The sequence below is a fragment of the Dryas octopetala genome, chromosome 1 (assembly GCF_963921425.1).
Source record: "Dryas octopetala chromosome 1, drDryOcto1.1, whole genome shotgun sequence".
NCBI classification, from domain to species: Eukaryota; Viridiplantae; Streptophyta; class Magnoliopsida; order Rosales; family Rosaceae; genus Dryas; species Dryas octopetala.
Window position 1 is genome coordinate 16,852,626 of NC_141366.1, and position 121,121 is coordinate 16,973,746.

At 36.6% G+C, this 121,121-nt stretch overlaps 13 protein-coding genes and 4 pseudogenes across 18 annotated transcripts; 13 read left to right on the top strand and 4 right to left on the bottom strand.

Moving 5' to 3' along the window:
* Positions 1-27,403: 27,403 nt before the first annotated feature.
* On the bottom strand, positions 27,404-28,207 carry LOC147298608 (cysteine-rich repeat secretory protein 38-like). Its single transcript, XM_086255384.1, has one exon. It carries the CDS (start codon positions 28,205-28,207, stop codon positions 27,404-27,406), a length of 804 nt encoding a protein of 267 aa, XP_086111510.1.
* Positions 28,208-29,352: 1,145 nt separating this feature from the next.
* On the bottom strand, positions 29,353-30,510 carry LOC147298609 (cysteine-rich repeat secretory protein 38-like; annotated as a pseudogene).
* Positions 30,511-33,015: 2,505 nt separating this feature from the next.
* LOC147298610 (putative UDP-3-O-acylglucosamine N-acyltransferase 2, mitochondrial) lies at positions 33,016-42,255 on the bottom strand. 2 transcript variants are annotated; one of them, XR_015122458.1, is made up of 12 exons: positions 42,096-42,255; positions 41,796-42,003; positions 41,629-41,705; positions 41,336-41,385; positions 40,987-41,051; positions 40,823-40,874; positions 40,680-40,750; positions 40,454-40,520; positions 40,122-40,193; positions 39,779-39,970; positions 38,868-38,969; positions 33,016-33,066 (listed from the first exon to the last, which is right to left on the bottom strand). XR_015122458.1 is itself a non-coding variant. In XM_086245342.1 (10 exons), the coding sequence occupies exons 1-10, from the start codon at positions 42,220-42,222 to the stop codon at positions 39,902-39,904; spliced, it is 858 nt and encodes a 285-aa protein (XP_086101468.1). In that variant the 5' UTR covers positions 42,223-42,255; the 3' UTR covers positions 39,683-39,901. The 2 variants fall into 2 exon arrangements, 1 of the variants encoding a protein (XP_086101468.1); XM_086245342.1 differs by lacking the exons at positions 33,016-33,066; positions 38,868-38,969 and having other exon boundaries at positions 39,683-39,970.
* Positions 34,408-35,142, top strand: LOC147298611 (NDR1/HIN1-like protein 10). Its single transcript, XM_086245357.1, has one exon. The coding sequence runs from the start codon at positions 34,410-34,412 to the stop codon at positions 35,094-35,096; it is 687 nt and encodes a 228-aa protein (XP_086101483.1). The 5' UTR covers positions 34,408-34,409; the 3' UTR covers positions 35,097-35,142.
* On the top strand, positions 36,593-37,219 carry LOC147298612 (NDR1/HIN1-like protein 10). The gene has a single exon (XM_086255552.1). It carries the CDS (start codon positions 36,593-36,595, stop codon positions 37,217-37,219), a length of 627 nt encoding a protein of 208 aa, XP_086111678.1.
* Positions 38,535-39,248, top strand: LOC147298613 (protein NDR1-like). Its single transcript, XM_086245413.1, has one exon. The coding sequence runs from the start codon at positions 38,600-38,602 to the stop codon at positions 39,164-39,166; it is 567 nt and encodes a 188-aa protein (XP_086101539.1). The 5' UTR covers positions 38,535-38,599; the 3' UTR covers positions 39,167-39,248.
* A 2,470-nt stretch (positions 42,256-44,725) lies between the features above and the next one.
* LOC147298614 (cysteine-rich receptor-like protein kinase 10) lies at positions 44,726-47,425 on the top strand. The gene is made up of 7 exons (XM_086255611.1): positions 44,726-45,521; positions 45,598-45,708; positions 45,794-45,966; positions 46,072-46,282; positions 46,410-46,647; positions 46,757-46,907; positions 47,005-47,425. The coding sequence occupies exons 1-7, from the start codon at positions 44,726-44,728 to the stop codon at positions 47,302-47,304; spliced, it is 1,980 nt and encodes a 659-aa protein (XP_086111737.1). The 3' UTR covers positions 47,305-47,425.
* A 1,518-nt stretch (positions 47,426-48,943) lies between these two features.
* On the top strand, positions 48,944-51,769 carry LOC147298615 (cysteine-rich receptor-like protein kinase 15). Its single transcript, XM_086245286.1, has 7 exons — positions 48,944-49,730; positions 49,907-50,026; positions 50,111-50,301; positions 50,393-50,603; positions 50,693-50,930; positions 51,042-51,192; positions 51,300-51,769. Exons 1-7 carry the CDS (start codon positions 48,944-48,946, stop codon positions 51,609-51,611), a joined length of 2,010 nt encoding a protein of 669 aa, XP_086101412.1. The 3' UTR covers positions 51,612-51,769.
* Positions 51,770-52,651: 882 nt separating this feature from the next.
* On the top strand, positions 52,652-55,477 carry LOC147298616 (cysteine-rich receptor-like protein kinase 10). Its single transcript, XM_086245277.1, has 7 exons — positions 52,652-53,518; positions 53,617-53,727; positions 53,821-53,996; positions 54,113-54,323; positions 54,456-54,693; positions 54,788-54,938; positions 55,036-55,477. The coding sequence occupies exons 1-7, from the start codon at positions 52,690-52,692 to the stop codon at positions 55,330-55,332; spliced, it is 2,013 nt and encodes a 670-aa protein (XP_086101403.1). The 5' UTR covers positions 52,652-52,689; the 3' UTR covers positions 55,333-55,477.
* A 2,429-nt stretch (positions 55,478-57,906) lies between these two features.
* Positions 57,907-60,899, top strand: LOC147298617 (cysteine-rich receptor-like protein kinase 15). The gene is made up of 7 exons (XM_086245246.1): positions 57,907-58,778; positions 58,977-59,096; positions 59,180-59,370; positions 59,470-59,680; positions 59,807-60,044; positions 60,134-60,284; positions 60,376-60,899. Exons 1-7 carry the CDS (start codon positions 57,965-57,967, stop codon positions 60,685-60,687), a joined length of 2,037 nt encoding a protein of 678 aa, XP_086101372.1. The 5' UTR covers positions 57,907-57,964; the 3' UTR covers positions 60,688-60,899.
* Positions 60,900-75,693: 14,794 nt separating this feature from the next.
* Positions 75,694-78,958, top strand: LOC147298618 (cysteine-rich receptor-like protein kinase 15; annotated as a pseudogene). The gene is made up of 7 exons (XR_015122454.1): positions 75,694-76,545; positions 76,886-77,008; positions 77,179-77,291; positions 77,425-77,635; positions 77,765-78,005; positions 78,167-78,320; positions 78,507-78,958. The product of XR_015122454.1 is annotated as a cysteine-rich receptor-like protein kinase 15 (transcript).
* Positions 78,959-79,520: 562 nt separating this feature from the next.
* LOC147298619 (cysteine-rich receptor-like protein kinase 10) lies at positions 79,521-83,495 on the top strand. Of its 2 annotated transcripts, none has more exons than XM_086245304.1 (7): positions 79,521-80,627; positions 81,145-81,282; positions 81,413-81,534; positions 81,687-81,897; positions 82,002-82,239; positions 82,487-82,637; positions 82,846-83,495. In XM_086245304.1, exons 1-7 carry the CDS (start codon positions 79,832-79,834, stop codon positions 83,056-83,058), a joined length of 1,869 nt encoding a protein of 622 aa, XP_086101430.1. In that variant the 5' UTR covers positions 79,521-79,831; the 3' UTR covers positions 83,059-83,495. The 2 variants fall into 2 exon arrangements, with proteins under 2 accessions (XP_086101430.1, XP_086101422.1); XM_086245296.1 differs by having other exon boundaries at positions 79,527-80,627; positions 82,729-83,495.
* Positions 83,496-84,176: 681 nt separating this feature from the next.
* Positions 84,177-84,752, top strand: LOC147298620 (cysteine-rich receptor-like protein kinase 25). Its single transcript, XM_086255651.1, has one exon. The coding sequence runs from the start codon at positions 84,177-84,179 to the stop codon at positions 84,750-84,752; it is 576 nt and encodes a 191-aa protein (XP_086111777.1).
* On the top strand, positions 84,723-87,249 carry LOC147298621 (cysteine-rich receptor-like protein kinase 10). Its single transcript, XM_086245234.1, has 7 exons — positions 84,723-85,013; positions 85,247-85,384; positions 85,536-85,657; positions 85,775-85,985; positions 86,098-86,335; positions 86,431-86,581; positions 86,666-87,249. Exons 1-7 carry the CDS (start codon positions 84,785-84,787, stop codon positions 87,005-87,007), a joined length of 1,431 nt encoding a protein of 476 aa, XP_086101360.1. The 5' UTR covers positions 84,723-84,784; the 3' UTR covers positions 87,008-87,249.
* A 3,285-nt stretch (positions 87,250-90,534) lies between these two features.
* LOC147298622 (antimicrobial ginkbilobin-2-like protein) lies at positions 90,535-91,314 on the top strand. Its single transcript, XM_086255698.1, has one exon. The coding sequence runs from the start codon at positions 90,535-90,537 to the stop codon at positions 91,312-91,314; it is 780 nt and encodes a 259-aa protein (XP_086111824.1).
* A 1,983-nt stretch (positions 91,315-93,297) lies between these two features.
* Positions 93,298-96,605, bottom strand: LOC147298623 (cysteine-rich receptor-like protein kinase 15; annotated as a pseudogene). Its single transcript, XR_015122439.1, has 7 exons — positions 95,712-96,605; positions 95,227-95,349; positions 94,996-95,123; positions 94,636-94,846; positions 94,258-94,495; positions 93,963-94,113; positions 93,298-93,850 (listed from the first exon to the last, which is right to left on the bottom strand). The product of XR_015122439.1 is annotated as a cysteine-rich receptor-like protein kinase 15 (transcript).
* Positions 96,606-105,662: 9,057 nt separating this feature from the next.
* On the top strand, positions 105,663-108,431 carry LOC147298624 (cysteine-rich receptor-like protein kinase 29; annotated as a pseudogene). The gene is made up of 7 exons (XR_015122485.1): positions 105,663-106,496; positions 106,614-106,742; positions 106,847-106,974; positions 107,058-107,268; positions 107,355-107,592; positions 107,751-107,901; positions 108,024-108,431. The product of XR_015122485.1 is annotated as a cysteine-rich receptor-like protein kinase 29 (transcript).
* Positions 108,432-121,121: the final 12,690 nt, after the last annotated feature.

Here is a 121,121-nt window from a genome sequence, read left to right on the forward strand (position 1 = left end):
TTAGTGGCCAAAAAAAAAAAAAATATATATTTAATTGAGGAGAAATGGTTTTATTTCTAATTATAATATAATTGCAAGATTAACTTCTAAAGCTATCTTGACTATTACTAGAAGGAGGAGCTAGCGTATTAATTTCGAATTTCGATTTATTATTTTGTAGTTATAGGACACATCTCTAATGAGAGTATCCTACCTTGGATATGTAAAGCCGAACATAGTGGTCTATAAAGTTTTGGATATCTTCATCTATTGCTTATTAATTTTGGACTGAATCATGAATTTTCTTCATGGTACTAAAATATGTAATCAACATGTTGGGCTAAATAATCACATATTCCAACGTCACCCAATATAATAGCATGTTAAGAAAAAGATCTCATATCGAGAATTTAAGGCATTGCATAATAGTTTTTGAGGTTTTGAGCCTCTAAATGCATGCACCGTTCATATATAGGTATATTTTAACTATCTCACTTAATGAATGATTTTGTTGTTGTTAAAGTGTTAAAAGAACTTCAATTACAGAAAAAAAAAAAAAAAAACTCCTACTACAACCAACCCCTCCTCTATCAAAGTGAAATGCCAAAATGACAAAAGCATGAAGAAAATGAGTCCAAATATGCACTTAATGAACAATTGAAATCTATACATTCAAAAGTTTTAAGAAGCATCACTAAAAATAAAATAATAAGTGATTTTTATTTTATATAAATGGATGCAACCCTTAGTTATTACGGGTGGAGACTGAGAACTAGCCATTGTTTTGAAGAGTCGAAATCTTAGACCTCCTTATGCAATTTATATGTATTTACCATGAAATCAGTAAATTATGGTAAATTAGTTGTTTTTCCTAATAATGATGGTTAATCTTTTTCAAAAACAAATTAATAATAATTATGGTTAATCTTTGTTGAGGACGAATTAATAATAATTATGGTTAATCTTTTTAAAATATACATATTAAAGTTGTATTTTTTTTTGAATGGGTCCAAATCCATTTATCATTATGTGGCATCATTTTCAATTACTTACCAAAATATAATTTAATTATCTTATTTATATTTTTAAGAAGTCCAAATTCAGAGTGAAATAAAGTGCCGAAATCTGGATTGAAATATTATTTGCTTTTTTGTTGAAAGAATGCATGGTTTATTTATATTTTTACAAAGTCCCGATTCAGAATGAAATAAAGTTATCTATTTTGCTTGCTCTACTCTGTGTTAGTGCAGAACAACAATTCTCTGCTTGTTTTATTATTATTTGACTTTCATTTCGTATGTTAGATTACAAGTTTATGATCATCATCTTTCACAATAAAATGTTCTTTTATTAAGAAGATATTTGTGGTATGAGATTTAGGCTGAAGTTAAGGAACCAATATCAACTAAGCATTAATCTTGACAAATTTTTACGTCTTTATGCAAGGAAAGGATCTTGCTTCTCTGCCTTTAGAGGGTGTGTTGTTGCATGCCTTTCATAAAATCATGTGCATTAAAGTAATCCAATGGTCTAAGACATGCCATATCATTTCTCTTTCAATATTAAAAAAACTAAAAAATAATAAATAAATAAAATAAAACACAACCCCCAACCTCTCCCTTTGCAGCACCCCCATCCCCACCCCTGACCCCTCCCCTCTTTCAGGCGACCACATCTTACTATTTTTCTTTCACGCAGTCTTTTTTTTTTTATGTTATTTTTTATCTATTTCTTTTTCTTTTTACAATTTTAGATCGCCGCTGTGGTGAATCTGATTCTCAACTTATGAACAACGACGGCAAACGAGAGCGAGTGGGTGGGGATGAGCACATCTGGGAAGAAGTTTTCGAAGAGCTCATTCAAGTGAGAAGAAAAATAGGAGGCGGCCGATGTCCGAAAAGGCTGCCGGAAAGAATGGAGGGGCTGGGGCTGGGGCTGAGGCTGGGGTGCTGCAAGCCTGCAACGGGTGAGGGTGGGGGTTGGTTTTCTTTATTTTTTATTTTTCTAATTTGATTGAAAGAGAGATGAAGTGACATATCTTAGACTATTAGATCGTTTTAATGCACAAAATTTTATGAAATGCATGCAACAACACACCCTCCAAAGGCAGAGGAGCAAAATCCGCAGGGGATATTCTTCATTAGAAATCAATTATATTTTGGCATGTGTACCGTGTACGTTATTATTATTATTTTTTATGATTCGCAGTTCTTATAAGTCAATATGTGCCATTTGATGACTGATTTGTGACTTGTGAGAATGAATGATTAAAGAATCAAGGTACTGTATTTTTTTCTTTTAATTTTTGGGGGATGGGGGGCAATGACATTAATGATTCGTGACAAACTGACAAGTCACAACTAACAAATTTGAGTTAATTCAATTATTTAGACAGCTTTTAATTCTCTTCCCGAGCTATTTGACTAAATTATGAATTTATTTTAAAATTTATGGCAATTTGAGTTATATGACAATGAGAATATTATCATTCATAAAATAAAAGTTGTCACATAATCATTTGTGCACAAATGACATACAAAAACAGTTGGGTTTTTTTTGTTTTAATTTATCAAAGTTGGGTTTTATATGAAAGAATTATAGACAGTGAAAAAATAGTACTTTACTGTATGTTTTTTATTCATACTATATGATTTATGTATATATACTTGTAAAATATTATTATTCTTTTTTGTAAATTGTGGTGACGTTCATGCGAGACACTTATTTAGCGCTACATTCATGCAAGATACTAATTTTTATAAGTTTTTTATGAACATGCGAGACACTTATTTAGCACCATAATTAAAAATTAAGTTTATAACCTTAAAATACACTATTCAAATATCAATGAATTAATTTTCAGTTTCATCATGTTTTTAGAGAGGCTAAATTCATGGCTGATGTATTTAGCTTATCTTGGATACTTTTATATTCGTAGCGGCAATGAAGCAATTCTCTACCTCTTCAATTGTTCTTATTGTTTATTTTGATGGTTTTGGTTTCGATTGTAGTCGTGATTTTTTGTTGTATATATATTTTTACCCAAAAAAACATCGATTAATATTGTACCGAAAATGATTTTAATCTCACAAAATATTTATATACTTTTTTTAAAAATGAAAAGATTAGAGCATATTTTGGGTAGCAGATGGTGCCAAAATTTAGGAGCATCGTGCATAAAGGCTCATGCTTTTTAGATTGAAGGTTCCAGTGGCATGAAGTTTAGGCTTAAATATATGAATACTAAAAGCAAAAGAACATCAAAAAGAGAATGATAAACATGAAAAGCACGTGATGAGGCAAGAATGGTGCGCTGCATGTCAGGGAGGGCCCCCCCCTACGCGCTTCGCCTAGTTCACTTCTTCTTCGTCGCTTGTCATGCGGTGGAGGGTCGAAAATTCGAATGGAAATCGTGTCCCTTTTTGTCTTTATCCATTTCTAATATAGCCTATTATAAACGAAGCAAAACATTTTTAAAACAATTTAAATAGTTTAAAGACATTTACTCGATCATTTGAGTTTTAAAAATATAATTCTCAACTAGTGCTCGAATCTTTCTCAAGAACTATTCCATGAGAGCTAGAATATTACTTGAGGATTATCAAAATAAGACTAAAAGTCTTTAATGGAAATAATTAAATAAGGCAGTTTTCAAAATTCCCATTTAACAACTTATCTATGTTTCCTTATTTTTTTTTGGGGGTTTTAAATGGGAAATTTGAGAAAATAAAATGTTAGTTCTATTGTTATGGCCAGAACAAACATGTGATCAGCCAAAGTTGTTGTTCCATTTTCTTTTGTTCCTTAGGTTTAATTTGCAGTAGGCAATAGCTTGTCTATGTGAGCCAAAATGATTATTCTTTGCTTCTAGCCAAAAGCAAAATGGACCCCAACTTTCGGTTATGGGTGTGGAAGGAGATCATCACCAATTTGTTGTGCAAAACTGGTAATAGCTAGTCAAGTTTGTGGACGCAACTTACATATCCTATTACTTCTAGATGAATTCCCAACTAAATTCAACCTTATATACGTGGCCATTGCTTTCATAACTTGTAGGTAAAAGTCGAAAGCTAGTTGGACTTTTATACCAACTTGTAGCAGTTGAGATAGGCAACAACGATTTCAGTTATTGTCTTATTGATCATGGTAGCTTCAGGTAAAACCAAATTAATTAAGCACCACACATATGTATTTCACAATAGCAGGACATGATGTACCAAAGTTATGCAGCTTCAATTTTGAGGGGTGCAAGGACACTTTTTAGAGTTTGAGAAATTTGAAAAAATTAATTTGTTTCATTTAAAAATTCTTGGTTCTTTTTTTCTTTCTTAGAATTAAAAAATGTAACACTTGATTAGTACTTGAGCTCCTATTAAAAAATGCTCGAACTCCCTTTGACGTACAAGTGCTCGACTCGTGTCGAATAATGCTCGTAGGAGGGTTTGAGCACCACGTACTCCAAGTTTAAATTTCTAAATTCTAAAATTTTTTTTTTTTTTAATGAAAACAGGAAAAGGTTAAATTTCAAAATTTCAATAGCAAAATATTTTTAGGTACCTAGTAGGTAGGCTAGTACTACTCCTGTGGCTGAAAACTAGCTATATGCAACCAGTGCAGCTTTCATATTAATTTGCCAGTTGGGATTAAATTCTTTTGATTGTTTTTGACGAGTTGTAACGTTTGAGAAGGACGACCTGGCATTTCAGTTTCAGACAGTGGTGGAAATGCTATATAAAACAAACATAGGATATATAAATCCAATTTTGCTATTTTGACAATTGGGCATCAGTTGAAGTTGATCCCTTAGGAAACAAACAGACTACATGTATATAAATATGGTGGTTTCATTGAAAATCACCAATAAGAAAAAAGCGTAACCAAAATTGGAATTAAAAATCACTGTCTGGTTTTATTCCCTTTTTTCATTCTTATCTGTAATTCGGTCCCCTCCCTCGCTTGCAAATTAAGTTTCAATTAATGACGGCTGCGATTTTGCACCAGAAAAGTTTGTTTTGACTAACTCGTAAAAGAATCGAAGCAACACGAAGTAGCTAGAAACCAAAAGAAAGGATAAGGTGCAAACGTTTATGGCAAGAAGTGCAAGAATCATGAGGGTTAGGCATGATATCCTTATCTCATCCAAGCCATGCATGGTGCTAACTAATGGTTGATAAAAAATTACAGACACAGAAAAGAAACAAAAAAAATCTACATTGTATTGAATTGAGACATAGAGTACGTTGCTTGTCATTACCCAATATCCAAAATAGGAAACCGTTAGGAGAATGAGACCACACATTGGCTGCATTGTTATGCTCATGTGCGATTTCTTCCATCACATGCACATTGTCTCTATCTACAACATTTATCATCTAATGGTTCATTTTGCAGAATTTGATAACCAGCATTGATTTCAACATCAAAAGATATAATATTAATTTGTATACATTACTAATGAACCATATATAATGTGTACATATATATATATATTATATGATAGGCATAGTTCTAGTGCCCAAGTGGGTAGTTTGTACTAGTGTATTATGTTGCTCCCCCCCACTGATTGTGTAGTCTTGCCCTTCCACAAGTCAAAGAGGTGGTGTTCATTGGGAAGGTTCAATTTTTCTACTTCCCATTTTTCTGGCTGGTTTGTGCTTGCCTACTTTTTCTACAGCATGATATAATCACTTTGAAGTTTGAACACTTTCCAAGTGGTTCTCTTTCTAATTAAGTTCATATACAAATGGATGTGAGAAGTATTGTCCAATCAGTTAAGTTCAAATCATGTAAATAATACAGAATGTGGCTCTCGGTATTTATCTCTAGTTCTGTTTGGTGTTTAATTTCCACTTCATCATCTCAACCTAACCTTTCCATGCACTCCAAATGAACATATAGTTTATGCAGAGATCAGGCCGGGGCAACTATGTAAATTATATGCTATCTTCTTCCTCAATGGTCGCGCTGTGGAAATCCCACCACACAAGTCTATTTTGGGTGATCTTCTTGGCCAATCAGCGATCGACACATGCATTGCTGCTATTATTTGTATACTTTAGAATTTCTTCCATGGTACGTGATATATACAAAGGGATAGAATAATAGATGAATCAAGAGAAGTGTGTCATGTGTTGAGGTGTCATTCATAATAATTGCCACCCCCACTTAAACTCACAATAATAAACGTATATATATATATATATATATATATATATATATACACACATGATAATATGAATCATCCAATTCCAACACTTGTTTATTCAAATGGTTGTTAATTGGTATAGATATTGGGTTGCTAAGGATCGGAACTGCATAATCAAGAAATAATCATTTATATGTGGATGTAGGTGGTGGGGTACAACAATATCAGCAATTACTTTGTCAATGACAGTAATGGATCACTAAGTTTACCCAAACATATTTCTCGGTCCTAACTCCTAATTACGTACCCTCTTAGTTTTTGCTTAATAAATTAAAATATATATTAGAATTTACATCACAAAATGATGATTGGTGGGTCATATTTCTCTGCCGACCTTGGTTTTTCTTATTTATTTTTCACATTGATTGTTCAGTTTCTCTTGCAAATTTTAATCATGTAATTTTTGCTATAGATATCCTAGATACAATTAATATGATATCCCAACATAGCTTTTGCTTAAAGGGGAAACAAACAAGGGACTTGTGCAGGCTAGCTTGATCCAATAGATCCAGACCCCCCCCCAAATCAGATAAGCTGTGGACCTGCCCTTGCCATTCCCATCAAGGAACAGAGGTGAAGTTGGTGATTGAGTGATTGACCCAAGTATTCTACTACTACTACTAGCTAGTTCCCTCACAAAGCCTACAATCTTAAACTGGTAGGGTACATGGGCAGAGGGCAGAGTAGAACCTTCGGTCTCCATGTTCGTGATTCATCAAAGTTTGAGCCAACCATATATATTTTATCTCCTTAAAGTTGAACAATTTGGAATTAAAAGGCAGGAAAGAAAGAAAAAAAATCCCAAAGATAGAGTTGGAATGAATATATGTGTACAGACAATAATTATATAGGACAACAGAATTTGAAAGTGACAGAATTTGAAAGTGACACAGTTACAATATAGTTGAAAGAGAAATGGTATAAATTAAAGTGGGGTCTCATATGATTTGTATGCATACAGTTGATCTGTAGTGATAGCTAGGTATGTGTGTATGTCAGTTTTCTAGTTTGAATCTTTCCAATTGAAGCTTTAGAAACCAAAAAGATTAATTCACATAAAATCAGTATTTAAATCTGAGTAGTAGAAATTAAATAATTAATTTGCAATGTTTCTTCACATGGGCTCATTGAATTAATTAAGTTTCTAATATACATCCTCCTACCGACACTTGACAAATCACAAAGATGTTGATAATTTGATATCACAATTATACTCCATGCACCCATGTCTGTTTGTGTCCGTGATTACATTATTGCATGCAAACCAATATAGGTGTCATCGTTCACTCACATCACACACATATATGTACAATATTTGAATCGCTTAATTTCTACCATTATATTGTCATAGACGAAGAAGTTGGTTTAATTTCATAATTGAAAGGTGGGCAATTTTGGATGAGTATATGAACCGCACACTACTGCAAGTGCATCAGTGCATGCATAGTTGTTTGTTTCATTGTTGGCTGCATGTGTAACTGAGGACCCATCTGTCTGTCTCTTGCTGCACTGCAACTACATAAATTAGAGGCTAGAGAGCCCTTCTGTTATTGATAATGTAGATGGTGAAGATGCTCATTGAAATGTCAGCTCTTTCCTCCTACTTTCGTCTCCCTGTTCTTACTTTTCAGGGCATGAGACTTTTGACCCATATATATGAAGAAGTTTCAACTTTCAAGTGATACTACGTAGTACGTACCCTCGTTTTTAGAAAAATGAGAGCATTCTCTCTAGAGACCAAGTAATAAAATTTCAGATTTCGAGGAAATTTCGATGGAAATTTTAAAGATTTTTAAATTTCGATAAAAATTAGACGAAAACGACGGAAATTGCTATCAAAATACGAAAATTTTGAATGAAACTTTACCATATGTTTATTTAACATATTATCTACAATATTGATAAAAAAATATTAAAGAAACTAAATTATATAGTAGGTTTCATGTGATATAAAATGAACATAATGCGTGCTGGAGGCAAATACTATTAAATAAAATTAGTATATTATTTATACTCTATAATCTATACACTAAACTCTAATACTAAATCATATATACTCTATATACCATAATCTCTTTATATTCTATAATCTATACACTAAACTTTATATACTCTTTATTCTTTAGGATATATATATATATATATAATATAAGATATTATGATTTAGGCCTTCAGAGTATTTTTTATTATTTTATATATAGAAATGTATTATGGTTAAAGTTTAAAAATAACTAAACGAAACCCCAAACATTTTTATTTTTTCAATTGTCCAAAGATCCCAAACCCCAATCAACCATAATTTTTTTTTTTCTTTTTTCTTTCTTTCTTTTATTTTTTTTTCTTCTCTTTTATTTTATTTTTTCTTTTCTTTCCCTTTTCTTTTCTTCCCATGGTTCTCTCCTTCTTCCCTATCTTTTCTCTCTCTCCCACTGTGTTGTATACTTGCATATAGGCTCAAAGCCACTGTGTCGCACGCTCCCAACCATGATATATCATCTCTTTCATTTCTCTCTCCTTCTCTCATGCGCCAATCTTTCTCTCCCTCCCCGATGGGCCTGATCTGATCTTCATCTTCTCCATCATTCTTCTCTCTTCTCTCTCTTCTCTTCCTTCTCTCTCCTCCCTTCCAAATCACTCCGGTGGCTTCTCTCCCTTCTCTCTCCTCCCTCCCAAATCACTCCGGTGGCCGGGTTTGTAGGAGAATGTAGAAGACAGTGGCTGGGTTCTTGAGCGGCTGGGTTTTTGAGCGAAATTTCGTTAAAATTTCGCCAAATTTCGGCGAAATACTACCGAAAAATTGACGAATTAGTGTTAAAATTTTCATACCCTAAAAAAACGAAATTTTCGCCGAAAATTTTGAAATTTAACTCCTTGCTAGAGACCACCTGGAAATTATAGTTTAATAATTAAAACTGTATATTTTTAGGTCTCTACTTAAAAATTATTTATGTTAAAAATCAATCAAATCGGTAATTATAGTCATCTAAATTATACAGATAAATACAATATCCATCATATAAAATTGAAATTATGTCGATAATAATTGAATGGTTAAACATTTTTCGGATCCAACAACAGATCAATCCTCAAGTAATCCATGGAGAGACCATATATCCATATTTAAGATATTCTTTAAAAATCATCCATATAAAAAATTAACTATAACATGAATTTTTGATTAAGATAACATGTTCCTTCTATAATTTGGGAGAGTAAGAAAAATTTAGAGAAATTGGAAGAGAGATAAAACAATGAAAGAAAAAAAGGGAAAGAAAAAGAAAAAGGAGTGTAATTGAGAACTGGGAGTCAGGCCCATAGGCTGGAAAAATTATTGGGTGTAGTTGAGAATTGGGATTCACGCCTATGAGCTGGAAAGAACCATAGGCTGGAAAAATTATTAGGTGTAGTTGAGAATTGGGAGTCAGGCCCATGGGCTGGAAAAATTATTGGGTGTAGTGGAAATTAAAAATATTGAGTGTAAATTGAGAATTGGGAGTCAGGCATATGAATTGTAGAATTAGATCCTGTTTGGTAGTACTTTTAGAAGGTTTAAAAGCGCTTTTAAATAGTCACTAGCGCTTTTGCTTGCGTTTAGCAAAAAATAAAAAAAATAAAAGCGCTTTTGAGTTATAAAAGTACTTGAAAGTGCTTCCTGGTTAACGCTTCTTCAGGATGCGCTTCCAAGTACATTTACAAGAAGCATTTAGATTTTTTTCAAAAAAATTTACGTTTTTCTAACAAAAGCGCTTTTAGTGAAAGCGCTACTGAGCAAAAGCGCTTCCTATAAAAGCACTCTCAATCAGACCCTTAGTTTCTCAAGTCTCATAAGTTCTAAAAAAAGGGAAAATCAAGGGTTAATTAGCGAGGGGTGTGAGAGAGAGAAATTAAGATCTAGAGAGAGTTCGTACGATCATTGTAATTTCTTTTTGCAATTTCTTAAAAAAAATTTGGGTGCTTGCCATGGACGTATGCCAATTGCCAAACCATATATGTTAAATATTTGGTATGTTTTATTTTGCTTGTTTGCGCTATTTTATCTTGCTTTGCTAATTAAGTTGAGAGCTGCTCTTTGCAAACCCTTTTTCTCTTTTTTTCTCCTACACACCCAACACACTTACCTCAAATTCAAAACTTCTTAACACACACCCAACCCATTACCAAAATACCCTATTTTATTACACACCCCATCTTTCTCTTTCTCACTCTCTCTCCTTCCCTCTCTCCCTTTCTCTGTCAACACACACCTGCATACATCGTGACACCCCCTCAACCTTCTCCCTCTCTCTCTCTCCTCTTCTCTACATGAAGCACAACACCACCACGTAGTACCACCCTGCACCACACAGCACCACCCCGCACCAGGCAGCACCACCCCTCACCATTCTCATTTCCTTCTCTCTCTCTCTCTCTCTCTCTCTCTCTCTCTCTCTCCTCTTCTCTGAATAGCTCACAGCCACCACCAACCCAAGCAAACAACCGAAAAAAAATTGGGTGCAGACAGTTCGGCGGACCAGTGCCGAACCTGTCGGTTTCGTTGGGCAGGTACTCATCGAACAAAGCTGGTGTATTCGGCGGTTATCTACCAAACAAAACTGACGGGTTCGGCACTGGTCTACCGAATCACCTAGGCCCAATTTTTTTTTGTCTACTTGGGAGAGAGAGAGAGAGAGAGAGAGAGAAGGGGCCGTGTGGTCTTTTTCCTTGGGTTTATTTTTTTTAAAATGGGTGTGCAAAAAGAAAAAAAAAAGGTGTGTAAATAGTAGTTCTCATTAAGTTTCCTCCCAGTCCATCAATAACAAGACCTTAAACAATTAAAAATTGAATCACAACTAGTGGTTTAGTCACAACACTCTCGGCACATACTTAGGCCCAATATTATGTTGCTGGAGTATCGGACCGTGCAAGGTTCGGCCCCATACAATTGCTTCCTTTTGATTCGAACAATGCTGCAAGAGAATGGAACTAGACTCGTTGAAACAACTATGGCACTTGTCCAGCGCATGGTCTCCTCTGCATATTGCAATTGCATTGACTGTGTTGGAGTCTTGTCCCAGAGGAGATGTAAAAGCCGTCATTGAATATTGAAGAGAAGGAGAAGAGGGAGTTGTTGAGGTTTTGTTGGTAGTTGCTAATACTAGCGTAGATGCCAATATTGGAGCAATTCCAGCAGAATTCAGCTTTGGAAGTGCATGTACCTACTTGGGCTTTGGTGGTAACAAGGTCAAAGATGACAGCAAGAGTGAAGAAAAGCAATGATCATGAGGAACACAGTTAATTCTTAAAATAAAAAAAATAAAAAAAACTTGATTTTGATTGTAGCTTTATTAATATATTATAGACTAGGATGTATATATGTCCTTGTTTTCTTTATTTTGATGATCAAAAGGAAGAAATTTTATCTAGTAGTAGAAAACAATTAATGAAGCTACATAAGCATCTCCAAGTGATACAACCCAAGGAGGGCCCTCTTCAATCCAATACTAGCCTCATCCAAAGAGATAGAGCATGCTTGGCCAACCCATGGGTACCCATATTACAAACGGCAAAACCACACTTGGACCCCATGGCACGAAGGGGACCCCATGGCACGAAGGAGACCCTTAACTTTCCCAGAAGTTGCCTTCCATATTTCCTTGTAATTCATTGGATATAATTATCAACCCACTGTAAGACTGAAAAAAATAGATATGTTACTTAATCATAAGGGCAACATAACCTTGAAATATACTTAAAAGAATAAGAGATTGTTTTTTCAACTTTCAAGACAAGTTGAAACGCTCATTCAAAATATGGTGCAAGTTGTGCAATTGCATCTCCAACTGCAACTGCACCCAAAAAAAAAAAGACAACAGTTTTCGGAAAACTATCATCTTAAATTATAAACCATGCTAAAACACACTACCCTCAAACACTCAAATTACCCATAAAACCTAAAACATATTATTGTAATTGATATTCAAATGGTTGTTGGTATCGATATCGATCGGCTTGCTAAGGAAGCTACATATAATCAAGAAGTAATCATTGATAAGTACTGGATGTAAATGGTGGGGTACAACAATATCAGCAATTACTGTCATTTGACGGTAATGGACCACTAAGTTCACCCGAACATATTTCTTTGTCTTTATTGCACTCTTAGAATAGCATTAGAAATTTCATCACAGAATGATGGATAAAATTCCTGTCCTTACTTTTTCTTATTTAGTTTTTACATTGATTGCTAAGTTTCTAATTCCACGTTTATTGATGTCATTTTTAAAAATTTTTTTTTATGGATATTCTAGATACTAAATGATATCCAACATAGCTTTTGCTTAAAGGGGAAACAAACAAGGTTTTCTGCAGGCTTGATCCAATGAAGAACCCCCCATCAGATGATGAGCTGTGGACCTGCCATTGCCTTGGCCATCAAGGAACATAGTGGTTGACCAATTAAGTTCCTTTACCTCTTTTACCCTCAGAAATCCTACAATCTTAAAATGGTAGGGTACAAGGGTACAATTATTCATGGTCCATGAAAGTTTGAACCAACGATATTTTATCTCCTTAATTTGAAGAAGTTCAAATTAAGAGGCAGGAAATAAATATCCTAAATCAAATAGGACAAAGAGGAAATATATGGGAAGTGACAAAGTTACTATAGAGTTGAAAGAGAAAGGGTATAAAAGTGGGTTTCATATGATTTTGTATACATATACAGTTGATCTGCAGTGATAGGAATGTTTCTGTTATTTTCTACAGCACACTACTACTACTGCACACATGCAACATGTTGGTGTGAGTCAACTCATGTGATTATTGTGTAATTATTATAATTAATTAGGTGATTTATTAATTCCTGTATTTTAGTTATAGGCCCATGTATATAAAACACATTTTGTGGTCTTATTCAATTAAGCAAGAATTATATTTGAAAACCCTAAACCATTCTCTGTTCATGGTATCAGAGCCAACCTTAATCACCTCTCTTCTCCCATAGGTATTAAGGTTCGGTCACGGTGGTTTTGAATGGTTTAGGGATCTATCTTGCCTAAATACATTACTCATCATTCTTCTCGGCAAACGTGGGATCGATCAAAGACTGAAACAAAACGTTTTTTTTCTCTCTGTTTTCTTTCCGCTGCAACGTACTTGTTCTCCTTCCTTGATCGATCGTTTGATTTTGCTCGGCCGCAGATTGCGTCGAGTTCTTTTTTCCCTGTTCAGATTGGACTTTGTCTCTGTTCGGATTGGACTTTGCTGCTGTGGTGTGCGACCTGCTGGGGTTCTGTTTGGCTTGGGCGTGGCTGCTGTGCGACAACCTACGGTGCGACTGGTTGTGCGACTTACTGCAGTGCCACGGCCTGTTGTGCAGACGCGACTGGCAGCTGTGCGTGCGATCGGTTGTGGGACGCGACTGGTAGCGGCGCTGCGATCGGCGAACGCGGTGGTGCTGCGATCGGTTGTGCGACTGGCAGTGGCGCTTGCGGGCTGTGTGACCTGCTGTGCGACGGCCTGAGCGACGGCACTTGCCACCCTGGTTTCTGTGCGTGCGATCTGCTGTGCGACGGCCTGAGCGGCGGTGAGTACAACCTGCTGTGTTTTCGGATTCGATGTGACTGGTTGCCTGGCAGCAGCTCGTTACTGTGTGGCTTTGTGCGAAGCTTCTGGCAGTGCCGATCGGTTTTGTGTGACGCACCTGGCAGCAGCTGTGCGGGTGCACAATCTCTTGGTGCTGATTTAAAAAAAAAAAAAAAAAAGTTGCTGCACACCATGTCTAAAGCGCCTCCCTCTGACTCCCTATCTACGGTTTTGAATATGACCAATAATATGGTCTCTGGTTCCCGGGTGAACTCTGTTAGTTCCTCCAGCTTTGTTGTCAAGTCAGGTATCTCTAACTCTGTTTTGAGTACTTCTGCTTGTACTAGTGATGGTGCATGGATAATTGATACAGGTGCTACGGATCATATGACTTCTGATCGTTATGTTTTTAGTCATTTTTCGTCTGTCCGTCCTAAGCCATTTATTGTCAATGCCAATGGTGTGTCATCTCCTGTTTTAGGAGGTGGCACGGTATCCTTTTCCTCTGATTTGTCTTTGCATAATGTGCTGTTTGTTCCTTCCTTAAATTGTAATCTTATTTCTGTTAGTCAACTAACCAAAACTCATAATTGTGTGGCCACATTTTTTCCTACCCATTTTGTTTTCCAGGACATTCATACCAAGGAGAAGATTGGCAGTGGTAGAAAGAGTGGTGGATTGTACTATCTGGATAGTGGAGTTTCCGCTTCAGATGGTCGTGGCATTGTGAGTCTAGTTAGTGATGGTTCCTCCGGAAATAAGAATTTCTCCGAAAATAAGAAGAAGATCTGGTTGTGGCATCGCCGACTTGGTCATCCTTCCTTTAGTTATCTTCGGCGTTTATTTCCCCCTTTATTTCTTGGATTGAACATTTCTACTTTTAATTGTGAAGTTTGTGTGTTGGCCAAAAGCCATCGTTCAGTGTTTCCTTCTAGTGACACACGTATGGATGTTCCTTTTGCTTTGGTACACTCGGATGTCTGGGGTCCTGCCCCGTGTGTTACACATAAAGGAATGAAGTGGTTTGTGACATTTATTGATGATTGTACTCGAATGACTTGGGTTTATCTTCTGAAACATAAAAGTGATGTGTGTGCTGTTTTTCGCCTTTTTCATCACATGGTCCTCACCCAGTTTGCCTGTCCTATTAAAGTTTTGCGCTCTGATAATGGTGGTGAGTTCGTTAATACAGAGTTGACTCAGTATTTTGCTTCTGCGGGGATTCTTCATCAGACTTCTTGCGCTCATTCTCCACAACAGAATGGGGTTGCTGAACGCAAAAATCGACATTTATTAGAAGTCACTCGGTCCCTTCTTCTGGGGGGTCACGTGCCATCTTTGTTTTGGGGTGATGCCTTGAGTTCTGCTGTCAATTTGATTAATCGGACCCCATCTAGTGTCCTTGACTTTCGGCGACCTTAGGATGTTCTCTCGGATTTTGTCTCTCTACCAGGTATCCTTCATTTGGAACCCCGGGTTTTTGGGTGTGTTGTTTTTGTGCATTTACATTCTCATCAGCGATCCAAGCTCGCCTCTCGGGCTTTAGAGTGTGTTTTTGTTGGTTATGGTCCATCCCAGAAGGGGTACCGGTGCTATCATCCTTCTACTCAGCGCTTCTATATTTCTATGGATGTCACTTTTCATGAACATCAACTTTTTTATTCTCCCCGTCCATTGGATTCTACCCTTCAAGGGGAGGTTTCTAGTGAAGTGCAGAATCGAGATGATATTTTGTTCTTTGAGGAAGGGTCAGAACAGACTACTGATCACCCAGTGTCTGAGTCTGAGAATGAGACTGAGACTGCAGAAATTACTGCGGATGAGACTGAGATTGCGGAAATTACTGGGGATGATACTGAGGATATGGTAGGACAAGAATCCACGAATTCTGAGCCTGAGGAATCACCACTCCATGATAGTACCGCCATCTCTCCTACTCCATTGAATCAATCTTCTTCATCCATTGAGGTAACAAACAATACTCTTGATTCACATTCTGGTTCAGATCTTGTTTCTGGCTTCTAAATTTACACTCCCTCTTCGGTCTAACCGAGGACAACCACCAGCTAAATATGAGCCAGATCCAAATGCCAAAGTTAGGTACTCAATTAATAATCATGTGTCATCTGTTAGGCTTTCAAAGTCATATGAATCGTATGTTCTGCAATTATCTTCTGTTTCTATTCCTAGTAGATTGCAGGATGCTCTTGCAGATTCTAGATGGACCAAAGCTATGGCTGAAGAAATGGCGGCATTACAGAAGAATTCAACCTGAAGTTAATTGGTTTCTCTACTTAAGGGGAAGAAGACAGTTGGATGCAGATGGGTGTTTGCAGTCAAACACAAAGCTGATGGATCAGTTGAAAGGTATAAGGCAAGGTTGGTAGCAAAGGGTTATACACAGTCCTATGGCATAGACTAGTTGGAGACGTTTGCTCCAGTGGCCAAGTTAAATACAGTACGGGTTCTGTTGTCTTTGGCCGCTAACATAGATTGGCCACTCCTTCAGTTTGATGTAAAGAATGTCTTTCTCCATGGTGATTTGACTGAAGAAGTATACATGGATCCTCCTCCAGGTATACCAGAGTTTGATAATACAAGATTAGTATGTAGACTGAGAAAGTCTTTATATGGTCTTAAACAATCTCCAAGAGCCTGGTTTGGGAGATTCACCCGTGCAATGAAGAACTATGGTTATCGGCAGAGTAATTTTGATCATACTTTGTTCCTAAAGAAAAGGGGGAAGAAGATTACTGCTCTTATCATTTACGTTGATGATATGGTTCTGACTGGAGATGATTATGAGGAAATCTCTAATTTGCAGAGGTACTTGTCTAGAGAGTTTGAAATGAAACAGCTGGGGGACTTGAAGTTCTTTCTTGGGATAGAAGTTGCTCGGTCTAAACATGGCATATTCCTATCTCAAAGGAAATATGTTTTAGACTTGTTGTCTGAAACTGGTATGCTTGGGTGTAAGCCAGCTGTCACTCCTATGGAACAAAACCATAGACTTTTTGAGTGTTTGGGGGCCTTACCTGCAGATAAGGGGCGATATCAGAGACTTGTTGGAAGATTGATATATTTGTCTCACACTAGACCTGACATTGCTTATGCGGTTAGTGTAGTAAGCCAGTTTATGCATGCCCCGTGTAAACCCCATATGGATGCTGTGGAGCGAATCTTGCAGTACTTAAAATCTGCACCCGGTAAAGGATTGTTGTTTGCTAATCATGGTCATGTGAATGTTGAAGGTTTTTCGGATGCAGACTGGGGTGGTTCAGCAGATGATAGAAGGTCTACCTCGGGCTACTTTACCTTTGTAGGAGGAAATTTGGTGACCTGAAGGAGTAAGAAGCAGTCGGTTGTATCTAGATCAAGTGCAGAGGCTGAATACAGAGGTGTGGCACTTGGAGTAGTCGAACTTTTATGGTTGAGACATTTATTGACTGATTTAGGGTGTCCACCTACCAAACCTATGGACTTGTTTTGTGATAACAAATCTGCTATTGATATAGCACATAATCCTGTTCAGCATGATAGAACAAAACACATTGAGATTGATCGGCACTTCATTAAAGAGAAACTTGAAGCTAAGATTATTAACTTCCCATTTGTGAAGTCCGAAGATCAGCTTGCAGATGTGTTGACCAAGGCCGTAGCAAATAGGGTGTTTTTGGACTCACTAGACAAGTTGGGCATGTGTGATATATATGCACCAACTTGAGGGAAAGTGTTGGTGTGAGTCAACTCATGTGATTATTGTGTAATTATTAGAATTAATTAGGTGATTTATTAATTCCTGTATTTTAGTTATAGACCCATGTATATAAACCACATTTTGTGGTCTTATTCAATTAAGCAAGAATTATATTTGAAAACCCTAAACCATTCTCTGTTCACAACAGCTAGTTTGAATCCTTGATTGCAAAAAACCAAAAGATTGATTGATATAAAATCGGTATCTGAATGACTGAATATGAGTATTAGAAATTAATTATATTAGATTTATTAGACAAACACTATATTCCAAAAGCTTAAGCATTCAAGAAATGGGCCAACACTTTCCCTCACTTGTAGCCCCAACCTGCACGTGTGGAGAACAAACATATACTAAGAGACAAAATTAGGAGATGTAGGATCAAACACGAGACCGTCTGCAACCCTAATTGATACCATGTTAGACAAGCATTGTGTCCCAAAAACTTAAACTTTTAGAGAATGGACAACAAATTGGACCCCTGCACACATTAGATTAATTTATTTTGAATGTTTCTCATCTAGGATTCTTGAAGTTTCTAATATGCATCCTCCCACCGACACTTGACAAATCACAAAGGTGTGAAAACTTGACATTGACAAACCACCTTATAAATATAAGCATACAACAAAGATGGCATTCTCCTAAATCTTCATTACACTGCATGAACCCATGTATGTTTGTGCCCGTGATTGCATTATTGCATGCAATGGGTGGCATCGTTCACTCACATCACACATATAAATACAATATTGAACGCCTTAATATCTAGCATTAAGTTGTCATAGACGAAGAAGTTGATTGAATTCCATAATTTGTAGTAGGCAATTTTGGATCAATATATGAGCCGCACACTACTGCATGTGCATGCATGCGTAGTTAGTTCTTGTTTCAGTGTTGGCTGGATGTGGGTGGGGTTTTTACATATCAAGTACTGGTACTGTCTCTTGCTGCACTGCAAGCCTGCAAGTCTGCAGCTAAATAAAATTGAGGGCCCTTCTGTTATTGATGTCGATGGTGAAGATAACATGACTATAATAATATGATTATATCAGTCGATTCTCACATTCACACTTCATCCACACTTAGTCTGGATAGAATTATATATGAGAATCCTTTTATGTTAGTTCTATATACACAAGAACATAATCATTTATGCTAGTCTTATACAAGGAGCTTTTTATGTATAAAGGATTCGCATATAGAATTCCGTCCAAACAAACTTTATAAGATTGACATAAATGATTCTCATACAAGATCCTATTTAGACAAGATATGCTCAACTTGAGTGTAGATTCAAGAATCCCTCATGATTATATATATTGATTAAGATAATAATAACATGTTGCTTCTCTAATTGAGAGAGTATAACCGCATAACAAAAAAAACACAAAATTTAGGCCCAATGGACTAGCTTTAGTCTCTAATAATAAATAATAAGTAATAATTTTAAAGAAAAAACAAACTAGCCTTAGTGAAAAATATTAATCTCGAAGTTTTTGAAGTTACTTCAAATAATAATGGTGGATGGTAATAATAATAAGTTTAGAGTTCGATTTCCTTAAATAAACACGAGTGAGTTATGATGAAACAACCACAGATCGTTAGGTTGGGCTAAAGTCCAATGCACTGATGAGCAGACAGAAATGAAGTCCAAGATCAGTAATAGAGACAAGAAAAAGTCCAACTAAACCTCTTTTTTGCTTGGTTGGAGGAGATTCATTGAAAACACAAGATTAGTAGTAGAGAAAGTCCAACGAAACAAAAGCCCAACATTGTCGAGTCCAATACTATGCAGAGGCCAATACATAATTTTTTTATTTTTTTTTTAAATATAGGGAGAGAGGATTCAAATTATTGCTGAGAAAAATTCCACTAAACTGATACTAAGTAGTTGATAAGACCAAATTAATTGTGTGACCAGAATTTCAAGACCGTGACATAATTTCATACAATAAAATAATTAATTAATCATCAGCTTCTAGGCTAGCTTCTAGCAACACTTTGACTGGTAAAACGTATTTTGTTTGTGTCAAAGGATGTGATGGTGCCTAGATACACTTTACCACTAAAATTATAAGCTCTCGTCATTACTATGTGCATACTTTCAATTGAAGATACTTTTGTCTGGAACACTCTCACATGCATGACAATTTGTGCTACCCTAGTTATAGTTTAGCTATAGTCTTATAGTATGAACAAATGAAGAAGAAATGTTTCACAAATGGAAAGTATACAAAAGAGATATTTGAAAAATAGAAAACTGTGATTAAGTCATTAAGTTTCTTCATATTTAGAGAAGACACCCGCTCTAATTAAGTTTCTTTAGATGCTTATGTGCTTTAATATAATTTTTTGTAGGTCACAAGTCAATTTTTTTGGTTTACTTTTTAATGAAAAATGTGTATTTTACCCTAGTATAGGCTTGATTCCATCGAACCATATTCCTATGTGAGAAGAATCTAGGCCCTGTTTGTTTGGACGGAATCTAGAGCAGGAATGGGAATTCAATTCCCATTCCATCCAAATATGGTGTTTGGCTGGCTTGTAAGGGAAATGTACTAAGGAATTGACCTTAGTTGACCGTAATTCAATTCCTAATAAGAGGTGGAATAGAAATGCCGGAAGGGAGGTGGTATTTCTATTCCCACACTAGCTAGAATGTAAAATTACAATAATTACCCTCTCATTATATGACTACTAAAAAACTGAAAACATAAAACTCACTCCTCTCGTCCTCCTCCATTCTTCTGTTCCATGGCAGATCTGCCATGCCTCCTACCACCCCACCTGATCCCTCCTCCATGGAAGAAGAAAAATTAATAAAAAAGAGTTTTTTTTTTTTTTTTTCCTTTTTTCTAAATCACTTCCTCCTCTTCCACCACCATGGATGTTATTCTTTCTTTTCTGCACATAGCAGCACCACCGTAGGATATACATATATATATATATATATCTATGTCAATCTTCAACCCCCATTAATCAATCTTCAACAACAAATTATATATCAATTAATTAAGTTGATAATAATTTTTTACCACTATGGATGTTCTTCTTTCTATTCTGCACATAGCAGCACCACCGTAGAATATATCTATGTCAATCTTCAACCCCATTAATCAATCTTCAACAATAAATTATATATCAATTAATTAAGTTGATTATAATTTCTCAACTTTCCTTATCCTCTGCGACTTGGAGAAAACCCATTGATGCCGATATTCGAAGCAATTGAAGGAGGGGGACGAGATCGATCCTTTTAATTCTGGAAACAACCAATTGACAGAGGAACTTCTGGGTTCATCATCAACATATAGAGATTAAGAAAAAGATATAATTGTCCAAATTAAAAAATTATTGTTATCTTGAAATTCCTTGAACTAATCCGATAGGGAGTTTTTTTTTTGTCGAATGATACAGCAGTTTCTCTCCCACTCTATCTCTCCTTCTTCTCTCCTCTCTCTCCCTCTCTCAAATTTGATAAGTTAAAAAAAAAGGATAAAATTGGAAAAGTGCTATTATTTACTCCATTACAAATCATTCCATATTTTCAATTACTAAATTGTTCCAAACATTAGAATGAAAAGGTAAAAGTCATTACATTACTACATAGTTAAGGAATGGAATACAATACCCATTCCAATTGTAGCATTACGGCCAAACAAACGGGGCCCTAAAGTCGAGTGTCTTCCACATAAGGTGTGGATATTTAGGTGTGAGAAACAGCCCCATCCTTAATTTGATGGGAGTATTAATTAGAAGGCTCATTTTCACTAAGACCACGTACATTTGGTGTAATGGATTAAATTTTTAGATAGATTAACTCATTAAATTCAAGTATATTGAAAGAAGAAATACAGGCTAACTAATAAATTTTATGAGGAGAAAATAAATTATCAAGATTGATATCCCACCAGTTTGTAGGAATTGGAAGAGACAAGTTTTCCTCATAAATAATACATTTTTTCCTTCATCTTGGACAAAAGTTAGAAAGCCTCTATTTCCTTCAATATACCTTGAATTTAGTGAGTCAACCAATCCAATCCAATTATAGACACCCAACGTGGCCTAAATGAAAGACAAATTATTATTGCTGCTATTGATGAAATAATTTATGCTTAAGGAAAAGTCTGATATAGTATGGAACCTTAACTCACTACATAAACGACTGTTCCCTTTGATTTATATATATTGAATTTTTTTTTTTGGCCATGATATATATTGAAAAATTTAAACCTTTGGCAGTTCCAACAACATAATTATAACATAATTATGTACGAAATTTGGAAATCAAGATGGAAAAGAGAAGATTTCTTCAATTGGAATTGATACAAGCTTAATATATATTCACAATGTGCATGTGGTCTCAAAATTAAACTATTTTTCTCACAGATCATGTAAAGTCAACCGCTTGCAGATACCCATTTTAAACTCTGTGCCTCTTAGGCAGGTTTTTCAGGTTGGCTAAGACTTAAAGATTCACTTTTCAACCTTGGCCAAAAAAAAAAAAAAAAGATTCACTTTTCAACATTACTAAAGAAAAAGACATGGTTGGCCTGTCATATGCATATTCTTGAACACACAACAATCAATATGGAGATACCTTAAAAATTCATCTGGAACACAAGAATCAACCAGAAAAGGATCAAGTAGCCCCAACCCTTTGCCTTCCTTCCTAATTTCCATGCCTGCATATATATATATATCAACATTCAATGGGATGAGCATTAAGCAGTGGTTCATTAATAGCTATATCACTTTGAGAAAGTGCTACACAATTTCAGCCAGATAAACTTACACATGCTATGATCACAAAAGTACTGCCATGCTTGCTGACACAATCATAAGGATTTTGATCAGCCATATTTTCCTTGTTGAGATACAGTAGAAATTAGCAAAGAATTAAAGAAGGAAGAATGGAGTCTGAAATCTCTTGGAGCACACGTAGTGCTTTTGTATCAATTCATTCCACTGTATATGATAATTACAAGCAATAGTGTATATAGCTTTTGGCTGTTGTAACAGAAAAGAAAAGGAGAGACTGTGATCTCTTCCCAGCCACAAAGACAAGACCCTATAAGGTATTGACACCTGTCCAAAAGGACAGCTAACATGACTAACACATTTCTTTTATTTAAAAACTGATTAACTCATTTTAACTACCTAATAAGCTATCAGTTAAGGACCTTAATTCCAACACTCCCTTCTAAGGTCTTAACTGATTTAACTCCAAGCTTGCTCCTTAAGTAACAAAATCTGTCCTTGGCCAATGCCTTAGTGAAAATATCAGCCAGCTGCTCTTCACTTTTGCAGTATAGCAAATCTATCACACCATCTTGGACTGCATCTCGAATGAAGTGGAATTTCCTGTTTATGTGTTTTGACCTTTGATGAAATACAGGATTTTTAGACATTGCAATGGCAGAGGTATTATCACACCATAGTGTAGTAGGTTCTAACTGCTCTTCACCAAAATCATGGAGCACAAATCTAAGCCAAACTGCTTGTGTGGTTGCTTCTGAAGCACTCATATACTCTGCCTCTGCAGTAGATAGAGCAACGCTTTGTTGCTTTACTGAAGCCCATGAAAATGCACCATTCCCAAAAGAAAAAGCATAACCTGATGTGGATTTCATATCATCTTCATCCCCACTCCAATCACTATCACAAAATCCAATTAAAAGAGCTGAGTCTCCCTTCTTGTATTGGATTCCATAGTCTAGTGTGCCTTTGACATATCTGAGAACTCTCTTGGCTGCTCCATAGTGCTTGACTGAAGGGCAGTGCATAAACCTTGCTAAGAGGCTGGCAGCAAACATGATATCTGGTCTTGTAGCTGTCAGATAAAGCAGACTTCCCACAATTTTTCTATATTGTTCTTCATCTGCTGGTGTGCACTCATCATCCCTCCTTAATTTTTCAGTTGTTGCAAGAGGAATTGACACCTCTTTGCAGTCCTTTAAACCAAACTTTTCAAGTAGGTTGAGAGCATATTTCTTCTGGTGTATAAAGATACTCCCTTCATTTTGAATAACTCCCATTCCTAGAAAGTGGTGTAACAGCCCGAGATCTGTCATCTCATATTTTTCCATCATGGCATCTTTAAATTCTTCCATCATTTTACCATTACTTCCAGTATACACGATGTCATCTACATAGATAGATACAATTAAGGTTCCTTTGTTTTCCTCAGATTTCACATACAGCGTTGCTTCACTTGGATTTCTCTTGAAACCACATTGTTGTAGATATGCATCAATGTTACTGTTCCAGGCTCTTGGAGCTTGTTTAAGCCCATAAAGTGCCTTTCTTAGTCTGTAGACTTTGTGTTCCTCATCTTTAACCACAAAGCCATCCGGCTGGTCTACATAGACTTCTTCCTCAAGAACACCATTTAGGAAAGCTGACTTGACATCCAGTTGATATAATTTCCAACCTTTCTGAGCTGCTAAGGCAATCAAGGTCCGAATAGTATCTAATCTAGCAACCGGAGCAAAAGTTTCATTAAAGTCTACTCCAGGCTTTTGTGTGTAACCTTTAGCTACAAGCCTTGCTTTATATTTCTGGATAGTTCCGTCCAGATTTAGCTTAGTCTTATATATCCATTTAACTCCCACAATTGGTTTGTCATCAGGCCTTTTCACCAATTCCCAGGTTTGGTTCTTCTCTATCATTGCAATTTCCTCCTCCATGGCCTTTTTCCAAGCTATGTCTTTTACTGCTTCAGCATACCCTTCAGGTTCAATCATGCTTACTCGACATTGAGCAAACACTTCATTGAGATCCTTCCATTTCTTTGGTGTAGAATCATAAGTTTCTGAAAAATCTATTCCACTTTCAAACACATCAGTTTTAGGAGCTGATCTTTGGCTGTTACTTCCAACAGCAAAGGTAGTGATTTGTGAACTCGAGCCAACATCTTGAGTACTAGAAGGTCTTGGAGATGACTGCACAGGAGTAGAGGATATGCACAAATTTCCATCTTCACTTGCTTCATTTCTTTTGTCCCATGGAACTGTCACATATGAGGTCTCATTTGTTTCCCAATTCCATAGAGCATCCTCATCAAAAACAACACTCCTTGAGACAATTACTTTCTTACTTTTCAAATCATAAACTCTATAGCCTTTTTCTCTAGTGCCATAGCCAACAAATATCCCCTTTTGTCCTGTTTCCTCTAGTTTCTGTCTGAGCTGAGATGGAACATGGGTGAAGCACACAGAACCAAATACTTTCAGATGCTTTACACCAGGTTTCCTTCCACTGAAAGCCTCAAAAGGTGTCATGTTCTCAAGTGCACGAGTAGGGCACCTATTTAGAATATATACAGCAGTATTTACTGCTTCTCCCCAAAAAGTGAAAGGCAACTTCTTCTCGTGAAGCATTGTTCTGGCCATTTCCACCACTGTTCGATTTTTCCTCTCAGCAACTCCATTTTGCTGTGGTGAGTAAGCAACTGTCAGCTGTTTTTCAATTCCAGCTGCTTCACAAAATTTTTCAAACTCCTGTGAAGTATATTCTCCACCCCTGTCAACTCTTAGCTTCTTTATTTTAAAGCCACATTGCAGTTCAACCATGGCTTTGAATTTCATAAACACTGAGAGCACACTTGACTTCAACCTTAAAAAATAAATCCAGCACATCCTGGTCTTATCATCAATGAAAGTCAAAAAATATTTGTTACCTCCGTGAGTCTCCACCATTGGTCCACACACATCTGTATGAATCAATTCAAGGGGGTCATTTGCTCTTTTCACCTTTTCTTTATCAAACACCTCTCTGTGAGTTTTCCCAATAGCACATCCCTCACAAATGTGATTTTTATCTGTGAGTTTTGGTAGTCCATAAACCATGTCTCTATCCTCCAGCATCCTCAAGCTGTCAAAATTTAAATGTCCAAGTCTCTTATGCCACTTCCAGGTTGAGTCAACAACAGTCACCCTATTTGCCATTATTGGACAAATGCTTTCAAATGTAAGAGGAAAGCATCTATTCCCCTTCATTTGGATAGTTGCAACTGGTACTTGCATATTTTTGTCTTCATAAATATAGGCCATAAATCCTCCAAATACTAGCCAGTATCCATGCTCGATCATTTGTCCCACGCTTAGCAAATTTTCATCAAGGCCAGGAACAATCATAACCTCAGGTATGAATCTAGTTCCACCCTTTGTCTCCACAACCAGTGTCCCTTTGCCAACTGATTCAACCAAGTCACCAGTTCCCATCTTAACTTTGCATTTGACAGTGCGATCAATGTTAATCAACAAGGATTCACAACTAGTCATGTGGTTACTACAACCACTATCCAGATACCACGCATTTCCATCTCCCTGCACAGAGGCTTTATGGCATGCATAAAACATGGTGGCGTTATCTTGTACCTGGTTTGCATAGTTAGCTTGTTGACCCTTCCTGCCAGGTTGATGACACTCCTTTGCCATATGACCAAACTTCTCACAGTTATAGCATTTGACCTTACCCTTATACCAACAATCACCAAAATGAGTCTTGTCACACACTTTGCATTTTGGTTTTCCACCATCATTGGCAGTGCCCTGTTTTGTATTTGTTTGATACCTGCTTTCCCATTTCTTTGGCTTTCCTTTCCATCCCTTGTAATTCTTCTTTCCACCCTCTTGACCATATGATCGGTGATTATCATTATGGCCCTTTGAGGAAATGCCCATACTAGCAAATGCTTGTTCTGAAATTCCAGAATCATCATCATCTCTATTTATTCGTAACTCATAGCTCTTAAGGGACCCAACGACTTCATGTACAGAAACAGTATTCAGATCAGAAGTTCTTTCAATCACAACACACATCGGATCATATTTCTTGGTGAGACTAATTAGTACCTTCTGTACCATGCGTTGGTTAGCCAAAGTTTCTCCATATTTTTCCATCTGGTTTGTTAACTCAAAAAATCTACTGAAATAATCAGAGAGTGACTCATTTACCTTCATCTTCATATACTCAAATTCACGTCGTAGTCCTTGAAGTTTCACAGATCTGGCCTGCTCATCTCCATGATATTCCTCCCTGAGTAAGTCCCAAGCCCCTTTTGCTGTTTCTTGATTCACAATACGAGGAAAAATTTCCTTTGAAACTGCCCCCTGGATAATTCCCAGTGCCTTGGCATCTTTCATAAGCTGCTCCTCCAGGTAAGCATCATCCTCTTCATCATCAACACTCCCTGGATCTCCTTCTTTCTTTCCCTTCTTCTTCTTGGACTCTGGAATTACAATACCTCTATCAACAAGTTTCCAAATCCCATGAGATTTGAAAATTGTGATCATCCTAACTTTCCAAAACTCAAATTCAGTACCATCAAAGATGGGAGCCCGTAGCTCACCACCAGCTCCTGCCATTTCTGAGTTGAGAGTATTCTCTGTTGGATTTCTCTCACCCGTTACACAGTGACAACGCCCAGCTCAAATCAAACCTTGGGCTCTGATACCATGTTGAGATACAGTAGAAATTAGCAAAGAATTAAAGAAGGAAGAATGGAGTCTGAAATCTCTTGGAGCACACGTAGTGCTTTTGTATCAATTCATTCCACTGTATATGATAATTACAAGCAATAGTGTATATAGCTTTTGGCTGTTGTAACAGAAAAGAAAAGGAGAGACTGTGATCTCTTCCCAGCCACAAAGACAAGACCCTATAAGGTATTGACACCTGTCCAAAAGGACAGCTAACATGACTAACACATTTCTTTTATTTAAAAACTGATTAACTCATTTTAACTACCTAATAAGCTATCAGTTAAGGACCTTAATTCCAACATTCCTTTCGCTACCTGCAATCATTTGTGATTTATAACTGATTTCCCTTGTGAAAGCTATAATTAATAACATGCATAATTTGTGTAAATTAAAAAACAGATACACTCTTCACAAGTACTTACTGTTTCCTTTGTTATTATCTGGAGAGCTAGGAATAAGAGCCTCAGTTGCACCATTATAGAAGGCATAGAACTCATACCGCAAATAGCAACTGCGACTGAGAAGTTTTGCACTAGTGAAGAAAAAGTTCCACTCTTCAATATCTTGTATGCCTTTCTGAAGGCATTTATCACAGTCAGCTACAGATAAGTCTGCAGTGCACTGCACAAAAGCATATATCGTTTTATCTCCAAAGGGTGCTTCTCCAGTAGCATACATGTTGTTAGCTGAAACATTATAAGCCGCTGCTCTCTGAGCCAGATCACTCAGCATCCCAATTAAAACAAACTCAAACTTTTCGGGGTCTGAAATATTTTTCTCCGAATTACCTGTGCCAGTGTTGTATGATACATTCAATCTGCCAAAGAAATTCTCATTGGAGTAGCGCAATAGGCACGTATCCGCCCATGCAACTGCTTCTTTTGAGGTTTGACAAGCTGTCGCAAATTGTGATTGTGTTGAGCTTATGCAATTGTGACAGGCATCAATTGTAATAAAGCCGAAGCACATGTAGAGAGCATAAACTCTATCTGGGTCTTTTCCTGTGGAGGTATTGTAAAACTTAGAAACAGAAGCATGGGAAGGTAATGAATTGAGTAGACTGTTGATGTTTTTCTGATACGGGCTATTAGTATCTGTATAGTTAACTTCTGAGCAGCTAAAAAAATCAGCATAAGAAAGGTCACAAAGGAGGGTGATGAGAAAACAAAGCAAAAGCAGTGGAATGGTCAGAACACTTGGGAAATGAACCATATTTTTGTCTGTCAGATCTATCACTAGGAATAATAATCTACAATCATAGCAAAAGATTAATACCACTTTATATAGCTAATTGTTTTTCTTCTTCTTCTTCTTCTTCTTCTTGTTTGACCTTTGGCTACAAGCAAAATATACTCTCTTTGTCATTCAATTAATAAGTAATTTCTTGGATGAGTTGTCATTAATTAGTAAGCTAAAATCACATACTGTGCAGACCTATTATATGTTCTATATATGACATTTTCTTTGTCTGACTTCTTATATGACTTTAAGCAGAGGAATATAAGATTATAAGCTTATCCATTCTATTCTAGCTTATTGTTATATTTTTTCAGAAGTAAGGTGTTTGACTTCTCTTCCCGTTACCAATCAATTGGCTCTGGTTTCCTGGAAAGTATACTCAGTTGAAATTTTCAAACATTCAATTTGTTTAATATTTGGTCCTTGACACAAGTTTATAGAATGTTTCATCGAAACTAAGAGATAATGGCAAAGACGTCACAAGCGATAAAATGAAATAGTAACACGCGCGCCAATGTTAGGAACCTCTTTCAACATTGGAAAAAGAATTATCACTAGACAAAAACTAGTTGATATGTTATGTTCTAGTAGAATTCGTATATATACTTTCCACAGGCTGTAAGAAACCTTTATACATTATTCTTATATCTATACATGTTGAACTAATTTCAATTAAATATAAGCAGCAGATCATTAGTATGATTCTAAAAAATAAACAATCTGGTCTTAGCAACCTGTATTAGCTAACTACAGGTATTTTGATTGATTGGTGTTCCTTTTCCATCGGATCATATTCCTGTATGAGAAGAATATTCGAAAGTCAAATGTCTTCCACAAAATTAACGATTTAAGGGTGTGGAAATAGCCCCATCCTTCTTTTGATGGAAGTATTAATAAGGTTCATCTTTACTAAATAAAAGAGAACATATTATTGCTGTGAGTGATGAAATTATATCATCCCTATAATCAAGACCAGACTCCCCCTCCCTATTCTTAAAGCCTCCTTTGTACCGAAAAAGTCAAATATTTAATAAAATAACTTATGCTTGCATCAGAAGACATAGTTAGCCAGCCATATGCATCTTCTTGAACACACAACAACCAACATGGAAATATCTTCAAAATTCATCTAGATCAACCAGTAATGGATCCATTAGCTCCAACCTATTTCCTTCATTCCATAATTTCCATGCCTGCATATGATGCATCATTCAATGAGATCAGCAAGCAGTGGTCCAATAGCAATATCAATTTGAAAAAGTGCTACACAATTTCAACCAGATGAACTTACATATGCTAGGAACCCAAAAGTAGTACCGCCATGCTTTCTTAATCGTAAGGACTGTGATCAGCCATATTTTCCTGCTGCCTGCATTTGGGAGCAATCATTTATGATTTATAATTGATTTCCCTTGCGAAAGCTATAATAAATAACATGCATAATTTGTGCAAAAAGAGATCCACTCTTTACAAGTACTTACCGTTTCCTTTGTTATGGTTGAAGAGCTAGGAATAGAAGCTTCAGTTGCACCATTATAGAAGGCATAGAACTCATACCTCAAATAGCAACTACGACTCATAAGTCTTGCACTAGTGAAGAAAAAGTCCCATTTTACAATATCTTGTATGCCTCTCTGAAGGCATTTATCACAGTCATCTATGGATCAGTCTGGAGTGCACTGCACAAAAGCATATATCGTTTTATCTCCAAAGGGTGCTTCTCCAGTTGCATACATGTTAGCTGAAACATTATAAGCCGCTTGCTTAGCCAGATCAGTCAATGTCCCAATCAAAACAGACTCAAACTCAAACTTTTCTTGGTCTGACATTTTCTCTGTATTAGCTGTGCCAGCATTGTCTGATACATTCAATCAGTGGAAGAAATTCTCATTGGAGTAGCGCAATAGGCACACCTCCCCCCATTCAAATGCTTCTTTTGAGTTGGGACAAAGGGTTACAATGTCTGATTGTGCTGTGCTTATGCAATTATGACATGCATTAATTGTAGCATAGCTGAAGCACATGTAGAGGCCATAAACTCTATCTGGGTCATTTCCGGTGGACGTATTGTAAAACTTGGAAACAGAAGCATTGGAAGGTAATGAATTGAGTAGGCTGTTGAGGTTGTTATGAAACGGACTATTATCTGTATAGTTAACGTCTGAGCATCTCAAATAAAAAACAGCATAAGAAAGGCCACAAAGGAAGTTGATGATGATGAGGAAACAAAGGAAAAGCAGAGGAATGGTTTTCAGAACACTTGGGAAAGGACCCATATTTTGTCTCTCAGTTCTTGCATCACTAAGAAGAATGATCTACAATCATAGCAAAATATTAATACCACTTTATATATAGTTAATTCTACTTGTTCTTAATTCCTGTTTAACGGCTACAAGCCGAAAATACTCTCTGTCATTGAATTAATAAGTAATGTCTTGGAAGAGTTGTAATTAATTAATAAGCTAAAATCACATTTTGCAGATCTATTCTAAGTTCTATACATGACTTTTTCTTTGTTCTGAATTCTACATATGACTTTAAGCAGAGGAAATATGATTATAAGCTTATCCATTCTATTCTAGCTTATTGTTATTTTTCAGTAATTTTGCCACGTAGGGTGTTTGACTTCTCTTCCAAGGAAAAGAGCCCTTAATTCACTTCTCTCTGACCAATCATTTGGCTCTAATTTCCTATACAGTGTACTCAATTGACATGTTCAAACGTTCAATTTGTTTATTTTTCAGTCCTTGGCACCAGTTTAAAGAATTTTTCACCTAAACTAATAGATAATGGCAAAGACGTCACAAGCAATAAATGTGTTTAAAAGAAGATTACAGCATAAGAATATACTACTGAATCCACCCCTACTCAAAGCCATTGATCACAGCCCCACATATCATTGATTCTCAAACACACAAAGTCAAGGCGCCAATGTATCACCTTCAACATCAGATTTTCTAATATTATGTAAATTCACTAACATTTAGCGACTATATGCATTCAGTTTTCATGCTGATATCATAGCCTTACTGTTATGTTAGATAAATCCTAGTTTAGGTTTGATTCCATCACACTCAGTGCCAATGTCAGCTTGGTCTAAAGGTTGATTGGAAATGAATTTTGGAGTTAATTTCAAATATAAGCAGAGTCGTTAGTATGATTCTAAAAAACAAACCATTTGGTTTTAGTATATCCTGTATTAGCTAACAACATATACTTTGATTGATTAGCATACCTTTTCCGTCGGACCATATTTGATATTCCTATGTGAGAAGAATCAAAAGTCAAATGCATGTACGTATTAGCCCCATCCTTTTGGTGGGAGTATTAATAAGGTTCTTCTTCACTAAATAAAAGAGAAGTCATAATTGCCGTGAATGATGAAATTATATCATCCTTATAATCAAGACCAGACTCCCCCTCCCTATCTTTGAGCCTTCTTTGTACTGCAAAAGTCAATATTTAATAAAATAACTTATAACAAGGAAAAGTCTGATGTAGTATGGAAACTAACTCACTTTATATTGAGAATTTAAGCCTATGTACAGTTGCCACAACATAATTATTTATGAAATTTTAAATTCAAGATGGAAAAGAGAAGATTTCTTCAATTAAAATTCGATATATACTTTATATTCACAATGTGTGGTCTCTCTATTAAACACTTTTTCTTGCAGATCATCTAACCTCTTGCAGATACACAATTTCAACTTTGTGCTTATTAGGACAAGGCATAAGAAGACATGGTTAGCCTGTCATATGCATCTTCTTGAACACGCAACAATGCAATATGGAGATATCTTCAAAATTCATTTGGATCACATGAATCAACCAGTAATGGATCAATTTCCTCCAACAGCTTTCCTTCATACCATAATTTCCATGCCTTTATATCATCATTCAATGGGATAAGCATTAAGCAGTGGTTACTTCAATAGGGATATGTCACTTTGAGAAAGTTCTATATATACAATTTCAGCCACATAAACTTACATATATATGCTAGGAAGTAGGAACCCAAAAGTAATACCGCCATGCTTGCTGTAAGGAATGCGATCAGCCATATTTTCCTGCTGCCTGCATTTGGGAGCAATCATTTACAATTTATAATTTGATTTCCCTTGTGAAAGCTATAATTAATAACATGCATAATTTACGTAAGAAAAGATACACTCTTCACAAGTACCTACCGTTTCCATTGTTATTATTTGGAGAAGCTTCAGTTGCACCATTATAGAAGGCGAAGAGCTCATACCTCAAATAGCAACTGTGACTGAAGAATAAGCGCCAATTTACAAGACATTTATCACAGTTATCTACAGACAAGTCTGAAGTGCACTGCCCAAAAGCATATATCGTTTTATCTCCAAAGGATGCTTCTCCTGTTGCATACATGTTAGCTGAAGCATTATAAGTCACTTGCTTAGCCAGATCACTCAGCATCCCATTCAAAACAAACTCAAACGTTTTGGGGTCTGAAATATTTGTCCCCAAAGTATACCTATACGTAACTGGGTCAACGTTGTCAACTGGTACATACAATCTGCCAAAGAAATTCTCATTGGAGTAGCGCAATAGGCACGCATCCACCCATTCAATTGCTTCTTTTGAGTTGGGACAACGGGTCACAATGTCTGATTGTGTTGTGCTTATGCAATTGAGACAGGTATCAATTGTAACATAGCCGAAGCACATGTAGAGACCATAAACTCTGTGTGGGACATTTCCAGTGGAGGTGTTGTAAAACTTGGAAACAGATGCATTGGAATGTAATGAATTAAGTAGGCTGTTGAGGTTTTTCTGAAACGGACTATTCTCTGTTTAGTTAGCGCCTGAGCATACCACATTAGAAGAACCAGCATAAGGAATGTCACAAAGGAAGTTACTGATGATGATAAAACAATGCAAAAGCAGTGGAATGGTTTTCAGAACACTTGGGAAATGAACCATATTTTGTCTCTCTCAGACCTAGGCTATTTAGCACTAGGAATAATGATCTACAACCATAGCAAAAGATTAATACACCACTTTATATATAGTTATTTGTACTTGTTCTTCCTGTTTGACCTTTGGCTACGAGACAAATATACTCTCCTTTGTCATTGAATTAATAAGTAAGTTAAGTTCTTGGAAGAGTTTAATTAATTAAGAAGCTAAAATCACATCAATATTCATCCCACGACTTTACCACTGAACCATTTTGCAGATCTATTTTACGTTCTATATATGACTTCTTTTTATTTTTTGTTCTGACTTCTATATATTACTTTAAGCATAGGAATATAAGATTCTAAACTTACCCATTATATTCTAGCTTATTGTTATAAGTAGGGTGTTTGGCTTCTCTTCCAAGGAAAAAAAAAAAAATCCTTAATTGACTTCTCTCTAACCAATCAATTGGCTCTAGTTTCCTGCAAAGTGTAACGTGTTCAAACATTCAGTTTGTTTATTATTCGGTCCTTAGCATGAGTTTACAGAAATTTTCACTTAAACTAATAAGAGATAATGCATGGCAAAGACTGCATGCCATAAGCGACAAAATGAAATTATAGTATGCCAAAGTTGTGATCTCTTCCATCATTACGAAAAGAATTATTACTAGACCAATAACTAGTTAATTAGTTTATATGTTATAGTTATAATTCGTATATATACTTTCCACAGGCTGTAAAAAACCTTTATACATTAAATTCTTATACAAGTACTGTGCTCTACGTATGGCATCATGTGCAAACTACCTTTACAAAAATATTTATAACTTTGGGCTCCTTTCCGACTGTGCTAATCTCTAAAGCCAATCAACCTCCTATCAAAATCTATCAACTGGCACTCATATTCTTTGATTCATAATGTTCAATTCGAAGATGCACGAATATTAATTAATTAGCTAAAGCAAATATAATATAGCCTAATTATCTGTTTAACACAAAAATAAACCACAATATATGTATGTGACCTGTATATGCAACATAGAGTACATAAACCAATTCGATCATATAATTAACAATGTCACTTATTCTTTTCTTCCCCATGCAAAAGACCCAAAAAAATTCTTTAACGTCCCTTCACTTCCCCGCCACCTTTTTCACTACATAAACACACCTCACTCCTATAATCCTATTCATCATCAAAGTCTCCCTCTTCCCAAATATTATTAAATTCTCTACCAAAAATAATGTACACCCACAACAACGGGCGGTTGCCGATCCAGTACGACACGCCGGAGCAGCGACAACCCATCAAGCGTCAGCACACTGCCCGGTACTACGCCCACCGGGTCCGCGAAAGCCTCACCACCCGGGTCTCCATGCTTATATGTTCCATAATCTTAGGCCTTCTTTTCCTTCTTGGTATGATAACTTTCATACTATGGCTTAGTCTAAGGCCACACCGTCCAAGGTTTCATATCCATGAGTTTGCGGTTCCGGGTTTGGGTCAAGCCAACGGGTTTGAGAATGCGGAGATTACGTTCAATGCCTCGGCCCGTAACGCCAACCATAACATTGGCATATTTTATGATTCGATGGACGGGTCGGTTTACTATAAGGACATACGGATCGGGTCGATCACGTCGTTACTGCAACCGTTTTATCAAGGGCCCAAGAACACAACTGTGGTAAATGGATCTTTCAGTGGGGCCAGCTTAACTGTGAATAGCCAGCGTTGGATGGAGTTCCTGAATGATCGCTCCAGAGGAACGGTTGTGTTTCGCCTGGAATTTACGTCTGTGATTAGGTTTAAGATTTCCACGTGGAATAGTAAGCGCCACCGGATGCACGCCAACTGTGATGTTGATGTGGGCCAGGATGGCTCGATCTTGCCCACTTCTAAAAATAAGAGATGTCCTGTCTATTTTACCTGAGTTGGAGCAACCTTTGAATTCTTTTTCCCTTTTCTTTTTTTTCATTATCTGGTTTCTAGTTTGGTGTGCTTTTGGGGTTAGAAGCTTTGGATTTGCTTAGTGACCACAAGAGTTGTAATTTACTTCATTTGTTGCATAATCTCTCTAAATTAATTGGTTCAAAATTATTTGATTTGCGGTGCATGTTAACATGAATTACTAATACGTACCCATTATTGGTATACATAAATTATGTTAACCCTCTGTTCATATTTTACTGCCCCACTCAAAACAGTTCTTTTGAGGCCACCTTAATACTTCAAGAAGTGTATACACACTATGTACTAATATTATATACCACATTAAGAATGTTAAATCTTGTGTTACAATATAAAATATAATGTGTTTCTAACTTTTTCCACTTATTACTAATTGATATTAGGTTGAATGTACTACTGCTCTAACTTTAGAAACCGAAATGAAATCCCAAGGATATATCATTTGCCGGTTTGCAGAGGCATTAATGGTGTTAGCAGAATTCCATATTAATTCACAACAAATAAAGGGTGATTTTTTTTCTAGATGCTGCTTGCAAAATACTCCTTAAAGCTAGCGAATACTTGGGGGTCTGAAGTTGATTCTAGTTTATCACAAAAAACACTTTTGATTTGAGTCATTGATTCCAACCCAAATGGAACTTTATTTACCAGTTGGGGTCAGCAAGGCATTCAAGCATTCCAAATACATTTTTTTTTTTTTTTCACTTAACACTCTAATTTTCTTTCATATGATTTCCATGTTTCCTCGGATGTAAATGGAAAGGACATTTCTTTCTGATCGATGCTAATATTTTGAAGAGAAGAAGTTGCAGAATTTTCAGCTTCTTTTTCCAGATCATTGTCTATATAGTCCTACAATACTGTTCCACCTCCTCAAGAATAACATCAATTAATTCTCCTAAGTCCTAAACATATATGACTGATGACCATGTACAATCTTTGAATCGATACTCTGCAATCCTTCTTTGGTTTCTACTAGTGATGTCATGACAATTCAACATAAATCTATAACAACTATTAACTATTAGTAATTCTACATCATCTGGATATCTTTAGAACATTTAATTTATCATTACAAGCCAATTAATTTTTAAGAAAAAATTCTACCAATGCGTTTAACATGGCATCAAAGCAAATGTATCGCATGAATGGGTTAGGTTCGTATCTCTAACTCCAACCCTAACCCTGAGGGGGGTTTTTTAGCGAACATTGCTTCCTAGCTTCGTTCGAGTCTAATCATTAAGGGCTGAAAGCCCATCACACGTTACAAAAAGTTAAATGGTCTCCCTAGTTAGAAGGCTAGAAGAAAAGAACATATCCTCCTGGCTCCTGCATGTAACTTGGATAACAATCAAGCGCCCAACTCTTGTATTCCCTCTCAAGTAACATTAATGTCTTCCTACAAAATTCAATACATTGTCTCCTTTCTTCCCAAATATTCCTCCATCTCTGCCAAAAATGTACACCCCCAACTGGTTGCCGGCCCCGTCCCCACCGGAGCACCGGGTCCGCGAAAGCCTCCCCACCCGGGTCACCAAGCTTTTATGTGCCATTTTCTTGGGGCTCATTCTTTTTCTTGGTATGATAACTTTCATACTATGGCTTAGTCTACGCCCACACCGTCCAAGGTTTTATATCCATGAGTTTACGGTACCCGGTTTGTTCAAACCGGGCATACCATTAACATTCAATGCCACGGCCCAAAACCCGAACCATGTTATTGGCATATTCTATGATTCAATGGACGGGGCTGTTTACTACAAGAATCAACGGATCGAGTCAGTCAAGTCGCTATTGCAACCGTTTTATCAAGAACCCAAGAACTCAACGGTGATAAATGGATCGTTCAGTGGGCCCACTTTAATGGTGAGTAAGAAGCGTTGGATGGCATTACTGAATGATCGTGCAAAAGGAACGGTTGTATTTCATTTTCGCCTAGAGCTGACGTCTAGGATTAGATTTAAGATTTCAGCATGGGACACAAAGCGCCATCGGATGTACGCCAACTGTGATTTAGATGTGGGCCACGATGGTTTGATCTTGCCATCTTCTAAACATAGGAGATGTCCTGTCTATTTCACCTGAGCTGGAGAATCTTTTCCTTTAACTTTTTTCTTTTTTATTTCAATGAACTGGTTTGGTTTCCATTTTCGTATGCTTTTGGGGTTGAACTTTTATCCTCAAAAGTTTTTATTTTGTTCGAACCGTGATGAATAAATTAATGACACATAAGTTGAAAAGTAAAAATTGAAAAAATTAATTGGAGCAATAAGAATTTAGGGAAATAATACTACTGAGTACTGGCAAAAGGGCTAAAAAAACAAAAAACAACAAAGAACCCTACCCCACTCCCATGGAGGGGTAACAATTTGTGTTTGTTTGTGTTCGTGTGGTGTTTAAGATATATACATACCCAATTATAGTCAAGTTAAATACAACACAATTATTAAACGTGTCAACTTTCTTAAATCTGTACATGACATAATTGTTAAACATGTTACACGACACAACACGATTAACCTGTTTAATAATCATGTTTGGTTTTATTTGTTTATCATTAACACGACTAACATGGCAACATATTTATAATATGAAGACAAATATTGATATATTTATTAAAAATTTAAAGAATTAGAGCATTCAAAATCTAAATATACACCCAACCCAGCAATCTCACACCGCTTCCCCTCCTCTCTCAGTGCCAACCGGCACCGTTGCCCAACGGCGGCTGAGGCAGGGAAAGGAAGAGAGAGAGAACCAAATACATACTTGAGGGTTTGAAGTTGATGCTAGTTTATCACCGAAAACACTCTGATTTGAGTCATTGATTCCAGTCCAATTCAAACTTTATTAACCAATTGATGCTAACTAGCTTTTTTCTTGTTCCCTTAACTTTTGGTCCTCTTAATTTGCTTTCATATGCTTTCCATGTTTCCTAGGAAGTAAATGGAAAGAACATTTCTCCCTTTGATGCTAATCTTTTGGACAGAAGAATTTCAGCTTCTTTTTCCAGATCATCGTCTACATAGTCATACGGTACTCTTCAACCCAAGTCCTGAAGAATAACAATTATCTCAATCCCCTCTTTGTAATAATATGTATGGCTGAGTCTAATTCCAAAGAGTTCCATTTACATCATCACTAATGTCTACACCCTGGCGGTAGATGAACATAAAGCTACACCACAAGATCAATCTTACAAAGATTAAACATTAAGGTTTGTTTAGTGGGGCTGAAATCCCATTAGACGTTCTAAGAGTTAAATTGTCACCCTTGAAGAAAAGAATATATACTCTTGTAACTTAGATAACAAGCACTCTGATATTCCTTCATGTGACATTGCTTCCTGCAAAATTAAACACTTATCTCCTTCTTCTCCTTCTCAATTCTCACCTAAACAATTAGTGCAACCCAATTTATCTGAAAATTAGATGTCAATCTGATCCTCAGACCTCAGTCAGAGAAATGTGTGAAACCAAGAGTTTCTATTTGTGGCTTCTGCAAATCCTAGCCCTCCTGGGCCTCCTAGCCTTATGTCTATGGCTGGGCTTACGCCCAAGCTCCCCTAACTATACCATTGTGGATATCACCATCCCAAACAATGGGGGTCAAAATGGCTCTATCTTATATGCCCTTGAAATTGAAAACTCCAACAAGGACTCCAGCATTTACTATGATGACACACTTTTAACATTCTATTATGGGCAGGACAGAGTTGGGGAGAAAACCATACCTTCTTTTCATCAAAGGAGAGGCAGAACCCGTCAAGTGATTGATTATGTGAATGCCAATCCACAAGTTTGGAAAGCTATTCGCAATTCCATATCAAATGCAACTGCAGAATTGAAGGCGGCTTTACAAACTAGGGTTCAATATAAAACATGGGGAATCAAGAGTAAGCATCATGGGATAGACTTGCAAGGTAAATTACCTATTGGTTCAGATGGCAAGATTTCTGGTAAGAAGAAGAAAATTAAGCTACGCCATGCTTCCAAGAAATGGAGGAGGAATAATCTTCAATTATTGTATTAGATGTTTTCCAGTAAATTTATTATATGGCCTTACTTTCATGTTCTTGTTTGTAATTTACTGATCATTTTTCAACAATATGTCAATATAATCTGCACATACTATTACATTGGTGAAGTATCAATATTTCTAAGCCTCTTTTATAGTCATAAGAAATGAATAGACTTAAGAATTATTGGTTAACCAGTATTAAAAGTTCAACAAGATCTTGACTTGTGACTTATGCCTTGTTAAAACTTCACAATTGATTCTCTGTTTAAAATCTTCACGGCTGACAGAAATCTAGTGGTCCATGAATGAGACTGAAAATTGTAAAAGGAGACAAGTGCTTAATGTATTTTCAGCAACCTATTCGGGGCTCCGGTTATTCAAAGCAATAATGTAGATTCAATTTTATCAAGCTCTATTAAGAAGTATCAGGTTAAGTTTGTTATTTCATATTACTTTCACATGCAAACTCTGGTATTGGACATTTATCATAGAAGAATTTTTATTTATTTATTGTTTCTGTTTGTTTGATGAAAGTGGTTCAATACATGAAGAAAAGGCCCATTCAGCAGTTCATGAATTTAGAAATAACAAATTGTAGAGCAATCAACAAATTACATTAACAACCTGATTACAATTCCTGGAGTAGTTGCCTTTTTGCTAAGCACTGTCAAACCCTCACAAGCTCATAATGACAGAACAAGGGTTTAATAACATAAGAGCGGAACCTGATTCCCCTTTCTAATGATTCTAAGGGTTCCGCTTTTTTGATGTCCGACAGTAGCTTACAACTTGTCTTCGCCATTCACGGATTGGAACCTGAAAAGCAACTTACATTATTTATATATCCATTTGATATAACGTCCAACAATCACTCTACACCAACTCCATTATTTTCGGTACACAATAATATGAAAAAGTATTTTCTTCTTTTTCATTTCTCAGACGAAAAGTACAAGACGATACTTACAGCTGGGAAGCCACCATAGTCTCCAGGTTCTTTAATATCCTTCGTGACACAGCTAGCAGCAGCAAGCCGTACCTGCAAAGTCCATGTAAATAGATATTCAACCATACTCCTCAGTATATTACGAAATGGGAGAGCATGAAGAAGAATAAAATTAAAATTAAAAAATTAAAAAGAAAGTAAGATTCTTGGGCCTTTCCAACAACACCAAACTTCAGAAGTAGAATCAGAACTGATATGATATTTTAAATAGAATACTGTGTTGTTCGACAGGTCACAAGTCATGACTAGTTTTAGGTTACTACTAGACTGGCTCCTTGTATTTTGGCAAATACCTTTGATACAATGGAGACATGGTCACGAACTGCTACCCTTCCCCCCATAGTTATGTAGTCTCCTATCCTACAAGAGAACAAAGAGGACATAATCATTACCTTTGGCAGATCGCAGATTTTTTAAAAGTTAAGTCATTGAAGTGAAAGTGGATCATATACCATGGTGAACCTTATAAATCAGAAAAAAAATAAAAATAAAAAAATTGGAGAGAGAGAAAGAACGTACGTAACTGAGCCTGCAATCCCAACTTGTCCACAAAGCATGCAACTCTTCCCAATAACTACATTATGACCAATCTGCAAACCCATGCAAACTGGTAATTGTAGATTCCAGGAAAGTTAGAAACGATGCAAAAGAAAGAATTCAACCTGAACTAAATTATCTATCTTTGAATGATCCCCTACAACTGTATCTCTCCAACTGTATAAACCAATGTAAGTTATAATTAGTATTCAAACTCAACAGAATCTGAGCACAAAAATATAAGCATGCATGCAACATCATTGTAAAACACAAAGGCTATATTTCTCACCTGCCCCTGTCAATACATGTATTTGCACCGATCTCCACATAGTTCCCTATCCTAGCATTCAGCATCTTGGGGATGGAATGAAGAACACAAAAGACACAATAAGATACTTACATTTCTAAAGTTGCATGCATATGCATACATAACCTCTTATGGTCATACAAGTCATATATATGAAGAACTCATGCCCACATAATGCAATGTGACGGACCACTAAAGAAATAAATATGTTGATTCTGAAACGCTTAAGTTTCACAATCTCATTTAGGAGAGATAAAGATGCTCAAACACAAAAGAAAGAGAAAGAAAAATAAAGTAGACTTCAGTTTGAGTACAAAAAAGTATCACTAACTTGAGGCTTCTTTAACATATTCCCATGCTCATCCACCATAAACCCAAATCCTGTAGTTAAACAACATCACAGCGAACATCAGATATCTATATCAATCGGTACACATCAAACACTGTTCATATCAAATCATAACTAAGTTGATTCATAGCAGCATTCCCAATATGCTTTTGAATACAATTCCAATACAAAATATGATTCGTCAAGATCAGATTCCAACCAAAAAAATTTTGATATTTTCTTTAACTTTCATTAGGTGCTCCAAATGGACCAAAGCCTATAGTAAGCAGCCTTACCATCTTGACCAATGCATACGCCATTGTGGATTATACACGAATTGCCTATAGTGCAATTACTGAGTGCGACATTGAATCTGTAAAATTAGACAACATGGTAACTCCATCAAAATCAAATAATTCTTAATTCTACAAAGACAATGTCAACTACAAAATTTGATTATTACCCTATTTTTGTTGATTGCCCAATTGTAACACAAGGTCCAATAATAGCTCCAGAACCAATATGAGCATGTTCACCCACAATGGATTTTGAATGAACAACAGCACCAAACTCTATGAAAACTGTTGGGTCAATGCTGGCAGACTTGTGGAAAGACCCACCTCCATTAGGCCATTTTTGAAACTCTTGGTGTTTGGTTTCCACACTGTCCACTAATCTTAAAATACAGGGCATGTGCGAAACTGGTAGTTAATGTCAAATAGATTGTCGAAGAGACATTTTCACAAGCAGTTTGGGGACTTACCAGACGAGTCGGAGCACAAGAAGGAGCTGTAACAAGTGGCAAAGCGCAACGGAGACAAGGCTCGAACTTGTTGCAGATGGGGAGTGTAGCCGAATGCAGCTGCAAGTCTTTTAAGAGTGAGTGCCATAGCTGAGGAGTGAGTACAGTGAGGAGGGAAGGTGACCAGTGTTGTCTGTTTGTGTCTGAACCTGAAGTGAGCCAATTATATATAGGAAAATATTTGGGTCACCCCTTGGGGGTACCCCAAGGTCCACCCTCCCCCCCCCCCAAAATAACAATTTCGGTAATGCCGGCGCATGATCGGAACCGTTCACTTTTTAGATCACCTATTATAAATCATCTCTGCAAAAAATCAAATCAATCGGAAATCGTTTGGTTATATAACTGTTGTCAATTAAGTAGAAAAAATTGATGGTTTTCAATTAAAGAGTGATTTTTTGGTCAAACCGTTAATTTTTTCTATTTAATCAACAACAGTAATATAATTAAACGATTTCCGATTGAGTTGATTTTTTGCAGAGATGATCTATAATATGTGATGTAAAAAGTGAACGGTTCCGATCATACGCCGGCATTACCAAAATTGCTATTTTGGGGGAGGGGTGACCTTGGGGTACCCCCAAGGGGTGACCCAAGTAGTGTCCTTATATATAGACCATGGTTGGTTTTGCGTGGAGGGCATTTTGGTCAGCCTGTATTGGGCCTAAGTGCTGGGTGAGGTTTACAACATGAACTGCCTTCACTTTCTTAAGACTTAAGTTGGACCAGCGCCAAGCTTGGGCCTGAAAATGCCAGTTGAAGCCCGAATCTAAAAAGAAAATTGTAAACAACTGAGCTGTCTGAGCACTGAAGTTCAGGGGTAGAGATTTAACCCATTAAACCAACGAGTTATTTACACTTACACCTCTGAGATTTATTATTTTTTACATACACCTTATAGGGTTTCAAAAATTATACATACACTAGGTTTTAAAACTGTTGTACATAACCTACTATAATGAAACAAAAATTGATGAGAAAATATGCAAAAATGTATGTTGAGGGATGGAATGGCCTAATAAGATTACTCAAAATGTAAGGTTCAACCTCAATACAAATATCTTCTTCTTTGTATATTTATTGTTTTATTTTGCAGGGAGTTATATGCAATAGTTTTGAAACCTCAGAGAGTGTATGTATAATTTTTGAAACCCCACAAGATGTATGTGAAAAGGGGATAAATCTCAAAGAGTGTAAGTGTAAATAGCTTTTAAACCAACCAATTCATTCGAGACAGCTTGCTTTGATTTTTATACACAAAATTTTATCTATACATAAACCGAATTAAAAACATTTTTTTTGTTTTTTTGTTTTTTTTTTAATACTAGAAAGTCCCCTAGGCAAAACTCAAATTTCAAACTGGGCCCCCTCCTAAGTCCTAACCCTACGATCTTTGAGAGGTAGGAAACTCTAGCAAATAGCTAGATAAGTACCTTTGTGGAATCGAACCTCATACCGCATGTGAGCAAACCATGTACTTGACCAACTCGACTAAACCCTTATTGGTGAATCAAACATTCGGTTTGGTTTGGGTTAGGCGGTTTACAAATAGTTTAAATCATTAATCTATGCCTCCATCCCTTCTTCTCTCTTAATCTCAACCTCTAATCAATGCCTCCATCTCTTTTTTCTCTTCGCAACTCCATCTTCTTCTTTAATTTCTTTATATTTTTCTCATATTCATCTTCAACTCTCACTTAGCTTATTCTTTGTTCTCTCTCCCCATTCCCCAAACCGCTAAAATGGACCAAACCAAGATTGGTTTGGTTTAGTTTAGTATTACTTTAGACTTTAGTTGGTTTTGGTTTATAAAGAATCCAAAATGATTAATTAGATTGGTTTGGTTCATGGTTTTGAGCAACAACTGAGTCAACCCGGACAGTGCAAACCTAGTGAAGTTTAATTCTAGTCGTGGCCTGTGGGTTACGCTAACCATTTACATTAATTATATAAGGAAAAAAAAAAGTCTCTAAGCATGTTACAATTGCATTTCATTTATTGTGACGTGTTTGCCATAATTTATTAGTTTAACATTTTCAGTGAAAAAATTCTTAAGCTCGTGCTAAGGACTGGAATAATAAACAAACATGTAACTGAGAACACTTTCCAGGAAACTTCAGCCAATTGATTGGTAAGACTCGATCCTGTCCGGAATCTTGATTTTTATATGTTTAGGGTTGTTTTCTGGGATGAGAAGTCAAACACCCCATGCCAGAAACTACTTGACAAAATGACTGAAAAATAAAAAATAACATTGGCCTAGAATAGATTAATACATAAAGCTTAAATTGTATTCCTCTGCTTATTTAAGTCATAAAAAACATAAAATAAAATCTGCAAAGTGGTTCAGTGGTAAATTCTTAGAACGTCGATCTATTGATGTGATTTTAGCCAAGAAATAATTGACAACTCTTCCAAGAAATTACCTATGAATCCAATAATTCAGAGATTGTTCATAGAATGCATATATATTTTTCTTGTAGCCAAAGGGAAGGAAAATTAGTACACTTTGCTATATATAGTGTGGTCCTCATCTTTTGATATGATTGTAGTCATAATTCTTAGTGTATGCAATCACTGAGAGACAATAAATGGGTCCTTTCCCAAGTGTTCTGAAAACCATTCCACTGTTTTTGCTTGGTTTTCTCATCATCATCACCCTCCTTTGTGAGCTTGCTTATGCTGACCCTCCTTATTCGATATGCACAAACACTAGTAACTATACAGATAATAGTCCGTTTCAGAAAAACCTCGACAGTCTACTCAACTCATTACCTTTCAATGCTTCTGTTTCCAAATTGTACAATACATCCATTGGAAATGACCCAGATAGAGTTTATGGTCTCTATATGTGCCTTGACTATGTTACAATTGATATCTGTCACACTTGCATAAGCGCAGCACAATCAGACATTGTGACCCTTTGTCCCAACTCAAAAGAAGCAGTTGTATGGGAGGAAAGGTGCCAGTTGCGCTACTCCAATGAGAATTTCTTTGGCAGTTTGAATGTAGAAGACAACATTGCCAAAGCTAACATGAAGAATATTTCAGACCCAGAAAAGTTTGAGTCTGTTGTGAAGGAGACGCTGAGTGACCTTGCTATCCAAGCGGCTTATAATGTTTCAGCTAACATGTATGCTACTGGAGAAGTACCCTTTGAGGATACCATGGTATATGCTGTTGTGCAGTGCACTACAGACTTATCTGGAGATGACTGTGATAAATGCCTTGAGAGAGCCATGGAAGATGTTTTAAGGTCGTTCTATTTCTCCATCGGAGCAAGACTTCTCAGTCGTAGTTGCTATCTGAGGTATGAGTTATATGCCTTCTATAATGGTGCAACTGAAGCTTCTATTCCTAGCTCTCCAAATGATAACAAACGGGAGGGTAAGTACTTGTAAAGAGACACATGTTATTAGAGCATTCCCAAGGGAAATCAATTATAAATTGCAAATGATTGCAGGCAGTGGAAGGAAAATATGGCTGATCACAATCCTTACAATTGTGTCGGCATGTCTGGCACTAATACTTTTGGGTTCCTGTGTCTGCTTTGCAATGAGAAAAAGAAATAAAGGTAATAAGGCTTATGGGAAAGTTTACTTAAAGCTCACTACAATTGATTCCTGTGAGCAGGTTTTTTAATTTTTTTCTCTGTTCAGAGGATGGTGAAATTATAGGACATACATTGTTCCATGAACAAAATTTTAAAGGAAGAAATGACCCAAAAGCTCAGGAGTACCCCTATATCAGTTTGCAATCTATACATGCAGCTACTGGCAATTTTTCTGATTCAAATAAGCTGGGAGAAGGTGGTTTTGGCCCTGTTTATAAGGTAATAGCATTGTTTCTTTAACACATATATTATTAAAATTTTGCACATGTCTGCTTGGTTAGTATTAAGTTTCTGTGATTTCAAAAAGAATCTGGTCTTTCTCAGGGTATACTGAGGGACGGAAAGGAAGTGGCGATTAAGAGGCTTTCAAGCTGTTCCGAGCAAGGTTCAGAGGAATTCACAAATGAAGTTTTACTGATAATGAAACTTCAGCATAAAAATCTTGTCCGGCTCTTGGGGTTTTGTGTGGATGGAGAGGAAAAACTGCTTGTATATGAATACATGCCAAACAGCAGCCTAGATGTCATTCTATTTGGTTTGTTAATCTCTCTTGTAACGCTGTGTATTTCTTTATCATTGGGATTTATGATCAATTATGCCAAAGTTCAGCATTACATGGTAAATATTTTCCATTTCTGTCTTAATCTTATGATGGTAATTAGATTCAAAGAAACGTGCACTGCTTAATTGGAGCAGTCGTATAAACATTATCAGTGGAATTGCGAGAGGAATTCTTTATTTGCATGAGGACTCCCGACTTAGAATCATTCATAGAGACCTGAAAGCCAGCAATGTATTATTAGACAATGACATGAACCCAAAAATCTCAGACTTTGGCATGGCAAGGATCTTTGCAGGAAGTGAAGGACAAGCTAATACTGCTACAATAGTTGGGACTTAGTAAGTGCTTGATTTCTAAATTTTCAACCATTATTTATTATGTGTACACTTTCACTCTCCACTTATGCTCCTAAACGTTTATATATTTTGAATTTTTGTGTTGGAATAGTGGATACATGGCTCCAGAATATGCTATGGAGGGACTGTATTCTGTCAAGACTGATGTTTTTGGCTTCGGAGTACTCTTGCTTGAGATCATAATTGGGAGAAGGAACGCCAGCTTTCATCTAATAAAACGTGCTCCTAGCCTCTTAGCATATGTAAGTTAATCGGGCTTAAATTGTATAACACTTTGTCTGAGTGACATTGCTATTGAACCACTGCTTAAAGCTTATCCAATTGAATGATGATATGCAGGCATGGAAATTATGGAATGAAGGAAAAGGGTTGGAGCTAATTGATCCATTACTGGTTGATTCATGTGATCCAGATGAATTTTTAAGATATCTCCATATTGGATTGTTGTGTGTTCAAGAGGATGCATATGACAGGCCAACCATGTCTTCTGCTATAGTAATGTTGAAAAGTGAATCTGTCAGTCTCAGCCAACCTGAAAAACCTGCCTTCTCCATGGGAAGATTCACTGATCATAACGAGACTGGTGATGATAGTAGCTCTATCAATGGACTAACAGTTTCTAATGTTGTGCCACGGTAACAAAGCTGATTCATAGAGCAGTAAAATTGTTATGCCCCTGATGCTTTGTCCTAAGAGGCACAAAGTGTTAATTGTTTATCTGTTAGTGGAGAAATTATACCCAATTCCTGTTAGTGGTTGACTTTACTTGATCTGTAAGAAAAATAATTAATAGAGAGACCAAAAATTGTGAATATTAAACTGATATGAATTTGAATTGAAGAAATCTTCTCTTTTCCATTTTGAATTTCAAATTTTGTACATATATAACTGTGTGTGGAAACTGCACAGTCTTAAATTTTCAGTATAAATCGAAGGTTATAGTTGTTTATGTAGTGAGTTAAGGTTCTAGACCACATCAGACTTCCTTAAGCACAAGTTATTTTATTAGAGATCGGATTTTTCTAAATGAACAGTGTTTACAAAGAAGGCTTAAAGAATAGGGAGGGTCAGCGGCGAAGACTTGGTGGGTAAATGGGGTCTACCAACCCCTATAGCTTTTTTATTGATAATGAAGTTGATAAATATAGTACAAATTTGGATAAATTTGCTAATCTTGTATTGAACTTTTGACTTTTCATCTCTTTACCAATTTTTTTAGGCAATGATATCTTTATCTATTTGAAACATGTATATGAATTTGTGAAAGTGACATGTTTCACATAGGCTTGAAATACCCAATGTAAAATTTTATAATTTCAACTAGGCTCATACGAATTAGACTAAAGGGAGTCAATTGGCCGGTTAGCCCCAATGACATTTTCTACTTTTCTTTAAGCATATAATAGGTATCAATTAATATTAAACTAATATCAATTCCAATTGAAGAAATCTTCTCTTATGCATCTTGAATTTTAAATTTCTTATATAATTATGTCGTGGGAACTGCACATAAGACTCAAATGTTTCAATATAAATCAAAGGTTACAGTTGTTTATGTAGTGAGTTAAGGCTCCAGACCACATCAGATTTTTCCTTAAGCATAAGTTATTTTAGGGATGGGGATGAATTATAAATACTCCCATTGAAAGGATGGGGATATTTACACACCTAAATGGTTGTATCAACACCCTCGCCTTATGTAAGAGACACTTGACTTTTGATGCATGTATATTCATAATCAAAGTCAACTTAGTAAACTAAAGAAAAACAGTTGTTTCTGTGTAAGCACACATGTAGCTCTGGGAATTTATGTATACCAAATTATTCAAACTGGCACCTGCAGACCAACTGAACTCTTTGAGCATACCATGCTGTTATAAAAATAGAAATAGCGTATGAAATACGCCCAAAGACTCCCATGCCTTTCTTGGTTGAAATACGCCCAAATATCCTATACAATCCTATCTTATGCGCCAAATGAGGCCTAAATGTATAGTATGTAACCAAGATGCCAAAGGCTATGATTAATCAAATATTCTAATCTTCCAAATATAATATTCTTGGCCTCTATCACCACGCAAAATGACTTTATTCAGAGCATCAGCAAGGAAGTTTCTGTGCTATGATCATTAGCTTAACCATATTCAAACTAGTGGTTAAACTTTGTAGTCAAATTTGAAAAGTCAGAGAGGCCTAATATCATGAAATGCCAGTATATCTTTCAGTCTTTTTTTGTTGTTGGGCTAAATTTGTGTCTACTGTGCTCCCATTTTGGAAAATGGACAAAGATACAATACTTTCTGTAATGCTTTTCATAATTATACCACTATTAATGTCCGCTGCTCTTTCTGCTGCAGATGCAGATCCTCTTTTCACTTTCTGTTCACCTGATGCCAGAAACTACACTCCTAATAGCCCATTTGAAAATAATCTTATGCAGCTCCTTGAGTCATTGTCATCCAACACTTCCATCTCGGGTGGTTTCTACAACGACACTATTGGTAATAGCCCTGATATAGTCTATGGACAAGCACTTTGTAGAGGGGATGTGAACTCCACTGCTTGTCAGAATTGCGTCAATGATGCAAGCCAGGAAATCTTAAAAAGTTGTAAAACAAAAGATGCACTGATATGGTACGAAATATGTCAGGTTCGCTATTCCTTCCAGATGTTCTTTTCAATGATGGTTTATACTGGAAAGTATCCAGAGCAGGATAGTCTGGAGAAGAATGTATCAAACCCAGCTCATTTCAATAATGTTTTGATCTATTTAATGAAAAACCTCTCCGGTGAGGCTGCCTTTAGTCCTCCTAAGCATATGTTTGCAACTGGACAAATTAAATTTTCCGGACAGGAAACTATTTATGGTCTACAACAGTGCACTAGAGACATCCCTCAAAGTGACTGCAAAAACTGTTTGGATTCTGCTTTAGGGGATCTTCAGGCATGCTGCTCTTCTCGCCAAGGTGGATCTGTTGTTAGCAGGAATTGCAATGTGAGGTTTGAGCTCTACCGATTTTTTAACGACATCTCAAGTTCCCTGTTAATTTATCCATATTCCAAAGGTTAGAGACGTAACAAATGTTTTCTTTTAATAATCATCTGAGTGCATGCATATTTATATGTAGAGTGTAACTTTTGAACCAAAAGCAAGTAACTGAACTTGTTACAGTGTTGAAATTCGTATTATGTTCATGGTAAATTATAATTCAAGGAGGAAGTTCTTCCCATTAACAAGCAGGGGATAAACTGAAGACTTGGAAGGTGGTGGTTGCATGTGCATCCCTTATACTATTAGCAGTTCTCATTGCATTTTGTGGTTTCCATATCCGGAGGAGAAAGGCATTGGAAAAAGTCAAAGGTACATGAATCAAAATTGGAAAACTCTTCTGAATTAATGTAGGATTACCAACTAGAATTACTAATTTATTGATTTTTTCTGCAGATGAAGAAAAACGCGAGCATATACTATTACGTGATTTAGCAAACCCCACTGGAGTCACAGTCACAGAAGAAGGCAAATTCATAAGTTCTGAGGAGCTGGCCTTCATGGATCTAGCTACTATAAAAATAGCTACAGATGACTTTTCAGATTCAAACAAGCTTGGACAAGGAGGGTTTGGTACTGTTTACAAGGTAATACCATCTATTGTAGTTAGTTCTATATGTGTCAAAGTATTGATTCATACCCCCAAACACGTACCTGATTTTGGAAATATTTTTTCAGGGTTTGCTACCAGATGGGAAAGAAGTAGCTGTTAAAAGACTGTCAAGGAAGTCATGGCAAGGCTTAGAGGAGTTTAAGAATGAGGTCATACTCATTGCAAAACTTCAACACAGAAACCTTGTGCGCCTCTTGGCATGTGGATATGAGGGAGAGGAAAAGCTGCTTTTGTATGAGTACATGCCAAATAAAAGCCTTGATACTTTTATCTTTGGTTTGTTCAGCCCACTCTTCTGCTACAATGTTCTTTTACCCTTAAACATGATATGACATGTACTGAATCTGTCTACTGCTGAATTTCAGATTCGGAACGACGAGCTGAACTCAATTGGCAAACATATTACAACATTATTGAAGGAATTGCCAGAGGACTTCTGTATCTTCATGAGGACTCCCGACTCAAAATCATTCACAGGGATTTAAAGCCCAACAATGTATTGTTGGACCATGAATTGGTAGCCAAAATATCAGACTTTGGCATGGCAAGGATATTCTGTGAAAACCAGAGCACTGCTAACACTAAAAGAGTTGTAGGAACATAGTGAGTATGCTTCTTTACGTTTATTTATTTAATTTTAGAGTCTCATAACTTCCATCCGAAATTTGCAAATATAATTAGAAGAGAACATGCTAATTCTTATACTTGAAACAGCGGATACATGGCTCCAGAGTATGCAATGGAGGGTCTATTTTCTGTAAAATCTGATGTTTTCAGCTTTGGGGTAATCTTGCTTGAGATTATTAGTGGGAAGAGGAATAGTGGGTTCTATCTAACAGAGCATGCCAAGACACTCCTTGCATATGTATGTTTTTTTGTCCACTTTGAATAATAGTCTTACTTATTAAGTTCAATTAGCTGCAAAACGGAGATTAACTTCATAAGGCATAATTGTGGTTACACAATTGATAGGCATGGAGACTATGGAAAGATGGAAAAGAACTGGAATTTGTGGAACCTGGGTTGATGGAAAGTTGCCCAACAGAAGAGGTTTTGAGGTGCATGCATATCGGACTTTTGTGTGTGCAAGAAGACCCTGTAGAAAGACCCACCATGGCAGCTGTGGTTGTTTTACTGGGAAGTGAATCAACAGATGATCTTCCTGAACCAAAGCAACCAGCAATATTTGCTGTAGGTAGAGACAGACTTGTTCCAGATAATGAGTCTACAATTAATGATCCTACTTCAAATGGGCTCACTCTTTCAATCATTTTGCCAAGGTGAATTAAATGTCCACTTGGCTTGCTCATGTAGCAATATTGTAAATTGAAAAGTACTACAGCATAAGTTTCTTAAACATTGGAGATAGGATGTGTCAACTGTCAGATAATATGTGATCTATATATACAATTAATGGCACAGTGAAGGTGTAATCTTTTCTGCAAATGGATGAGGAGCAAATTCTCAAGGACTCCATGGCATTACAATATATGTTTATAAGAAAAGCCAGTTTCTGTATTGTGAATATTCATAGCATGAAAATTCAGAAGATGTTTTGTAATTAATTGCACCTAAGGTTAATACTTTTGGGGAGAAATTTGAAAAACAGCTACTGATCCTTGTGGGATCTCTCTTTTTTTTAATCAAGGGTATCTGATTCTTGGTCTAAAAAGTGGCCAACGAGTTAGAAAAATAAAGCTTCCAGCCAAGAGGTTAAGAAGTAGAAGTGAGATTGAATGGGCTTCGACCAAAAAAAAAAAAAAAAATTGAAATGGGCTACTTTATGAAGATTCCAAACCCCACAAAATCCAAGCATGTAAACATCCACAAAGTGGAAGAATAATTAGAAAAGTGAGATTGAAATGGGCTACTTCATAAAGATTCCCAAAGAAAAATCCACACAAATCTAAGCATGTTATGGCCAAACATGTCACCACTTTCCAGGAAACTACATCCAATTGATTGGTTGTACTGGATCCTCCAAGGAATTGGGATTTTATGTCAAGGTTTCATTTCCTGGGATGAAAAGTACTTGGACAGAATTTCTGAAAAGTACTAATTCATAGTGGGCCTGAGAAAGCTTATATTCCTCTGCTCAAGTCATATATAAAACCCTTATTAAAAAAAAAAAAAAAGTCATATATAAAACCTAAAATGGATATGCAAAGTGGTTCAGTGGCAAAGTCTTAAGACGTCTATTGATGTCATTTTAGCTAATTAATTACAACTCCATCCAAGAAATTACCTATTAATTCAATGGAAACAGAGAGTATATTTTTCTTGTAGTCAAAGGGCAAAAAGGAAGGTGAATAAGTAGAATTAGCTATATATAAAGGATATTAATCTTTTTCTGTGATCGTAGATGATTATTCCTAGTGCTAGATCTGACAGACAAACTATGGTTCATTTCCCAGGTGTTCTGAAAAACATTCCACTGCTTTTGCTTTGTTTTCTCATCACCACCTTCCTTTGTGACCTTGCTTGTGCTGACCCTCCTTATAAGATATGCTCAAACACTAGTACCTACACAGATAATAGTCTGTTTCAGAAAAACCTAGAAAGTCTACTCAATTCTCTAACTTTTAATGCTTCTGTTTCCAAGATGTACAATACATCCACTGGTAATGACCCAGATAGAGTTTATGGTCTCTATATGTGCTTCGACTATGTTCCAATGGATACCTGTCACACTTGCATAAGCACAGCACAATCAGACATTGTAAACCTTTGTTCCAACTCAAAAGAAGCAGTTGTATGGGAGGAAACGTGCCTATTGCGCTACTCAAATGATAATTTCTTTGGCAGATTGAATGTAAAAGAAAACACTTCTGAAGGCAACAAGGAGAATATTTCAGACCCAGAAAAGCATAAGTCTGTTGTGAATGAGACGCTGAGGGACCTCGCTAAGAAAGCGGCTTATAAGCTTTCAGCTAACATGTATGCCATTAGAGAAGTACCCTTTGAAGATAAAACGATATATGCTCTTGTGCAGTGCACTACAGACTTATCTGTAGATGACTGTGATAAATGCCTTCAGAGAGCCATAGGAGATGTTTTGAGGTTGTATTATTTCTCCATCGGAGCAAGACTTAACAGTCGTAGTTGCTATTTGAGGTATGAGTTTTATGCCTTCTACAATCTAAAAACTGAAGCTTCTATTCCCAGCTCTCCGAATAATAACAAAGGGGACGGTAAGTACTTGTGAAGAGTGCATCTCTTTTTACACAAATTATGCATATTCTTGTAGCTTATATGCAGGGAAATCAATTACAAATCGTAAATATTGCAGGGAGCAAAAGGAAAATATGGCTGATCACAGTCCTTATTATTGTGTCAGCAAGCATGGCGGTACTTTTAGGTTCCTGTGTCTGTCTTTTAATGAGAAAAATAAATAAGAAAGGTAATTATATTTGTGAGAAAGCTAGTTTACCTCAAAGCTTACTATAACTGTTTTCTGAAAGCAGCTTTTTCCTTTTCTTTTCTTTCTGTTCAGGGAAAAGTGAAACTTTAGGACAGCATACCTTGTTCCAGGAAAAGAAGTTTCAAGCAAGAAATGACCCAAAAGCTCAGGAGTACCCCTATATCAGTTTGGCATCTATACATGCAGCTACTGACAACTTCTCTGATTCAAATAAGCTTGGAGAAGGTGGTTTTGGTCCTGTTTACAAGGTAATAAGACTGGTTCTTTAACAAATTATGAAGATTTTGTACTAACTCAATACATGTCCGTTTGGTTAGTATTAATTTTCTGTGATTTGAAAAAGCATCTGATTTAAATTTCTCAGGGTATACTGAGGGATGGAAAGGAAGTGGCGATCAAGAGGCTTTCAAGCTTTTCAGAGCAAGGTTCAGGGGAATTCACAAATGAAGTTCTACTGATAATGAAACTTCAGCATAAAAATCTTGTCCGGCTCTTGGGGTTTTGTGTAGAAGGAGAGGAAAAACTTCTTGTCTATGAATATATGCCAAACAGCAGCCTAGATGTCATTCTCTTTGGTTTGTTGCTTTCTTCTTACTCTGTGAACTTCTTTATCTTCTGGATTATTATGCCAAATTTCAGTGTTACATGGTAAGGATTTTTTATTTTTGTCTTAATCTATGGCTTCTATGCTTATGGTGAATAATTAGATTCAAAGAAGCGTGCACAGCTTGATTGGACCAGACGTATAAGCATTATTAATGGAATTGCGAGGGGAATTCTTTATTTGCACGAGGACTCTAGACTTAGAATCATCCATAGAGACCTGAAAGCTAGCAATGTATTACTGGACAATGACATGAACCCAAAGATCTCAGACTTTGGCATGGCAAGGATCTTTGCAGGAAGTGAAGGACAAGCTAATACTGCTACAATAGTTGGGACTTAGTAAGTGCTTGATTTCTAAATTTTCAACCATTATTTCTTATGCGTACACTTCCACTCCAACATTTTCATAATCTGAATTTTTCTATTGGAATAGTGGATACATGGCTCCAGAATATGCTATGGAGGGACTATATTCCGTGAAGACTGATGTTTTTAGCTTTGGAGTACTCTTGCTTGAGATCATAACTGGGAGAAGGAACGCCGGCTTTCATCTAATGAAACATGCTCCTGGCCTCCTAGCATATGTAAATTAATTTGGCTTAAATTGAATAGCGTTTTCTCAGAGTGATATTCCAATTGAACCACTACTTAATGCTTATCCCATTGAATGATGATATGCAGGCATGGAGATTATGGAATGAAGGAAAAGGGTTGGAGCTAATTGATCCATTACTGGTTGATTCATGTGATCCAGATGAATTTTTAAGATATCTCCATATTGGATTGTTGTGTGTTCAAGAGGATGCATATGACAGGCCAACCATGTCTTCTGCCGTAGTAATGTTGAAAAGTGAATCTGTCAGTCTCAGCCAACCTGAAAAACCTGCCTTCTCCATGGGAAGATTCACTGATCATAATGAGACAGGTGCTGGTAGCTCTATCAATGGACTAACAGTTTCTAATGTTGTGCCACGGTAACGGAGCTGATCCATGGTGCAGGGAGATTGTGATGCCATTGATGCTTTATCCTCATGGTCTGTAAGAACAATAATTTAATAGAGAGGCCACAAATTGTATTTATAAAAACTGATGTCAATCCCAATTGAAGAAATCTTCTCTTTTCCATCTTGAATTTTAAATTACATACATTATATTGTGGGAACTGCACAGACTTAAATTTTCAATATAAATCTAAGGGAACAATTGTTTATGTAGTGAGTTAAGGCTCCAGACCATTGCAGGCTTTTCCTTATGCATAAGTTATTTTATTAGAAATTGGCTTTTTCTAAATGACCAGTACTTTTTTGGTCTAAAGGAGGCTTAAAGAATGGGGAGGGGGAGGGTAAGGGTCGAACTCTGGTCTTGGTTATAGGGATGATATAACTTCATCATTCACAGCAATAATAAGAACTCCAGTGTTAATAACTGGTCATTTATTCAATGAAGATCAACCTTATGAAATAACTGCTCTAAACTAATTAAGCTGGCAGTAGCACTGAGTGTGATGGGATCAAACCAAAACCAGGATAGCAGAATGAAAACTGAAATAACACTAAAGCTATGATAGTAGCATGACACCTGAGTATATACAGATACTAATTCTTACTGGCGTAATTTTAGGAAATCTGCGTAAACACACATGTGGGATTATATGTATATAATAAATTATGGAATAGAACTAGAGCCTGCAGGCCAACTGAAGTCTTTGAGGAGACCATGTTGATATTAATTTGATGTCATGTCAGGGACATTCCATTCCAAATAAGCTTATTTGGATTCTAGCTTGTTTATTTCATATTAAATTCCAATTCAAGAACAAGTCAAGATTCCAATTCTGTGGCACATTATATGACAAGTCAGATCTTTTAGAGGTAAAGTCATGAACCCTATCGACTATACATGTATAGAATAGTATGCAACCAAGAACTTTGATTAATCAAATATTCTAATATTCCTGGTCTCTATCACCATGCAGCATGACCTTATTCAGCTTTAGTAAGGAATGTTCTGTGGCTATTATCAATAGCTTGACCATATGAAAAGTAGTGGTTAAACATTGTTGTCAAATTTGAAGAGTCAGAGAGACCTAATCTCATGAAATGCCTGTATATCTTTGTCTCTTTTTTGCTATTGGGTTAACTAAATTGATATTTTTTAGGAATTCTGAAGTTGAAGTGTTCCATGATGATTTTACTTGGTGTGTTTGAGAATGAATTATATGTGGGGTGCTGTGGTCAATGGTTTTCAGTACGGGTTGATTAAATAGTATATTCACTTGGTTAAAAGCCTTGACTGTTGCAGCCATTGCCTGTCATATTAAGTGCATCTGCATTTGTCTTGGATCATCTAACCATAACTCCTTTTATTTGAATTCTGTATTAAGATGCATGTATATTCATAATCAAAGTCAATTTAGTTAACTAAAGAAAAACAGTTGTTTCTGTGTAAGCATACATGTAGCTCTGGGAATTTATGTATAGCAAATTATTCAAAGTGGCACCTGCAGACCAACTGAACTCTTTGAGCATACCATGCTGTTATAAAATTGATATATATATATTTTTTGTTGAACAATATTACTTTGATATTTTGATGTCATGTCAGGGAAATTTCATTCTAAATAATAAGCATTTTTGGCTTCTTGCTTATTTTAAATTTTATAGGTCAACTGGTCAAGTCAAGTCCCTAATTATAATTCTGTCAACATTCTATGCTAAGTCCAGATCCTTTACTAGTAATTTCATGATTTCTATCTTCATGTGTAATGGTCAAACAAATAGTTTGATCATCTTCAAAAAGGAATCAGTCTCCTACAACAACCTACTGCCACTACTTGTTTAGCCAGTCCCTGAATATCAACTCTAAAATACTGACCCTGTAATCAACTATTTTGAGAATACCATAGAAACTTTACAGTACTATAACCATAATGAACCATATTGACTATACATAATAAAGAATAGTATGTAACCAAGGTGCCAAAGGCTTTGATTAATCAAATATTCTAATCTTCCAAATACAATATTCTAATCAGCCGGTTTGCAGCTTCAGCAAGGAAGTGTATGTGCTATGATCAATAACTTAACCGTATGCAAACTAATGGTTGAACTTTGTTGTCAAATTTGAAAAGTTAGAGAGACCTAATCTCATGAAATGCCAGTATATCTTTCAGTCTTTTTTTCTGAGTATATACAGATACATTATGTTGTGCGGACTGCACAGACTTAAATTTTCAATTTAAATCAAAGGGAACAATTGTTTATGCGGTGAGTTAAGGCTCCAGACCACAGCAGACTTTTCCTTATGCGTAAGTTATTTTATTAGAGATTGACTTTTTTCTAAAGTCATGAACCTTATCGACTATACATGTATAGAATAGTAAGCAACCATGGACTTTGATTAATCAAATATTCTAATATTCCTGGTCTCTATCACCATGCAGCATGACCTTATTCAGCTTTAGTAAGGAATGTTCTGTGGCTATTATCAATAGCTTGACCATATGAAAAGTAGTGGTTAAACATTGTTGTCAAAATTGAAGAGTCAGAGAGACCTACTCTCATGAAATGCCTGTATATCTTTGTCTCTTTTTTACTATTGGGCTAAGTAAATGTGTTCACTGTGCTCCCATTTCCTGAAAATGGAAAAAGATAAATTTTCTGTAATGATTTACATAGTTATACCACTATTACTGCCTTCTACCCCTTCGGCTGCAGATGCAGATCATGTTTTCACTTTTTGTTCACCTGATGCCAGAAACTACGCTCCTAATAGCCCATTTGAAAATAATCTCATGCAGCTCCTTGAGTCATTGTCTTCCAACACTTCCATCTGGGGTGGTTTCTACAACGACACTATTGGTAATAGCCCTGACATAGTCCATGGACAAGCCCTGTGTAGAGGGGATGTGAACTCCACAGCTTGTCAGAATTGCGTCCATGATGCAAGCCAGGAAATCTTCAAGAGTTGTAAAACAGAAGAAGCAATTATATGGTATGAACTATGTCAAGTTCGCTATTCCTTCCAGATGTTCTTTTCAATGATGGTTTATACTGGAAAGTACCCAGAGAAGAACGGATTGAAGAAGAATGTACCAAATCCAGATCATTTTAAGGATGTTTTGAGCTATTTAATGGAAAACCTCTCCGGTGAGGTTGCCTTTAGTCCTTCTAAGCGTATGTTTGCAACTGGGGAAATTAAATTTTCTGGAAAAAAAACTATTTATGGTCTACAACAGTGCACTAGAGACATCTCTCAAAGTGACTGCAAAAACTGTTTGGATTCTGCTTTAGGGGATCTTCAGGCAAACTGCTCTTCTCGTCAAGGTGGAAGTATTGTTAGTAGGAATTGTAATGTGAGGTTTGAGCTCAACCAATTTTTTAACGACATATCAAGTTCTCTGTTAATTTACCCATATTCCAAAGGTTAGGGACTTTTCAAATGTTTTCTTTTGATAATCTTACCATCTTTGTGCATGCATATTATTATGTATAATTGTATATTATTGTGTACAGTGTAACTTTTGAATCAAAAGCAAGTGACTGAACTTGTTGCAGTTTTAATATTCGAATTATGTTTGTAGTAAATTATAATTCAACAAAGTTCTTCCCATGAAAAAGCAGGGGATAAATGGAAGACTTGGAAGGTGGTGGCTACATGTGCATCTGTTATACTATTAGCAGTTCTCATTGTATTTTGTGCTGTCCATCGCAGGCGGAAAAAGGGATTAGAAAACGCCAAAGGTAAATGGATCAAAACTGGAAATTCTTCCGAATTTTTGTAGGATTACCAACTAAAATTTACTAATTTATTTATTTTTATGCAGATGAAGAAAAAAGCGAGCATGTACTATTACATGATATGGCAAACCCCACTGGAGTCACAGTCACAGAAGAAGGCAGATTTGTAAGTTCCGAGGAGCTGGCCTTCATGGATCTAGCTACTATAAAGATAGCTACAAATAACTTTTCAGATTCAAACAAGCTTGGACAAGGTGGGTTTGGTACTGTTTACAAGGTAATACAAGACTATCTCTTGTAGTTAGTTCTACATGTAACAAGTATATATTGATTCATATCCCCAAACATGTATCTGACATTGGAAATATTCTTTCAGGGTTTGCTACCAGATGGGAAAGAAGTAGCTGTTAAAAGACTGTCAAGGAAGTCATGGCAAGGCTTAGAGGAGTTTAAGAATGAGGTCATACTCATTGCAAAACTTCAGCACAGAAACCTTGTGCGGCTCTTGGCATGTGGATTTGGGGGAGAGGAAAAGCTGCTTTTGTACGAGTTCATGCCAAATAAAAGCCTTGATACTTTTATCTTTGGTTTGTCCTGCCCGCTCTTCTGCTACAATATTCTTTTATCCTTAATTATAATCATATCACACAAACACATTAATTAGTTTTACCATCGTGTGACATGCACTGAATTTGCTTACTGCTGAATTTTAGATTCGGAACGACGAGCTGAACTCAATTGGCAAACATATTACAACATTATTGAAGGAATTGCCAGAGGACTTCTGTATCTTCATGAGGATTCCCGGCTTAAAATTATTCACAGGGATTTAAAACCGAGCAATGTATTGTTGGACCATGAAATGGTAGCCAAAATATCAGACTTTGGCATGGCAAGGATATTCTGTGAAAACCAGAACACTGCTAACACCAAAAGAGTTGTAGGGACATAGTGAGTCTGCTTCTTTACATCTCCTCTATTTATTTTTAGAGTCCTATTTTAGAAGAGAACATGCTAATACGTATACTTGAAATTAACAGCGGATACATGGCTCCAGAGTATGCAATGGAGGGTCTATTTTCTGTAAAATCTGATGTTTTCAGCTTTGGGGTAATCGTGCTTGAGATTATTAGTGGGAAGAGGAATACTGGGTTCTACCTAACAGAACATGCCAAGACACTTCTTGCATATGTATGTTTCTTTTGTCCACTTTGATTATTAGTCTTACTTAAATAAGTTTAGTTGCAAAACAGACATTAATTTCCTAAGGCATAATTGATAGGCATGGCGACTATGGACGGATGGAAAAGAAGTGGAATTTGTGGAACCTGGGTTGATGGAAAGTTGCCCAACAGCAGAGGTATTATTGAGATGCATGCATATTGGGCTTTTGTGTGTGCAGGAAGACCCTGCAGAAAGACCCACCATGTCAGCTGTGGTTGTTTTGCTGGGGAGTGAAGCAATAGATCTTCCTGAACCAAAGAAACCTGCAATATTTGCTCTAGGTAGAGACAGAGTTGTTCCAGATCATGAGTCTACAACTAATGATCCCACTACAAATGGGCTCACTCTTTCCATCATTTTGCCAAGGTGAACTAGATTTCCACTTGTCTTGCTCATGTACAAAGATTGTAAATCGAAAGCTGCAGCAAAGTTTCTGTAACACAGGAGATAGGAAGTGTCAACTGTAATCTAATATGTGATCTGTGTATACAATTAATGGCACATGGAAGGTGTAATTCTTTTCTGCAGATATACTGCAATGAAATGTGGGCTGAAGGCCCAAAAGAAACAACACTTAATAACCACCATTCTGGACCTGGCAATACCAGCCCGATCATTCTCGGCCCAAACTATGTTGTTTGCTAAACAATCAGAAGAGAAGTTTCGTTGCTGTTGTCTGTTGTCTGTTGACATGACAAGTAGAACACCGCCAGGGCCATGTAGCGTCTGAGAACTTTCAAGATAAGGAAAGCAAGCACGGAAGAGAGAAAAGAAATCTCAGATTCTTATTGATAATTAACGTGCTTTACAGTAGACAGCTTTAAGTCTCTAACTGACATCTCAGCATTGATATCATCCATGATCTCTCTTAAGTGCAGCTTGAGGACATGACACTTTCAAAGGCTGAGATACTATCTTTACAGCTTTCACATTTAACTACTACGTCATCTTTTTACAACGCAATCCGTGTCTTTGGAAAAAGAAGGTTTTTTCTTAGCAAAATACAAAAAATTAAGAAAAAAACAAACATGTTCTCATCGATCATTGAAAAATCAACTTCAACTGAAACATGCATGGATGAGAATGCCAGAATTTCTTGCCCCTACCAAGCCAATCTTTTGGAAAAGATATTTAAGACCCCAATAATTTTCAACCACAAGACAGTAAGGTGGCTTGACTCGGGTCGTAATCGATAATCGTCAAGTCAAGTAGTTAATTAGCTCTTATTGCAATTTTCTTTTAGTGAGGGCTCCTAGAGCAATTTTCATCTTAATTTAATTATCATATTCTGAATCTCATAATTAAATAATTCACTCAAGAAAAACGTTTTGCCAAGGTGAGGGCTGAAAAGATTTCTCCTTGGCTTGTGATAGAATTAGGACATCCAACCTAAAATCAATTGGCAATGGGTGGAGAGGCCCAAGATTTATAAGTATATATGCTAAGCTCTAGTTTTCCGATGTGGGACATTGCTTCACATTACTCTCAACACGCCTCCGCACGTGTGGCGATATTTTGAGCCTTACACGTGAACAAATTGTATTAGGTGACGTGGAAGCACGTGTGGCCGTTAGGCCTTACACGCAGATAACCAAGCTCTGATACCATGATAGAATTAGAGCATCCAACCCAAAACCAATTGGCAATGGGTGGAGAGGCCCAAGACTTATAAGTACATATGCTAAGCTCTAGTTTTCCGATGTGAGACATTGCTCCACATTACTCTCAACAGCTTGCTCATGTAGCAAGATATTGTACATTTGTAAATGTTTGTTGTGACCTCTTATTGCAATTTTCTATTTTAATTTGCATTAATTGTTACACAGTTATACATAGATATGAATATGATCGACGATCATCCCAAAGAGCAAGCTGGGCAGGTCATGATCATCAAAATAGCCTCCTTATAAAGTATGTCATGCAATTTTATATTTTTGGCCATTTTATATTATCTGCAAAGTTGAAATTTATATTCGGCACCCAAAACCCCAATTTCTCTCCCTCTTCTTTACCTTCTCCTTCAATTTCAACCTCGCGCAGATGATTAAAAGAGGGGATGAAAGAATATAAAATTTCAACCTTACAGATATAAAATTTTATATTTATTATTAAAGAAATAAAAAGTTAAAACCTAAGAAATTGAAAGATATAATAAAATTGAAAGAAGATGAAAATAAATTAGGAATATGAGATTGGAAGGGTGTGGAGAAGAAATTGAAATAGAAAAATGAGAGCAAATTTGCTCATCACCGTCACCACCCTATTAAGTTTCTACCAAGTGTCATCTGAAGTAACTATAACAAATCATAGTTAATTATTCTAATTAATGTATTAAAATATTTTTATTATTAAGAGATAAAAATAATTTAAAACCAAAACATTAAAAAAAAAAAAATTGAAAGAACCCTTCACATCAGCTAGCCCAGCAGCCACAATCGCAGGAACCCACCTCCTCCCCCTCCCATCTTTCCGTCATCAACTCCCCTTTTTACTCCGACCGGTCACCATGAGAAGTTTCTCTGCAATCTGCACTATGAAGGTGATGATGGGGTTTAGTTTCGGCTTAATCCCCCAAAATCCGATCGTCGAGCACCCCCTTCTGCGTCACTGCCGGTCCCATTATGAGCGGATGACGCTGATCTACAAGTTCCTAGCATCGTCGTCGTCGAGTGACGTTGGGAAGGATCCCTCTGAAAATTCAAGAATTATCCCAATCTCAATGGAAACACAAAACCCACAAAAACAACAACCAGCTGCAGAAGATCAACATGACCCACAACCTCCAAACCCTGTAGATCTTGTCTTGGATCTAAGCATCTCCAACAAAGAATCTGATCATGGGTCAAACCCATAACTCAATCTCATTCATTGCTTTGATTCAAATACATCAAGTTCTTCAGAGACTAGTGATCCTAAAAGAAAAAAAATAGAGAAAAGACAGAGGAGGAGAAAAAGAAACAACAAAGAGAGAGAGAGGAATAAAGAGAGAAATAGAGAGGACGGGTGAGTGGTGGCTGGTCGGAGTTGGGTTGAGATGTTGCCGGCGTTGAAGTAGGGGATGCCGGAAAGATGGGAGGGGGAGGTGGTGGGTTCCTGCGATTGGGGCTGCTGGGTTCTTTCAATTTTTTTTATTTTTTATTTTATTTTTTTTGATTTGGTTTTAAATTATTTTTATCTTTTTACAATAAAAATATTTTAATACATTAATTAGAATAATTAACCATGGTTTGTTATAATTACTAGAGATGACAAGTGCCAAAAACTTAATAGGGTGGTGATCAAATTTTGGTGGTGAGCAAAATAGATAAGGTGGATTAGGGTTACTAAATTTTAGAGGGATAAGAAAGTCTTTTAGTTTAAATGATTTAATTTGATGTAATGATGTATATAATCACAAAATTAAATAAATAGTAATGTGTACCAATTAATTTTAAGAGTCCATTAATTATAAGGTACTAACAAAGCAAAATATTAACCAAAACCACTCAATCTATTTTTATTAACTTGCGGACACTATCTACCAGCCCCCCAAAATATAACATGCGGACACCTTCCAAAAGAAATGCATCATAACCAAACCAACTACACAAACAGCCCAAAACTGATCTTTTTTCTTTTGCCAAATCGATCTCTTTCTTCAACTTTACCAAATTGCCAATTGTTCATCTTCACTCACAAGCATCGTTCTGCAACTCCAAAAAAACTGCAGTTTCAGTTCACTTTGCAGTTTCAGAAATTGCAGCTTCACTTGTAGTTAGTAACTGCAGCTCCAATAAACTGCAGTTTCAGTTCACTTGCAGTTTCAGAAACTGCAGTTACACTTACACTGCAACTGCAAGCTTGCAACTCAAATAAATTGCAGTTTCAGTTCATTTGTAGTTTCTGAAACTGCAGTTGCAACTCAAATAAACTGCAGTTTCAGTTCATTTTGCAGTTTCAGAAACTGCAGTTAGTAACTGCAACTCCAATAAACTGCAGTTTTAGTTCACTTGTAATGTTTCAGAAATTGCAGTTTCAGAAATTGAACTTAAAAAAAAAAAAATCAAGAACCTTCTACTGATAAGAAATCAAAGTAGGAGTCTACGTACCACAAGCTGTGATCATGCCCAATCGAGGAGAAGTCGTAGTGGTCAGAGCAGATCTAGAAGGCTTCGATCAAGCTCGGAGCAGATCCATTAGAAGGCTTCGATCAAGCACAGAGAGAGAGAGAGAGAGAGAGAGAGAAAGAGGAAGCCGGTGGCATTACTCCCCTTTCTCGCATCGATTTGCTGCAGGTGGCGGCCAGCTGGCAGCGGGGAGGGTGGGTTGAGTTGGCGCCGGTGTAGGGAGCACACCGGTGGTCGCCATTCATTGGGGGAAGGCCGGAGCAAGAAGCTTCGGTGTGGAGCAGTGTGGATCGCGAGAGAGAGAGAGAGAGAAAAAAAAAAAACATATTTTTTTAATATCATAACTTACAAATGTGACCTTATTGTTAAATTTGAACAATAGGTATAGTAGAAGTTAAATAAAATGTTTGTCATGTATCCTAGAGTAATTAATTCTAATTTTAAATTAAAGCACAAATTAAGACACAAGTATTAGGCCCCAAATTTTTTGACAAGTCTTACACGACCATATGGAATAATTTCTCTGAAGACTCCAAAATTTATAACATTAGAGTGGGTGGTCTCTAGGGTCCTGAAAGCTAATGTCGATGATCAACTCAACTCTTATTGGCCGGGTGAGAGGCACGAGAAAAAATAAAGGACAAAAACTTAATAGGGTAGTGATCAAATTTTGGTGGTGAGCAAAATAGATAAGGTGGATTAGGGTTACTAAATTTTGGAGGGATAAGAAAGTCTTTTAGTTTAAATGATTTAATTTGATGTAATGATGTATATAAGCACAAAAATAAATAAATAGTAATGTGTACCAATTAATTTTAGATTAAAGCACAAATTAATTAAGACACAAGTATTAGGCCCCAAAGTTTTTTACCAGTCTTACACGGCCACATGGAATAATTTCTCCGAAGACCCCAAAATTGATAACATTAGAGTGGGTGGACTCTAGGGTCATGAAAGCTAATGTCGATGGTCAACTCAACTCTTATTGGCTGGGTGAGAGGCACGGGAAAAAATAAAGGACAAAAACTTAATAGGGTGGTGATCAAATTTTGGTGGTGAGCAAAATAGATAAGGTGGATTAGGGTTACTAAATTTTGGAGGGATAAGAAAGTCTTTTAGTTTAAATGATTTAATTTGATGTAATGATATATATAATCACAAAAATAAATAAATAGTAATGTGTACCAATTAATTTTAGATTTAAGCACAAATTAAGACACATGATTAGGCCCCAAATTTTTTGACCAGTCTTACACGGCCATATGGAATAATTTCTCCGAAGATCCCAAAATTTATAACATTAGAGTGGGTGGACTCTAGGGTCATGAAAGCTGATGTCGATGGTTAACTCAACTCTTATTGGCTGGGTGAGAGGCACGAGAAAAAATAAAGGAAAGATAAAAAAAAAAGGAGGGGGGGTGTTTGGGGCCTTTGGGCAATTGAAAAGAAAAAAAAAAGATTTGATATTTCGTTTAGTTATTTTAAACCTTAAACTCTAATACATTTCTATATAAAAAAATAATTAAAAATATCCTAAAGAGCCTAAAACCTAATATCCTAAAGAATATAGAGTATATAGAGTTTAATGTATAGATTATAGAGTATAAAAAGTATTAGAGTATATCGAGTATATAGAGTATTGGGGTTTATATTTTAGTGTATAATTAAATTATACAGTATAAAGAATATACTAATTTTATTTATTCATTATACTAATTTTATTTAACAGTATTTACTCCAGTGCGCATTATATTCATCTTATATCACATGAAACCTACTATATAATCTGGTTTCTTCAATGTTTTTTATCATTTTAGTAGATAATATGTTAAATAAACATATGGTAAAGTTTCATTAAAAATTTTAGTATTTTGATAGCAATTTCAGTCGTTTTCGTCTAATTTTTGTCAAAATTTAAAAATCTTTGAAATTTTCATTGAAATTTTCCATCGAAATTTTCTCGAAATCTGAAATTTAATTCCTTGGTTATATGGCTCTAAAATATACGATGAAGGGATTATATTCCGTAAAATCTAATATCTTTAGCTTCGGAATACTCTTGCTTGAGATCATAAAGGGGAGAAAGAACTTCTTAGGCTTTCATTTAATAACAAACTGTTCACGTACTCTTCTAGCAGATGCAGGAACGTTTTACTTGAGTTAAATTATGTATAAAAGCATTTGTACCACATATTTAATATATAAAGGCGAGATCCATACAAGTGAATCGCATCTATATTAGATATGGTACAAAAAAAATTGATACATTTAAATAGCAGTACTTACATCCTTGAAAGGTATTGCATGCAGGCTTGACAATTATGGAATGAAGGGAAAGTGTTGGAGTTGATTGACCCATTACTGAAAGATTCATGCAGTCCAAATGAATTTTTGAGATACATCCACATTGGATTATTGTGTGTTCAAGAAGATGCAAACAATAGGCCAACCATGTCATCAATTGTTCTAATGTTGAAATCTGAAAGCATTGAGCTTTCCATACCTGAGCGGCCTGCATTCTTTATAGGAAGGTCTACTACTACTTATCACCATGATGACCAAATAAGTGTTCATGGTGGCTCTGCCAATGGTGTGACAATTTCTGAGTTTGTGCCCCGTTGAGACATGCTGCAATTAATGGTAAATATATATTGGAATCTATCTTCTCATTTTGCTAAGGGTGACCAGATTTCCACTTGGCTTGCTCATGTAGCAAGATTGTAGAATATTGCGTCAACTGGCATGTAATATGTAATCATTATGTGAAGGACTCCACGGCCTTACAATTAATGTATTGCATGTAAGAGAAACCAGTTTCCATATTGTGAATAGAATATTCATAGCATAGTAAGTTTAGGCAAAATAACTACCGGTCCTTGTGGGATTCCTCTTATTGTGCACCTACTCTTCTAGCATATGTAAGAACGTTTAATTACTTGGGTTAGGTTATGCATAAAAATATTTGTACTCTATATTTGATAGAATCGAGATCCATACTAGTATGTTCCCCTCTATTAGATATATATGAAGTACCAATAAAAGAAAAAAATTGTGGTACATCTATTACTTACATCCTTGAAAGGTATTGCATGCAGGCTTGGCAATTATGGAATGAAGGGAAAGTGTTGGAGTTGATTGATGCATTATTGAAAGATTCATGCCCTCCAAATGAATTTTGAAATACATTCACATTGGGTTATTGTGTGTTCAAGAAGATGCAAACAATAGGCCAACCATGTCATCAGTTGTTTTAATGTTGAAAACAGAAACCATTGAGCTTTCCAAACCGGAGCGGCCTGCCTTCATCGTTACAGGAAGATCTAGTACTACATATCATCATGTTCATGGTGGCTGTACCAATGGTATGACAATTTCTGATTTTGGGCCCCGTTGAGACATGATACAATTTTTTGTAATTAGGTATATTGGACTCTATCTTCTCCTCCTATCAGACACTGCTACATTGTTTGTGTATATTCTTTCCCCTTTGGAACCACACGTTATTTGTACAAGGGAGAATGTTCAATCATGCACCTCCCAAATCTCAGATTTTACAAGATTTTTATCTTTACATATAAGTTGCATGTATGACTTGTGTTAACTAATGTTTCGAGAGTCTGAGCACTTAATCCAAGCTTACCAATTTGTGATGTAACAGTCCCCATTGTTGGTTTATCAACAAAAAGGAAAAAAAAAAAAAAAAAAAAAAGATATACTAAAGTATAATTAGCTGCAAAGCAGAGTAGCAGACAAAAGTTGCCCAACAGCAGAGGTTTTGATTGAGATGCATGAATCAAATTTGTTCCAGATCATGAGTCTACTACTAATCCTACTTCGAATGGACTCACTCTTTCAACCAATTTTCCGAGGTGAAAGCTGTCAAGATTTCCACTTGGCTTGCTTATGTTGCACGATTGTAAATTGAAAAGTACTGCAGCTTAATTTTCTTTAACATAGGCAATAGAATGTCTCATCTGTCAGATAAAATGTGATCTATATCTACTGGTAGTTTGTAGAAGGAATGTATTGGGGTGTATAGAATTATAAGTTGTTGTCTTATGGTTATGTTAGCCACGGGTAGGAGTTTTGGAAGTATAGAGTGATAGACCTGATATATTGATGGAGAGTATGTTTTAGGAAAACAGAGAGTTCTTATTGAACTTGATAGGAACAGAGGGATAGAAGAATGACTTTGTAGGACACTTTGGGGCTTTGTATTGTTTTAGCTTACATACAATGTAGGAAGGTCTACTACTTATCCATAGCCTATTGTTCCTCTCCATGCTTGGCTTGCTCATTTTGACCAGTAGTACTGAAGCTGCTCTTAATTCGATAGCCTTAGAATGCCCAAATACAACAACTTTTACTCCCAACAATGATTTGTTATACGACTCCGACAGCTTCCAGTAAAATCTAAACGTAGTCTTACACACCCTTAACTCCAACGCCAATTAACCGTGACACTGGCTTTTTACAATGCCACATTCTTTGCAGGAAGGTCTAGTACTAATCATTATGAGGACCAAAGAGGTGTTCATGGTGGCTCCGCAAATGCTATGACAATTTCTAATTTTGTGCCCCGTTGAGACATGCTGCAATTAATGGTAAATATATATTGGAATCTATCTTCTCATTTTGCTAAGGGTGACCAGATTTCCACTTGGCTTGCTCATGTAGCAAGATTGTAGAATATTGCGTCAACTGGCATGTAATATGTAATCATTATGTGAAGGACTCCACGGCCTTACAATTAATGTATTGCATGTAAGAGAAACCAGTTTTTGTTGTAAATATATTATTATGTGTGGCTATTCCTGTAATTAGTTGTAGGAGCATACTAGAAATTTTCAAAACCCTAGTAAACCCTACCTATAAGGATATTTATAAGATGAATGAAATAGACAGATCATATTCTCTCTGCCTCTCTTTTCCACAAACCCTATTTTCTACATACTTTTATAACACGTTATCAGCACATAAATTCACCATACATGATAAAATCAATAGATTTTACATGTCTATACCATGTTATAGAACTTGAAGTTCTTATTTGTTGCTTATGGATGTTATTGCCCAAAGCATTAATTATGATTATTTGTTCCTTTCAACGAAAGAATGTCAAATCTCAACAAGCTTGATTTTGTCGCTTTGGAAGTTTCAAGAAGAAACTATCTAAAGTGGACTCAAGATGTTAAGCTTCATTTGACTGCCAAGAAGATAAGGTCGACAATTAATGCTGACAATGTTGTCGCAGAGTCCCTTAAGACAAATGCCATGATCTTCATTAGGAAACATATGAAGGAAGCACTCCAAGTTGAGTACCTCGCTAAAGAGGATCGACGAGCTCTTTGGGTCGCTCTAGAAGAGCGGTTTAACCATCAGAAGACCATTTTCTTGCCTGAAGCAAGACATAATTGGCAAAACATCCGTTTCCAGGATTTCAAATCCATGAATGAGTATAATTCGGAGATCTGCCGGATCCGGTCACTCCTCAAATTTGGTGGAGAGGAGCTCACCGAAGCTGACCTATTGGAGAAGCTTTTCTTCACCTTTCCTACCTCCTGTTTGGTCCTGCAGTAACAATACAAGGAGATGAATTTTACCAAGTTCTCGACATTGATCACTAATTTATTGTTCGCTGAAAAGAACAACTTATTAATGAGAAATGATCAAGCCCGACCTGTCGGTACTAAAGCAGCACCATTGCCTGAAGCAAACGCTGTTGCTTATCGCGATTTAAACAGCGAAAGAGGATACCGAGGTCATGGAAAGGGCGTAAAGTCCGACCGCCTGAGATATGGAAGGAAAGGTTCTTAGAGGAATGGCCCATATGACTGAGGCCAACGCGGCCAAGGCCCACGTGGTAGGAACCATGGTCTTTTGGCCCCAAGAACTCGAAATGAGAGGAACACTGGTTCGGCCAGTCGCCACTAGAATCAGAATCAGAATGATCTCTGTTATCGATGTGGAGGAACTGATCATTGGTCCCGCACCTGCCGTGCATCAGCGCAAGCTGTAAATGAGTATCACGCCAGTCGCGGAACTCGAGAGACCAACCTCATTGAGGGATCATTTCCTATGGATACCACCCTAGAGGTCACTGATTTCCAGGCTGAATCTGGACACTTCAAGGACTAGAAACTCGATGACATGGATATGATCGGCACTTGTGCCGTATTTATTTTCTGAATAATGTTTTTCTTATTCAAATTATTTTGGTGATTTATGACTTGGATTATTTGTTCTGGAAATTTGGTTATGTTCGAATATGATTTAATTCAATAATATTATTCATACATGTGATCCATTGAATTAAATTTATAAATAAGCATATTTAGTGGGGAAGTTTGTTGTCTGGCACACATGCTACTACGCACACCATACTCCAAGATCGGAAGTATTTTTCAAACTTATTGCTTACTCATACCTCTGTGACAACTATATCAGGCCAATCCAACCTGATAGAGAGCCATGGCAAAGTCCATTTTTATGTTGTCCAATGGTACTAAATTACCATTAATGTGGCCTTATATTCTCCAAGTTCCAGAAGAACGTTGTTGAGTTTTAAGGATATTCGAGCCAACGGTTATCACGTTGAAACCACTAAGGAAAATGGAGTGAAATATTTTTGCATAACCTCTAATTTGTATGGCCAGAAGCGTACATTGGAGAAATTGAAATGTCTCTCGAACGGTCTCTATATGACCACCATTAGATCGATTGAGGCCAATTACATAGTTAACCAGAAGTTAACCAATTCGAGCAGTTTCTTGCTATGGCATGACCGGTTGGGATACCCAGGTCAAAGTATGATGCACCGTATCCTCAATTCATCACATGGGCATCCCCTTACTAATAGGGATCTTGTGTTTAGTGACACACTATGCCAAACTTGCTCGCTCAGAAAGTTGAATACTAGATCATTATATGCAAAGACTAATAAAGACTCCACTCTTTTCCTGCAAAGGATACAAGGGGATATTTGTGGACTTATCCAACCACCATGCGGACCATTTAAATATTTCATGGTTTTGGTTGATGCATCGACAAAGTGATCACATGTTACACTATTGTTCACAAGAAACACTGCTTTTGCTAAACTTCTCGCCTAGAAGGCTCACCACACGGATTATCCTATAAAGTCCAGAAGACTTGATAATACTAGAGAGTGTACATCGAAAACTTTCGATGATTATTGCATGTCCCTTGGAATTAATATTGAACATTGAGTTCCCCATGTTCACACCCAGAATGGTCTCGCAGAAGCGTTCATTAAAATATTATAAATGATTGCACGAACCTTGGTTATGCGCACCAAGCTTCCAATTTCTGCGTGAGGCTATGCAATCTTGCATGCAGCCATGTTGGTCCGATTGAGGCCCACGGCTAGCCAACCTTACTTCGTGTTACAGCTGGTGACTGGGTACGGACCTGTCGTTTCGTACTTACGCGTATTTGGGTATGCAGTTTACGTGCCAGTTGTGCCTCTACAACGTACCAAAATGGGTCCTCAACGAACGATGGGCATATATGTCAATTATGAATCCTCATCCATTATACGCTCTTTAGAGCCCTTAACAGGTGATCTCTTTACTGCCAGATTTGCGGATTGTCACTTTGATGAGACAGTCTTCCTGCCGTTAGGGGGAGATAAGAACGTCACCGTTCCTGAAGAACGACGTGAATTGACGTGGAATGTCCCCACTATGTCTCATCTCGATCCCCGAACGGCACAATGTGATAGCGAAGTGCGGAGAATTCTAGATCTACAGAGTATAACTCATAATATGCCAGACGCATTCTCTGATCTAGCTATAGTGACGAGATCACATATACCTGCTGCAAACGTGCCTACAAGGATATCCGTCCCTGAAGGACGTGTCGTCCCAGATGGACAAGGTACAACTATAGCGGCTAACTAGTCATATGTCCCTGCCCAAAAGTGAGGTTAACCACTAGGTTCGATAGACTCTTATCCCCAGAAGAGGATAAATTTGGCACAAACGAGTACCCTTGACATTGCGATCTCAATCGATCCATCTCACGAAATAGTTCCGGATTATGGGTCCGTCCTAGGATAGACGGCTTTGGGGGACGCCCCAACGTTTGAACCCACTCTCGATAACATAGAGATCTTTATAAATTATGCATGCTTCAGTGAGCTTTGGAATCGAAATGAAATTATCATCGATGATATATTTGTATTTGCGGTAGCTACCGAAATTATAACTAGCGATGACATCGAACCTTGCTCCGTTGATGAATGTCAACGTCGAGACGACTGGCCAAAATGGAAAGAAGCAATCCAGTTCGAATTAGATTCCTTGACAAAGAGAAAGGTGTTTGGGCCTGTCGTTCCTACACCTTCCCCATATTAAACCTGTAGAATTTAAATGAGTATTTGTAAGGAAGCGTAATGAGAAAACGCGATTATGAGAGACAAGGCTCGTCTAGTGGCGCAATGATTTTCTCAACGCCCTGGGATTGATTACGAGGAAGTGTATTCTCCTGTAATAGACGTCATAACATTCCGCTACCTTATCAGTTTGGTAGTTTCCGAAAAACTGAGTATACAGCTTATGAATGTGGTCACTGCTTATCTCTATGGGGATCTTGATACAGAGATATATATGAAAGTTCCCGAAGGACTTAAGATACCCGATGCAAATAGTTCTAGACCACGGAACACACTCTCCATTCGTTTGAGGCGTTCACTTTGTGGATTGAAATAATCCGGACGGAGGTGGTATAACCGTCTAAGTGAATATATGATCGGGATGAGATATGTGAATAATGTTCTATGCCCTTGCGTGTTTATTAAGAACAAGTTCCGGTTTTGCTATTGTAGTTGTTTATGTCGATGACATGAATCTAATTGGTACTCCTGAAGAGATCAAGGAAACAACGAAACACTTGAAGTTGGAATTCAAGATGAAAGATCTTGGGAGAACGAATTTCTGTCTCGGCCTGGAGCTTGAGCACCGTGCAGATGGAATTCTAGTTCATCAATCGAATTACATCTAGAAGATGTTAAGGCGCTTTAATGAGGATAAAGCGAAGCCTTCTAGCACGCCCATGATCGTCTGTAGTCTAGATCCTAAGAAAGATCCGTTTCGTCCCGCAGATGATAACGAAAAGATATTGGCACCAGAAAGTCCCATATCTAAGTGTAATAGGTGCATTATTGTACTTGGCTCAATGTACTAGACCAGACATCTCATTCGCTGTGAACTTGTTAGCTAGATATAGCTCTGCGCCAACACGCCGCCACTGGAATGGCATAAAAGACATTTTCCGCTACCTTAGAGGTACGACGGATATGGGCTTATTCTATCCCTAGCTACGCATCAAGGAATGGATCGAACCCCCTCGATCCTCGGAACGATGCCCGCCTTGTTGGATATGCTGACGCAGGGTATCTATCAGACCCGCACAAGGCGCGTTCTCAAACTGGTTATGTCTTTACCATTAAGAATACAGCAATATCTTGGAGGTCTACGAAATAGACCCTTGTTGCTACCTCTTCGAATCATGCTGAGATTCTAGCCCTTCACGAAGCAGTTCGTGAATGTATATGGCTAAGAGCAGTTTCCAAACATGTTTGAAGTACGTGTAGGCTGAATTCCACCACTGATGAACCAACGATTATCTATGAGGATAATGCCACTTGCATCCAGCAGATGAAGACGAGTTTCATCAAAGGAGACAACACCAAGCATATTGCACCGAAGTCCTTCTTCAATCAACAGCAACAAAAGCATCAAATGATTGAAGTCAAGCAGATCCGATCTCAAGACAACCATACAGACCTCTTCACCAAGTCACTGCTAAAGTCCACGTTCTTGATGCATGTTTGTGGTATTGGTTTGCGTAGATTGGCTGATTTACCTAGTATGTAATCCTCAGGGGGAGTCAACATCAGGGGAGTATCCCGAAGCATACTCGCTTGACCATCGTGTATTTTTTTGTCCTTCGTCCAGGGTTATTTTTGTCCCACTGGGTTTTGTTACCTGGCAAGGTTTTAATGAGGCACATCTTGGCATGGTCACCCTACTCATAATACATCCTGAAGATGTGTTGATATGTATATATGCATTTGCTCATCTTTTCCCTTCGACCACGGGTTTTTCCCATTGGGTTTACCGGGCAAGGTTTTGGTGTAGCAACTCTAATGCACCCCGCTCCCTTTGACATACTATCTGCTTATGATCCAGAAGATATGACTTCACCTACTTTCGAGGTTCTGATGCGATTACTCCACACTCACGCGCGTTGCACTCTTTTTCCTTCGACCAGGGTTGTTTTTGTTCCCACATGGTTTTTATTACATGGCAAGGTTTTAACGAGGCAACTTAGAAGGGCATAGCAGAGACAACACTAATGACATGGAATATCCAAGGAGGAGTGTTGTAAATATAATATTATGTGTGGCTATTCCTGTAATTAGTTGTATGGGGCATACTAGTAAATAGTCAAAACCCTAGTAAACTCTACCTCTATATAAGGATATTTATAAGATGAATGAAATAGACAGATCATATTCTCTCTGCCTCTTTTTTCCGCAAACCCTATTTTTTACATACTTTTACAACGGTTTCCATATTGTGAATAAAATATTCATAGCATAGTAAGTTTAGGCAAAATAACTACCGGTCCTTGTGGGATTCCTCTTTTTGTTTAGATGAAGTTTGGCTTTTAGTTAAGAGATGAAGGTTTTGGGCTTGCATCCTTGTAGAAGCTTTGCCACCCCAATTAGCAGAGAAGTTTCCTTGCTGATGACAACTTGACACGACGAATTGAATTTAAGGGTCAATCCGTGTCTTTTTTCTTTTTGATTTTTTTTTGTTTGATTTTCTATTGGGATCAATGGAATCCATGTCTTTGGGTCTCCATATTATGGTTGAACAAAAAGAGAAATGGCTTTTTTGATAGGAAAAAAAAAAAAAAAAACAAAAAAGTTTGTCTCCTTAATTACTGAACCGTAATATTTTCCCACACACGTTAGAAACATTTAAGTGGGTAGACTCTAGGTTCATGAACCAAATGTCCATCGTCAACTCAAGTCAACCAGCTAGCGCTTAATTCAATTTTCATTTTTATTTTATCTCATATTCTGAATCTCATAAGTAGTTCTCTAAATATCAAAAGTGTGATTAATGAACTGAAACCGTTAATTGTTACACAGTTATCATACATGTGAACTTGATGATCATCTAAAGAGCAAACTGGGCTTATCATCATCCAAAATAAAGATGCTTTCCTTACAAAGTATGTCGTCCATGACCCTATTGTTTATGATCTCCATCCTTAGCTTGCTCATTTTGACCAGTATTGAAGCTGCTGTTACTTACGTGAGCCATGTATGTCCAAACACAACAACTTTCATCCCCGTCGATGAAATCTTTTACGATGCCTATAGCTTCCAGTACAATGTCAACAAAATCCTCTCCATCCTCTCGTCAAATGCCAACCGTGACACCAGTTTTTACAACACCACCGTCGGCGAAACCTCAACGGAAAAAGCCTACGGACTCTTCCTCTGTCGCGGGGACATTGTTGGCACAAACGTTTGCAAAGACTGCGTAGCGACCGCAACCGTGGACGCAATCCAACGCTGCCCTACCAAAAAAGAGGTTGTGATATGGTACGAGGAGTGTATGGTACACTACTCCAACAAGTCATACTTCTCCAGTTCTCCTCCACGGCCAAGTCGCCTTTCGTGTCCCTTTGGTACTGGGCGGAAAATGTAACGGACCTGACTCGGTTTAACCAGGTACTGGCGACTAGTATGGATAAGGTAGCCACTGATGCTGCCTATGACCGCCACAAGTTCGCCACCAACAAAGCAAGCTTTAACGGGTCAAGTTCGATTTATAGCCTTGGGCAGTGCACGCAGGACCTGTCCTCAGCTGATTGCCACAGTTGTCTTCAGCAAGCCATAACACGACTTTCAATTTGTTGCAGTGGAAGTAAAGGGGCACAAGTTCTATATCCCAGTTGTAATGTTTGGTACGATGATTTCCATTTCTGGGGGAACTCCACCGCAGCACCCGCGTCTTCACCAGCGGCGGCTCTTCCCTTCCCTCCGCCTGTCTCAGTTGCAAGGCCTAAAGGTAATCAAAGTGCAATAACGCATTATCTACGTACGGGCCAGTTCTCTGTTTTTCAATTAGGTCCTTATAATTTTAATAATTTCAGTAACGTATATTTGGTTTTTTCAAACATTCCTCAAATAAACAAAATGCCAACGAGTGAAATGGGGTTGGGCTAGTTGGCCAAGGACAATAGCTTCTTGCACAACCAGGTTCGAACCCTCCCCCTCCCTTGTAATAACAAAGAAAAAAAAAATGCCAACATTCATCAATTTCTAAATTATTTATGCACAAATTCAGTATAATGACCTAAGAAAGAATATTATTCATACATGAAGAAGCGAACTCTCACATGGACGTCCTAAATTAGTTTCATACATACTCATTATCGCCGGTATTGTTGCTCTGGTTGTTGTCTGTGTGGTGCTGGTCTACTGCTTCGTACGAAGGAGAGTAAGAAACAAGTACAATGTGGCCCTCCAACAAGAAAGTGGTAAAATCTTATTAATTTCAAAATTACTCGATCTGGCGTAAAATTAATCAAAATTTAACTACGATTTGTTTTGGATTACTCTTTTGGTTATTTAGTAATCACAAAAATGCTTAAGTGCAGCTTTAATTTTTGAGAAACTCATTAATTATTTGTTTAATTAGTTGGAAAAGATATAGAGACTGTGGAATCCTTACAATTTGACTTGGGAGTTATCGAAACTGCCACAAACAAGTTTTATGAGGATAACAAGTTAGGTGAAGGCGAATTTGGTGTAGTTTTCAAGGTATATATGAATATATATAGTTCTAATTGCTTGTGATTAGTTCACTCGATCTGTACAACATACTGTGAACGTACTTATTACCATGGAAATGATTGGATAAAGTTATGACTATATATATAATGTACCTTGTCAGGGAACACTTGAAAATGAATAAGAAATAGCAGTAAAGAGGCTGTCAAAAAGCTCCAGACAAGGTGTACTAGAATTTAAAAATGAGGTTGCATTGGTAGCCAAGCTTCAACACAGAAATCTTGTACGGCTTCTGGCATTTTGCTTGCAAGGAGAAGAAACCATACTCGTCTATGAATATGTGCCCAATAAAAGTCTTGATTATTTTCTATTTGGTACATATGTCATCCGTCATTTGAATGTAATTCAATTTGTTTGTTAATTGACTAATTGTCTACATAATTCTTTGCAATATTTGACTTAAATATAGTACACTAGTGTTTGCTGAATTACTATGAATGCAGAACCCAAAAATCGAGAGCAATTAGATTGGTTGAGACGTTGTACAATAATAGGAGGAATTGTTCGAGGAATTCTATATCTTCACGAAGATTCAAGGCTTAGAGTTATACATCGCGATCTGAAAGCTAGCAATATCTTGTTGGACGGTGATATGAATCCAAAAATATCAGATTTTGGGATGGCAAAAATGTTTGGAGTTGATGGTCAAACTCAAGGAAACACCAAAAGAATTGTGGGGACTTAGTAAGTTTCACTTAGATATTGCAATCTAATAATGTCAAATAACATATGAATGATTTTCTTTTCTCCAATTTTTACTAAAAAAAAAAACATTTTCTTTAGTTATTAATTGTGACTAATTTTGAACTCATATGTGATTGCAATTATTTTGGACATGCAATCAGTGGTTACATGGCTCCCGAATATGCTATGGAGGGATTATATTCCATAAAATCTGATGTTTTCAGCTTCGGAATAATTTTGCTTGAGATTATAACGGGAAGAAGGAACTTTTTATGGTTTCATCTTACGAATTGTGCACCTACTCTTCTAGCACATGTAAGAAAGTTTTATTTACATTAAATTATGCATAACACTATTTGTAACACATATTTAATAGAAGCAAGATTCATATAATTGAGTCCCACTTATATTAAATATGCAGTACCAGTACGGTACAAAAATGTGAAATACAGAGTATTACCCTTAAACTACACAGTTTTGACAACTAATTATTAAATGCAGGCTTGGCAATTATGGAATGAAGGGAAAGTGTTGGAGTTGATTGATCCATTGTTGAAAGATTCATGCAGTCCAAATGAATTTTTGAAATACATCCACATTGGATTATTGTGTGTTCAAGAAGATGCAAACAATAGGCCAACCATGTCATCAATTGTTCTAATGTTGAAATCTGAAAGCATTGAGCTTTCCATACCTGAGCGGCCTGCATTCTTTACAGGAAGGTCTACTAGTTATCACCAAGATGACCAAATAGGTGTTCATGGTGGCTCTGCCAATGGTGTGACAATTTCTGAGTTTGTGCCCCGTTGAGATATGTTACACAACTTTGGTAATTATAATGGACTCTATATCTTCTCATCCTGTGAGACAATGCTAAAATATTTGTGTAGATTCTTTTCCCTTTGCCAGCACAAGTCGTTTGTTGTATAAGGGAAAATGTTAAACCATGCACTTCCAAATCTCAATTTTACAAGATAGGCTCAATATTTTTTTCTAATTTTACATGTAAGTTGTATGACTTGTGTCAATAATGTATGTTTGAGTAGTTAGTTTTACAAATTTAGCCAAGCCCAACATGAAACACATTAGGAAAGATCAAACCCAACAGGTCTGTAAGGGAGGCCCAAACGCAACCTGAGATCCTCACGCGTCATTCTTCACTTCCGTCTCCATCCATCTTATGTTTTGAATTTTCAATTATTTATTTTTCAACGAATTTGACTGAGATGCCGTTCAAGACACAGCAGACATGAAAGTGGCTTGACTTTTGGATCATTCAAGCTGGCGCCACATCTCGGTCATAAATTGTCTTTATTTCATTTTTCACCTCATCATCCGATTTCATAATCAATGACTTCAATTCAGTTAATAAAGGTTTTGGCCAAAAAAATAAATAAATAAAGGTTTTCGTAGTGAATTTAATTATGAAATTTGGTACGACTTTTGTTCCTTTTGGTTGTACCGTTCTAGAACCAAATAATCCTCACACAATCCATATGATCACTTTGGTCCCCATCTTCCTCTGTTTTAAACTTTGTTATTTCCTTGTCTCTTCCTCTATTTTTTTTTTCCTATGAATTTCATGAAGACAATGAGCAGTGAGATATCTTTCAAAGTTTCAACCCACACACACAGAATGGTACAAAGAAACATTAAAGCTGGCTTTAGCAATGGGGTCATTGACCAGACCCAAGCCAATCAACCTGTCCTGCACTGACATATACATACATATCAATTGCATATGCATATGATCTTCATCCCAAAGAGGAAGAAGCAAAGAGTAAGATCAGGGTCTGATACTCTGATCACCAATTTGTATCAAAATTATGCCAAAAATGACCCTCTTGTACTTTCTCTCTATTCTCATTAGCTTCCTCAGCTTCAGCTTCACCACTGAAGCTGATTACCTCTACCACATCTGCCCAAACACCACCACCTTCACCCCCAACTCCACCTTCCAATCCAACCTCAACCGCCTCCTCTCCACCCTCTCCTCCTCCAACGCCACCTTCAACACCGGCTTCTACAACGCCACCGCCGGCCAAAACTCCCCCAGCGCCGTCTACGGTCTCTTCCTCTGCCGCGGTGACGTCACCACCGAAGCTTGCAAAACCTGCGTCGCCACTGCAACCTCCGAAGCACCTCAACGCTGCCCAATTGAAAAAGAGGTGGTGATCTGGTACGACGACTGTATGCTGCGGTACTCCAACCAGTCGTTCTTCTCCGTCGCAGCCGAGTCGCCCGCCGTGTACATGTGGAACACCCAGAACGCGACCGACCCAACCCGGTTCAATCAAGTACTGGGGACGAGTATGAGTGAGGTGGCCGCCGAGGCTTCCAGTGACGGCGACAAGTTCGCGACCAACCAAGCGAATGTTAGTGGGTTGATTAATATGTACAGCCTCGGGCAGTGTACGCTGGACCTGACCACAGCAGATTGCAATCGGTGTCTTCGGGGGGCTATAGCGCAGTTGCCAACTTGTTGTAATGGAAAGCTTGGGGGACGAGTTCTGAATCCCAGTTGTAATATCAGGTATGAAGTGTACCCTTTTTACCAGAGCTCTACCGCTGCACCGGCGCCTCAGCCGGTGGCTCTTCCTCCTCCGGCGGCAAGGCCTAAAGGTAATTAAAGTGCAACCCACTTGCCACTACCATGTTAATGAATTGAATTGTGTCAAGAATATGCATGAATTTAATAATCTCCATCATTTCACTATGACAAACTTTAGCACATAACAAAATATACAGTTAAAAACTTCATAATCATGGATCAAAATATTTAGTCAAAAAATTCATAGTTAAAAAATTCATATATAGATGTTTATTGGCCCTTTCGGAATTGGAATGCCTCAGGGTAGATTGTGAATAAATTATGCCTAACAAGAATTTTTGGCATATGGGAATAGAAAGGTAAGAATTATCAGATTAATTTTTGGCTAATAGGTAGCTTACTTTGGACTTTGGAATATGGGAATATGGTTTTGAGCTAATAGGTAAGTAAGAATTATCAGATTCATTTTTGGCTAATAGGTTGCTGACTTTCGATTTTGGTGTATGGGAATGTGGTTTTGGGCTGTGGCTGTTTCATCACTTTCTTCATATTTAGTTTTATCAATCTAGACTACTATTGTTTATGCAGGAAAAAGCAAAATCCCAACGCACACAATTGTCGCCATTGTTGCTCCAATTGCCGTGTCCATGCTACTTTTTGTATTGGGCTGCCGTTTCATAACTAGGAGAGCAAAAAAGAAGTACAATGCAATAGAGGAAGCAAGCGGTAAAAGAAAATAAATTACAGTTTGTGACATGATCATAAAGATCTTCTATATCATCATCTTAATTTCTACATTATGCTCCAGTAGTTAAGTCTTTTGAAAACTCAGTGCATTCACTGTTCGGTTGTGTAGGTGAGAATGACATGACTACTGTGGAGTCTTTGCAATTTGATTTTGGTACCATTGTAGCCGCCACAAACAATTTCTCTGATGAGAACAAGTTAGGCGAAGGTGGATTTGGTCAAGTTTACAAGGTATGAAATCAGTGCTTATTTAAAGTCTAGAAAGTTTCCATTTCCTGCATGAAAATCTTAAATCTGAATAATTTCAGAACCTAAGAACTAAGATGGGATTAAAAGTTTTGTAAAAATCACCATTCTATTGATTGATTAAAGTTTCTTCTCAGGGTATTCTCTTGAGTGGGGAAGAAATAGCTGTGAAAAGGCTATCACGAAGTTCTGGTCAAGGTGCAACAGAATTTAAGAACGAAATGGTATTGGTTGCCAAGCTTCAACACAGAAATCTGGTTAGGCTATTGGGATTTTGCTTGGAAGGAGAAGAAAAGATACTTGTTTATGAATATGTGCCCAACAAAAGCCTTGACTATTTTCTGTTTGGTTTGTACACTGAAACATCTGATAGTCTTTCCTTATGCAAAAGCATTAGTTCAATACGTATTTGAATCCAATTCCTTGATTACTTGCTTTTGATGATTTTACAGACCCTGAGAAACAAGGACAATTGGATTGGTCAAGACGTTACAAGATTATTGGAGGGATTGCTCGAGGAATTATGTATCTACATGAAGATTCCCGGCTGAGGATTATACACCGTGATCTCAAAGCCAGCAATATATTGTTGGATGGGGAATTGCATCCAAAAATATCTGACTTTGGCATGGCTAGGATATTTGGGGTTGACCAAACTCAAGCAAACACAAATAGAATTGTGGGAACATAGTAAGTTCTCATTCATCTTTTCTTTTCCCATCACGCCTTCTGTTTTGCTCTGTCTTGATACTTTGTAATATCTGGATTAACTCATACAAGAATGATATTATCTTTGAATCATAGTTCATGCTCTGTGTATAGTGGAAGCCAATTAGCCTTAAATAAAATTGAAATGGATTAAATTTTCAAATTGAATATGAAAAGTTTCCTCATTATCCTTTTGCTAAAATTTCTATACTGATGGTGCTGCTTGTAGTGGATACATGTCTCCGGAATATGCAATGCACGGACAATTTTCTGTCAAGTCCGATCTATATAGTTTCGGTGTTTTAGTTTTAGAAATTATCAGTGGCAAAAAGAACAGTCATTTCCTTCAAATGGATTCTGCTGAGGACCTCGTGAGCTATGTAAGCTTAAACCGAAAACTGTAGTTTTGTTCTTCTGTGCATCTTGACTACCATTGTTAACAACATAAATTAAACTGTTGAGTTCATGCAGGCTTGGAAACTATGGAGAGATGGGACAGCTTTGGAATTGTTGGATCCAAGTCTGAGAGATTCTTATTCGAGGAGCGAAGTTATGAGATGTATTCATATTGGGTTACTTTGTGTTCAGGAAGATCCAGCTGACCGGCCTACAATGCAATCGATAGTTCTCATGCTTAATAGCTACTCTGTTAGTCTGCCACTACCCCAAGAGCCAGCATTTGTCTTTCGAAGTAGAGCGGAGGGGTACATGCCAAAGATAACACTGGAGTCTGGTCAATCAATCAGCAAGTCAACTCCGTCTATTGATGATGGATCTATCACCGAAGTATACCCTCGATAGTTTGAGTAAATTCACAAGGTCTTATCTAGAAGTAATATCTGGTTGCATATGAATGTTGTTAGGACTCTGAGTTTCAATATCTTTATTTTGAGTAAAAATTGTATCTGCCTACTATTAGTGTACGACCCAGTCCATAGTCTTAGGACCTATACATGTGAAGACCAAAGAGAGAGAAACCTTTTCCACATAACGTGATAGACATGTTTTGGCATTCACACCTGTGTGTTGTCGTCTTAGAAAAGACTTCTGGTTTGTGGTCTGGGTTGAATCTTGTTCAGTTTATGGTTGCCTACCCCTTTAAATCCTTGGTCCCAACACAGGCACAAAGTCAATCCTCAATAGGAAGAACGTATAATGAGATTAATTAGGTAGTTCTGGTCACATCACTGTCTTGTATTAATGGCTGGAGTTATGAATACAAGCTTATTTTCTGGTCATCTTAGACTCTCTCTGTAAATAATCAATAATATATAACATCAAATACCTACAATTTGTAGAAGAAGCTTGATTTTTACCGCAGTGAGACCGACACATGAGGTGGTCGTGGTGAGGCCAGGGGTTGTTAGCTAGAAAGGCAATGGGGTTCGCCGAAAGAGTTCCAAGAGGATTTGCAACCTAAGGCAGAGTGCTCAGCTTGTTATACAGAATAATGTATTTGAGTGTAAAATAACAATGACTGATGGCTACATGTTCCTAGACCAAGAGTCTCATCCTAATACCCTGAAAATGCATGAGACAGCTTCAAATTCATATGGTTGCATAAAATTGAACCCTTCTTCAATTATTGAAGACCGAAAGAAAAACAAGAACACAGTTTGGCTGAAAAGTCCATCCCATTAGTCTTGTCCCTCTATCCCCAATTCGTATTCATCAATGACTTTTCAATAATCTTTGTTTCCACAATTCAACTCTTATTGGCCACCAGCTAAACGATTGCAACCTCACAAGTCATAACTCCTGTCAATTTATTGCATAGTACATCTTAAAAAGAACCAGAGAGGAAAAAAAAAATGAAGAAGAAAAGAAAAAATTAGACCGTCAAACACGGCCTAAAGATACAATAACTAAACCCTTTTAAGAGGAAGTGATGATGAGGAAGCAAGAGATTGATTATCACAATGCCTTCCTTCAATGTGTTGAACATGACCCTTGTGCTTCTCTCAATGCTTGGCTTCCTTAGCATTAGCTATAGTGAAGCTGCCCCAGGTTACCGGTACCATGTTTGTTCTAACACAACCACTTTTACTCCCAGCAGCACCTACCAGTCCAATCTCAACCACCTCCTCTCTTCTCTCACCTCCAACGCCACCCGTGACGCCGGATACTACAACACCACCGTAGGTGGTGGCAGTGGAGACTCCAACGCAGCAGTCTGCGGTGCTTTTCTATGCCGTGGTGATCTCACACTGGATGAGTGCCAAGAATGCGTGGCTACCGCAGCCAAAGAGGCAGTCCAACAATACTGCCCTTTACGAAAGGTTACTGTAATCTGGTACGACGAGTGCATGCTACGCTACTCCTATGTATCTTTCTTTGGCAAAATTGTAGAAAATCCCCGTGTTTCATTGTATAGCATTGTGAACATTACTGAGCCTAATCGCTTTGCTGAGTTGCTGGCTGAAACAATGACTGGCTTGGTGGCTCTCGCTACAAATGCGCCATCCCGTGCAAAAAATTTGCGACTAAAGAAGTAGAATTCACAGGGTTCCAGCAGTTGTACAGTCTTATGCAGTGCACACCAGACCTGTCCAGCGTGGCTTGTAACCGATGTCTTCAAAGAGCTATTGCTGATCTTCCCAGTTGTTGTTCTGGGAAGCAAGGGGGAAGAGTTTTGGCTACTAGTTGTAATCTTAGATACGAAGTGTATCCATTTTATACAAAGGTAGCTGCGACACCTCCCCCGACGCCACTGCTTCTTTCTCCTCCACCTCCGGGTTTAGTAACAAGGCCTCAAGGTAAAATTGCAAGGATCATGTTCATGTACGTATTTGGTCTTGTTTAATTTATTCTGTTGAAACTAGTATCCCACGTCGGAGAAATAATATCTTGCATAATAGAATGTAAGATCTTCAACCTCTTTATCTATTGTTAGTTGATTGAGTTGGATATTCTAATGTTTATAGTATTAGAGGGCGAAACAATATTTTTAGATTGTTTTATTTCTTATGTGTATTAATATTGTGTGCAGGAAATGACAAAATCTCATTGTTAACTATAGTGGCCATTGTTGTTCCAATTGCCATATTGATATTGCTTTTCCCAGTATGTTGCTTATTTCTTGGAAGAAGAGCAAGGAAAAAGTATGATGCTTTACATCAACAAAATGGTAAACATTTAACTTTTTTACTTTAATTCCTTACCAAACCCAAATTATGTTCATTTTCATTTCTCTAGTACAATTTGATTTCCAATCGTTCTCATTAATATGTTACTTCATATATATTTGTACATTTTAAGTAATTATTGATTCTGTGTAGTGGGCAACGAAATTACTAGTGTGGAGTCATTGCAGTTTGATTTGGCTACAATTGCAGCAGCCACAAAATTGTTCTCTGATGATAACAGGTTGGGGGCAGGTGGCTTTGGTGAGGTCTACAAGGTTATGACTTTGACTTGGCAAATTTCATGAAATTAAAAAAGCATGCAGATTTAAATGTGTTGGAACTCATGAATGTTAATATAAGATGTTTGCAAAACTGGTTTCAACGTTTTTCAGGGCGCACTTCCTAATGGCCAAGAAATAGCTGTGAAGAGATTATCTAGAAGCTCGGGCCAAGGCGCTGAGGAGTTTAAGAATGAGGTTGTTTTGGTAGCTAAGCTTCAGCACAGAAATTTGGTGAGGCTATTGGGATTTTGCTCGGAAGGAGAAGAAAAGATACTTGTTTATGAATATGTGGAGAACAAAAGCCTTGACCATTTTCTATATGGTACTCTGTGCCCTCCTAATCAAGGAAATCTTTCCCTATGTTAGTATGTCTGCATGTGAATCAATTCACTTATTCTAACTTGCATATTTTCTTCTGGAAAACGTGTGTGTAGACTCTGAAAAGCAAGTAAAATTGGATTGGTCAAGCAGATACAAGATTATTGGTGGGGTTGCTCGAGGGATTCTCTATCTCCATCACGATTCTCGGCTTAAAATCATACATCGCGATCTTAAAGCGAGCAATGTATTGTTAGATGGGGAAATGAATCCAAAAATTGCAGATTTTGGCATGGCAAGAATATTTGGAGTTGATCAAACTCAAGGAAACACTGGAAGGATCGTTGGAACATAGTAAGTAATACAGAACTTTGTTGATGAGTTCAAAATTTCATTTCATAATACCATATTTTAACTAACATTGCTTTATTGATGCTGCTGGTTTGCAGTGGTTACATGTCTCCAGAATATGCAATGCATGGACAATTCTCTATTAAGTCCGATGTGTATAGTCTGGGTGTCTTGATCTTAGAGATTGTAACTGGCAAGAAGAACACTAGTTTCTATCAATCAGACTGTGGTGAAGACCTTATGAGCTATGTGAGTACTGTATAACTTAAATATTTGTAATTTGCATTTCTTGGTTATTTAATTGTTGCAACATTTTGAATTAAATGATTGCAGGCTTGGAGACATTGGAGGGATGAGAGGCCCTTAGAATTGTTGGATCCAAGTTTGAGAGGTTGTTATTCAAGAAATGAAGTAACTAGATGTATCCATATTGGGTTACTCTGTGTTCAGGAAGATCCAGATGACAGACCCACAATGCAAACCATAGTTCTCATGCTAAGCAGTTACTCTGTTACTATGGCATTCCCTCAAAAGCCAGCATTTTTTCTTCATAGTAAAACAGATCAGCTGAGAATGCCAACAATAACCTCTGAATCATCTGATCGTCAACCTACTAGCCATTCTTTGTCATATTCTGTTAACGAAGCATCGATCACTGAATTATACCCCCGATAGTACCACAAACAATGTGTGGTCCAGCACAAGTACCTATTAACAAGTGATATAAGTGGTGTAACTTGTGGTTGTTTTGTCCCTCAGTTCTCTATAATATCAAAAAGACTTAAAATGACATTCCTAGTTTCAGAAACATTTTTATGCATGAAATTAAAAAATTAATACAACCATAGAAGCTGCTAAGCAGCAGAAATACAAGGCATACCTTGTAAGAAAACAGATGAACAGTGCAGATCCATGTAAAATAAATTCTCTTGTGATTTTCTTTGCCGGACTATGCCATGTATTAACGTATAGTTGGAAAATAAGGCTTGAACCAATATAGTGTGCAAATGTTTTGCTTGTGTGCTTATTAGCATTACGTTTGTATAACTGTAGTGTATAAGCCAGCTGCATGATGATCAAGAATATCCGGTATTCACACTTGGTCCGGATGAGAACTTATGTAGAATCTTTTTTGCCAATCTTATATAAAAAAACTTTTCATACATAAATGAATCTCATATAGAATTCCGAATTCCCTTATAGCATCCTAGAATTTTGTATAGGTTCCCGGATTTCTATATAAAATTCTGGATTTTTATATAAAATCTTGTCTGAACAAACTTCATACATGAGATTGGAATAAATGATTCTCAAAGTTGATAGAGAACCCTAATAAAAAATACAACCAATAGTCATAGTTTACCATCTAGCGTCATAAACCTATCATTATATCATTAATCATTATCATGTAGGAAACACAATATTCAGGACCCTTATGCTGGAATTCCCCTGAACCAGCGAGATAACTTTTCTAAACACAATGACAAAAGTCACAAAACCATTAAAGTTTCCATTAGAAAATAGTGGCCACAAGGACATTGACCAGCTGTCCTCAGGACTTTTCATCGATGACTTTTCACTTATCTTTATTGGATGACTTTTCACTAATCTATATTGAGAGATTTTCATTCAGATTTTTTAATTTTAATTTATTGATTAAAATCTTATGGTTTTTAAAATTTTAACTATACTTCAATAATATTGTAATCATTCTATGTTACATAATATTGGTCCATTAGTTTTTTTTTTTTTTTTTCACACATACCAAGCGCCGAGCACTCGGTGATCATTTTTTAGTGTTTGGCAGTGTATTTTTACTTTTTTCAGCCCAAAATTTCAGAGTTAAAACCTACCATGCAGTCTCCACAAACCTCATTCTATACCCTAAGAAAGTATGATGTGAACCCGTACCCTGTACCCTAAAAAAAAAAAAACATATTTATTTGATAAGGCAATGATCAAAAAGCTTTATTTAAAAAAATGGTAAATTACACAAAAGTACTTCAACTAACCACGGTATTTCACTTGAGTACCCCAATAAAAAAAAGTTGCTCGTAGGTACCTCAATTACTGATTTTGCACACCCAGGTACCTTCGTCAACTATTTCGTCAGGGAACCCGTTAATTGTCCACGTGGCACACTGACATACCTTTAAAAAAATGCCACGTGGACAAAAAATAATAAAAAATGAAATAAACTTTAAAAAATGAAATAATTATTTTAAAAAATTAAAAAAATTAAAAACACAATAACTAAATCAAAAAAACAAAAGAATAAAGAAAAAATAAAAAAATAAAGAAAAAATGGAGCACTTGCAGCACCCCTCCCTCCGCCTCCCACCCCTCCCTCAGAGACCCACCCAACCCAGCCACCCACCCCTCCGACCCCAGCCACCTTGTCACCGACCCCAGCCACCACGCCGTCGACGCACCTGGCCACCCACCCTCTCTTTTCCGCCCCTCTCCTTTCTCTCTCTCTCTCTCTCTCTCTCTCTCTCTCTCTCTCCCCGAAACCCCAGCCCCGAGCCCTTTTCCCTCCTCCTCCCCCGCGTCGGCCACCCAATCTAGTGAAATGGAAGTATACTACTGCCTGTCCGTCTCCAAAACCTCAGAGATGCGAAAGCATTGGAAGCTTCATCCATATATGGCAGCCTCTGGCTTCCACAATATGTTCTCAATTCCAATTTTCAGAGCCGATCAATTGGCTCAGTGCGGTCCTGCATAGCAAGCCGCTCTGACACATCACAAAGTGAGGAGGGAGGAGGGCTCGGGGCTGGGGTTGGGCTGGGTTTTCGGGGAGAGAGAAAGAGAAAGAAAGAGTTAGAGAGAGAGAGGAGAGGGGCGGGGAAAGAGAGGGTGGGTGGCCAGGTGGGTCGGCGGCGTGGTGGCTGGGGTCGGCGACAAGGTGGCTGAGGTTGGAGGGGTGGGTGGCTGAGTTGGGTGGGTCTCGGAGGGAGGGGTGCTGCAACAATGCTCCATTTTTTCTTTATTTTTTTGTTTTTTTAATTTAATTATTGTGCTTTTAATTTTTTTAGTTTTTTAAAATAATTATTTTATTTTTTAAAGTTTATTTCATTTTTTATTATTTTTTTGTTCACGTGGCATTTTTTTAAAAGTATGTCAGTGTGCCACGTGGACAATTAACGGCTTCCCTGACGGAATAGTTGACGAAGGTACCTGGGTGTGCAAAATCAGTAATTGAGATATCTACGAGCAACTTTTTTTTATTGGGGTGCTCAAGTGAAATAGGGTGGTTAGTTGAGGTACTTTTGTGTAATTTGCCCTTAAAAAAAAAAAAGGCTTTATTTAGAAAGAAAAAAAAAAGTCATATGGTTTTTTTTTCAAATAAAAAATATTTGAAGGACTAAACTCTAATTTTTTCATATTTATTTTCACAAAATTTGACCGCCATGTTAACAATGGCAACTTAACCACGTAGTCCTGTCAATTTATGCACAGTACGTACCTCAACTCCTCTCAATTTGTGACCGTGGCATTGACTATATGGAACTTATGTGAGAATCTTTTTTGCCAATTTTATACAAGAAGTTTTTCATGCGTAAAGAATTTTCATATAAGATATCGAATTTTCGTATAGAATTCTAGATTTTTGTAGAGATAGAGAATCCTTGTCAAAAATACGACTAGTGTAGTCACTTTACCATCTAGCGGCATGAACCTATCATTATATCATTAATCAAATCATGTAGGATACAAAATATTTAGGACCAAAGTTATGCTGGAATTTCCCTGAACTAGCTAAATAACTTTTCTACACACAATGAGAAAAACATTAAAGTTTGCATGAGAAAATAGGGGCCACAAAGACATTGACTAGCTGTCCCCAAGGACTTTTCATCAGTGACTTTCCACTAATCTTTATTCCCACAAAAGTTGACCGCCAGCTTAACAATTGCAACTTCACCACTCCTGTCAATTTATGCACAGTACACCTCAACTCCTGTCAATTTGTGACCGTGGCATTGACTAGCTCTCCTGATCAAGTCAAGCAGCCCTTTTTGCAATTCTCTCATTGCCATGATTAATAAATTCACTTACTAAACCAAAAAGATGGATTAACTGAACCCATTGTTACAACTTCTATCCATATAAACATAGAACAAGTGGCCCCATATCCATGTCCATATAAATAACTTCTATCCATATCCATATAAATATTTTAGTTTAACTTTTAAGTACAAATGGTGCCACATTTTGATCACCAGTACTACTACAAAACCACTTTACTTATTACCTTGCTTTGTTTTATAATAGTACTGGTAGATGTAGACCATGTTCGTACGAACCCTGTTGGTTACCAAAGAGGCCATCTCTACCACTACTGTTATGCAAATCAAACATCAAATAGTATGAATGACGTGTTCCAGAACAACGTCAATCTCCTTCTCTCCAACCTCTCCTGCAAGGCCTCTGAGTCGAGCTTTTACAACTCCACTGCTTGTTCGGGCGATCAAACAGCCTATGCCCTCTACCTTTGTCGAGGGAATGTTACCCAGCAAACCTGCCACGATTGCGTTGCCTCTTCAGCCCAATTCCTCACTCAAACCTGTGTCAACCATAGAGAAGGTATTGTATGGAGTACGGAGTGTATGTTAAGATATTCGGACAAAAATATTTTCGCCTTGGGAGATCATGGAGCGGGTACTTATTACTGCAGCTCAGAAAATGTGACCGATGTGGTTCAGTTTAATCACAAATTATCAATACTGGTTGAAGACCTTTTTGCTAAGGCGGCTTATGGTTGTGAAAACCCCAGTTTTGCTACCGGGGAAGCCAAAATCAGTGAATTTACAACTATGTATGGGCTTGCTCAATGCACTCCTGATATAACTGGATATGAATGCAACCAATGCTTGAGGTCTATCATGGTTTTGTATGACAATAAATGCAATGGGAAACAATGGGCAATGATTTTGAAGCCTAGCTGTCAAGTGAGGTTCGATCCAGTCCCTGTCTACTAGCTATATATAGTATATGAGTACTGCTATTTGGATCATCCTAACTAATTTTGTTGTGTACCATTTCTCTAATAGAGGTGTGGAGGAATCCACATTAGGTGGTCTCACCTCTATTAAAAAATTGGTACACTATATAGTCAATTAAGATGATCCAAATAATTTTATTCCTTTATATATATAGCGAGGCGAAAACTATGTCACGTGCTTCCTTATCATGCACTATGCTGATCGATCAAGGCCAATACAACCAATTATATATATATATATATATATGTGATGGTTAATATAATAATTTGGGAATTTTGGGGGGAGGTTCAAGAACAATTTGAGCTTCTGCTTGATGAGGAGTTAATTCTGTATGTTACAGCTTGTAGTGTCTTAAGCCTATGTTGTTTGTTTGTGTTGTACTTCTGGTAGCAGTGAGGTTGTATTAGCAGTGCCATTGTTGATTGGATGCTTTGTTGTCCTGTTTTACTTTTTGTTTTGAATAAACCTTACTATCTTCTTTTTGGTTATATAGGAGGGAATCCAATTATGGACTTATTTAAATCTTACCTTACTCCATTCACATTCACTACTTGAGCTAACCCTAAAGGCTTAACTCTCATAACTTCTCTTTCACCTAACTTGTGCCACTAAAATCCATTCATATAAAATCCCAAATTCCCATATAGCATCCTAGCTAGAATTTTGTATAGGTTCTTAGATTCCATATAGGATTCCGAATTTTCATAAAAAATCTTGTCCGAACAAACTTCATACATAAGATTGGAATAAAGGATTCTAAAAGTTGATAGAGAACCCTAGAAAATAGGCAAAAGTTCAATATAGCCACTTAATTATATATATAGGTCATTTCAACTGGTCCATGAACAAATTAATATTTCAAATGACTACCCCAACTATGATCTAAATTGAAAAATAGTTGTCTGTTAGTTAAGTGCCTAAGTGGCTTTTATTGACTAGACTTTTTTTAATGACATGGCTGCCATGTGGACTAAAAATAATTTAAAAATCCAAAACATTTTAAAATGTTAAAAACTAAAACCAAAATAATAAAAAAAAAAATTAAAAACTAGAAAATTTCCCCGCCTCCCATATATCCTTCTCCCGTGCGCCTCCCCTCCTCTCTCTTCCTCTCTTTCATTGTTCTTTGGTCTTTATTTGAGTTTGGGTTTGAACAATTTGGACATATTTTGCACAATTTTTATTTTCATTGTTTAGCTTTAATTATATCAAATCTTTTGGGTTGTTGTTGCATGTTGATAAAATGGATTGAAGGGGGAAAAAGGTCCATCCACACAATTTCTCCTTCTCTCTCTCTCTCTCTCCCCTCTAGTTTCCAGAACTCTCTTCCTCTCTCAACAATCAGCGGAAATTTAATTCTGAACTACCCACGCAGCCACAACCACATCATCCCACTATTTGAAGTCTGAAGCAAGTTGCCAAGGTGGGTATTTTATATGGGTCTCTTAAAAATTGAACCCAAAGTTGAATTTCTCAATCCTGCAACAAAATGAGTAATTCAATCACACATGAATGAAGAGGAGGTCAAGATGATGAAGAATATCACCTGACCCGACCCGTCCGGCCACTTAATTAAGACCTTGAGTGACGAGGTGACGAACTGCTCGACGAAATGATTTCGTTGCCCAAAACTTGAGGAGACGAAATCTAACTTTGGGAGACGAAATGATTTCGTCTCCTAATTAAGCTATTTTTTTTTTTTGTAGTGAGGAATTCATTTCGTCTCCTAAGCTATTTTTTTTTGTAGTGAGGAATATATGCTATCCACCTTCTCTAATCTACCTTCTCCAGAATCTTCACCGACTTTCTTCTTTATTATTCTCATTATGTAATGTAAATTCATAATCGGAACGGTTCATTTTTTAAATCTAACTATGAAGATCATCTCTACTGCAAAAAATTAACCAAATCGAAAATCGTTTGATTATGTAACTGTGATCAAATAAACAGACGGTTTTGGTAACAATTTGATTCACCGTTTGTTTATTTGATAACGATTACATGACCTATACAGTTCTTTGATTATATATGTACGTATTCAACACTAACTAAACAATGAATATATGAACCACATCATTGAAAAGGAAAATAAATAAAAGGGATGCAAAATTACTATACAAATTGATAAACCCAGTTCTCATCTCCAAGCACTAAATAGCGAGGATATAGTTCGGTAATTAAGGAAGCCTCATTTTGGATGCTTTGACACCTCTGAATTACTCTTGGATCGATCCAACTCAGTTGTCACCTGTGAATTATTCTCCCATCTCAAAGAAGTAGCAGAACCAACACTACTGTGCATAAAAAATGCTGGTTGTGAGGGTAGTGGGAGAGTGAGAGAGTCGTTATTAAGCATCAGAGCAACAGAAGTCATGGTTGGCCTGTCAGCTACATTTTCTTGCACACATAATAGCCCAATGTGGATGCATCTCATTGTTTTCGTTCTTGAACCAATCCTCAATTGGGGGTCAATTAAATTTGAAGCTGTCCCTTCCCTCCAACTTTTCCATGCCTGCAATGATTTGTGAATATGCATGTAGAAACATAATTAGAGATCAATTTCTTTCTTTTGTTGCATTCATTAATTGCAGTAATACATCGAAACTATACATATTTTTACTTACATAGCTTAGAAGATTTTCTCCATTCTCTTCATGAAGAAACCAACTACTTTTATGTCCACTTACTATCTCCAAAATTAACACACCAAAACTATAGACATCAGATTTAACAGAAAAGTGTCCATGCATTACATACTCTGGAGCCATATATCCGCTGCATATCAACAAAAAAAAAGCCAACTTTAACTAGCATGAATGAACATTTGTGCATGAACTATTGATATTATATATATATATAGCTTAAAACAATATATATATATATATAAGCCATGTGGATGCGGCATATCCTGATACTTACAAGGTCCCTACAATCCGACTAGTATTGCCCTGTGTTTGATCAAGTGCGAATAATCTTGCCATACCAAAATCTGAAATTTTGGAGTTCATTTCGGCATCTATTAAAATGTTACTAGCCTTGAGATCACGATGAATAATTCTAAGACGAGAATCTTCATGAAGGTAAATGAGCCCTCGAACAATGCCTACTATAATTTTGTAGCACATATCCCAATCCAACTGTGCACGCTTAGCTGGGTCTATATATTCATACAAAATAAGATTTTTGTTATATGTAATGCTTGTTGCATGCATGTCACACAAATGGATTTCTAGCTAAATAGCATTTTAATGTTAGTAAATTAGTAATAAAAAAAAAAAGGTAGAATTCTAGCCATACCAAATATGATGTGATCGAGACTTGCGTTAGGAACAAATTCATAGATGAGAAGCCTTTCACTTCCTTCTAAGCAGAAACCTAGGAGTCCAACTAAATTTCGATGTTGAAGCCTGGCTACTAATAAAACTTCATTTTGAAATTCTAAATCTCCTTGTCCAGATTGGATAGAAAGTCTTTTCACTGCTATATATTCTCCATTGGAAAGTCTACCCTGAAAAAATATCAAAACAAAACGAAAATAAAAAGAATAATATAAGTTGCATTCAGGAATCTGACATTTATGTAGTTATGGTACTTATACAATGTTGCTCTATTCATATAAGATATATATATATATATATATAATGTATCATATATTACTCTGTAAACTGAGCCAAATCCACCCTCTCCAAGTTTATTAGCTTCAGAAAAGTTATCTGTGGCAACTTTGATGGTACCAAAGTCGAATTGCAAGGATTCCACTGTTTTAATTTCATCTGCATCTTTGCCTGAAGGGCAATTGAACCAAAAAGTACTATCATTTAGGCTTCCCCAGCCCAAAACTAATGGAATGTTAATGTTCAATAAAGTTCATTTTGTTTTAGTACGTACCTAGACATATTTCAAGTTTTTTCTTCGTGTTCCTGATTCTTAAACAAATATAGATAGATATAACTAGTACCAGAGAGACAACGATTGGCACAACAACACTGATGACAGTCTTACTCTTCGATCCTAAAAAAATCAGAAATATTCTGTGATCAAAGCGCGCATTCTGGATATATATTAAGTACTATCAAGTGATCAAAATATTCCACTAGCTAAAAAATTAAGAAATTAATCATGATCAGTACTTATCGTCAACTATTAATGTTTGAGAACCCAACAAAATCTGCAGGTAGCTAGAAATTACAAGGAAAAGTGAAATTAATTCCCTTGTTGTGCCCAATACATTAAACACATAAATCAATAAATAAACAGAATAGGTAGCGGTAGCCCAGATGTCCAATTCATATGCATCTTAATTAAACCTATATACGTACTCCATGTTTTAATTGTTACATCCAAAGCATAATCGGACAGAAATGTATACATACCTCCTGAACTTTTGATATTATTGGTTGAAGGTGGCGGTGGAAGTGGCGGCGAAGGCAGTGGTGACACAGTTGCAGGGTCAATGAAGGGGTAAACCTCAAATCTAAAGTTACAGCTGGGATAAAGGACTTTTCCACCCTTTTTTGTCATACAACAATCTCTAAATTTGACAAAAGCACTATCTAAGCAGTAAATGCACTCTACCTTCGTCAGATCTGGCGTGCACTGTACAATTGCATATATTGTTTGGACAGTCACAGTAGTTGGAGCGATTCTGTTAAATGCAAACGTACGAAGAGAACCATTACCTGCAGCTTCAGTCTTTAGGCTGTCAAGTAAGGTCGAAAGCTCTTCATTGAACTTATCCACGTCTGACCAGGATACATCTTCTTTGTTCGGTATCGCGAAACCGGGTAGATAATTCGGTTCGGCGTCTATGGAGCGGTTTGCGTAGCGTAACATACAATTGTCATACCAACCAATAGCTTCCTTCTGGTTGGGACAGATCTGTGGAAGAGCATGTGTAGAATCATTAAGGCAATTACGGCAATCTTTGGCGTTGACATCTCCTCGACAGAGGCCGATTGCATTAACTTGATCGTCAGAGCCTCGGGCGTAGGCGTTGTCGTAAAAGCCATATCCGTTGCCGTTGTTAGAGGGGAGGGAGGTGAGAAGGGTATTGAGGTTTTTATGGTAGGTACTATTAGTGGTGTAGTTGCCTCTTACGTATACGCACTCGTGGGCTAAAAATGGAGGCTGAGCCAGGGCTAATTGAGTGATGATGATCATGAGTAACAAAATAATATTGGGTGAAAGGAAAGACAGAAATCTTGATGAGGAAACCATTGCCAGTATTGTGAACGTACCTGTTGCCCTTAATTTGCTGGTCTGAGATATTTATTTATGATCAATATATGTAGCTCTATCTAGCTAGGCATGTGAATATATATGCGAAGAAAACTAATCCGTACAGAACATAAATTAAATTAAGGATTTTACATAATATTTTGGTAGTGTTCGGTTTTGTACAAAATTGTAAATCAACCTTAGATACAGTAAATTTTATTACAGTAAACTAATTAAGGACTTTCAGGTGGACTCCCAAGTCCCAGCCACAGTAGAAAAATCAATCTAACCACTTAGCGACGACTTTGATTGAATTTGGTTTGTCGCCCACCACTCCCATCCCTATCAACTTTCTCTTTTATTAAATTCTGACAAGTACTACTATTCATCTTGACCACAAAAAAGAAAAGAAAAGGAAAGACAACTACTTTTACACTGATTTGTAACGTCTAACTTACGGAGCGACTAGCGAAGTTGGAAATGAAAGCCAATTTGAAATTTAGGAAACATATAGGTCTCCCACCAGCTGAGAGACCCATTCCCACCACACAGAGGAGAGACGATTTCGAAGTAGAGATGAGAGTGAAAGACTGAGAGAAGCAGCTGAGAGATTAGTCATTAGAGACACAGGGGTTTGGGCCTCGGTTTAGGCTTGAATTTCACATTCGCACACACACCACACACGGCCCAAACGATAAAATTAAGCCCAAATTTTACAGCATAATGTATTTGAGTGTAAAATAACAATGACTGTTGGCTACATGTTCCTAGACCAAGAGTCTCATCCTAATACCCTGAAAATGCATGAGACAGCTTCAAATTCATATGGTTGCATAAAATTGAATCCTTCTTCAATTATTGAAGACCGAAAGAAAACAAGAACACAGTTTGGCTGAAAAGTCCATCCCAGTAGTCTTGTCCCTCTATCCCCAAGTCGTATTCATCAACGACTTTTCAATGATCTTTGTTTCCACAAGTCATGACTTATAGCTCTATAATTCAGGTAATGTTGTCATTTCACAATTTCAGTTGAAATTACACATTCGGGCTTCAGGTGGGGGAGATGTAAGAAAAATTACCAACTTGACCTTTAATCCAAGTATTGTTTTTTGGTTATTTACTAAAATCCCCCTTTGGCGGAGAATGGTGGCCGGATCATTAGTGTGGACGATTTGGGGGATATTATAATTGGAGGGCATGTATAATTAGATTCCATTTGTATATTTGGTGGAATCTGGCATATCTTAACCAACCCTTTTTTATGGGCTCACGGTGCATTACAATTTCACTTAGGTACAAAAGAAAATAATTGAAGAATTGCTCAACGTCAAGTACGTTCCATGTGTTGGCCATCTTTGGTGTATCAATACTGGGACTAATTCTTGTATAATAGGACATGCCTTAATTATAAGGCATTCTCGATCTTACAATGTTGTAGTCTCTATATTTATGGGTCCTACACGACTGTGAGAGAAGGCCTTATAGGACATGCTCCATGGAAGAACTCCTATAATACCAGAGACTACAAGTGTTGAAAAGAATTTCTCTTTCCATCAATAAGCTAATATATGAGTAAAATTAAATGCAATGCCTAATGATCCTCTTAGCAAGTTTGCATGCGAAAATGTGGAGTGTGTTGTCTAACATTAGAAAATTATAGTCTTGTATAAGTATTTATAAAAGTTTTGAGGTTCTCCTCTCATTTCTAATTAATTGGTTGTGATTGCGTTCTCGATCTTTTGCCCAATTCCTCGATCTCTCAATTAAGTCTACGCCAAGTATAAGGAAGGTTTCCATACATCAATTGACACTATATATTAATCCATTTCTTTCTGATCTTCTTCCTTAGTAGCCAAAGCTAGGGCTACGAGAAATTATTTTCAAAAGGCCTTGTTTGATTTGTGGAATAGATTTTTTTGAAATGTCATACACATTCATTCTATAAAAACAAAAAACTTCAGGGGATGTATATGTAAATATCCCGAGAAGTTTAAGTTGAAATATTTCAAGCTCGACCAGTGCCGACTTGGATTAAACTTAAGATCCCAAATTGCGGTCGAATTAAATTTGGTGATCTGATTACGATTATTGAATTATAATAAATTAGATCTTACAATAAATTTTTCGTAAGCCAATTAAACGCAACCACTGTAACCCACATTCCATATGTATAGACTAGCTGGTTAGTTAGCTAGCATGCTCTTTACCAATTTCAGAAGCCAAAACTATTGGTATTATTTATGGAGTGGCTCTATCTTGACTAGAGGTGTCAAACGGGTCGGGCCGGCCCGAGCACGACACGGCACGGCACGATTAAAATAGGCACGGCACGGCACGGCACGATTAAATGGGCCGGGCTGGGCCGAAGTTTTTAGCCCATCGGGCACGGCACGGCACGAGCACGACACGGGCCAAGCATGGCACGAGCACGGGCACGAAATGGGCCCGAATTAGGCACGACTATTTTAACATTGTTTTTTCTATTTTTAAAGAACTTTTCAACAAAAATATTCAATTTTCATGAAAAATAATGTTAATATTTAATTATAAATAAGAAAAAATATCATAAGATTAGTTTTATCACCATAAAAAATAAAAATAAAAATAGGTCCGTGGGCCGGCCCGTTTAAGGCACGGCACGAGCACGAATGGCCCGCGGGCCATGGGCCGTGCTGGGCTTAGATCTTAACTATATGGGCCGGCCCGAGCACGGCACGAAAGCACGATGGACTCAACTTAAACAGGTCGGGCCGGGCCGGGCCGGCCCGTTTGACACCTCTAATCTTGACCCACTCAAACTACGGTTTTGATCCCCTTTTAAAAATTTTGAACAAAACTTATCATTATACTCTTAATGAAACACAATAAAATATTATTAGAATTAAAAAAAAAAAATTGAAACACATACTTTGTAGCTGACCAATAGATTCAATGGGATTCGGTTGATTTAATTATAACTTAAATGTATTTATTTTTTATGGAAAAGTGTGCAATGGATGTTTGTATCATTAAAAAATTACTAGATAGAAGTTTTAATGGGTTGAAAGATTCATAGAAAAATTGAATATTTACTGTGTATATTTGCAATTGAGGCACACACATACACATTGAATTCATTTGAACAAAGTGCATATATAAGAATGTTTTGGTTGAGGTCAGAATTAATGGCGCCACATCTTCACCACCCCAAGATGATTTTACTTATTACATTCCTCTGCTTTATAGTACTAGTGGTAGAGCTAGACCCTGTTCGCCCAGACCCAGACCCAATAGTTTATCCCAATGGCTACATATCCCTCTACTGTTCTGTTGAATCCCAAGAAGACCCAGTGTATCAAGACAACGTTCATCTCCTCGTCTCACTTCTCACCTCGGAGGCCTCCAATCCCAATTATTCCACCTTTAACAGAAACAGTGCTGGTACAGGCAATGGAACAGTGTTTGGCCAGTACCTTTGCCAAGGGCTTGTTACCCAACAATGCTGCCACAATTGTGTTGCCTCTTCAGCCCAATTTCTCCCTCGAGTATGCACCAACCATTTGAAAGCTATTGTATGGAATGAGGACTGTATGGTGAGATATTCAGACTATAATATTAATTTGGGTATTAGTTTTGAGAAGGAGACTGGAAATTATGTACCAGCAAGTTTTAAATGCAGTAAAGAACATGCCCCCAATGTAGCTAAATTCGGAAATTAAGAAAAATGCTTGTGCGCCTTTTCACTAACGTGGCTTATGGTCCTTCAAAGGGAAATACCTTTTCTTCAAGAAAAGCCAAAATCAACGATGTAACAACAATTTCTGGCTTTGCTCAATGCAGTCCTCAATTGTCTAGAAAGCAATGCAATGAATGCTTAGGCTACAACCTATCTCTGTATTTTAAATATTGCAAAGGGAGTCGATGGGCAACGACTCTCTTGCCTTACTGTCAATTGACCTTCAATACCGTCATTTCTACTAGTTTATAGTTCTGGTGAAAACAACTCTCAAAATTAAGGACCACCTCCCTGAGCTCCTAGCTAGGCTTATTGATCCCTAAGTTGATTAATTAGGTGTTAATTCTATGTGTATGTGATTGATTACAAGCAGCTTCTTGTTACTGTTTGTAGTGTCTGCTTTTTCCCAAGCTAGGTATATACCTAGTTTTTTGTTTGTAAAAGTACTTCTCATAGTTGTAAGGTTGTGTTGTTTGTTAGAGGCCGGCTTTGTTGTACTTTTCTTGCAGTTTATTTTGAATAAATCGTCTCATTTACCTACGTGTATATATATAATCGTTAATTATCTCAAGAATTGGTGGATTCTGCTAACAATTTTTTTCATGCACAGCCTCGATCGATCTTTTACACTTTGATGAGAAGCATACAAATATAGACGAGAAAGGTGCACTCCTTTCATGTAGGTTAATATAATAAGTGGGAATGATGTTAGAGGCTTCGAACTCATAACTTTTTGAAACTAGAGTTCTGATGCATACCATATGTGTTAAACAAGCATTACACCTCAAAAAGTGTAAATTAGTAGGAAGAGATGAAAAATGTTTAACACTTAACAACAATTTATACCTATTGTGGCTAGTCTCAATGCATTACAAGAAAAGTGAGCAATGCTCACTATTTTTTATACCAAATTTGCAACAGGCCGGTTGCAGTTGCTCAAAAATTTGGTCAATATACACTGTTTTGCTTTTGACCCCATATGGCACCCCCCACTTATGGGGTGACTAATTATTCTAATAATGCACATGCAACCGTGTATATTGCATGTGGGGTACTTGGTGCAACTATTGAGCATCAGCCACTTAAACAGTGGGAATGAAATGAGGGATATATCTACAAAAAGTAACAATTACTATAGCATATGTTATAGTAATTTATGTTATAGTAATTGTTACTTTTTTCAGTACCAAAATCCTCAAGTTCATCTCAATCAGGTCGCAAATTCTGCTGATAATCAAGCATTTTCATGGCTTTTAATCCCTATAGCTTTTGGCAAAACAAAATTTCTTTTTACTTAATTTATTGTTCTTGGAAATGATTTTACTTTCTTATATAGAGAAACAGAGTGGAGATTGGTGGATCCTGCTAACACTTTTTCTCATGTGCAGTAGTTTTTTACTTAATGATAAATGTATGTAGACTAGCTAATTTATATGCGAAATCCCACGCTAGCTGCAAGTTAACATGATAATGATAACCAAAACATTGATACCATGTTAAGTATCAATTGGACTCGAAAAGGGTACATTGTTAAGAATTATTAAGCTAATTAGCACAATAAACAATAATCATGCCTAGTAATCTCAATGTTACTTGTTACTTTTGTCACTACCAAAATAGTCAAGTCCATCGCCATCAGGTTGCAAATTCTTCTGATGATTAAGAATCTCCATCTCTTTTACCAAAACATGATTTCCTTAATTTTTTATTTTTTATTGTTCTTGGAAGTATTTGTTTTGTTTTATACATATATATATATATATATATATATATGAAAACAAAGTGGAGAGGAAATGAGAATGGTTTGATTTACTTGGATGTATAGTTTAACGTACACTATTTAATTTATATATGTAACCTATTCGGCCCACTGGCAGCTGCAAAAGACTTTGCATACATCAATCGACACTATTAATCTATTTCTTCATCTTTGTTCTTTAATTATTAGTGACCACCTTATGACTTTTTGAATTATATTTTATATTGTATAAGATATGCCATATTTTTTATATTATATTAATTATTCCGGTCCATATAAACTCGAGCATAATTAATTAACCCATAGTCTAATCAAAAATTAGCAAGACGTACAGTTTGTGAGCTAGATCAATGTCACAATGTGAAGTTAAAATACTAGTAGAAGTTAAGTTATAAGTAATTGGAAATTGAAGTCTAGGATTCAAGTAAAGTACATTGGTCATTTGAACAATAGACAGAAATGGTGGCACATCTTCAGTACAACTTCAACTGTGCTAAAACCATTTTACTCGTTATAAATTATAATCCTTCCTTTTATAATAGTGCTGGTAGAGCATGCCAAACCAGTTTACCCGACTGCTGACGTCAACCAATTGTGTTTTAGAAATGAAGCTCCAAGTGTTGCGTTTAACAAAATTAACAGCTTACATGATCTCCTTTACTTAAACCTCCCCTCAGCCAACTCTAGCTTTTACTACTCCAGTAGTACTGCTGGTACTATAGGCAGTACTGAAATAGCCTATGGGCTTGAGTATGATCTCCAATTTCCAAAATTAGTGGATCAGCTTTTTGCTAAGGCCGCTTATAATAGTAGTGGTACTTTTGCAACAGGGAAAGCCAAAATCAATGATTCTACAAAAAATATATGGGTTTGCAGTTTGCTCAATGGACTCCTGATATAACTGGTGATGATTGCATGCAATGCTTAAGGGGGGCTCTATACATGTATCAGACTGATTGCATGCAAACCATATTGGCCACTGGTTTATTTCCCTAGCTATATATCTAGTGCTGTTCGAGCCGTTCCCTTTTTACTAGCTCCCTAGCTAATTATAGCTATAGCCTATATTAACATACACACACACATATATATATGCTTGTTCTGGTATAGCTAGCTGATCGAAGATGTGGAATTGATCGATAAAGCAACTTGTTGTTACTCGTCTTAAGTTGTTATTGTTGTTATAGCTCTTTTCACCGTGTCCATCCTTGCATAATATTACAATCTTAATAAACCCTGCTATAAGATCACAAATAATGCTGGGGATCTAATTTGGATTATACATAATGTGACATTATACGTGTAAGTGTTTGATTTGTTGTAAAATAAAAGTGAATTTATTTATGTAAAAAAAAAAAACTACCATATCATTAAAATTTTAATTTGGGATACAAATTTAGAATCTTTCGAAGTGCTCAAATTCCAACAGCTGCCAAATTAATGTGAAGAGTTTGAGAGGTGCTATTACAAAAAGTCCAAGGATAGGATTCAAGAAAATATCAAGTTTCGGTCAGAACAAGTTAGAAAACATAGACTCCTCTCTACGCATAGTCTATGGCTCTATGCTATTTGGGATTGGTCAATATTGCACCACAAGCACAAAAATCATGCATGTGGGACCATGGAACGTTTAAGAGAAAGTATTATTTTTCTCGAGACTGACTAGCTTTTTTTTTTATTTTTTTATTTTTATTGAAAGAGATCAATTTTTTTTTTTTTTTTTTTGGTTACAAAGGGAGGCCAAGGAATTCAGAGGCCTAAAGGGAGAGGGGGGATCGAAACCAGTGAGGTGGGGGCAGCACAACTGCTTGGCCAACTGGCCTACCCCAAGTCCTCGAAAGAGATCATTTTATTGAAGCATTAAGAGGGGATTACAATGTCATTAGCTAATTGAGAGAGAAGCCAATCAGGTTTCTCGAGACTGACTTGATGATGTGTTGTGATTGTACTTTTCAAAAAGAAATAAAGAATATATACATTGAATATATAGCAAGAGTACGTATTTTATACATATTTTTTTGGGAAAATTTTATTTAAATGACTCTAATTATACCTTATGTCTTTATTCAGAACATGAATTTCACTTTGTGTCAATTGAGGACTGAAATTTTCATTGTGTCAATTCATGACTTTTTTTTTTTTTTTTTTAGTTTTTATCTCAACTGGACTGACTTTGGACCTATTAAACCTCCACCAAATTCAGAAAAATTACACTAGGTTTAAAGATATGCAATTGATCTTTACAACCATATAAAGATCACTAAAATCGGATCTCTACAACTCCAGATAATCGACCCCAAACTAGAGTACTCGAAACTGTCCAATTTTTCAAATATTTTTTTAGAGGTCCGATTGGATAGTTTCGGGTACCCTACTTTGAGGCCGATTATTTGAAACTGTAGATGTTCGATTTAAGTGATCTTTATATGGTTGTAAATAGGAGATGCATAGTTTTAAATCCAGTAAAGTTTGCTAAATTTGGTGAAGATTTGATGGGTCTAATGTCGAGCAAAAGTTGAGATAAAAAACTAAAAAAAACAAGATTTTTAATTGACACAAAATAAAAGTTTCAGTCATCTGTGTCAATTCATATCTTAAATAAAGACATGAGATATAGTTGGAGTCCTTTTTCCCTATTTTTTTCACACCTTATATCACTAACTTGCTAGTTGGTCTACTAACGCAAGACTTAAAAAAAACAAGGTTTTACTTCTTGCAACAGATCGAAATGGCTTCCTCAAGGTCTTTGGTCTTCTTCATTCTTCCTAAGCGCTAGGAACAAAAAAATTAAATTTTTCTTAGAAGACAATTTGCGTTCTGCAAGTTCCTTTTCATTTTTTTCATTTTTTTCTTTTTTTGAGAGAGGCGGGGCCCAAACGCAAACCAAACTAGATTACACATCTCTCAATCTTCTAATACCAATTAAGTCTCAAGTTCATTCTTTCTTTACAATGTCTCGTTAAAAAGAGGTTTTTATTAAGAGTCGATTACAAATAAATCAATAAAATTTTTTACAATTACAGATTAATTAATGCATTTTTTCGTAATTTTATTTTAGTCACTATTGACCAAAATGAAAGAAAATAAATTAATAAAAATACATTACTATTCAGATTTAGATTTGTATTATATTTGTGTTTGGCTGCTATGTATATGCATCAAAATGATTTAGGATTTAGCTTTCGGATTTTGGGCAAATCTAAACCCTAAGCCATAAGTCATAAATTTATATTGACCATTATATAATATTAAAATATTTTATTGATTTAAATATAATTTCCTATTTTATTAATAAGGGCCTCAAAAACTTTTAATTTATTCAAAAATCGGCATGTAGATATTTTAAAATTTTAGACAATTTGATTTGACACACATGTTGTCTTATCGAGCATTCTAATGCTCTATTGTCACTATGCTTGCCACTTGCGTAGAAAAATCAAATACTCACTTGCGTAGCTTTCCGATCGACCGATTGTAGACTAATAATTTCATTCATTGCACATATGGGTTGGTGATTATTTCCAATAAAAAACAACGAAATATATACATATGCCAGTGTATAATCTTTTAACAAGGCTACAATAAAAACACAAGTTTTTTATTGCTATACAGAGAGGGACAATAGAGAATTAAATGGGTTCCTCAAGATCATTGCTTATCTTCATTCTTGCTGTCATCTTTGAGCTTCTTCTTAATTGCTCCCACCACAGCCCAAGTATTGGACGGTACATGCACTCCCAGAGCAGAATTCTGCTGGCATTGCTCCGATAATGGCACCTATGGTAATGGCAGCAGCTACCAACAAAACCTCAACAACCTCCTCTCCTCCTTCTCCTCCACCACCCAACTCAACGGCGGTTTTTACAGTTCATCTCAGGGACAAGACCCCAACAAAGTGAATGCAATTGCACTCTGCAGAGGAGACCTTGAACTGGACGACTGCCATACTAGTTTCATGCAGTCCAATTCCTCTCTGTTGCAGAATTGTTCAAATCAAAAGGAAGCAATCATATCGGCCGAGTCTTGTATGATCCGATACTCTAGCAACTCAATATTGGGTGTTGAGAAAGATGAGCCTCTTAAGTATGCGCCCGCGCCTCAAAGCACGACGAACCCGGAACAATTCAACAGGGTTCTCTACCCCTTGTTGGAAAAGTTAAATGATAGAGCTGCATCAGGGGGTTCTCATAAAAAATTTGCAACAGGGTATAAATATCTGACAGCATTAAATGAAACGTCCATATATGCACTTGTGCAGTGCACTCCTGATATTGAGAAACAAATCTGCAGTAATTGCCTTAAAAAGGCCATCTCAGAAGTTCGAGGACGTTGTGGTGGAAAGCAAGGATGCAGAATTCTTAAACCTAGCTAGTTGTAATTTAAGGTTTGAGGTCAATCCTTTCTATACGTCTACAGACTATGACCTAGATTTTTCACCTCCTCCAGCTCCAGCCCCAGACAAAGAAGGTAACGTATATGCTTAAACATAATGGATGGCTTACAATTAGTTAATTTTTCTTGATTAATTTCTTGTTTGACACAGGGTTTGACCCTTAAGAAAAGTATCCTTCTGATTTTATGCAGGAAACAAGAGTAACACAAAAAGAACTATCATCATCATCCTAGTGGTTTTGATTAATTTCATCGCTCTGCTTCTTGGCAGCATATGCATTTTCTTAAGAGTGAGGAGGAATCCAAGGGTGAAACTTGAAAGTAAGTTATAACTCTGTTTTATTCTCACACTCTGATGTATAGAATGCATTATTTATCTCATTTGATATTTTTGAACATTTTCTAATTACTATGTTCCTTTTCAGATGATGATTCGGATAAAATTTCCATTGTGGAATCGTTGCAATATGCATTTGAATCTATACGATCTGCAACGGATGACTTCTCTGATGCAAATAAGCTTGGGCAAGGTGGATTTGGAGCTGTTTATAAGGTAACAAAAGAGAACACTTCCACAAGAAAAAGATTCCCAAATAATTGTTTTCCTTAGTTCTTTTTTTCCTTATAAATTTTCAGGGCAGGCTATCTAACGGGCAATATATAGCTGTAAAAAGGCTTTTTAAGAATTCTGAACATGGTGATCGCGAATTTAAGAATGAGGTTATGTTACTTGTTCAACTTCAACACCGGAATTTAGTAAGGCTCTTAGGTTTTTGCTTGAAATTGGAGGAAAGACTCCTCATTTACGAATATGTGCCTAACACAAGTCTAAATTTCTTCATTTTTGGTATGTCTACTCTACTTCTTTGGTACAATTCATAGTTCTTTCTTATACATTTTCATCATATCCTATACTAACGAAATTATATTTAGATTCAATCAATCATGGAAACTTGGATTGGGAAACACATTATAAAATCATAGGAGGCATTGCTCCAGGCCTTCTTTACCTTCATGTAGATTCTAGACTACGAATAATTCATCGAGATCTCAAGACCAGCAACATTCTATTAGATGAGGACATGAACCCCAAAATGGCGGATTTTGGCATGGCAAGGTTGTTTACCATGGATCAAACTCAGGCAGATACACAGATAATTGTGGGGACCTAGTAAGTAAAACATGCATGGCAATCTAAGTTACATTTTTGTGCTTGCCTTACAATAGAATTCAAAGAAGTTTTATATAAGAAAGACAGCATGAAGTCCAATTAACCATTTGGTCTCATTTGGAAAACAAAAAACTTACATATTGAATTCAATCATGCACTGGATATATAGCTTCAGAGTATGCAATGCATGGACGATTTTCTGTCAAATTGGATGTCTTTAGTTTTGGCATGCTAGTTCTTGAGATTGTTAGTAGTAAAAAGATTGGTAGATTCCGGTATGGTGAGAATGAAGAAGACCTTCTAAGCTATGTGAGTATGAAAATAATTAAGTTGGTACATTCTCCCCTTAGCCCGAAAAATGAAAAAAATATATATAAGGGAAATTAAGTAGTATTTAGTTTCTTTTTTAATATTTTTTTAAAAATTTATAGGCTTGGAGAAATTGGAGGGAGGATACAGTTCCAAATATCATAGACCCCATGTTGACAACAGGTTCAGGAATTGAAACGATGAGATGCATCCACATTGGTTTACTATGTGTCCAAGAAAATGTGGTTAATAGACCAACCATGGCTTCACTTGTTTCTATGCTTAATAACCAGTCTCTCACTCTCTCAGTACCTACACGACCTGCATTTTGTATGCAAATTAGCAGTGAATCCAACATATCCAGATCGGTACAAACAGAGTCATCGGGTAAATCCAAAAGCTCTGTGTATGTGACAAAAAATGAGCCTTCAAATATTACTGAACCATATCCTCGCTAGTGGCTCAGTATGAACCATATACTATTTATCAGATATTTAGGCTTTTTTTTTTTTGGTTTGTTTTTAGCAGAAAGTGGCTGAAATATTTGTCCTTAATATATATATATATATATATATATATATCATAGTTTCCCAAGTTGGGTGTTGTTGTAATTGGAATGAGAATAAACATCATTTGATTAAGGCCAATTAAGTTAGCCAAAAGACTAATAGCATCTTGATGTGCAACCATGTTTAAAGATCTTGGAGCAGCCTATAAGCAGCAAGTCACAGATTGGAAGCATTGCATCAATCACCAAGCTTTGTGTTTAATTTTCATATATGTTTCGGTGCGAACAAGTTTACGATGGGAAATTAGACATTAAGTGACAAGCCTAAAATATTTTTACACAATATCACCCATGCATATATATTCGCACGGGACACGGGACATAAAAGACATTAGTGTATCACGCACTGATGTGTATCAAGGTTTTTGTACTGGTGAAAGGGTGAGAAACTAGACATTAGAGAGAATTGAGATAGGAACTATTAGAGGTGGGCATTTAAACTGTGAACCGGTAAAAATCATGTTGACCAAAATTGGTCAGCACCGTGAAAAAACCAGACTGGACCAAATAAAACTGGTTCTGGTTCCGGTTTCATACACAATTTAACCAAATCGGACTAGACCGGTCAATTAAATATATATATTTATACACAGTTTAAATAATAAAATTAATATTAATAATATTAAAGGTCCATTGACTTTAAGTACCAAATTATAATGTTTTTTCATTTCAACTACTAAAACATTTATATCATTTCACTTTAAGTACTAAATTTCAGTTTATGTACCAACTTTAAAAAACATGGTTATATCGAACTGTGACTGTCTAACAGTCATAACTTTTTTATTGATTTATTATTTTTTCAATATTTGCAAGGTTTAAACTTTAATATTTAGTTTTTGGGTTATAGGACTTCATCTCCAAAACATAAATCAAAAGTATGAAACCCTTAAAAATTTTGATTTTTTATGAATTTTAAATAGTCACAACTGTGACTGTTCGACAATTACAACTGTAACTATTCGACAGTCACAACTGTATAACAAACTGATTTGTGACCTAATCCAAAATGTTTTACTCTAGGTTAGTACCTACACTAAAAAAAATTAGTGTCTTACTGTTTTATTAAAAAACTATTGATATTTGGTATTTAATCCTAATTTTCTATAATATTAACCTAGCTATATTTTAGACCTAAAATATATTTATATAACCCTATGGCCTATATTTTATATATATAATAATATTTTAGTATATAATTTTAGTTATACCCTATAATAGAATTAATATATTCTATATGCTTTATAGTCTATACACTAAACCCTATATACTAAAATTATTATAGTTCTAGGGTATATAGTATATATTGTATATGATATATGCCTTATACCCTATTCTCTAAACAATAAACTCTATTAATATCCTATACACTATAATTAAAAGTTAAAACTTAAAACCCAAGCATACAATTCTAAACCCTAAACCATATACACTAAGTCTATTATTATTTATTAATTACTCTATAATGTTAGATATATATATATGTAACATTGTTTATGTAGATATAGTTATATATAAACTTAATTATATAAAGTTATAAACTAGTTAGTAGTTATATAAAATTATAAGCTTAAATTGTTAATACCCAAATTCTAATGTCTTTCTTTTTTTAGCCAATCCTTAATTCCTAATTTTTTTTTATTTGCCCAACCAAACCCCAATATGGCCAAACCCCAACCCCAACCAAACCCCAATCTGGCCAAACCTCAAACCAAACCCCAATCGCCCAAACCTTAATTTTTTTTTTTTTTAATCTTTCCTTCCTTTTAGTTTTCCCTCCGTGACTCTCTCTTCCCTATCATTTCCATCTTTCTCTTTCTCACCCCCAGATCTCTTCTCCATTTCTCTCTATTCTCTCTTCTCCCTTCCACGACACCCTCGACTCTCTTCAGTCCGACGTGACACTGGCGAGCTAATCGGCGAGACCACCACCAAACTCTCTCTCTCTCTTCCTCCTCTCCCACCCCTGGCATTCTCTCTCCCAAATCTCTTCTTTTTTTTTCTCTCTCCTCCCTCCTGCGACACCCTCTCTTGACAGTCCGGCGTGAAGCCGACTAGCTAGGTGGCAAGACCACCACCAAACTCTCCTTCTCTTCCTCCTCTCCCTCCCCATGGCCTTCTCTTATGCTAAAACCGGATTGGACAACCGAACTAGACCGAAACCAGAAAGGTTTGTTTTGGTTTGATTTTCTACAATAATTTTCGGTTTTCATAATTGAACCACACCAGCCAGGCACTTCTGGCGCGGTGCACGGTTTCAAAGGTGAACCGGGCCGAATCAGACCATGCTCACTCCTAAGGACTATAGAGAGCTCGGAAAGTAGAGAGAGCTATGAGAGTCAAAGATAATGAAAGAAACAAAAAGACATCAAAATCCTTCATCCAAAAGTTAATCTTTAATTAAAGTCAAAATCCCCCATAGTTAGAAGTGTACATTGAGCCGGGTCGTCCCGAGTTCGGCAGGGGCACGGCCCGCTTAAAGTCAAGTCGGTTCGGCCAGCACTTATGGGTCGGGCTAGGCCAAGGTTTTCTATCTCGTTGGGCCAGCCCGACACGAGCCTATTGTGGGTTGGGCCGGGCCAAGCCCGTTATGGGCTTGGGTCGGCTTGAGCCTGCTACAGGCCAGCTCGTTTATATTAGTTTTTCAATTATTTTTTTTAAATTTAAAGACTAATTTGTAATTTCATGAATAAAAATATTTTCAAAAAACTAAATAGAATTATATATTCAAATACAAACTTATTTCTTATTAATTCTTTTTAAATTTATATTGACAATTTTAATTCATTTTAAAAATTGTCTTTGATTTTTTAAAATAATAAAAGAAATTAAAATAATTAATTAGGCTGGCCCGAGCCTGGCACGACTCATTACGAAATGGGCCATGGGCCGGCCCAAGCACAGCACAAATGAGCCAACTTTAAATGGGCTAGGCCGGCCCGTTGTACACTTCTACCCATAGTGCACCTTCATATCCACCCCAATAACATTAGCCAATCACATTCTTACTCTTCTGTTTTTAGCCGCACAGCACCACATATATATATTGTATGTTTACTGAACCTAGCCTATCTAATACGGAACCTGATATTCCAAACCGGATCCTACTCTTTAATTATATTGTCCAGTTTCCTCTATATTTCTTTGTTTTGTTTCTATGATTCAATTTTGATTTATGATATGACCCAAAAACAAAAAAAAACATGTTCATTTACTTACATGTTAGATTTAGAAATTGAAATGATTCAAAAGGTGAAAAAGGCAAAACCCGCAATCAATAAAGTAGAGACCATCTCTGAAGCATGGATACGCCATTTTGGTTCCGTATCCCGTATCGGATACGTATCGGATACGGATACGCTTCAGATACGGACAGATACGCATTGGATACGTATCCAGGTCAACGGATACGTATTTGACTCATTGGATACGCGTATCATTTGCTCTCGACACGGGTATCCTTCAGTGTTCTTCAGCCACTTCATCTTCTTCATCTTGGAAACTCAAATTGGATGCGCAGAAATTCAGTACCCACTTCACCCAAATTGAAAACCCAAATCAGATGCGCATAAACCCACTCCAAAAGATCGACTTGCGCTGCACCGCCGACGAGTTCTGTTCTAGATCAGTTCGTAATCATCCATTTCTTGTGGGCTTGCTGCTTTTCTTGATATTTCTGTACAGATCATTTCCTTTACTGTTTTCTCTTTGGGTGTCTGCGTCCCCAGTTTTAGTCTGTAGTCTATACTGGTTTAGATTAATATGGAAACTTGAAAACTTGTAATATAATATAATATTATATTATTAACAGCTTGTATATTTGTTTCTTAACTTTCTCCAATTCGGTGGCATAATATTATATGATATTATTGCTTGACTCTCCAATTCGGTGGAAAACCCAATACCATCTATAATATTAGTTAATAATATAATATAATGATATATGTTAATAATATATATGTTACCTAGTAGCATGTGTAATATTAGTTAATATATATGTTATCCAATACCATGTGTAATATTAATTAATATTATATATGTTTCACTTGTAATATATTTTTAGAAGAGCTATGCAATATATGTGTAAAATTTGGATGATTTTTTTAAGTCTTTAGAGTTTGAGTTAAATGAATTTAAATTTGAATTTGAATTTTTATGTTATTTAAAGTATGTTTTAAATTATTCATATTTTTATTATTATATATTAATATATATTTTTAAAGCCGTATCCATGACGTATCGTATCCTAATTTTTAGAAATTTGCCGTATCGCCGTGTCGTGTCGTATCGTATCGCCGTATCCGTATCCGTATCGGTGCTTCATAGGAGACCATCTACCATACACACACGACCATCGAAGGGTGGGAATCTACGTACACCCAACACCCACAAATACAATCCAAAAATCGAATGGTCAGAACACTGTCTGCATGGTAGCACAGAAGATGGCTGAACTTGCCAGCTCATGGATTTTGCCCATGTGGTCCATGATGTGGACCCTAGTTAGAAGGGTGTATGTGTATGATGTACCCATTCGGGCCGCTTATGGGAGTCATCAGAAGCCAAGTAGTTTTGGATCAACAAGGAAAGTCAGAATCAGTGATTCTAAAACAATATATGCGTTTGCGCAATGCACTCCTGATATAACTGCGGCTGAATGCAACCGATGCTTAAGGGCAGCTTTAGACATGTATAAGACTGATTGCGACGGCAAACTATTTTGGCCATGGGCTTCTGTGCCTAGCTGTCAACTGAAGTTCCAGTGGTTTCCTTTCATCTAGCTAGCTACCTAATATAAATAAGCCTATATATATATATATATAAATGTTTATAATATATATGTACATATATATGTATATGAAAATTTTCTAGCTAGAGAGAATTATGACTGCAAACTTAAATTTTCAGATGGGAATAAGATGATTTAATTGATGTATAGGACTTGTCTATAGAATGGGCATATATATCCTATATAGGAATCAAGTGTCTGTGTAGTACTTGCCTATAACATGGCCACATGGGTGTATCCTACAGAGAAATCAAGTCATCCTATATACATCATCAAATTTTAAGTGTGTCTGTAGCCTCCATCTTTAGAAAAAGACAGTACGTATATATATTGGTGGATATATATATATATATATATGTGAAATCGATTAAGCAGCTTCTTGTTATGTTTATGTGATATAGTTTTTTCATTTTATAGTACGTGTAGTTGTGTTCGATAGTTGCACACTAGGTTGTCTTGGTAGTATGATTTAAAGCTGTTCGTTCGATTGGATCATAGATGCTTCGTTGTACTGTTTTTCTACCGTTTATTTTGAATAAATTGTCATTATAACTTCTTCTTTTTTTCACCTAGTGCCAACTATTATACAATGTGAGAAATCAATCGGAAGAAAAACAGTATATGCTACAATATGTCCCACTTATTTTTCTACCCTTTTTTTTTTTTTTTGGAAACCTCATTACGTACCTTTCTTTTCACAATGTCCCACTTTACTATCATTGTCAGAATTTTAGAAATCAAGTACGAAAATAAAAGAGGTATATAGATCTTTATAGACCATAGTCTCAAAATATTGATGGATCCTGCTAACACTTTTCTCCACGTGTAGTTTTATTTTATTTACTTTTTGATGATGAATGCATATAAATTAATAATCTATATCAAGCTAATAATAATATTGATGCCTAGTTGTCTCAATGCTACAATATTTGTTACTTGTATCAGTTCCAAAATCCTGGATAAAGCCCATCTCAATCATGTTGCAAATTATGTTTCAAATGATTAAGAATATCACTTTTAGTCCCTGCTGAAAAGTGGGTAATGGCTATATATATATATATCAAGAATGCTTTAAAACTAACTGATTAGTAAGTTAATATAAAACCAACCATCATATTGGGCCCATTGAACAATGTAATCTCAAAATCTGAACTGTCTATTTTTTAGGCCCTACTTCAAATATCATCTCTGTAAAAAAATCTTCAATATCGGAAGTCATTTAGTCATTTGATTATAATAACAACTACTTATATGCTTTTATCGAAAACAGTGATCGTCTATTTATTTGATCACAACTAGATGACTAAATGATTTCTGATTTAGTTGATTTTTTACAATGATGATCTTTAAAGTAGGGCCTAAAATATGGACGGTTCAGATTATGAGATTAGTTATGTGGTGAGCCCAAAAGCATGGTTAGCTTCGTATTAACTTGCTAACCAGTTAGTTTTAGAGTACTCCTATATATATATATATATACAGTGACCTTCAAATGAGGGATCCTGCATATAACGCTAATTGCGGGACTGCCTTGCTGGCCGTTGGATCTCTTTTAATGAGATCCAACAGTGGATCTTTTAACCCACACTTTAACCCCTTTAACCCACTTAACCCATCCCCCAACCCATCTAGGCCAATTTTAATTAAATTTACAACACTTAAATTGTTCCCAGCAAAGAGATCCAACGCGACTTCACCATCACCATGGGACTGAGCTAGCTCGTGAAGAAGAAGAAGAAGTAGGGAAGCTCGCGATAGGGAAGGCAGGCCAGGCTCGTGACGGGGAAGAGAAACTCAAGACGGGACAGGGAGGTCAGGCTCGTGACGGGGAAGGGAGGCTCGTGACGAGTTTCAGGTATATTCTTCTTGGTTTTTTGATTTGTATGATGGGATTTTCTTGAAATATTTAGGATATGGTTTCAAACTGATTAGGGAGTTAGGGTTGGGGATTTGTGAATTTCGAAAAATCATGAGATTTGGGGTTTTTATGTTTTTTCTTTGTAATTCCATTTTGGTTAGTCTTGTATAATTTATGCTTGCTATTGAAAGAGTTGTTGCATTTTTGGTTGCTAAATATTGCAAGATTAACCAAGACTAATACACTCTAAGACATGTTTGAGTAAAAATTATGGGGGAAAAAGGAAAAAAGAAATGAAAGTGAACAACTTCTAGCTATATTTGGGAGGGTGAACTTTACTTTAAAATCAATTTTTATTACACCTTTCCCTCCCTTGTACATAATTACATATTACAATATTATTGAGATTGTCCATCAGTTTTTATTACACCTTTAAAACAAACATTCTATAATATTTCTAAATTATATGAATCTGAAATCATGAACACTAGATGGATTGGATAGCTCCTTGTATTCAATTTATTTGGGCTTTTATTCTTAGATTTTGGGGTTTTCAAAATGCAGGTGCAGTGATGGCAGAAGGTAATGAGATGGTAGTTGTAGAAGGTAATGAGATGGTAATGGTAGAAGCTAATGAGATGGTAGCTCCATTGCAAAGTGAGTCAGAAGGAAATTCATTTATGTGTGATGCCAATCATTGAAAACAATGAGTTGAAGCCATTCAAAGGTCAACAATTTCAGACAGTGGAAGAAGTTGAGCACTATTACACTAGGTATGCACAAAATGTTGGATTTGACATTTGAAGTCACTCAACTAAGAAGAGTAAGGATAATGAGATCACAAGGAAGGAGTTTGTGTGCAATAAAGAGGAAGAAGACCCAAAAGAATTGAAAGGTACCGAAAAAAGGCGTCGTGGAGTAGGAAGAGAAAGTTGTAAAGCGAGATTGATAGTTGTGAAGTCGAAAGTATGTGGATTTGTAGTCACCATCTTTGATGAGGCTCACACCCATGCCTTGGTAAGCCCACGAAGACGCCACTTGATGAAGTCTCGTCGTCGGTTTTCAAGTGCTCAAAAATCATTAAGTGAACAACTAAGCATGATGAACATATCCCCTCATCGACAATTTGACATTTTTTGAGTGCAATTAGGAGGAATTGAAAACATTGGTTGTACAATGCAAGATATGTACAACTATCGCAGAGATAAGCGTGCTGAGTTGAAGGGGCATGATGGAAACATGTTACGGGACCATTTTATGTTGGAACAAGAGAGAAATTCTGGATTCACTTACAAGATCGAAGCAGATGACAAACAGAAGATAACTCATTGTTTTTGGTCAGATGCAAATTCTAGGAAAGCATATGGTTTCTATGCTGATGTGGTTATTTTCGACACTACCTACAACACTAACGGTATGAGATGATATTCGCACCAATGATAGGGGTAAACAATCATGGCCAAATAATCATTTTATCTGGGGCATTCTTGAGTGACGAGACTAGAAACTCATTCAATTGGTTATTCAAAGAATTCTTAAAAGTTATGCCAGGTCATGCTCCTAAGATGATCATTACTAATCAAGATCCAGCAATGACAAAAGCAATTGTAGAAACTCTCCCCAACACATATCACAGATATTGTAGCTGGCATATTCTAAATAAATTCTCTGAGAAACTTGACACGGTCAAATATACTGATTACTGTGATGACTTCAAATGTTGTGTTTGGACATAAGAGACTAGAGATGAGTTTGACTCAAGGTGGAAGGATATTCTTGAAAAAAGTGGGTTAAAAGAAAATAAGTGGCTGCAATCACTATATGAAATTAGATTTAAATGGGTGCTAGCTTATGTAAACCATGTTTTCGGAGCTGACATGTCTAGTAGTCAACGAGCAGAAAGCGGGCACTCATTTTTCAAGGGATATGTGGCCAAGACCAATTCTTTGGTGGACTTCATGATTCAATTCAATAGAGGACTTTTACGACAGCGTCAAAATGAGGTTATGGCAGATCACACTGATATCACTGAGAAGCCTAGACTTAAGTGCCCTATTAAGATGGAAAAGCAAATGGCTGACATTTACACGCGCAAATATTTTTATAAGTTTCAAGATGAGTTGTGGGAGAGTTACAACTCTTATCAGAGAGAGTGTCACTAATTGCATTTATAAAAGTTACATGGATGATCATAGTAGGAGAGTTCGGGAGATTATGTATGACAAATCTCTTGACTTTGCATCATGTAGCTGTAGATGTTCGACTGTGCAGGAATTCCATACAGCCATATTTTATCATTTCTACATAAGGTACGTCAACTCCATACCTTGCTGGATCAATACATTTTGAAGAGATGGACTAGATCTGCTAAAGATGATGTTATGGTGGACAACTTTGGTGTGGAGATAAATATTGACAAATCATTACTTGAAAAACGTAGTACCTTATTCCACCGATACTCATACATGATTGATAAGGCCATATTAAATGATGAGGCAAGACTAATATTTTGTGAGGCCATGGATTCTGTTATTGACCAGATTGAGGCCATCTTAAACATTGGTAGTGTTGGCTCTTGTGTTGGAGTTTCTAATAGACCGAGTGTTACTTGTGTTGCTAGTTATAATGAGCCGGATCCAGTTAAGTTTAAAGGGAGTGGAAAAAGACTTAAGAAAGGAAAAGAAAAGTCGAAAGGAAAGCGACGTGAAAATGGTAGGCGTTGTAATGGTTGTGGGAAAACTGGACTGTCTCATGACAAAAGAAATTGTCCACTGCTATTAAATAGGTATGATGTTGTACCTTTCTGCCACTAATTCTTCATTTGCTATTTTTCAGTTTTTTTGTTGTTGGTGCATTATTTGTATAATTGTAGGTGATTGGTTTGATCAATTTGAGTTTTTTTATATTTTCTGGTAGGTCTTCTGATCCCCAAGAGCCTAATGACTCTCAAGTTGAGGCCTTAGATGATGATAGCTCTTCGTCAGAGATAATATAGACTTTGTTAGTTGATTTGAGTTATTTTTTATTTCGTTGTAGGTCTTCAACGTACTGACCAAGATCTTTGTTCATCCCTTTGTTAGTAATGGTACTTGCTTTTTTTCTTTTTCTTTTTTTTTTTATCAGGATGATGGGCTGTTGTGTTTGGGACCAAAAGTGGCTGCTGTGTTTTCCTTTTACTACTATCCATTCAAAGTTTCTCAAGTATATTTTACTGTTTTAAGGTTCTGGGTTTCTTTTTTTATCCTCTCTTCATGTGGAAGGTGTGATTGTAACTCTTTAATTAAGGTTCTGGGACACCATTCATGCCTTCTGTAAGTTTGACAAGGATTTTGAGATTTGGCTATGAACAAATGCATTTGGAATATTATTTCGATAGCTGTAACCAATGAGGAAATGCTTTGATTGTAATTATAAAATCTTGAAATAAGTGAGTAATAATAATATAACATGGGTTTTGGTTGTCTATGTTTTCTGGGTTTGGTTAAGGATATTTCTTGTGAGTTATTGATCATTGCATGACAGTAATTGAATGTCTACATTGCTATGACTTCATTGTTGGGACACAATCACACAAAAGACCCCATTTATGTGTGTATATTGACTAGAATGTGGGTTTTAGTGGTACATGGAAAAGGAACAAGAACCAAAGAACATGGAACCATATAGTCAATTGGTTATAATGCTTGTTGCTTAACTAAAAATTGAAATGCTACATAAGTGCTTTATATTTGGAATAAATATGATTATAGCTTCAATAAAGTAAAAAGGAAAATTCATAATATATAACAATCTAGAGTGCTCACGTCTATGTTAATGTGGTGTGATGAATGTCTACCATGTTTTGGATTGACAACCCTGGATTGCAATTTTCTAGGGTAAGAATAATTCTAATGAGGATGCTATATATATTATAAGTGGCTGCTGTGTAATGCAATAATCATTCTACCAAGAACATTGTCAAATTTTTAGAACACACATGGCTATCATTCATACATAACCATTACAAAAGTAAGGATTTGAATACCTCATTCCAAAGCAATAATACAACCAAGTTTGGTCTTGTTACAAAAGGAATAAACATTGCAACAAAGTAAATTTGAACATAAAAAACATCAAAAGTAGTACAAGAGTTTTCATGAGAAAGCCAAATCTAGCTTGGTTCATCCTCTGGAGTTCTTCCTCAAGTGCTACATTTTTCCTTGAAATATGGGCTACCTGTGTAGATAATCGAATCACAGTCTCGTTCAAATTTCTCATTGTTCGAAGCTCTTGCTCAATTACATCAAATCTTATTGTTAATTCATGAACCTCATCAATTAAATTCTCAATAGCCCATATAAATTTCCCACAATTCATGCATGTCCAAAACAGACGGTTTGGATTCCTATTTATTTTAGACATTTTCAACTCCAAAACATTGCCACACACACATTGTTGTTGTCTTGGCCTATGTTGAACTTCGCTGCTACTGTTCCGCTACGATTAGACATTGTGGATTTCACTGATTACCAGCTACCATTATGCACTTCTGTCGATGCTTATCATTCAATGAGAAGACCAAACTGAGGGAACTCTATGCAATGACATTTTAGAACTACTAAAATGTACACACACACACAAAAAAAAAAATTGCAACCAATTCGTGGAACTAGAACTTAAAGAATGCAGCAACTCTTTCAATAGCAAACATAAATTGTACAAGACAAACCAAATTGGAATTACAAAGAAAAATAAAAACCCCCAAATCTCTTGATTTTCGAAATTCCCAAATCCCCAACCCTAACTCCCAAATCAGTTTGAAACCATATCCTAAATATTTCAAAAAAACCCCATCATACAAATCAAAAAACAATATCCTTACTATTGCAATATTTAACTTAAATTCATGTTTCGAAAACCCCCAAATCGAAAACCCTAAAACCCCCAAATGAATGAGATTTGGAAGCATACACAAATGGTGAAATGGAGGCGAATCTGAGTTGCTTCGGTCAAAGCGCAAATCGAAGAACAACCCACCACGTTTTTCCGTCGCGAGCCCTCTTGGCCGTCGTGAACAAAACACAATCTTCCCTTCCCTGTCGCGACCCCGCCCTCTTCCACTCGGCACCGTCGGATCACTAAGGCCGACTTTCGTCCCTGCTCGACGGGTGGGTTTTGCGTTCTAAGATCTTTCTTCTTTGCGTTCTAAGATCTTTCTTCTTCTTCAGGTTCAGCGTCTCTCTCTTCCTCTTCGCATTTTCTTTGTAGCTAGGTTGTTCTATTACATGGGTTGGGGGATGGGTTAAATGGGTTAAAGAGGTTAAAGTGTGGGTTAAAAGATCCACTGTTGGATCTCATTAAAAGAGATCCAACGGCCAGCAAGGCAGTCCCACAATTAGCCTTATATGCAGGATCCCTCATCTGAAGGCCACTGTATATATATATATATGATCGAAAGTCTGGTATATAGTAATTAAGTTTTCAGAAAGTGGATCCTCTATCAATCATTTTAAAAAATTACGTATTTGATATTAAAATTAGGGAAACTTAGAGTTTAGTCCATTTTATGAGTCTTTTTTAGTCTAAAACCGGTAGTGATTTAGGGTTTTTAATTAAGTTTTTTTATTTTTTTTCTTTGTCAGCTTTATGTTAGATTTTAACTCCGAGATTTTAGACACTAAAATCGGTAGTGATTTAGAATTTTTAATTAAGTCATTTTATTTTTCTTGTTTGTCGGCTTCATATTAGATTTTAACTCCGAGATTTTGGGTTCGCCCAAAATCTCGGAGTTAAAACCTAATATGCAACCTCTACAAAGCCCACTTTACACCCTAAGAGGGGAAATACCCTTCAAATCGGAGAATGACTTTATTATGAATTAAAAAGATTTTCTTATAAATTAAAAGAACTTTATTATGAATTAAAATGATTTTCTTATAAATTATTATGAATTAAAATGATTTTCTTATCAATTTTAAAACACCCCTAATCTCTATCTAAAAACTGTTTTCCTAAAGAATTTAAGT

Bases quoted from the DNA above. Each gene is read 5' to 3' on its own strand.
- LOC147298619 (XM_086245296.1), top strand. From the start codon at position 79,832: ATGCCAAAAATGACCCTCTTGTACTTTCTCTCTATTCTCATTAGCTTC. The intron at 81,535-81,686 runs GTATGAAATCAG...GTTTCTTCTCAG, and splicing joins GATTTGGTCAAGTTTACAAG to GGTATTCTCTTGAGTGGGGA. The intron at 82,240-82,486 runs GTAAGTTCTCAT...TGCTGCTTGTAG, and splicing joins AATAGAATTGTGGGAACATA to TGGATACATGTCTCCGGAAT.
- LOC147298615 (XM_086245286.1), top strand. From the start codon at position 48,944: ATGGACAAAGATACAATACTTTCTGTAATGCTTTTCATAATTATACCA. The intron at 49,731-49,906 runs GTTAGAGACGTA...ATTAACAAGCAG, and splicing joins AATTTATCCATATTCCAAAG to GGGATAAACTGAAGACTTGG. The intron at 50,302-50,392 runs GTAATACCATCT...ATATTTTTTCAG, and splicing joins GGTTTGGTACTGTTTACAAG to GGTTTGCTACCAGATGGGAA.
- LOC147298612 (XM_086255552.1), top strand. From the start codon at position 36,593: ATGTACACCCCCAACTGGTTGCCGGCCCCGTCCCCACCGGAGCACCGG.
- LOC147298616 (XM_086245277.1), top strand. From the start codon at position 52,690: ATGATTATTCCTAGTGCTAGATCTGACAGACAAACTATGGTTCATTTC. The intron at 53,519-53,616 runs GTAAGTACTTGT...TAAATATTGCAG, and splicing joins GAATAATAACAAAGGGGACG to GGAGCAAAAGGAAAATATGG. The intron at 54,694-54,787 runs GTAAGTGCTTGA...CTATTGGAATAG, and splicing joins GCTACAATAGTTGGGACTTA to TGGATACATGGCTCCAGAAT.
- LOC147298610 (XM_086245342.1), bottom strand. From the start codon at position 42,222: ATGGCACTCACTCTTAAAAGACTTGCAGCTGCATTCGGCTACACTCCC. The intron at 41,706-41,795 runs GTAATAATCAAA...CTAATTTTACAG, and splicing joins GGGCAATCAACAAAAATAGG to ATTCAATGTCGCACTCAGTA. The intron at 40,194-40,453 runs GTATTTGCCAAA...TGGACTTTGCAG, and splicing joins ATGTCTCCATTGTATCAAAG to GTACGGCTTGCTGCTGCTAG.
- LOC147298620 (XM_086255651.1), top strand. From the start codon at position 84,177: ATGCCTTCCTTCAATGTGTTGAACATGACCCTTGTGCTTCTCTCAATG.
- LOC147298613 (XM_086245413.1), top strand. From the start codon at position 38,600: ATGTGTGAAACCAAGAGTTTCTATTTGTGGCTTCTGCAAATCCTAGCC.
- LOC147298614 (XM_086255611.1), top strand. From the start codon at position 44,726: ATGGGTCCTTTCCCAAGTGTTCTGAAAACCATTCCACTGTTTTTGCTT. The intron at 45,522-45,597 runs GTAAGTACTTGT...AAATGATTGCAG, and splicing joins AAATGATAACAAACGGGAGG to GCAGTGGAAGGAAAATATGG. The intron at 46,648-46,756 runs GTAAGTGCTTGA...GTGTTGGAATAG, and splicing joins GCTACAATAGTTGGGACTTA to TGGATACATGGCTCCAGAAT.
- LOC147298608 (XM_086255384.1), bottom strand. From the start codon at position 28,207: ATGGTTCATTTCCCAAGTGTTCTGACCATTCCACTGCTTTTGCTTTGT.
- LOC147298622 (XM_086255698.1), top strand. From the start codon at position 90,535: ATGGTGCCACATTTTGATCACCAGTACTACTACAAAACCACTTTACTT.
- LOC147298621 (XM_086245234.1), top strand. From the start codon at position 84,785: ATGCAGTGCACACCAGACCTGTCCAGCGTGGCTTGTAACCGATGTCTT. The intron at 85,014-85,246 runs GTAAAATTGCAA...TATTGTGTGCAG, and splicing joins TTTAGTAACAAGGCCTCAAG to GAAATGACAAAATCTCATTG. The intron at 86,336-86,430 runs GTAAGTAATACA...GCTGGTTTGCAG, and splicing joins GGAAGGATCGTTGGAACATA to TGGTTACATGTCTCCAGAAT.
- LOC147298617 (XM_086245246.1), top strand. From the start codon at position 57,965: ATGTGTTCACTGTGCTCCCATTTCCTGAAAATGGAAAAAGATAAATTT. The intron at 58,779-58,976 runs GTTAGGGACTTT...ATGAAAAAGCAG, and splicing joins AATTTACCCATATTCCAAAG to GGGATAAATGGAAGACTTGG. The intron at 59,371-59,469 runs GTAATACAAGAC...ATATTCTTTCAG, and splicing joins GGTTTGGTACTGTTTACAAG to GGTTTGCTACCAGATGGGAA.
- LOC147298611 (XM_086245357.1), top strand. From the start codon at position 34,410: ATGTACACCCACAACAACGGGCGGTTGCCGATCCAGTACGACACGCCG.